Source organism: Gopherus evgoodei, chromosome 8 (genome assembly GCF_007399415.2).
Source record: "Gopherus evgoodei ecotype Sinaloan lineage chromosome 8, rGopEvg1_v1.p, whole genome shotgun sequence".
In the NCBI taxonomy this organism is placed as follows: Eukaryota; Metazoa; Chordata; order Testudines; family Testudinidae; genus Gopherus; species Gopherus evgoodei.
In genome coordinates, this window is record NC_044329.1 from 98,078,544 (window position 1) to 98,214,482 (window position 135,939).

The following is a 135,939-nucleotide window of genomic DNA, read 5'->3' on the forward strand; positions in this document are numbered from 1 at the left end:
CACCCCCTGGGAAGCAGGTCTCGGCAGCGGGGCACTGGCTGTCGCCCCGAGGGGCTCGGCAGCTGCCAACAGAGTGCCACCCACAGCCGAGTCGAGGGAAGAGTCCAGGGGACCCTCAGAGGTGGGAGCAGAAACAGCGGGTAGGGGAAGGGAACCCAGGGACAGGGGGGATGTAGTGAGGTCACCCAGATCGAGGCCCGCCGGCAGAGGGTCGTCCTCCCCCTGCGTGACCGGGGTCAAACCCAGGGCCTCGATTTCTGCGTAGATGGGAGGGAGATCACAGTCCACCACCCCAGGGCCCTCCCTGCCAGCACCCGAGGCGATACCCACCGCGGCGCTCGCAGAGGCGCCAAGTGAGAAGGGGGCGAGAGAGGCTCCCTCGGGGGCTTCCACGGGAAGGGACCCCGGAGGAGGGGCGGTGTCACCTTCCGGTGCTGCCACGGCATCCCCAGCCGGCACCACAAACTGGGAGTCATCAGGGGACAAGGCGGAAGACTCGACATCGGCGCCCCCCTTCCTGCTCTTCCGGGGGGCCTCCGAATCCGAAGCATGGAAAGAAACTCGAGCCTTCCGCTTGCCCCGCTTCCCCTCCACTAAGGACCAGCCCTCCATGGCATCATCCGGGGGCTGGCTAACAGGGGTCGGCTCGGGGGGCAAGGGCAATGGCTCGGGGACTCGAGGAGGCAGTGGTGGGACAGCAGAAACCGGGGAGGATTCCCCCTGGGACGAGCCCTCTCCCACGGCCGGCGATAGCCCCGCCACACCCTCCGCCACAGAGGTGGACCGAGAAGAAGGAGGAGGGGCAGCTTCGGGTGCTAGGCAGCCAGGGGCACCGGCGATGACAGGGCCGGCGCCTTGCCGGGGCTCGGGGGTCCCGGACGCTCCTCCGTGCTGGGCCAAGGGACAGTCCCTCCGGATGTGCCCCATCGCCCGGCAGAGGTAGCACCGGGCCTCCCCCGTCGAGTAATGCACCCGGTAGTGGGCTCCCTGGTAAGGGACCAGAAAGGACCCCTCAAGCGCCTCTCCGCCACGCGCCGCCGGCGGCAGTTGAAGCTGCACTTGCCGGCGGAACGAGAGAACATGACGGAGGGCGGGGTCCTTGCAGCCCAAGGGGAGAGGGCTGATGACAGAGATGGGGCGTCCCAGGGCAGAAAGGGCGGGCAGCAGGGCGGCATTGGGCAGGAAGGGAGGGACGGAGGTCAAGATCAAGCGGACCCCCAGGTCTTCTAACGGCTCCAGGGGGACGAACACGCCCCCCACCGCCAGGCCCGTCTCTACCGCCTCCTGGGCGGCAGCCTCCGATGCCAGGAAGAAGACCACCTTCCCGTACATTTTGGAGGCCGCCACGATGGCCGTGGGCCCCACTACCCTGGCCAACGCCCGCACGTAGGTCTCCACGTGGGGCGAGGCGGGCACCAGGAGGCAACGGACGCCGTGCTTCCTGGTCAAAGTGGGAAAGGGGCCCCGGCCGCTGTAGATGGTGGCAGAAGCAGCAGGCGGAGGAGCAGCGGCAGGCGGGGGGGCCGCCGCCACCTGGGCGTAAGCCCTGGGGGCCGGGGGAGGGACACCGGCAGAGCTGGTGGAGGGAACAGCGGGGAGGGACGCCGCAGCCGGTAGTGGGGCTGTGGCAACGGGGGCAGTCTCCGCCATGGAGGGCCTGGCCTTTCTAGCGGGGCCCTTACCCTTCTTCCCACCCCGACCCTTCCCACCGGCTGGGGGGGCTCCCCCCGAATCAGAAGGGGCGAGAGACGTGGCAGCAACGGAGGTCTCCCCAGTACTCGCCGCCGCCGGTGCCCCAGCAGGGGCGGTGGTAGGTGGATCGGCAGCGGCGGTCGAGGTAGAGGCTTGGGCAGTGGACACGGGGGCAGGTGGAGGAGGGGTAGTGGGAGCATCGCGAGGGGTCTCCCCCGCCGCGTCCCCCGCCATAACGAGAGCGGGGAGGGGGACAAACAGCGAGGGGAGGGGAAGGAGAGGAGGCGGCCACCCCTCCCCGCTAGGCTACAGGCAGGGGAGGAGGGCGCCAGAAGGGGAAGGCTAAAGGGGCGTAGGGAGCAAGCAAGGACTACGGGTGGGATTGGTGCAGGGCACCAACGCAGAGGGGGGTTCCGGCTCCTCCAGTTGCACTAGGGGAGCGGGGGGGCAACGGCAGAGGGGGGGGTGCAGTCAACAAGGGGAAACCAAATGGGGAAGGGCACAAGCGCCTGAGGGGGGGCGTGGGCGCATTGGGGGGAACCGATCAGGGCTGGGGGAGCACAGGGTGAGGGGAAAGGGCGAGCTGAGATTGGGGTAGAGGGAACACGGGGACAGCTACAGGGCCGGGGCAGAACTATCAGGCAGCAGAGGGAAATAGGTGGGGTGGACAAACGTGGCAGAGGGGAGGGGGTCAGTCAAGTATGAGGGGGGAGGTGGTGCACCCACAGGCACTTGTGCCAAAAAGTCAATGGTTGGCTGCTGCTGCTGCAGGCCCAAATGGTGGAAGTGGGTGTGGTGAGCCAGGCGAGCAGCTCAGACCCAGAGGCAGGAGTCCAAAGCAGAAGGAAAACAGCCAGCGGGGGTTGTGGAGGGGGCAACGATGGTGGTGGGGGCGAAAGGGGATACGGATGGACCAGGGGCAGGCTCCACGCCACACCCCCAGTGCCCCAGCAGACACAGTCCAAACCCCCACCACAAGAGCACAGTTTGAAAAAGACTCAGTCCAGAAAAGCCCCCTCCACAGTGGTCTGCATACTGTCTCCAGCAGCGGGTGATCCTCTTCTCCTTCCTCTCCTCCTCCGGGCACCAACAGCTCCCCAGCAACAGCACAGTAAGCCCAGCAGCTCCAGGTGGTGGTGGTCTGGCGTCCAGGCAGGAGGGACCCCGCTCAGAGGGTGGTGGTCTCAGCAACAAGAGCTGGGGTCCCTTACTCCCCTCTTCTCTGGGAAGCAGGCCAGCAGCCCCCCCCCCAAGGGGCTGTAGGTGGAATAACAGCAGTAACTGAGGTGGGGGGGGAACCACCAGCCAGCCAGCAAACAGACAGCAGAGAGAGGGGTAGGTGGTGGTGTCTAGCCCAGCCAGGGAAGCAGCAGGAGCAGGAACAGCAGCAGAAACAGCAGCAGCGAGGGCCCAATGCCCAGCAGGAACAGCAGCAGCAGCAGCAGCCCTCTCTCTCCTTCCTCTACAGCAGAGTGGTAGAAGAGAGATTTCTGGCCCCAGGAGAAGCAGGCTTCTGCTCCCTGAGGGACCAGAGCAGGGGCTGCACTAGAGTAATCAGGAACCTGCTAAAACCAATTAAGGCAGACAGGCTGATTAGATCACCTGCAGCTAATCAAGGCAGGCTAATCAGGGCACTTGGGTTTAAAAAGGAGCTCACTCCAGTCAGGGAGGAAGGAGCTGGAGGAAAGGAAGTGCATGTGAGAAGCTGGGAGCAAGAGGCACAAGGAGCTGAGGGTGAGAGGGTGTGCTGCTGGAGGACTAAGAAGTACAAGTGTTATCAGACACCAGGAAGAAGCTCCTGTGGTGAGGATAAAGAAGGTGTTTGGAGGAGGCCATGCGGAAGTAGCCCAGGGAGTTGTAGCTGTCATGCAGCTGTTACAGGAGGCACTATAGACAGCTGCAATCCACAGGGCCCTGGGCTGGAACCCCCAGTAGAGGATGGGCCCTGTTGTCAGATGCTACCGGTGTGGTGCTCTGCTCTCTCCTTGTTGGTATCACTCAGCTGTGTGCGTGTGTTCCCTCTATGTGCTGCCCCAGCTCTGCGCAGATAGCTGACACAGCAGACCCGAAGAGAACCCCCAATGACCACAGAGTCTAGTAAGGTACAAAGGCATGTCGGCCACGTTTATTGCCGTATTGGATACAGTAGTAGTTCTCCGCAGATTACTTAGTCTACCAAGCATACTACGAATATGTACCCACGGTTAATGGACTCGGCTCAGTCAGTGGCGGGACTTTCCACAGCCCTCTCGGCCAGACAAAGACATCGCCCCAAGGATGCATTCTTATTCACAGGTACAAACAAGTTACACATCACTCCTGACGTACTGAGGTACAACCCTTCTACGTAGCAAGGTACAACCCCTCTACATAGTAAGGTGCCACCTCTCACCTTGTACATGTTGGTTTGAACAAAACAACTCTATCCATCATATTACCCTTCTGCCCGTCATTGGGATGGGTCAGTCTGTTCCTTGTTATCTGTGTGGAATGTGCAAGTATGTGAATGTTCTGATCTCTAGTGTTCAGTACCTTTTAGGTACGTATCTTCTTGCAGCATCAGCCCTTTCCTTGTCAGCTTCTGTGAGCAGGGCCTGCCTCTGGCTCACAGCTTCACTTTGCTTTATGTTAGCAAAGTCTTGGCCATTATTTTAGTTCAAGCCTCAGGCCTCATACTGGGCCTTTATCAGGGCCTTCACTTACTACAGGCCCAGGTTCCCCCCAGCCTCCCAACTCCTGATCAGACACAGGAGAAGTTGACCCAGACCGTGGGGAAGATCACTGAGGTGAGCAAATCTGCCAATAAGCGCAGGACCCACCAAGGTAGAGGAGGAACTTTGTCACAACTGGTGTCAGCAGTGGGATTTGGTGTGCACAGGGTGGCGGAAGAAGGAAGGTGATTTAAAAAAAAAAAAGTTTATTTTTTTTTTCACCACAATGAATGACTTAGTGCGGGCATTGATACAAGCTACGGCAGCCCAGCAGGAGGCTACCCATGTCCAGGCAGCTGCCCAACAGGAGGCAGTGCGGCTGCAGCAAAAGACTAATCGCCTGCTGATGGACCAGGCTTCTCAAGACCGAGCTATGTTGCGGGAACTGGTAAACCAGGTAAAGACCCTAACAGAGCTGAACCGCGGCCATGATCGGATGCAGATTATATAGGCTAGCCATTGGCTGCAGAAAATGACACGGGAGAATGATGTAGAGGCATACCTTCTGGCCTTTGAGAAGACAGCCCTACAGGAGGCCTGGCCTCGAGATCAGTGGTCTAGCATCCTTGCCCCATTCCTCTGTGGGGAGGTCCAGAAGGCCTACTATGATCTGGCTGCAGCGGACTACCCCCAGCTGAAAGCAGAGATCCTGGCCAGACCTGGGGTAACAACTGTAGTGCGGGCCCAGCGGTATCACGAATGGAGGTACCAGGAAAACAAAACCCTGCGGTCCCAATTGTATGACCTCATCCATCTTGCACGAAAGTGGTTGTGAACGGAATCCCAGAGTCTGGAAGAGATACTAGAGGTTCTGGTCATCGACTGATACATGAGGAGACTACCGCCAGACCTTCGTGCTTGGGTAAGCCAGAACAAACCCTCCACCTATGATGAGATTGTTGCATTGGTAGAGAGGCGAAGGACAGCGAGGGAGCTGACCTGACCAGTTAAGGAAGAGGCACACCAGGTTAAACTAGCAGCACCAAGCCTTAGAGCTTGGGTGACTGGGCAACCAGGAGATCACAGGTGTAAAATGAGATGGGCTGAAGGCCCACCGGAAGCCACAAAGAGTTAGAGCACTGAGGAAGAAGAGGATCCTGATGTTAGACTGCCCAAACCAAGAGACTGGGAAATGCCTAAGGCTCAATACAGATGTTATGCATGCGGGGAGTGGGGACATATAGCTGCACAGTGTCCCAATCCTGAGGAGCCTATGTAATGTAACCTGGGGAACTGGGCAGACCCATGCTTCCTAATCCACCTTGTGGAGGTCTCACTAAGCCCACATATGTACACCAGACCAGTAAAGCTAAATGGAGTAGAGACCACAGCACTGGTTGATTCGGGGAGTGCTATCACGCTTGTCTTGGGGAAGCTTGTGAAGTGTAGTCAGCTGCTGCGGGCTAAGCGTACGGGGATAACATGCGTCCATGGGACAGTTGGTTATTACCCCACTATCCCAGTAAAAATCAAGATTAAGGGGAACACTACTGAGGTAGCAGCAGGTGTAGTCCCTAAACTTCCATACTTGGTGCTCATAGGGAGGGACTTCCCAGAGTTTGGAAACTTACTCCCAGTAGAAGGATTGGAGAAAGAGGGGAACCCTGAAGTTAGTGAGGCATCCACAGTAGACTGTCAACACCCAGTCTTCTCTGAAATATCTCCAGATTTATTTTCCATTCCCAGATAGGGTAGAAAGTCAAAAAGGGAAAGGAGGACAGCTAAGGCCTTGGGAACCCGAATACTGACTCAAAGCCAGAGAGTCGCTCTCGTAGGTAGCGGACCCGAGCAGCTGAAAAGGAGGCCTCCCAGGAGGGAGAAGCACCCGAGTCTGACCCCTACTCTAATGTTTCTGAACCAGTAGAGGCAACAGAGACTGGGCCCCTAGATCTTGGGAAGATTAGCCCTGGAAGAGGAAATTTTGGACGGGACCAGGCTGAAGACCCAAGGTACGACAACATTAGAAAGGAGGTGACTGAATTAGATGGGGTCCCCGTGGAAGGGAAAACCCAGGGACCAGGACCCTATTTCATAATGAAGAAGAATCTCTTACACCGGGTTGCACCAATACAGGGGCAGAAGGTACAGCAGATCCTAGTACCTCAAAAACACCAGAACGCTGTATTAAGTCTTGCTCATAGTCATCTTTTTGGGGGGCACTTGGGGGTAGAGAAGACCCTGGCAAGAGTCCTACAATGGTTCTTCTGGCCTGGAGTACACGAAGAAGTGCAGAGGTACTGTGCGTCCTGCCCGGAGTGTCAGCTGCACAGTCCCCGTCCCCACCTGAGGGCACCTTTAGTATCCCTTCCCATCATAGATGTCCCCTTTGAGCAAATAGCCATGGACCTAGTGGGACCCCTGGAGAAGACGGCTCGGGGCCACCAATATATACTTGTTGTTTTGGACTATGCTACTCGCTACCCAGAAGCCGTCCCCCCTGCGGAACAAAGCCTTTAAAACGATAGCCAAAGAGCTGATGGGGATCTTTGCCCGAGTGGGGCTACCAAAGGAGATATTAACAGACCAAGGAACCCCATTTATGTCAAAGCTAATGAAGGACCTCCGTACTCTGCTCCATATACATACCCTGAGAACTTCAGTTTACCATCCGCAGACTGATGGGTTGGTAGAAAGGTTTAATCGAACCCTCAAGGCTATGATAAGGAAGGTGATAAGTCGGGACGGGAAGGATTGGGACACCCTACTGCCCTACTTTATGTTCGCTATCCGGGAGATACCCAGGCCTCGACTGGGTTTTCCCCATTTGAATTATTATATGGGCATCACCCCCGTGGCATACTAGATATTGCCAAAGAGATATGGGAAGAGGAACCCAATGAGGGGAGAAATATAATAGAACATGTAATATAGATGCGAGACTGGATAGCCCGGGTCACCCCTATTGTATGGGAACATTTGGAAAAGGCACAGGAGGCCAAGAGAACCCATTACAATCGCCAGGCAAAAGTCTGACAGTTCCAACCAAGGGATTGGGTGATGGTGTTGGTACCCACAGCAGAAAGCAAGCTTCTGGCCCAATGGCAGGAACCCTATGAGATAGTTGAACCTGTGGGGGAAGTAACCTACAAGGTGAGGCAGCCAGGACGCCGAAAACAAGAACAGATTTTCACATCAACCTTCTGAAACCCTGGCATGCACGAGAGGCATGCATAACTGTCCAAAAAGACTTAACCCAGGAAAACAAGCCTTTCAAACAGGTGAGAATGTCTCCCGATTTAACACCAGACCAGAAGAATGAGGTGTCTGAGATGATCTTCCGGAACCAAGCTGTGTTCTCGACAAAACCAGGTTGAACAACCGAGACATATCACCACATCGTCATGAATCCTGGGGCCAGAATAACAATGAGGTCCTATCGGGTGCCAGCGGCCAAAAGGGAGGAAATAAAAGCAGAAGTAAAAAAAATGCTGGAGTTAGGGATCATCAAAGAATCTCACAGTCAGTGGTCCAGCCCAATCGTGCTGGTGCCCAAACCTGATGGCACCACAAGGTTTTGCAATGACTTCCGGCGAGTAAACGAAGTATCCCAGTTCTGCGCGTATCCCATACCTCGCATAGATGAGCTAGTAGACCATCTAGGGAATGCCCGGTACTTGACTACTCTAGACTTGACAAAGGGGTACTGGCAGATTCCCCTTGTGGAAGATGCAAAGGAAAAGACTGCGTTCTCTACACCAGAGGGTCTTTTTCAATATACTGTCCTCCCTTTTGGACTATATGGGGCCCTAGCTGCTTTCCAGCGCCTCATGGACAAGCTATTACGCCCACATAACAGTTATCCTGCTGCCTACTTGGACGATGTGGTCATTCATACCCTAGACTGGGAAATCCACCTAGAGAAGGTGGAGGCAGTCCTTGATAGCTTCAGGCGAGCTGGCCTTACAGCAAACCCTGCCAAGTGCGCTGTAGGGTTTACGGAGGCCAAATATCTTGGCTACATTGTGGAAAAAGGTCTGGTAAAACCCCAAGTGAACAAGTTGGAGGCTATCCAAAATTGGCCCCGACCGCATTGCAAAAAACAAGTCCGGGCATTCCTAGGTGTAGTGGGATATTACCGATGATTTGTCCCCCACTTTGCCACAAGGGCAAGCCTCTTGACAGACCTAGTGAAAGCCCGTGGACCTGATCTGGTGAGATGGTCTGACACAGCAGAGGAAGCATTCACAGACCTACAGACTGCCCTCCACAGTAACCCCATACTGATAGCCCCTGATTTCTCCAAGGAATTTATCCTGCAGATGGATGTATCGGAAGTAGGGTTGGGGGCCGTTCTATCACAGATGGTCGGCGAGGAGGAACACCCAATTCTCTACCTCAGTAGGAAACTCCTTCCGAGGGAACAAAAATATACAATGGTGGAGAGAGTGCCTCGCCGTAAAATGGGCCATGGAAGCATTGCGCTACTAATTGCTCGGGCACAGATTTGTCCTCATGACCGACCATGCCCCTCTTCAATGGATGCAGCGGAACAAGGAGAAGAACACAAGGGTGACCAGGTGGTTCTTATCCCTCCAACCTTTCCAGTTCCGTGTGCAACCCAGGGCAGGGAGCTGTCACGGTAATGCTGATGGCTTGTCACATATGCAGTTTGGCATCCCAAGCTGCCCAACCTCTTGGTGTTGAGCAGGGAGGAGGGATATGTGACAGACCCAGACCAGTAGGGTACAGGAGTCTGGTAGAGGGCAAATATACTGGTCACTGGGTGAGTAGTTTTCTGTTCCCTGAGTGACCAGAGCAGGGGCTGCACTAGAGTAATCAGGAACCTGCTAGAACCAATTAAGGCAGACAGGCTGATTAGAACACCTGCAGCCAATCAAGGCTGGCTAATCAGGGCACTTGGGTTTAAAAAGGAGCTCACTCCAGTCAGGGATGGAGGAGCCAGAGGAGAGGAAGTGTGTGTGAGGAGCTGGGAGCAAGAGGCACAATGAGCTGAGAGGGAGAGGGTGTGGGTGTGCTGCTGGAGGACTAAGGAGTACAAGTGTTATCAGACACCAGGAGGAAGGTCCTGTGGTGAGGATAAAGAAGGTGTTTGGAGGCGGCCATGGGGAAGTAGCCTTGGGAGTTGTAGCTGTCATGCAGCTGTTACAGGAGGCACTATAGACAGTTGCAATCCACAGTTGGAACCCGGAGTAGAGGGCGGGCCCGGGTTCACCCTAAACCTCCCAACTCCTGATCAGACACAGGAGAAGCTGACCCAGACTGTGAGGAAGATCACTAAGGTGAGCAAATCTGCCAAATAAGCGCAGGACCCACCAAGGTAGAGGAGGAACTTTGTCACAATGAGCTTAATTGCTTTGAGTCCTCCCTGAGCTGATGAGCCATCAAAGATAATTACCTGAAAGCCACATGTTAGGTCCATGCCAATCAAACAGAGCCCAACCAATCAACAAGCAAGGGCCTAACCCAGTGATGCTAAGGCAGATATATACGCTGTTCATCGGAGAAGCTACTCCAAGCTGCTCATTGATATTAGCTTGTTGGGAGAATTCCCAGCTACCTGGTAGTTCTGACAGTCTACTCGAGCCAGTGCTTGCTCCTTTACCAGTCTCATCTGATCCCTGAGCTATCTTGATGTTGGGATCATAGAATAAGTCTTTTTATCCTGGTTTCAGAGTGGCATTATTTTTTCCCATGTGTATTTGGTGCTCATGGGAGGTGTCAAGTGAGCAGCCCTGAAAACAGATACTACTTCTATAAATAAGTACAGAAGTGTTAGTGCTAGCTAGCTCCTCTTTGCCCCAAGCTGTTGTGCCTTACCTCTTGCTTGAAAGGACCATCTCTAGGAGTGAGAGAGCAGGTCCTTGTCCATGGGCCATTCTTTCTTTTGGGCTCTCTGCTGAGACTGTCCACAGGGGTACTGTGACATTCTATACCTTGGGGGAGCTCCCTGTAATCCCCATTATTCCTCATTTATATACAATTGTGATATTGCATATAAAGATTGCCATGTGAGGTATCAGGGGAAGGCTATAACCAGCTGAAAGTCATTGTTCTAGCTAAATATGTATATCATTAGTGCATATGAAGTTATGAAACTGTGTTGTATGGTTGTCACTAAAACATGCTGTAAATTGAGGAACTGGCCAGAAATTAGCTTTCCCGGAGACAACAGCAAGGAAAGTAACCAACACCCAGGCCGGTGTCAAACAACCCATCAACAGTTGTCCAGCAAGGGAGCTACAATGCAATGACTCACTTGCACAAGGCCACAGCAGGGCAATTGTTCAACCTTGCCTGGGGACTTGGCAATGCCTGCTAGACATGCCTGGACTTATGTGCTCCAAGCACATGAACTAAAGGTATAAGACAGAACACAAGGGCCCACTGCTTGACCTTTTCTTCTCCTCCCCCTCCCCCGCCACCTATGCTGCAAGCAACAAGGACACTCAGAAGACTGAAGATTCCAACAGAGGAGACTGGCACAGGTTTCAAGAGTGAAACCTGCGTACTATGAACTGCAATATCCAGTGGGGTGATGAAAAAAATGCTTAATCTACATCAGGGGTCGGCAACCTTTCAGAAGTGGCGTGCCAAGTCTTCATTTATTCACTCTAACTTAAGGTTTCATGTCCTGGTAATACATTTTAACGTTTTTAGAAGGTCTCTTTCTGTAAGTCTATATTATATAACTATTGTTGTACATAAAGTAAACAAGGTTTTCAAAATGTTTAAGAAGCTTCATTTAAAATTAAATTAAAATGCTGATCTTATACCACCAGCCTGCTCCGCTCACTGCCAGCCTGGGGTTCTGTTCACCTAGGCCAGCAGCGGGGCCTGCGGCTAGGACCCCAGACCTGGGGGCGGGGGGGAGGCGTGGTTCAGGGGTCAGGGCAGAGGGCTGGGTGTGTAGGTGAGTGTGTGGGGGGGGGGGTTTAGGGCAGAAGGCTGGCTGTCTGCGGGGGGGGGTCAGGGCAGAGGGCTGGGGGTATGGGGGGTGTAGGGCAGAAGGCTGGGTGTGTAGGGGTTCAGGGGTCAGGACAGAGGGATGAGGACTGTGGGGGGGTTCAGGGGTATGGGGGTGCAGGGCAGAAGGCTGGGTGTGTGTGGGGGTTCAAGGTTCAGGGAAGAGAGCTGGGGGTGTGGGGAGGTCAAGGGTCAGGGCAGAAGGGGTGTGGGGGGGGTGCAGGACAGAAGGCTGGGGTGCTCTCAGCCCCCTCCCGAGTGGCTCATGGCAGGGGGCTGGAAGGGATATGCTCTGTTTCACCTCCTTCCCCAAGGCCCCTTCCCTACTTCTATCTGGTTCTCTATGGAGCTGCGTGCACACTGCCACTCTTCCCCCTCCCCCTCACTAGGGCCATCAGCTGATTAGCACAGGGAAGGAGAGGGGGAGGGGCAGGAGAGCACTACACTGGGGGAAGAAGCAGGGGAGGGTGAAGCTTGGCTGCTGCAGGACCAAACTTCTGCCTCCTGCCCCTGTGTGCCACTCAAAATCGGCTTGCGTGCCGTGTTTGGCACACGTGCCATAGGTTGACGACCCCTAATTTAGATGGTGCCCAGTCTAATAGGGTTGAGACTTTAGACTGTGTGCTTATATTTTTTTTCCTTGGGCAAAAAGTCAGAGATGGGTTTTAAGTTAAGTGATTGGTAACTACCTCGTGTAATCAAACTTGTTTTACTGTTTATCTTTACCAGTGAGTTTGCCTGAAGCACTTGGTAAATCTGCTCAGGTTTATAAAGGCTGGTGTACATCCACTTTCCATTGATGGAGTGGTGAGCCAATTAATAAACTTGCATTGCTCAAGAAAGGGTCTTGAGCAGTGCAAGATGGTATATTCGTAGGGTACAAGGCTGGGAGATTTGTCTGATGCCTTTCTCTGAGATTCACGAGTGGCTCTGGGAGCATTCAAGCAATCTAACTGGGTGTGGGGCTCCACATGTGGTTGTACTGAGTGGAGGGGTTTGCTGCTTGTCCCTAGCAAAGCATTGTGAGAGAGCCCAGTCTGGACAGTTAAGAGGGCACAGTGCTCCCACAGTCCCAATCTGCACCCTGGGGATATCATCACAAGTGGGAATGTGGTATTAGTAGTGATAGTGACAGCTCTTTTTACAGCTAACAGTAAGCCATTTTGTGCTGAGCAGTATTAGAAAATAAATTAAGATGTGAAAAACTTGTTTATAATGGAGATTCTGTGAATGTCCTAGTATTTAAGAAGCAACAGAGTCCTGTGGCACAGATGTATTGGAGCATAAGCTTTTGTGGGTGAATACCCACTTCGTCAGATGCATGTGTTTAAAACGGCCCTAGACTAGTGAGAGTTAGCTGACTTCTGTTTTACACTAGAACCTGTTAAGATAATCTTTGTGATGAGTATCACTCACTTTTGTGAGCACCTCCTGTCAGCTGGGTGCAATCCTGCACTCTCCCCTTTTTCTGTTCCTAGCACCCCCTTTTTGGCATCAAGTGTTTCTTCAGTGGCTCAGCCCTACAGCTAAGTCACAAAGTCTAGAGACATGTGAAGGAACCCCTTCCAGGGTAACACAGTCCAACAAACGTTTGGTCCTTTCTAGCAAACTTCAGCCCCACCTCCACGCCTGTTTAACCTCTAGTCCCTTTCTCATGCTCCAAAACAAAGCTTGTCTCCTTCTCAAGGCTTTGGCCCCTTCACCCAGGCCAACCCACTATTCTGGGTCCCAACCCAGGGAGCCTAGAAGTAGCAGCCACATACCATTTTCTTGACTAGTTGCTATTGCTGCATTTCCTGGGCTGCTTCCTGCTCTGTCCCACCACCTTCTTGAGTTCTCTGTCTGTTTAAGCAGGATCTCTCTCAGGCCTCCTTACCTGGAGAGTTTCCCAGTCTGTAGCCTGATTTCTCAGGGTCTTCTCACAAGCTCTCCAGGCAGAGGCCTGACACCGTCTCTGCCCCTTTTTAGTCAGGGTTCTCTCTCCTAGCCTCTGCATCTGGAAAGCTTCACAGTTCTATCCTTGCTTGAGAAGGGTCTCTCTCCCAATCTTATTACCTATGGCCTCTCACAGTCTTCCACATCTCCTTCACTCTCCTAGTCCCACCCAATAATCACCCTAACCAGGCCCTGCCACACCTTTTAACTGAGCCTGCTCAGCTCTGATTGGCTGCTTCCCTAGAGACCTTTCTAGGCAGGCCTTCCCTGCTCATTTTCCTGGGGGTGGGGTGTGGTAGGACCAGAGGGCCTTCAGCAGGGAGCACTTTCTCATTGAATTTGATTTTCTTCTAGCTGTGGTAGAGTTAATGGTATGTGGCATCTATGTGCATTCTTATGTCATGTAAATACAGAGAGCCTTAAAAATCAGTGTACATAAATTTTTTATTTAATTTTGACCACAAGAAAATGGGGAGTGCTGTGCAGAAAAAAAAGAATTATACTTGCATACAAATGCATCTGAGGGGTTAACAAGTAAGTAGAGTATTTAATTGTGATTAAACATTTTCCTGAAAATGCCTTGTATGGCCTGGCATGATCATGGGGGAGGTCTAAACTTAAGCACTGGCCATTCATGCCGGATTTCCTATGACTAATGGTAGTAATATTCAAAACTTTTAATTTAAACTGTGGGTGTTATTGATAGATAGGAACTTTACCATTTAAGATATCTTATTTGAAAATGAGTACAAACCATTTTGATTTACAAATTCATTTGCTATCCATGCTATGACATCTTAAAACAAGTAACAGATTAACTGTCTAAGTGGCGTATGTTGGTAATACCTGCCAGATTCTTTACACAACTCTTCCATATTTGGATGGGATTCACAGGAAGCTTGTTCAGGAAAGCCTTTTCCTTTCTTAATTATGAAGGTCTTGTTGGATGGAAATTATGCCAGTTTGTGGCGGGGGAGGAGAAGAGGAAGGGACAACACTCTTACTACTGGCACTAGGAATATGTGCAGAATTTAGAGTCAGATGCATATAATGTTGACTGAGTCTGTTGTGAAAAAATATACCTGGACGTCTGTATTCAAATAGTAAACTCCAATTTAGTAGTTAGCAAAACAGGATGCCAATTTAAGATGATGCATGTGATAAAGAACATTTTATAGTTTAGGATTAGAAAGATTTAAAACACAAAAAACAGGTCAAAGCTCACTGATAAAGCAGAAGGTCTGATAAGCGCAAGTCTCTAAGATCTAATCTGCTAAGATTCAGATAATATTTCTGTTGCCCATCTCTGACATTGCTAAAGTTATATGTACCCAGTAGTGAGTTTAATCTAACTTCTACTACAAGATCTGTGCATTCTTTGGCAGCTTCAAATTAAAATACTGAGGTCTTATTGAGTTAATCATGAAAGTGAATAATACAGTCACTGATATCACCTCCCGTTATTTAATGTTATATTAAACCTAGGAGGGTGAAAGTAACACTAATATTTAACTGAAGAAACACAGAGATGGGGGCCTATGAAGGTTGGAGCCCTTGTAGTTCAAGAAGGAACTCACTTTCTTGAGCCCCTAATCCGTTTAGTTTTGGCAGCTGAATCCCATTATCAGGACTGTCCTGATAGTGGCTGCATAGGGCACCCAGAAATTTGGGGCACCATTCCCCTCACTGGCCGTGGCTGGAATCCTCTCTTCTCCGGCCCCTCCCCTGTGCTGGGGGGGCAGCTTTTCCCTGCTCCCAACCCCGCCCCCTCACTCACTCACTCCTCCCTCAGCCAGCTCCAACGTCCGGCTCTGCCGCCCCAGCCCTGGGGAGCCCAGAGCGGCGTGGCCGGTCACTGGTGGCGTGGCAACCTGGCTCACCGCCACCCGGAGTGGAGTCCCCCCTGGACCCTGCCTGCCTGTGCCGCTCACTCTCTGGTGGGGGCTGGGCCGGGGCCAGGACAGGATGAGTGAAACTTCCATGTGAGTCAGCGAGGGGGAGCCGGCTGAATGGGGGGGGGGACATAAAGTGACAGGCACTCACTGTCTCTCACACTTCCCTAACACACACACACACACACACGGTCTCTCTCACCCACAGACTGGCTCTCACCCACATACACTCTGCCTCTCACGAGTCACAGCCCCCCAATACAGATTGTGTCACACACACAGTCATACTCCCCAACACACACTGTCACACAGTCCCCCAACACGCACTGGCTCTTTCACACACACTGGCTCTCTCTCTCTCTCTCTCTCTCTCTCTCTCACACACACACACACACGTATTACTGTTGTTATTATTACTGCTTGGTACTTCCTGTCAACATGCTTGTGGTGAGCCAGGAGTAGCAAGGGGCTGCAGGAGGGCTATGGGCTCTGGCAAGATACAGCCCCCATGCGACAGCGCAAAGCCTGCTTTGAGCCACTGCCACAGCATCTGCCGTTTACGAAACATGGTGTGTGTCAGAAATGGTGGGGGTGTGTGTCTGGGGGTCTGCAGGCAGGGGTGGTAGCTGTGCCCCCTCAACACACTGGGGTCAGTGGCACCTGTTGGGGACTACCTTCAGTGGAGCATAAGGGCACCAGTTTAATAATAATGCATAGGGTCCCATAAATCCTAAGGACGGCCCTGCCCGCTATAAGAAAAGCATATTACAATTTAACTCCTTTTAACTTAATTTGGAACGCCTAAAAGTCCCTGAGGGAGATATTAGCATAGGGTATACTGATATGCTATAGACTTGGAGACAAAGCGCATTATTCACCCAGGGGCACAGGGACCCCAGGAGCAAGAAATCCACCTAGATGGAGGCTACCGATAACCATCTGCTTGAAGCCCCAAATATAACAACGAACAGAATTTGAACCTGTGTGTGTCTTTTATGTGTTATATAGACGACTGGAATGGCTACATGAGGATGAGAAACAAAACTGCCTGAATAGGACAATGGGATATCAGAACTGTTAAGAAGACCTGGGTTGGGAGCAGCTGGGTTTTGGGAGGAAAAGTCAGAAAACCGTGGAAAGGTTGAAGAGAAGATTCAAAAGCAGGGCCGGCTCCAGGCACCAGTGAAGGAAGCACGTGCCAGGGGTGGCATTCCTTCCATTCTTGGGGCGGCAGAGTCCAGGCAGCTTTTTTTTTTTTTTGCGCTTCAGCAGTCTGAGTGGCTTTTTTTTGCTTGGGGCAGCAAAAATGGTAGAGGTGGCCCTGCTCAAAAGGATGTGAGACTGTAATGTTCAAGGGGAACAGAGGGAACTGGTACAAAAGAGGATTGAGGATATTGGGAGCATTAGAAAAGGAAGACTGAAGAGGGCTGGGGAGACTATGAAGCCCTTGCAAAGCCTGTGACTGCCAGAATGGTTACTTATGGCTACAGGACCCTTAGGAATGGCAGGCGTCTTCAGAATCCAGTGACAGAGTGAAAAGTTCATGGGTACACTGACAAACAGGCTGAATCCTCAGCTGCGGTAGATGAGCATAGCTCTGTGGAAGTTCATGGACAAATGCCAATTTAGGACAGCTGGGGATCAGGGCCAAAGGATTCAGAGCAAGAAAACTCTTAAATGTAAAGAGAATTTATTGCTATTGAAATGTGCCAGATTAACAGCCTGGAAACTGAAGTCCCTCCTTTGTCCACAGAGCAGGTACAGCACAGACAGCAGTAGTGCAGAGGTTTGCTCTGGGAAGAGCCACTTCTACAGGGTAGGAAATTAGTTCAAACTTCATGACCATTTAGGTTCCAAATCCAACAAAGCACTTAAGCACATATGTAACTGTTATCATATATGTAGTCTCAGTCCCACTGACTTCCACAGGACTACTTGCGTGCTGAGTTATACACGTGCTTAAGTACTTTGCAGAATCAGAGCCATAGTCCTCAGATGAGACTGATAACAAAGAGGACAGTTGTGATGGTATGATTAATGATGTGGCCCTCCAACTCATTTCACATAATTATTTATTGATAGGGAAATGAATTTATGAAAACCACAGAAGTAGACAAATTGAAAGGAAAAATGTCTAAGTTTCACTTATGACTAAAATGGTCACCCACAGTTTTGCTCATAAGAGATCTTTTGTCTTGAAATATGATGTTCATAAGATTTAAAGCGTGGCATAATATATACAAATAGCTGAAGGTTTGTCAGTATAAAGTACATTGCATGTCAAATGTGTAGTGTAACTAGTGAGGGATTTTAATCTCTATTTTTACATAGGTCTGGTTTTCAGAACAATGATCTGCACCACATACTAACATATAGCTAGATGAAATGGGAATTCTCAATCTACATGGGCACAGGGGGAGTCCTGCAAATATCCAACTCCTCAAACGTGTTCTGAAACAACAGCAACTGTGTTCTTTTTATTACATCATTCCCAGGAGTACCACTACTGACAGCCAGTACTTTGTGCAATATATATCATAGAATCATCCCACATGGTGATTTAGTTCCCACAAATATCACTGTCATGGCTGATACTTCCAAAAGTGAGAGCATTCAAGATGATAGCAACCACAGATAACGGCCAAAGGGTTTTCAAACATTTTTATGTTCCCAGCTATGCAATGTGCCCCTTAATTACAGACACATTTCTCCCCAGTCAGATTACTACCACTTCTCGTCAGTCCCACCCACTCCCCAAAACTCTCTTTTCTACAATAGTGCAAGTGCATTCTCTCACAGGCCTTTGAGCTTCAATCAACTCCACTGAAAAATTAGTTAAATGCCTGGAAGAGCGGGCTCTGAGAAGGGTGGGGGTGGAATAGAGGAGTCTGAAATGAAAGTTATATTGTTAGATGAGTGTGCACGTGGCTTACAAAGAGATGGAAACAGAGCGGGCAGTTGGGTCTTGCCTTTCCCTTGCTGTGTGAATCACAGTTTGAATGGAAATTGGAATAGGAAGCCAGAGTGGCTTGGGAACAAACAGAGCTGCTGCAGTGTCACAGGTGCAGATGAACAGAGAAGAATGTTTTGGGATGTGCCAATGAGAGTAACCACCATGATTTTGGAGGAGCTGTCAGGATTTAGTGCTTCAGGGAGGTCATCCAATCCACCAAAGTATTTTTCACTGATAGCTAGGGGAATGGCTGAGGCCATGATTCAGTAAGTTCTCAAGCACATGATTAACTTTAAGCACATGTTTAAGTCCATCAGCAAAAAAGTGTAAGCATGTGCTTAAAGTTAAGCATGTGCTGCAGTCCCACAGAAGTCAGTGGGAATAAAATGTGTACTGACTTCCATGGAATTAAAGGATCTTCTTAAAGTTAAGCATATACTTAGGTGCTTTGCTGAATTAGTGCCTTTCTGTGGTTCAAGGAGCCAGACAGTCTCATCAGGAGAGATGCATGCACATCAGGGGGGGACCAACATAGAAATAATAAAGTTAGTCAAAGTCAGAGGATTTTACCAGAAAGATAGAGGAAGCAACCTAAAGAGAGCCTGGATAAGAGACAGGGACCAACGTGTGAAAGAACCAATTCTCTGTGGCATGGGCAAGTGCTCTCATGTTGAAACAATTTTTTGAAATGGAATGAAATCTACTCACTGTATATTCAGGTTATACACAGTGTTAATGGACTAAATAAAAATCAGACAAACCATTTTGCAGAGCTGAGTTTTCCAACATTGCTACAGTAGAAATGTATTCAATTTTGTTGTATAGCAATCATAAGCTGAATGCAATTTAAAAGTAAAAAGTGATAACCATGACACTAAAAATAGACATAGGCCGGGGTGGGGAGAAAACTAGCCTAAATGGGTGAGATAACAGGGAAATGAAACATTTTACAATTGTTTTTCTCCAGAAAAAGGAAGGGAAAATATTATGATTTTAAATGACCCAGAATTATAGAAAAATTATTAAACTAGCTCCCAGGGGAATCTTAATTATGTATGCAACCAGAATGTGTTACAGATAAGCAGACTTACATAGAATGGTTTTAGAGATTTTATGTTGATGGATATTTGAATATAAAGAAACTACTAACTGAAGATAAGTAGGACACATTTAAATATTATTATATCCATTTAACTTGAAAGGATGGTGCAAATATACAGACTTCTCTAAGAATGGGAGTCTAGACAAAAATCTAAGTCAAGCTACAACTACAGTTGCCACTGTTGAGCAGTCTCTCATTATTGAATTCCTTGTTTCTCCATATTGGAGTAAAATTGAGTACCCAATGATGATATATTACCCAATGATATTATAAATTGGGTTAAAAAACTAATGCCTGAATTATCCTGATCAGAGGACTACAAACATTCTTGCAGAGTTCTTTTTTAATAATAACTACTCTCCGAAAAGCACCTGTCAAATTAAGGCAATGAGTAACAAATTAAGAATCTACAATATATATTAGCAATCAGTCAGGGCTCAGAGGGAGGGAAAGAACTTTGGACTTTATAAAGGTCAACAAATAGAGGCATGACATGAAGCTGGAATATTAGAAACTATTCATAAAACTTGTAGGGGCCTGAACAGGGGAGGGATTAACAGAAATGGCAAGAAAAAATTGTCTTTTTACGAGGCCTAAGGGCATATGGTCACCATTTTGAAAGCTAGAGGAAAATAATTACAGAAGTCAGTTCCAGTTGCTCCTTCCACCCCACTAATAGGCTGTTAGCTAATAAGAAACAGTTGATTCTGTCTTTAATGTCTATTCACCCAATTATGTAACTGAAGCATCTTTTTGCCCTGGTGGTGTTACTGGAACCTAATGCTACCATTATAATTGAAGAGTCAGTGACTTTTTTTTTTAGACTAATTATGAAACCATATTTCTTACCAGAATGAATAATGATGTTGTGGTTGTCTACATTTAGTTCAGCAAGTCTTGCAACTGTATTTCTTCAGCTTCTGAAAAGAAAACCCAGCTGTGGAACTATAAAAATGCTTTCAAATTTTTCTGACAGAATAAATAAAACTCTCATACAATTTACTGTAAATGGATTTCCTCCAGAGAGAGGCAAAATCAGCAAGGGGGGGGGGGCGCAAGGGAACTTGAGGTAGTTCTACTGTATTGTCAGGGCTTTGTTTAGGTGAATGCCTGCACTGTGTCCAGTGTTTGACAGCTAACTGTAATAATTTAATAAATAATATTAATGAAAACTGGTTTACAGTATGACAAAACATTTCCTTTTAAAGTTACATTAGAGTGGCTTAGGTTTGTAAAATAGCTGTGGGCATTTTATAAGAACAAAGGATCAGATTCTGCTTGCATACTGGGGTAAACCCAGAACAACTCCATTCGTTTTGATGAAATTGCTCTGGTTTACAGAGCAAAATCTGACCACAAACCTTCTATGTAAGTTATCTTGCTTCATTTTGCTCCTCTTCTGGGAATGAATATTTATAGAAAAGTCAGCCTTAAGAACTCAAGAAATCGCAGAAGGAACCTCGTCTTACAGGCAGGGCTGGCTCCAGGCACCAGCTTAGCAAGCAGGTGCTTGGGGCGGCCACTCCAGAGAGGGGTGGCATGTCTAGATATTCGGTGGAGGGTCCCTCGCTCCTGCTTGGAGCGAAGGACCTCCCGATGAATTCCTGCAGATCACGATCGTGGCTTTGGGGGGGGGGGGGGGCTGCTTGGGGCGGCAAAAACCCTGGACCCGGCCCTGCTTAGAGGATTAAAACAGGGAACTCTTTTAAAATATTTCCTTCTGTAAAATTTCACTAACAAAGTGTATATTCGTTACACAAAATCACAAGAGTATATTTGGTTTTTAAGAGGAAAAAAAAAATCCCTCCCCTTTGAAAAAATTGGTGCTTTCTCCATTTGGTTCTGCTGATCCTTGAAGCTGCGTTGGCATTTAGTAAACTAATACTTTTGCATCATTTAAATTTTATGCTCTAACTGCTTTTATAGTAAGATTTGCCTAAAAGGACACATTTAAACTGAAGAAGGCAATTTGTGATTTACAAGCTTAAGCCTGATCTAATCACAAAGTTGCATTGGTTTAATTAAAGTTGTGATTTTACAACAAGCCTAAACTCTATGAGTAGATACAAATCAAGATTAAATTGATGAGTATCTGTTTAGCTTTTATTCATAAATTTACAAGTGCAAGCTGAACCAACTGAACCAGTTTTAAATCAATATTAGTGTCCACATATAGGTTTGTACTAGTTTAACTAGATCATTTAAAAACCAATTTAAGTTAAACCAGTGCAGCTTCTGGGTGTATACAAGTCCTTAGCAAGTAAATAAATATGAAAACAAATTTTAAGCAACATATATGGATAAAGTAATTGGTGATTATTTTTTCTGAATTTTTTGTATTATGCACATTATTAATCAATTTCACTTTTAACAGTTATGAATAAGGCTTTTTTAAAGCATTTTTGTACAAATTTCCATTCCAGTTAAAAATTTTCCAGTATAAAGAATGCTGCCTTCTTAACTCAGGGCTGCAAAAATCAACTAGATACCTCTTTCTTTTTTTTTTTTAAACACATTTATTATTTAGCTTCTCAGCAAAACATTTGGAGACACAATCTCACAGAAAACTTGACAAGAGAATTTCAAAAATAGTAAAATCTTTTATGCACAGTCTTCACTTTTTAAGAAACAGTTTCTTAAAAAGTGAGGACTATGCATAAAAGATCTTACTTAGTTCAAGATTTTAATGAGTTCAACTGGAAATTCAAATGATGAGATATTATTTTTCAAATACACATTTATTTAGTGTTCTATTGATATTTAACCTTGGTCCTGCATTATCGTCTGTGCAGACAGACTGTTGTATCTGCACAGATCAATCTTCAGTGGGACTCTGCATGGAAACTGCAGGCTGTCTGTGAGGAACACTGTGCAGGATCAGAACCTTAAAGAATTAATTTGGGATGGGAACCATTTTTTCCACTATATGTATGTTCAGTGCCTCATACGATGGGGCCCTGATCCCCATTTATTTATAATAAAATAAATTGTATAGTAAAGTAAAAGCTTTGTTATCCAGCATGTTGGCAGAATGGGGGGTGCCAGTTTGTCAAAAATTCCAGTTAACTAAGAGTTACACTTACCAATGGATTACTAGTTTTCAAAGAATTAGAATACAATAAAATGAATAAACATTCCAATTCTTGCTCTTTTCAAGATGTGTACAACTACCTATTTTCTGTTTTAATGTCAACACAACTCTCTTACACTTCTCTCCTTTCAGTGGTGTAGCCAGGTTCTACGAGCAGGGAAAGCAAACACAAAAAAGGCGGCGAAGCAAAAAAAAAAAAAAGAAAAACCGCTGAAGACTGAAGGACTTGCCGCTGAAGACCCGGAGTGGCTGAAGGACCCACCGCCGAATTGCTGCCGAAGACCCAGACCGCTGGGGTGAGTGTAAAAATTAAAAAGGGGCCACTTTTGGGGAATGTGCTCAGTGGGGAGCAGCCGCTCCCCGCCTGGCTATGCTACTGTCTCCTTTGCTTTTCGCAGGTATTTTGGATGCCATAGTGGTTGGGTGGTGTTGATATTTTACGATAAACACAGGACAATACCTGAAGTAATAAACCAACCGATCACAATGGCGGATACAAACAGTAAGAACAGTGTTCAGCTCTTCTCAGCTAACTGGTGCATAGTCCAACTGCTCTTGGAAATACTTGGGTCCCAAATAGCTTCGGCATCGGTCCCAGTTACTAGATTGAAGATTTGCATTGGGAGATATCAGAAATGCTAGTTTCTAGTGCTTTCCAGTTGGTAACGTGCTAGATAACACAGCTTTTACTGTATTTGGACATTATCATTAGTTATTTAAATAAGAACAGATAGAATAAAAGTATACCGGTTTTAATATTATTTTTATCATTAATACTCAAGAGTGTGTATGCATTTTATAGAATAAACACAAGCTGTCCCTGCTGCAATGAGCTCGCAATATACAGCCCCACTCCTGTGCCAGGATTTGCTAGTCCATACCCCTGCAACATAGCAATCGACATTGCAGGTCTGGGATATTGGATCCCATTGCAGGAACAGGACCTAAATTAAGACATAACACAGAAAGGATGATCAATAGTAGAAAATGGGCTTGGGTGAAGAAAGAAAAGAATTACAGCAATAACCATGCCAATACAAACCTTCCAGTGACTTCAGTGGGATTTGGGTCTGACCCCTGGTACTGTGTATGTTTGTGATGCCACTACAGCACTTAGAGTACCAGTTGATGTGGCACTGTAGTAATGGACACTGCTTATTCAAATACCAACTGGTGGTGCAGCTTTCTCAGTAATAGGTCCCCACCTCTGGAATTCTTTCTTTGTGGAGATATGACTAAGCACAACACCGGACACTGGAAAGCATCCCTCTATGCCCTGACTTTTCCAGCTGATTAAATTCTGATTTCCTACCTGAGTCATAAATCAGTATGCAAAGGGGGAGCATGGTCTCTCTTAGTGAGTAGTGAATAAGTTCTCTTCAGATACTACAGTGATGGAGCCAAATAAATTTTAATCCTAATTAACACTTCTAACACTGAGGCTGTGCATTGTCTATATCTAGACTTACACCAACCTCAACTAGCCAAGCCTTGGTTAAACCCCTAGTTATTCAAAACAATGTTATATCCCCGATTCATGTCTATGAATTAATCCTCTTGATTATTTAACTGCATTCCATGTCCCTTGTGATGTTGAGATAATGGTGTAGGTGCTGTATCTATTATACACTGGTTATTCTGCAAAAGATATGTTTTTAATAAACAGTTGGCATTTGTTTTGCTTAACTGAAATTAAAACGCACATTGGGAAACATTAATAACACAATTTCACTCACTGTTGATATTTTTATGTTTGGTGTTTCCATCAGTTTTATCAGGAAAATGCCCTAGAGAATGTAAGACGTTTTTGGAAGTCATTTGGTTACATTACATTTGGTTTTAACAGAAACCACAGCTGGAGGTTCTGGGCCTTGGATGATTAATTGTAGAGCACCCTGCCAGGTTCTGCCCATTAAACATGATCAGTAGAGACACAGTGTCCTCTGCTGGTCACTTCCAAGTGAAACAGCATTTGCCACAATGTTGATTTAACACATTGCAAGGTGTAGATTTATTTGCTTTCATTAAAAACATTAAGAATAACATTAAATGTTTAATGATGACATGGTATATTCTGCCTAGACAATGGGCCCTAGTGTTCTCTGTAGAAATAAAACATCCTCTGTGAAAAGTCAGAAAACAGTAATACTTCAAAGCACAACTTGTAAGCACTGTATAAATATTAAATAATTACTTATAACCATGCATGTAAGGTAGATAAATATTTTTCTCTTATAACAGAAGAGGTAAATAAGGCACAGAGATTAAGTAATTTACCCAAATTATTACAATTTAATAGCAGAGCTGAGATTAAGATTCAGAAGTTACTTGCTCTAGGACCAGCTATACTTGGTTAAACAGACAAGATAGTTTAACGTGGTGATCAGAAGCTCTAAAAAGGGAAATTAATTTAGCTCAGGCTACAACTAAAGACCTTTGCCGTTCATGGAGTCTACTCCCCTTTTTAGGGCCTGCTCATTAAGTTCTACAAGGTTGACCCCCACCGACTGCCCATACAGTCAACAACAGAGTGCCCACATCTTACATTCAGATGTTACAGATACTTCATATCCATGTCTCCACTAGGAAAATTTTGCAAAAATTTCACACTGTAGCTAATGCCGGTGGTGTTAGATCCACTGAGAGCTACTCGTAGCACATGCGGGCTCCTCACATTTTAAGCATTATGTTTTCTAACTCTCAGCTTATATTTAATTGAAATGTTGCTTAACATACTGCCAGCAGCCCATCTTCACTAGGGCCCATAGGACTCCTATTGCTAATGAAAATGAATTGGTATTAGCAACCGTAGGAAATTTCTGCTACATTTTCCTAATGTAAATAAGCTATGCTGTTAAAGCCCCATGATGCCACACACAAAGGTCCTGACATGATATATAGCAATGAGGAATGGTAAAGGACAAAGTCAGTCATTTACTTTAAAAAAGAAAAGTTATGTGAATGAGGAATTATCCTCACAGGCATGGAACTACAGAAGCCTGTATAGTTAAAGCTTACCTTGAAAGGACTTTTTAAAAAATTGGGTTTATGTCTTTTATTTTATATTTATTTGTTACATAAGGAAGGTCAGAAAAGTTCTCTCCCTCTCCTACCAGCTTCTTTCTTAGCTATATCAGGAATATCAAGCCTGGTTTTCCTGAAGAGCCTCGCGGATGTTTTTAAGCACATGGTCTCATGTTTAATTGAAAGAACAAGGATACTGAATTTTTAACACAGATCTCCATTCTCCAAATATCAATAAGTTAAATAGATATAGCTATATAAGTTAAAATTATTTTTTATTAATATCCATTAAAATAGTCTAGGAATCCCTGTCCCTCTCAGTTTCTCGGTATCTGTTTTTATTATCTTTTGTGATGTCATCATTTCACTGAGGCTTTCAAGACAAACAAAGACTTAATTTCCAGTAGAAAAAGCAGGCAGGAAAAAATAACGAGGGGAAATATTTCAAGTCCTTTTCAGACATCACTAAAAAAACAACAACAAAAAAGGGTACAAGTGAACTTTTAAAGGGATTAACCTTTCTGATATCTGATAAGTAGAAAATAATAAATCCAGTCCCAGCCAGAGACAACTGTGAAGACAACTGATTATAGTACAGGATTACTTTTTTAAAAAATGCAACCCTAAAATGTAATCCATAAAATAATATGGGCATTTCCAGTTATTTTCTTAGCAAACCTGTGGTTCTTGTCCTGATGGTGAATGCTAATATGATGGTAGCTAGTATGGCCACAGATTCACATGCATGATACAGAAGTAATTGAAAGGTATTCGGTAATATGTAACAGATTATGATTTGCATCCAGTAAATTGTTGCATAATATTTTTTTCCAAATTACATTTTATAGTCTTTCTCCCAACGGAAGCATGGCATAAACTGTTCAAATGTTCCACCCAGAGGCCAGCTAGGTGTATTTCACTATAGATTCACTTAATATTCACAGTTGGAGGTTTAATTACTGTGCTTATAGCAGATTTGAAGAGTATCATGACATTGATCAAACTACTAAGGATCTTTGTAATTTCTCTCTTCAGATTTTTTTCATGGGTTCCTTCCAAGTAATTTTGTAGAGTATTTTATAATGATATTACTTGCCATTTGCAACACATTTTCCCCATCTCTGACTCTCACAGGGCTTTACAAATGTGTGTAAGTATTATTACCCTATTTTAGAGATGGGATAACTAAGGCACAGAGGTCCCAGTTCAGCAAGGTGGAAATCAGTGGGACTATTCACATGCTTAAAAAGTGGCACCTTGCTAAATCGGGGCCAGAGGTTAAGTTATTTGCAGATTACAAAGGGTGTCATTGGTTGATTTAGGAACAGAATTCAGGTCGCTGGAATCCTAGGCCTGTGATTAATTCACTAAACCATAGCTACTCCTATTATGTGATAATACAATGCTTAAATACTGTAACTGGTACAGGTTTTACTATCTGTGATGTATCTGCATTTTTTGTAATTCAGGGGAATTATTGAGTTCTGAAACTGGCTGCTATACCTGCTGAAACTTTTACCTTTTAATGTCTATTTCTTCCATAAACCATTTTCCTACTAAAATAACCTTTACAAACTTAATTATGAAAATTAAAAGTCAAGAGTTAAAAATTAGTAACAGGTTATGGTCACTTTCTGAATACATATTCAGAAAACATTTCTTTTACAGACAGCATAATCCAGTGGATAGGGCACTGAACTGAAAGACGAGACATGGAGTGAAATCCTGCTGTCACTGAAGTCAATAACAAAACTCCCATTGGCTTTAACAGAGTCAGGATTTCATTCTCAGATTCTGCTTCCAACTCTGCTTTTGACATGGTGTGTGACTTTCAGCATGTCATCCCTCAGCCTGTTTCCCAATCTTTAAAATTGGTATCATGATACCCACTTTCCTCGGTAAAGTACTTTGAAATCTATGGATAAAAAGTATTAAATAAGAGCTAAAATCAATGAGACTACTCCTTAAATTAAGCACCTTAAGTCTTTTCAGGTTTGGGGCCTTATTTACTTTTATTCTAGACATAACACAATGAATCACACCTTGATCCACCACTGTTTGTCAAACGCATTGCTGGAAAATTATCTGAGTACTGCAGGGTCATAAATTTAGGCTTCAAAGAAGGTAGAGCTAAAAGGTTTATATCAGGATGGGAGGCAGAAAGTAATATCCCTCCCTGAAAAATATAACACACTAATTTAGTGTCCTTTCAGGATGCCAAGGGTGCAGAAGTCTAAGGAACTGATGAAGTCAGCACTACCAAATTTACTGAAGAATAAGTTCTAAGAAATAATTTGTGAAGACTTGAAGTTTAGTCATCGGTTAAACATTAGGTTATATTAAATGTGCATCATGTGATAAATTTAAAATATGTCATATGTTTTATGATCTTGAAATTATTAAACAAATTTGGAATGGCTCTTTTTTTAATCACTCACTTTTTTGTTTAGTATTTTTTTATTATTTGAATCCTTGTATGTTCTGGGGTTTTCCCCTACATAGCTATCAGTGTGTACAATTTTATCTAACCTTACACAAAGGCTAATGTAATTATAGCAACAGTAACTATGCTGTTGATTTTGTTTGGTCACATTTGACAAATTGGTCACATTGCCGCCTACAAGAAGCAATCAAAAAAGTTTATACCTCAAGAGGAACCTGGTAAACAAAGATCTGCAGCCTAACTACCAATTTCAGAAAAGCAGTTTTTCCTCTCTAATTTTATTAGCCATCTTTTGTAAAATAGCCATATTGGACAGAATACGTTTATTATTTTGATTTGTGTTTTGTTTTGTTATGTTACTCAACTCTACTTGTTGCTAAGGAATAGCAAAGAGGATTAGAGAACTTCTAACAAAGATGGAAAACTAAAGGTGAGGAGTTTTGGATTTCTTTCCCAGTATTCTTCAATGATTTCCAATTTAACTACAGTTCTTGGTACAGCAGTTCTTTATGGAAGAATTTGTGAAATTATGTGATCCTGCTCTGCTGTTTCACTATCAAGCTCAATTTCAAATGATAATTTAATCCATTTTTTAGAAGTTACTCATATCATCATGTATTTAAACAGCTTGTTTACAAATCCATATGCCATAGAAGTCCTAAAGACAAAAAAGGAAGAACTGGTAGAAGGCATAAACAACCCAGACTATCTTCTTAATTGGCTGATAGACAATGGTATTTTTACACCAGAGAAAAAAATGGTAATGTCCTACTACAGAACACGAATAGCAAAGAACTCCCGGGTTTTGGATATCCTGGTTTCTCAAGGTGAGCGAGCTTGCAGGCTGTTTTTTTATCCATGTCTAAAACAAGTGGAGCCAAATCTATATAATAGAGTTAAAAAATATGTCAGTGATGTGAATGAAAGTATTGAAGATGCTAGGAGACAACTGGTAGGGTATCTAATTGAAAAGGACAAGGAATGGACTGAAACGACCAGTGAACAAAACCAAGAGAAGAAAGATATTCCTAGGCATATTTTATCAAAGCAAGAAAGAGCAACTAAAGAGAAAGTTAAACAAACGCAAAATTTACCTGCAGCAAAACCTAAGAAAGATGATTCTAATGCTGTTAGTATCTTTGATGCAGCTGCTAAAGGTGATCTTTCTGATCTAGCGAAAGTATTGAAGAAAAATAATATTAATGCAGTAAACGCCTCAGATAAAACACTTCTGCATATTGCAGCTGCTAATGGACATGTTGCAATAATTGAATATTTAATTAACAAAGGTGCTAAACTAGATGTAAAGGATAAAAAGGGAAGAACACCAATGCACAGGGCCGCTGAAAAAGGCCAGGATGATGCAGTGAAAGTGCTTCTCCAAGCTGGTGCCTATATATACAGTTTGGATAAAGAAGCCAAGACCCCACTTCATTTGGCTGCTCAGACCCACCACACTCACATATTAAAGAGGATCCTGAAAGAAGAAGCAAGATGCTACAAGGACCAGCAAAACTTCTTACACATGGCAGCTCTCAAAGATGAGAGCAACCTTGCACAAATGCTTTTAAAGAATGGTGCCCCAGTTGATGCAAAGGATGAGAAGGGACAGACTGCTTTGGGTTACGCCATTTCCCAGGGATTTGATAAAACTGTAAAGGTGTTGCTAGAAGCTGGAGCCAGCATTGACTCTAACATCATTGATGTAGCCTTCAATAATAACAAACAATCCATATTCACAATACTGCTGGAATATTCTAAAGGATTGTCCCCTGACATGATGGTGTCAGCTCTTTTTAAAGCTGTCCAGAAGAACCTGCATGGCACTGTAGCAGCTTTAGCTGACAGAGGCACAGATATCAACGCCCGCAATGAAATGCAATACACACCTTTACTCATGGCATGTGAAATGGGTAAAACAGAGATTGCAGAAGTTCTCATCGCAAAGGGGGCTAGTTTAGAGGAGAGGATGCCCAACTCAAACACGGTTTTACACTTGGCAGTTCAAGCCGAGGCAGTCTCCATCACAAATCTGCTTCTCCACAAAGGGATGAATGCTAACATCACAAGCCAGGGAGAGCAAACACCGCTCCATGTTGCTGCATTTCATAATAAGGGATCAATAGTTGACATTTTAATCAATGCTGGGGCCAAAATTAATGCTGTCACTAAGGAATTAGTCACTCCCTTGCATGTCGCAAGCCAAAGAGGTAATGTTGATGTTGCTCAGCAGCTGCTGAATTACAAAGCCAACGTTAATGCAAAAGATAAGCAGTCAAAGACACCCTTACATCTTGCTGCTGAAAAGGGAGATCATGCAATGGTGGAGCTGCTTCTTAGTTTTAATGCTGATCCCAATGCAATGGACAAGGAGAAAAAGACCCCACTTCACACTGCAGCTATGGGAGGCCATCTCAATACAGTTAAAGTTCTCTTAGCCCAGAAGGCCAGATTTGGAATTAAGGACATGGATGGCTGCACACCAATGCACTATGCGACCATCAAAGGCAATGCAGAGATAGTACAGATCCTTTTGACAGCAGGGAAGAATAAAAATATTGATGATAAAAATATCTGGAGAAAGACTCCACTGCATCTTGCAGCAGAACATGGACATGGTGACTTGATAAATTTGTTGTTGAGTAATGGGTCAGCCATTAATGCTTTAGACAACAACAAGGATACCCCGTTGCATTGTGCTTGCAAGGCTGGTCATTTTAACTCGGTAAACTCACTTGTCAGCTGGTCTCAGGGAGAGAAAGCAAACTTACAAGCCACTAATGGCCTCAAAAAGACTCCACTGCAAGTAGCAGAATTTAGTGCAAGTGACAACCAAGCTCAGATTGTAATACTTCTGAAAAAAAAAATGTTAATAAGGTGAATTTGTGATGAGGAATACATTAAAAATGTTTAAGTGTGTGAAATTATAATCTTGCAATCTGAATATATAGGATACTACATCTTTTAGTTCAGATGTTAAAATCATATATACCTGGGCATGGTTGATCAATATGAGGATAATGAAGAATGAAGCTGGAGCTAATAAAAATAAGCTAATTTTCAGAGGTGGTAAATATAGATATACACATAAAAATATAAAACCCATTGTTGATCTAGTATGTGTTGCCAACTCTCTTGATTTTATTATGAATCTCATGATATTTGGTGTCTTTCTTAAGAGACCCAACCTTGAGAGTCAAATGGGCATGAATTAATCTAATCTTTTATGTTAAAAAAATAAGTACGTTTCTAGCCTTTGCTGTTCAAAAATAAAGCTTGAAAATGTGAACATTACAGGCTCAAAAATCAGAATGAAAATAAGAATCCTAGATTAATTATTTTATAAAATCGAGACTTTTAAGATGATCTATCAAGATTTTCTTAGGCCTGACTCAAGATTTGTGAATGGTTGCGGTTGGCCAGTAATGGTTGAGGTTAGTCAAAATGTGCTAGATATTCAAATACAATATTAACCAGTATATTTAAGTTTTATTAAAGTATTACTGTTTGGTTAAAATCATATTTGTTACACAAATTTCCTTTCCTATGTTACAAACAGCAACTAAGATTATAAAAATACATTTTCATTTTACATGTCACTTGATCTATGCTGTTTGTTTACTTTTTGCTTTTTTCAGCATGGACAATGAAAACACACTAGTCAGTTTCACAGTTGTTTGTAATGAGTTTTTTCAAGTTCACATGTTCTAGCACAAAGCTGCAATGTGTAGACTGCATACACTGCAGTGAAGTGTTCATTAATTTTAACATTTCCTGTAGATTTTTCTTTAAATTGAATATATTTTTATTGGTTCATAATTGTGTAAAAGCTTTCTAACAGAACCAAATCCGAAGTCATGTTTTACCTGATAATGATCCTTAACCCTTGCAGTATTTTGCCATCCCCATCGTTATCACTGTTGATCTATTTAGCGCAAAGGGTAAAAAGGTCTCTTATGGAACTGAAAAACAGATCTGGAAAGCCAAGGCCATCTGAAAAAAAAAAACACAATTCATCCAGGGTTTGAAACTCAAATAAGAGCTCCCTAAATTAAAACAAAAAGCTTCTCACAGCCTCACTTCCAATGAAAGTGAAAGGGCCCCTTGTGCCAGAGTTTTATTCCAAGACCACAGGAGCATTTCATAGCCAAGGTCCATAGTCTCAGCCCAGGATAAGTAGAGTCTCTTTGATCATCCTAGAGCATAAGACTTCTTAGAGATCACTCTTCCTGGGATGTAGTAATTCAGTCTAGCCAAGCCCCTCTCTTCCCTCTTCCCCTGGGTATTTGCCTCCCCCCCCCTTCTCCTGGGTATTTACCCCTCTCTCCCCCTCCCCCGGGTATTTGCTCCTCTCTTCCCCTACCCTTAGGGAATCGCTCCTCTTTCTCCCCGTGTCTGCCCCTCCACCCGCGCCCCCCTCCTCTGTCAGGCGGCAGAGGCAGATACACCCCGAAGAAGCGAAGAGGGTGGAAAGAGAATCAAGGAAGGGCAGCGTGAACGTCGGGCGGAGGCTTCAAACGTCGTCCTGCGCATGCTCAAAGTTGTGCGCCTGCTCAGTTACATGGGGGGCGGATCTGCGGGAGGGGGTGTGGTCCTGCGGCCCCGCCTCTCTCGCGCGATCGGACGGCGGCCGCGGCGGAATCATGGCGGCCGCGGAGGAGGCGGATGTGGACGTCGAAGGGGATGCGGTAGCAGCCGTGGCCGGCGGGGCGCTGCGGGGGTGAGCGAGTGGGGGAGACTCCGCCCCTGGGAGAGCTCAGGTCTCCTCCCGCGCGGGGAGACTCGCCCCGCGCCCTGGCCTGTGGGGAGCTCTGGGCTCGCTCCTCTTCAGCCCCCTCGCAGCGGGGAGCCTGGCGCGGCTGCAGGCCCCGGGCGCCCCTCGCTCGGAGGCGGCCTGGCTGGAGGGACGTCGGGGTGGGAACCGGCCTTTGCCCCGGGACCGCAGGGCCGGGGCATCTTCCATGGCACAGCCCGTGGGACGGGGGGCGCGGGAGGGGCCAGAGCGCCCCCCCACACACACACACACACCGGCCCTGCGCTTCGGCGTATTAGTGACCCCGGCGGAGAGCGCTTTGGGGCAGAAGAAACGCCACCGCCTGCCTCGGGCGTGTGAAAGGCCAGAGTCAGGCCTCAAACACCACGAGATTGGTGTGGAAGTCACGATTTTGAAAAAAAGAACAATAAATTCTGGGCCAGTTTTGTTTATCGTCTGGTTTCTGAGACTTCCTGGGGTCACTCGGGTCATGTTTTTGAGCTTTGGGTGCAACCAAAAGTGTTAGAAACTTCCCTTCTGGTTTCAGATGGAAACAGATTCTGAAATAAGGACTTGAATCCAGAAGCTGGAGCTTTATGAAAAATATGGCAAGACATGAGAGTTGGCAAAACTGAATATGACCTGCCCATTTGTAGCTCTGCTTCACTTGTCTCACCTTTCCTGTTTTAGATTTCTTAATTTTTCTCTTGCTCATATTAATAATCTGCTTCTGCATCTATACTGAACTCTCCAGAGCAACTTTGGGATGAAAAGTATGTCTACACTAAGGAGACTACACCTGCATAGTTATTGAGGCATAGTCCTGTAGTATAAAGACAACCTCTGCCATCACAAGTTTTTCTGTCTGCATAGAACATCACCTCCCTGACCAAAGTTAGCTATGTCAATAGAAACCCTCTTCTGTTAACATGGCTACATCTCCACTGGGGTTTTGTTGGCATAAATACCTCAGTCAGGAGTGTGTTTTTTCACACCTCTGACTAACATACGTATGCTAATATAACTTTTCAGTGTAGACCAAGCCATAGTGTGTGTGACAGGTGCTTTATAAAATAAAACTTTTGCAGAAGGAGCCCATGTGGGATGTGTGTAACTTGGGGTGTTTATTGCATGCATTGCCCATCTTCATGGTTCTCAAATTTTCTGATGCCTAAAATAATATTTTTTGTGTATTTCTGAAAAGGGTGTTCTGGGTCAAATGTATTTTATGTAGGAAGATTACTTTTTTTTTTTAGTATGTACCAAGGGGACCTATAATTAGAGCTTTCTCTGCTCTAAGAAACTGATGTATTGTCTGCAGTGGGGTACCTGGAACTGGTGGGAGAAAAGAGTTTAGTCTTGTTTATCAGTTAAACTGTTTTCAGCACCACCTCAGGGGGGCACATGGCTAATAACCGTTTTCAGGGAAGGGTGAGTTTCCTAGTAATTGGATGAAGTTGAACTAAGGAAATCTTATGTTGATTATCAGGGAATGTTTTCCAACAGTAAAATATCAGTTTGTATGGTAATTTCCCTGGGGCGATAGTAATTGTCTCACTTAGGCCGGGTCTAGATGGCAAACTTATATCAGTATAACTATGTCGCTTAGGGTGTGAAAAATCCACACCTCTAAGTGATGCAGTTGTACTGACCTAACCCCTGGTGTAGACAGCACTATGCTGACAGGAGAACTCCCGTCAGCATAGCTACCACCTCTCAAGGAGGTGGATTACACTGACAGGAGAAGCATAATAGCATTCTCAAAAACATGCTACATCCGTGCAGCTACATTGCTGCTGCTTTTTATATGTAGACCTGTTCTGAGAATGACCAGATTTGACTGGACAAAGCAATGACCGATATAACAATCCTGCAGTGACAGGATGTTGGGGTAAATGAGCTAATAGTTTTTCTCCATCTCTTTCAATGATTCTGTGAAGTTTAAAAAACTCTTTACTCGTTGTTACTTTTTATGATCACAAAGGAAGTCAAGGCACTTGAGCATTTTGCTTTCCCTTTATTGCAAGGATTTGCTTGTGCAGTTGGACCCCACAGTCTTCAGTCTCTTTCCCCTTTTGTAATCTCAGTGCAATTTTTTATGATTAGCGGAAGGTAACAATATTTTACCCTCATCATCAACCTCAAGTAATGGCTTCTAAGTGAATAAAATGTTGATGTGTTAATTCTTCATACAGCAGCAGCATCTTAAACTCAGAATACTTTCAGAATACTTGTCCCTTTCTGAAGAGAAATATAAAAGATTTTAAGAATACATAATATTTTCCAAAAGTAGGAATTGTCCATTTTCCTCTCAATTACAGTAATATTTCTTACTTAATGCAGCTAAATAAACAAAAAAGCTTAGTAGTCCAGAATGTTCCTTCAGCTTCCACTAACTTACTTAGCATATACAGTATATGCAGTATACTAAAATGAGAGCTTCTATAATCATAGGACTTCTTTCTGGATTTCTTAAAGTATTAATGCCATGAGGTATCACATTGTACAGCTGTGCTGTGTCCTAAATACTAGTACATGTGAAGATTAGCAGTTTTATTAAAGACTGATACTTGATTATCCTTAAGAATTACATTTTTCTAAAATAGCACCTTTCCTCCAGGGATCTTGGACCTTTACCAAGGGGGTTGTTATTTCTATTTTACACCTGGGGAAATTGAGGGACAGAGGTTAAATGAGGATCAAGCAAGAAGGCAGTGACAGCTGAAAACAAAACTTCTGTCTTCTAACTACCAGCTTTTGGTGCCTGTGTTATGTATTTATACTTCACAGCTATGCTCACACTTTCTTTTCAGTCTTTTTTGGAAGAAAATTTTTAACTTTTCAGTAGAATAGAAATTGATTTTGCTGATACTTTAGGCATGATTCTACAGCATGAAGGGAGAGATACTGCTGTTAGTAAGAGCCCTACCAGTTTGAAAAATATTAAAGAAAAGGTTAGGTCCCTTTCTGTACGGGGGTCATTTACACTTTGCTCAATGGAAATCTGTGAAAAGCTAGCCCTACATAATATTTCTACAAAATATAAGTTACCTTTTTAAATTTTAGAATCTCTGTGTCATTCTTATGTTAATGAATTCAAGTAAAACTATAAAAGTCCAAATTTTTATGTCAATTCTGACACTGTTACCTGTTTTCTTTTAAAGTGTTTGCATTATTGATGATGTGAGCTTTCAGATCTTTTTTTTTTCCTTCTTTAAAATGATTGAAAATTTTATTACAGAGACTATGAAAATATAGCTTCTGGCTTATTGCAAGATCACTACCTTGATTCATCTTGGAGAACAGATAACGGCCTTGTAAGTAATTTATAGGCAATAAAGACTTTTTGGTTTGTTCGTCTGTTTTAAATGAATGGTACATCTTTCACAGAGATTTTCAAAACGTTGTATTTCTTCCCCAGCCATTTGAGAACATAAATTAATGTTTTTATCTTTTCTTAAAAAAAAAATTCAACCTGTGATTGGTTTTGCTTTAGAGGAAGTATTAGATATTTGTGTGTCAAATAAAATAATTGAAAAATGTATGTGTCATTTCCAGCCATGGACACTGGATAGCACCATTAGTGAAGAGAACAGAGCCGTCATTGAGAAAATGTTGTTGGAAGAAGAGTATCCTTTTATCAAATTGCTTATATGTCTGTTCCTTTCCTAGGGCAATATAAAATTCTCTGTTCTAGTAGGAAGCAGATATATAGTGGATTTTTTTTGAAGAGATTAGTGTTTACTGAACTTGAAGCACTGTGCTCCAGTAGTTAGAGCATGGAAGTATGAGATAATATGCCTGAATTCAGTACCCTGCTCAGCCACTCTGCAGCCATCAGCTTTCTCAGGCTTTGCAAGTCTCATAGGGTATGTGTACACTGCAAGAAAACACCAGCAACACTGAGTTTCAGAGCCAGGGTCAATTGGCTCGAGCTTATGGAACTCAGGTTGCAGAGATAAAAATAGCAGTGTAGATGGGCCTTCTTGGGCTGGTGCCCAGGCTCTGAGACCCTCTCTCCTTATGGGTTTCAGAACCTGGGCTCCAGCCCAGGTGGGAACCTTCTACACTGCTGTTTTTAGCCCCTGAGCCCTAGCTCCACAAGCCTGAGTCAATTGATCTGGGTTCTGACAGTTGGTGCCATGGGTTTTTCTTTGCAGCATAGAGGTATCCTTAACCTTTTTGTGCCTCGTATCCTTAACTTTTTGTGCCTTTTTCCCATCTTTAAAATGGGTTTAGTAGTAATACCACATATGGGTGTTGTGAGGATTATTAATGCATATAAAGCACATTTCATTTCTCAGATGACAGAGTTTATATAACTGTAAAGTATTTTATTTCAAGGGAATTTTCATATACACATCCATAAAGTTCAGGTGCTCCAAACTTGATGAGTGTCCTGATTTTTTTCACTTAACATTCACTCAGATCTTTGGTAGTAAAAAAATATCCATTCATTGCAAGAGCTCTTTTAATGCCACTTCTGAGAAACATTTCATGCTTCTTGACAATATGAGAGTTCCTAATGTTGCTGAGATACTTAATCCCCGTTAGCAGGTTAGGTGACCATATTAACAAATGTGAGTTACCTCTGTTTTCCTGTCCTTTTTCCTTTGAAATAAAGTACTTTACAGAGGAACAACAAAGTGTCAGTACAGAATGTTTTTACCAAGGGAATAAATTATTCAGTCTTGAATTGCAAAAAGGCTGTGGGTGTTTGATGAGAAGAAAATGTCCTACTACTGTTTCGAAGTCATAAGGGATAACAGGCTGTGGAGGAAGCAGAGTGGCTGGTTTATTAGAAATAATGTGAGTATGTGGTTTACAAAGTCAAACAGTCACTTCCTCCTTTGTTTAACTCAATATTATTTTAAACCAGTGGCAATTTTATCAGAATTTTTGCATGTATATAGTTCTGTTCTGTGTATCCAAAAATTCCTTAGTAAAGATTGCAGATATTACTTATCTAATAAATCGCTTCCAGAAAAAATATGGCTTGATCAAAAGGAAGGTGACAAAAAATCTGTGAAAAGGTAAAATTGCTGTTGGGGGGGGGAAAGAAATGTTAGAACAGTAGAAATTTGGGTCAGGAATGAGACTTTCTTTAAAGGATACATATTTGCTAAGATGATCAGCAGTCACCATTTTTTTTGTTTTGTTTTTACAGTCCACATAAGAGAACAGGAAAAGTCATGTATGTACTTTTTGAATAATTGAGTTGTATTTTTAAGTACCTTTTTTCATTTATGTTAAGTTACAGAACACTAGCATAAAATATCAGTTGTATCTTCCCTTTAACCTTTAGTCTTGTTTCTTTGGTTGTGTAAGATAATTAAAGGGACATTGTCAACTTGACAGACAGTTGCTTTTTGACTGTTAAATGGCCTGTATTAAATTAACTTGATTTCTGAAGGACATGTCCACATCACAAAAAAAAACAATTACAATTGGCTTCCTACTGCTTGCAGTTTCCTTGTTGCCTGTCGCCCATCCTCCCCCTCCTCCCCGAAACAGCTGTTTGCAAAATAAGTTGTGGATGGGTGTTGTGTTGCCTTGAATTAACTTCTGTCATACAAAAACCTTCCAGAATTAGTTCTCTCATCAAAAGTATAAAAGTTTAAAACAAATCCTCTACGTTTCCATTAAAGAAGTATAATAATCTACATTTCAGAAATTGTTGTAATCTTTTGGAGATGTGCATTCATTTTAAAGTAACTTGCATTTTCTTTTTATTTTAGGGTTCGCTCACCTACGAAATCAGCAAGCTGCTCAGTAAAGTGGACAATAGAAGAAAAAGAGCTATTTGAACAAGGACTGGTAAATATTGTATTTTTCAGTGTTCAATTTTCTGTAAAAGAAAAACAAAACAAAATAAACTAACTCATTTAAAAAAATAAATGCAATATTAACCCTTTTTCATTAAAAAAAAATGGAGTGCTCATTGCAAAATAAGATCCAGTTGCAGGATTTGGGCCTTAGACTGTCCCACGGTCTACTGATTTGTCTACTGCAGTGTTACAATAGCAGTGCTGTAGTTTACAAAGGAAGTGTCAAACATGAAGGGGTGCCTTGAAATCCAGTAAACTGAAAAAACATTTTTCCCCAAACATGAATGTATGCACTTTGGAGCTTTTTTTGTATGTTGGGGAAGAGCACAGCACAGTGGGACCCCAGCCTGGCTGTTGCCTCTAGACATTACTGTAACGTATGTAATAAATATACCAATCCCTGAATCATCCTGCTAACTTTTGTGACTTCCATTCAGATTTTCTAAAAATATTTTTCTCCTACCTATTGCTCTGTGAAAAAACAACAATAAACAGACACAGACCCCTGACAATGCAAGGAGATCCAGGTGGGTGAATCCCTGGACCTTCCCAGATTCATTTATTTTAGCAAGGCTTTGCTAGTTCTTTGCTTGAAAACAGAAGGCTTTGCTGTTCTTTGGATGATATATCTAATCTGACCTGTAAAACACAGCAGAATTAGTCTTAAATTACTACTTTGATGGATAATTGCAAGTTGTGTTCTTGTAGTATCATTGCAATGATTACGTCTAATGATTTTTGTAAGCATGCTTTTCTTTTGAAAGCTTGTATATCTGTAATATTATAGAAGGTGCACTAACAGCAGCTAAAATAAAGGCTGCTGTAGCATTTCTATTCTAATCCATGTTTGAGTTGTCATAACTTTAGCAAATGTCAACTTGGCAGGTGAAAGTTTTTCAGCCCTGGTTTCTTCAAAAGATTAATATTGTCTTGAAAGTTTGAGCAAAAATATTTAATATTTTTTTTATTATGAAGACAATGAAAAAATACATTTTTGCCAGTAAAAAAAATTCTAACTCTTGTAATTTTATTTTCGACATCTCTTCAACTGAAATAGCCGGGTACAGAAAGTGGTATTTTGTCAAGCAAATAGCCCTTTGCAAGTAGTGCCTTTGAATGTTGTAGTGGATATTGCTTTTTAATGGGCCCACTTTGACTTTGAAAATCATATTGCTATAGAATATTGAAAGTAATACTGCTTAAACAGTATTTAGAAGGATGCAAAGTATTGTGCTTCCCTACATGGTAACTGTAGACCCCAGACCTGCAAAGGTACATCAGTCCTCTGACAGGAAGCTTCTTGAATGACTGGGGGCCTGTGTTCCCTGTAAGCTGTGCAGTTGGGCGGCTGCCCAGGAGAGATTTAGGTGCTGCACAGTTGATTAGCAGATCCAGCCGGCAGCATGTGTTCAGGTACCCCTCTCACCCCCCAGTGCTTTGCAGCCCCCTTACTCCTGCAGCTGCTCCCGGAACCCTCCTGCTGGCTGCGCAGCAGTGGGAAGGAAGGTGCTGATTTCAGGGTATCCCCCTGCCCCTGTACCTCATCTCCACAGAGCAGGGTAGAGGGGACAGGGCTCAGGACTCTCAGCAGCTCTGAGATCTGAGTGAATCTTTGGGTGAGTGAGTGCCTTAAAGAGACAGCGCACAGTTTCTCAGAGACTTCCCCAGCAGCCAACTCATTCACACTGTCTCTCCTCCTCCTCTTCCCCTCCCCTCTCCGGCCCATGTACCCCATCTCTGCAGAGCGGAGGAGGAGGGAACATGGTTGAGGAGGCAGAGAGCTTTCAGTGAGTGCCTTAAAGAGACAGCAGATGGGTGTCTCTCAGAAATTTCTTGAGCGGTCGTCACACACCTCCCAACACTACTGTTGTTGTTGTTACTTCTTGGTACTTCCTGCAGTGCGCACATATTCTCTGTAATTATATTCTTTCAAAGTGTTGTTTTAGTTTTTTGACTGGTCTATGCATTTCATAATTTTTATTTCTCTCTTACACTTAAATTTAATTTGAGTAGTGAGTTCTAAAATGCCTGTCTTGTTCTGGCTGGAGTATTTATCTCTATTAGTAACTTTTAAAAAATACATATATAAAAATATATTATATCTAGGTATTTTGTTTCTACTGGTGGCACACATCCACACATTACTTTGGTGCAAATAACAAAATTTATTCCACACATGAGTGGAAAAAATTAGAGGGAACATTGTTGGGGACATAACTTCCTAGTAAGCATTCACATTTAAGGTGAACCAGTGCAGCCTTCCTGATTAAATTCACTCATCTGATGATATAACACTCTCAGTCTAGCACAGATACATATGTGTCAATTTGCATTTAGACACTATGGAAGAATTTGGCCTGGGTAGAATTTGGCCTGCAACATATCTATCTGTTACAGATGGTAATGTGTGTAAAGAAAGGAACCGAGTTTGACTCTTAGAACCTAGGGTAAGCATGTAGGACTGGCAGTTAGGAAAAATAATCTTTTCACTTTAAAATGAGCACGTGATATGGGGCTACAATAAATTTTGATTTATCCCAATGCAACTTTTAATCGCTTTCAATTAGAACCATATTTTAAAGTTTAAAAAAAAATCTTAATCTTGAGGTTGCATTAGCATTGCCTTTTGTGCATAATTAAAGACCTCAATCCTGTAGAAACCCAATGTATATTCTTAATACTGTGAGTAGTTCCATTTACTTTGGTGGGACTCACAATGCATAAAATTAAGCATGTTTATAAATCTTTGCGAGATCAGGGTCTGAATCTGGTCTTTTATTCATTCAGAGTACTTGGAGTGGAGGTGCACATATATGAACTGCTGGGTTTTTACTTTTTATATACAGTGTAGTTAAGAAATGGCATGAAGTGGATATGTACAACTATGGACCTGTTCGGAAAGAGCAGGACCAGAGTTCCAAGAGACTTATTTAAATTTAGTAGTGCTTTAATTTAATGAGACTTCTATAATTACCTTCAGTGGGACTCCTCAAGGTAATAATCAGTATGGTTTTTAGCGCTTTCAGGATCAGGCCATTGATGAGTTTCCACATAAAGGGGCAGTGAATTGATAATACTTATTGCTTAAACTTAATTTCTGACTGTCCAGTATCTAGGTAATAGCACTTTTTGGAACGATTATTAGAAATAAAAAATACTACTCAAACAATTGTTTCTGTAAAACTTTTTCTCCTTGCATAAAGAATGATGCTTAGATGTAGAAAACATTGGTTGATTTTAATTTATTTTGTCACACTAGGCTAAATTTGGCCGAAGATGGACAAAAATTGCCAAGTTGGTTGGAAGTCGCACTCTTTTACAAGTAAAGAGTTATGCCAGGCAGTACTTTAAAAACAAGGTAAATATGAAATGCCATTTTCTGTTAGTAAAAAAGACAGTAGGGTGCAGGTATGCTCCTCATATATTTTGAATGCAAACATGCATTTATGGAACATTATTGTTGAAATATTGCTTATCTGCTGATTTTTAAATCTGAAATTTGACCTGGTTTGGAATTGTTCTAATCTTGTTGGGAATTTTAAATCCTCTAACAAGCAATAAACAATATGGTGTGTTTTATAGGACACCAACATACTTGGGATACGTTACTAGATTGAAAACAGATTGGCCTCTGACTGCTCAGAAGTTGCCACTGTCCAATGTAATGTCATTTCCAACTGCCAACTGAACTCCTCTTCTGGGACCTTTTTTTAAAAGACGATTGTGTGTACTTTAGCTGCTAATAAATACATGCTTTATAATATCCTCTAGACTGGGCTTATTTTGAATAACAAGTGTCACGCACATCCATAATGCTGCATAAGTTGCTTAAAGTCTGCATTTTTTCGATGGTTTACTTTTTAAAACAAAAATCAGTAAGAAAAACCTGAAGATGATTTCCTTAATGTATAGTTTCTTCTTATAAGTAAAATGAGCTGAGAGAATATAAATTAGCTGATGAATGTTAACTCTAATGCTAGATATCCACAGTTCTGAAAGCTTTGCCAGCCAGTCCTTTCTTAATCCCATATATATATATATGCATATAGTATAAAATAATGAAATATAGGACTGCCCTTTGAAAGAGAACATAATGAAAGCTGAACATTGAACCCAATTTTAAAAAGGCAAGCTTTGTGAATTAATACATAAAACTTAATGATCCCTCTAGACTGAATCAAATTGATTGTCATTGATTTTAATAGTGTTATTTTTCATTTAAACTTAATTATTGGGGAATGCTTAATTTTTCTTATAATCCATTTATACTTTCTTAAGGCAAAAACTGATGACTCTGAAAAAGAGGAACAAAGTCAGTACAGCAGCAATAGTCTTCCTGTTGAGGATGAAGGAGAGAAGGTGGTGGCATGGGCCCCTGCAAACCTGAGGGGCCGTGCAGACCCCAACCTGAACGCAGTGAAAATTGAAAAGTTATCTGATGATGAGGAAGTAGACATCACAGATGAAATGGATGAGTTGCTTTCTCATGCACCCGCACTGGAACCCAGCAAATCTAAATTCACTGATATTCCGAAGTGTCCAATTCAAGAAACCAGAGAAAGAGAACTTACTTTTTGGTCTGCTGAATACAATTCTGCAATTCCCAAGTTTGCAGAAGACAACTTTCAAAAGGCCGAGCAAGGCAAGGTAGAAGCACTGGAGTTTCCAGACATTGCAGCCACATGCTCTGAGAAACAGAGCGTGAATGGTGATAAACTGATTTCACAGATTCATCTGCAATTTAATGAATTTACAGAGAAAAGTGAGCAAGACAAAAAAGGGACTTTTGATGACACCAAGCAATTAGTTGATCAAGAACTTAATGAAGAACACAAGGACTTAGTTAATAATGAAATGCTTTTCCATCCTTCTTGCCAACTGGATGAAGAAAATCAGGAAGAAGCAGAGGAGCTTAAGCCACCTGATCAAGAAGTGGAAATTGATAGAAATATCATTCTAGGAGAAGAAAAGCAAGCTATTCCAGAATTTTTTGAGGGACGTCAGGCCAAAACACCAGAGCGCTATCTGAAAATTAGAAATTACATTTTGGATCAGTGGTAAGATAACTTGATTTCATTTTGTGATTTCATTCGTTTCAACAGCTGATGTGCTGTTTTGATGCAGTTAGAACAGACATGGAATTAATGGCCTAGCTCAGAATGCTGCCAAAATTCTGATATTTGAACTGTTTTCAGAAGATTGAAAAGTAACAGCATTGGCTATGGGTGGGATATTCCTCCCCTCTTCACTTTTTTCTTAAATATAAAGGAACATTTTACGTTTCAATAGTTAAAATGGAGCATTATGAAAATGCGTGTCCATCTTCAGAACACATGGCTACAATTTATTCTAGAATGCTTTCTTCAGTTTTGTCAATTTAGTGTATTACACCAAACAGGGAAGAAAAGATAAAGTAATACTGGTTAGTGCAATACTTTTAATTATTATCACACAGTAATGGTATGTTGATGGGATGCATATTACAATTTATTCATGGGTCTGGTATATGTCTTCTGTATTCTGGGTCCTGTCCTTCAGACCTTACATAAAATTCCCACTCAAGTTGTTCTCTAGTGATGTCTGTAATATGTTTCCATTCTTCAGTCTGGGACAGGTAGGAGACTAAAAGACTGAATTCATAGAAAGTCTTTATAGAAAAGTCAGCTATTAAGAGTGGCTATGTTAGAGCAAAAAGTGATAAAACCATTTTTAAAATGGGTCCTTCTCAACAGGGAGCAGTATTCAAGAGACTTGAATATTGTACAGTTCGTCTCCATGGAGCCATTTTAAGGAACTGTGACAGGCTAATTCGCTGTGCAATTTGTTCTCCTGTAGCTTTGTTTTCTGAGTTTAACTGAACTCACTTTAAAAATGTTACAGTATTCTCTCAGCTCTAGGTTAATTGCCTTATAAATTGATAAACTATTCACTAGTTCTGGAGTAGTTCTAAGCGCCCATATTTCTAGGGAAATTTTGACAGACTTCAAAGCAGTAAATGTGCATGAAAGATAAAAAACAGGATTATCACACAGGAAGCTATAAGTTATTTATGCAATTACTTAAAATAACTGTTTAATACTGTAGAACATGTGATACAAAATGGGAACAAGTATTTTATTTTAACAAGGTCATTTAATTTCATTAACTTTTTGTTCCCTGGCACCATTCATTTCCAGGGCCTATATTTTATGCTGTGTGTGGATATCTTTTTCTCTATGCATGTATTTGACTAAATCTGCACAGCCTCAAACGCCATCATAAATTAGCACTTTTGTAAAAAGCTTAGATATCTGTATGGATACTCTGACTATTCCTTATGTTCTTTTGCATAGAGTATACTTTAGAAAACAGCACTCAAACAGTACAATCCTACTTCGTGAGTAGCTTTTTGGGGATGAATATAAGCTTGCTTACCACTAGCATTCTAGGTCTGAGTGTTACACATGTTAAATAGAATCTCCTATTAATTCCTGTAGAAAAAATACAAGGAAATCCAAATGGCTTCACAGAACAGTTAAACTATTCTTTTTTTTAATTTTTACTGATCCATTTTATTTTTGTTTGAAAATGTCCTATGATTTATTTTAGGGAGCGATGTAAACCTAAATACCTGAATAAGACTTCAGTACGGCCAGGACTTAAGAACTGTGGTGATGTTAACTGTATTGGACGGATACACACATACCTGGAGTTAATAGGAGCAATTAACTTTGGCTGTGGTAAAAAGAACATTTTAATCTGCATCCATTCAAATTATAACCACAATGTTAATAGTATCTGTTATCGGTCAGAAACCATTTTGATAAGTTGTGTATGTTATATGAGGTATAAAAATCAAGATAGAGAGAAATCTGTATTTTCAAAAGATTTTTTTGAGTTAAATTAATTCCTGAGTACCTTCTGCATTCAGTCCAATCAGAACTATCCATGTGGGTAATCTTCATCCCATCTCCCTTTTTCTCTGAGGTCTCCAGTCACCCTTATTTCATGTAAGCTCTTTGGGGCAGGTACCTCATCTAATGGCATCCTGACCTGTTTGACCTCCCACCCTTGTCATCATGTAAATCCTAATGGACTACTTATATGAATAGGTATTAGTAGGTATAAAGGTTGCAGAAAATGGCTCTAAGATTATAAACCTTCTGAAAGAAAATAAGTTGTGCTTTTGTTTTGCTTGTAAATTTTCAAAATACTTGGTGTCTTCAAGTAAGGTTTCTGATTATTGACTGCACTTTCTCATAAGATGGGAGAAGCATAACTTATTGAAAATTAGCAGTTTAACCTGTTTCTTTAGCTAACCTGGTATATAGTTTGAAGGAACCACAGCTGTCTTGTGAGTGAACATACATAATTCTTACAGCCCCTCCTCTTATCCTACAATCTGTACTATGCAATGTTCCCTCCCACTCTGTCGGTTGATGGCAGAGCAAAGATTGACAGTCAGACTGGGGCCAGGACAGCCTCTTTCTGGATAACCCGAGTTCTTTGCCTCCATTCCTGGGCAAACATGGGATCTCCTTGTTTTAGCAAAGCCTTCAGGATTGGACTAGTAAAAACATCTTTAATTTGACTGATTGGAGACTCCTAGAACTGTGGGTTTCTAAGCAAGGTTTGCCTCAGACCGTGTCTGGGGCCCCACTTCCAAGAAGACCTCTTAACTTGGCAAGCGGCTTCAGAAATTTACCCAAATATGGGTGACGTGTACTTTGGACAAATGGATGCTATGGGCAGTTCTACAGGGTTATGCCATCAAACTTAGCAGTTACCCAGAGATAAGTTCATAGTATTTCTCAGATCAAACAACAAAACACCAAAAACCAAAAGCCATCTTGGCATTAGGGCGGTATAGCTGGTATCAACAAGACAGATTTTGTGGGGTATGCTTGGTATTTTTAGGTTTCAGAGTAGCAGCAGTGTTAGTCTGTATCCGCAAAAAGAAGAGGAGTACTTGTGGCACCTTAGAGACTAACAAATGTATTTCAGCATGAGCGTTCGTGAGCTACAGCTCACTTCTTCGGATGCATAGAATGGAACACACAGACAGGAGATATTTATACATACAGAGAACATGAAAAGGTGAAAGTATGCATACCAACTGGAAGAGTCTAATCAATTGAGATGAGCTATCATCAGCAGGAGAAAAAAACAACAAAAAAAACACCTTTTGAAGTGATAATTAAGACAACCCATAGAAGGTGTGAGGAGAACTGAACATAGGGAAATAGATTCAGTTAGTGTATTGACCCAACCATTCCCAGTCTCTGTTTAAGCCTGAGTTAATTGTATCTAATTTGCATATTAATTCAAGTTCAGTCTCTTTTTGGAGTCTGTTTTTGAAGTTTTTTTGTTGCAAAATTGCCACCTTCAAGTCTGTCACTGAGTTGTTAGAGAGGTTGAAGTGTTCTCTCACTGGTTTTTAAATATTATGATTCCTGATGTCAGATTTGTGTACATTTATTCTTTTGCGTAGAGACTGTCCGGTTTGGCCAATGTACATGGCAGAGGGGCATTGCAGGCACATGATGGCATATATCACATTGGTAGATGTGCAGGTGAATGAGCCCCTGATGGCGTGGCTGATGTGATTAGGTCCTATGATGGTGTCACTTGAATAGATATGTGGACAGAGCTGGCATCGGGCTTTGTTGCAAGGATAGTTCCTGGATTAGTGTTTATGTTGTATGGTGTGCGGTTGCTGTTGAGTATTTGCTTCAGGTTGAGAGGCTGTCTATAAGCAAGGACTGGCCTGTCTCCCAAGATCTGTGAGAGTGAGGGATCATCTTTAAGGATAGGTTGTAGATCTTTGATGATGCGCTGGAGAGGTTTTAGTTGGGGACTGTAGGTGATGGCTAGTGGCTTTCTGTTATTTTCTTCGTTGGGCCTGTCCTGTAGTAGGTGGCTTCTGGGTACTCTTCTGGCTCTGTCAGTCTGTTTTTTCACTTCAGCAGGTGGGTATTGTAGCTTTAAGAATGCTTGATAGAGATCTTGTAGGTGTTTATCTCTGAGGGATTGGAGCAATACGGTTGTATCCTAGAGTTTGGCTGTAGACAATGGATCGTGTGGTGTGTCCTGGATGGAAGCTGGAGGCATGTAGGTAAGTATAACGGTCAATGGGTTTCTGGTATAGAGTGGTGTTTATGTGACCATCGCTTATTAGCAAGTAGTGTCTAGGAAATGGACCACTTGTGTGGATTGGTCTAGGCTGAGGTTGATGGTGGGATGGAAATTGTTAAAATCACGGTGGAATTCAAAAAAACTTCAAAAACAGACTCCAAAAAGAGACTGCTGAACTCGAATTAATATGCAAATTAGATACAATTAACTCAGGCTTAAACAGAGATGGGGAATGTTTGGGTCATTACACTAATTGAATCTATTTCCCTATGTTCAGTTCTCCTCACACCTTCTATGGGTCATCTTAATTATCACTTCAAAAGGGGTTTTTTTTGGTTTTTTTTCTCCTGCTGATGATAGCTCATCTCAATTGATTAGACTCTTCCTGTTGGTATGCTTACTTCCACCTTTTCATGTTCTCTGTATGTATAAATATCTCCTATCTGTGTGTTCCATTCTATGCATCCAAAGAAGCTGTAGTGCACGAAAGCTCATGCTGAAATACATTTGTTAGTCTGTAAGGTGCCACAAGTACTCCTGGTTTTTTGGTATTTTTAGTGATTCTAAAGAAGAATGGGGACACGAGACATCTTAGATCTCAGATCCTTCAGCAAATCCACCAGGTCTCTGAAGTCCTGATTGAAAACTGTAAAGTCTATCATTACGATTCTTATCACCCCAGTACTTAATGACTTCTGTAAATCTCAATGGGGCTTACCTTCATGTGATAGTCAAGGAGAGTTGCTGGAAATTTCTGCCCTTCTGTTATAATGGGAAGAATTTTTCAGTACAGGGCTCCCCCATTTGTACTAGTGTCTGCCCCACAAGTCTTTACAAAGATCCTGATGGTCTTGCATTCTCAGAGGAAGGGGGTACATGTTTATCCCTACTTAGGACAAGTACTTGGAAAGGAGACTATCAGATCACCCTTCAGCATCCAAAGGAGATTGTAACCTGCATCTGGGATAATAGGTTTCTGGTGAACATGCAGAAGACTCTTCTCTAGCCATCTCAGTGAGTTTTGCTTTTAGTAGTGATCAGAGACACCATTTCAGAGGAGAGACAACAGAAGACCCTCTCTTTAATTCACTAAGTGTCATCTGGTCATCAGACATCCCTAGAAGTCCTTGATACAACTCCTCAGTATGCTAGTTTCATATGTAAATACTCTACAACAGACCAGATTTCATCTAAGGATGCTTAGATATATTTTTCTTATCATAGGAAGAAATTGCACCCAATCAGGAACAGAGAATCACTGTTCCAAAGTGAATCACTTCCTACCTCAAGTGGTGGACTGAATCACCTTTAAGATTCCAACAGCGTGTCCAGTTTCAAAACTGTTGAAATTCACGATCACCATCACTGTAAACTTTCATACATGGGGAGCACTCCTCAATAGGACAGTGGCTAATGGGACTTTGTCCAGTTTGAAGAAGAGGCATATAAACGAGCTAGAGCTCAGGATGATCAGACTACCCCTCCTCTGCTTTCAAACGCCTGTCCACCAGCATCATGTAACTCACAGCTGATGACACCACTACAGTTGCATAAATCAGCCAACAAGGGGGAATGAAATCTTCCTCCATCCACAAGGAAGTGATACATCTGTTGACTTTGTTAGAGCATCATTTCTCCCCCTAAGCTATCCACATAATGGCTCAGCAGGAAGGACCTGGAGCTTGAATCCTCTGTTTCAGGAGGTGTAGAAAAAGTTCAGGGTTCCAATCACAGATCTCTTTGCCTCAAGGAAAGGTATCAATGTTCTGTCTCAAAGGTGGCCATAATGCTTACTTTCCGGCTTTCTCTACGTACCTCTACTGGCGAGGTTGAGAAAAAAGATCTTAAAGGAACCAGCCACCATCCTCTTAATTGACTCATATTGGCCCCACAGTTAGTCATTTTCAGCTTTGGCAGCCACCATTCTGGGATTCTCCACAGGTGATGATCTTGGCCCTTAGCTGTAGGTGAAACTTTGTTCTGCCTCTAACCTTCGGGGAGGAAGAATGCCCCACCGTACAGACTGCTGGACATGGAGGGTCTTAGAAAGAAAATTCACAGATAACGAAGTTTTCCTTTCCTAAAGTTGGCATGCTACTGAGTGAGGACCAGATGACTATACTATTGCCTGATCATAGAGTAGTACCTCCTAGTTGAGATTTGTATTAAATATGGAATTTTTATTTACCAGGATTAATGAAGAATAATGTGTGCTCTCTGCATTCCTATAGAACAGGCTGTGTATAACAGACCACAACCGGCTGATAAAACACGATCCAAAGAAGGCAAAGACACCATAGAAGCATATCAGCTTGCTCAGCGTTTGCAGTCTATGGTAAAATGAAAATAAACAGTTATATGTGTCAGCAGTAGGTCCTCTTCAACTTTCACTTTCGATACAGGGCATCTCTCTGAATTTCTTCTTAACCTATTCAGCTTTGATCACTTTCCAGTGTGTTCTTTGATTCAAGTGTCTGCTTTAGCACTAGTGTTATTCTTTGTCATACCTGTCCTAATTACTATTCTATTGCACAGTTGGTTTCCACTCCAACTTGGTCAGTCTTATCTGTCTGGAGCTAGAAAACCCAGCATAATTTGCATCTGTGAGAAAGCATTGGAGTGTTCTGGCAGCATGTAGGGAGGCTGCCTACATTTTAATGTGTAAATTTACCAAGTTTTTGGAGTGACTTATTTAGAGTTCAGCATTTATAACCAAGCATATATGGGACGTTATAAATAATTTATTGCTTCATTAAAAGAATAAGATTTGCCAGATAATTATGTAACAAGTGTATGTCACATCCAATTTCTATTTTGCTGTAAAGATATCTTGTGTATTTAAATATATTGGTACAAGGAAACTAAATCAACCCCACAAAGGAAGTGGCAGAAAAGAAAATCCATATATGAAATAAAAATGTTATGCAGAAAGCATGAGCCATTCTCATACTGTTTGCATGACAATTTGCAATTCTTTACCAGTATATTTAGTCTTGGCAGTATTCCATTCAAATCGATGTCTGTAAATTTTGATTTCAGTTGACACACTGAAATTGATGGGAAAAAAATCCATTAATAACAGTTGATGCAAGTGCAGCCTCCCCCTCCTGCATCTTGTGCCTGCAAGGATTGAGTGGTATTGGTTCTGTGGCAACATAGATTGAGCCTTCTGCAGCCATGCTATTATGGGAGTGAGTGAGTGGGTCTTGACAACGAAGTTGCAGAGAGCTCCTTGCATGGCTGCAAGGCTGATGATGCTGGATCGCTGCAGGTGCAAGGTGCAGGGAAGGCTGAAGTCCTGCTTGGGGACAAAGCCATTTGGCAACAGGATAATTGCCCGGTAGCTGGCAGTTCATCTTCCACCTCCCCTTGCAGTCCTGGCTGGGTGTCTGTGCTCTGCCCTGCCATGATCGCAGCCTTCCCCACACCATGCACCTCCAGGGAATGGGTGTCACCCATACTGCAGCAGCACAGGTAGCCCTCTGCAGCTCTGTTGTCGCGGTCCCGCTCTCTCATTCACTCACCAGTCAGGAGTGTAGGGGCTGTCCTGGCAGGAATTGTGCGGCAGCAGGATGGCCTTCCCTGCAGCCAGGGGCTCGTCATTGTCCTTGGCGCCTTGGCTAAGGGTCTTAGTTTTGCCAGGTCTCCCTGGCACCTAGTGCCTCAGTGTCTTGAGCCCCTCAGCCACACAGGGTGCCACATGTAGCTGTAGTGTCAGTGCTAGCCTAACTCCAACTCTACCCTCCCACCACCCAATTTCCCACAACTGTAAAAATAAAAATTGTTAAAAATTAAAAATAAAAATAGATATTAATTGTTGAAATTGAAGAAAAAAGAAGAAAAACAAGAAAGAAAGAAATCCGCCAAGCCCACATGTCCTAAACCATGCTGTCTGTACTAGATGGATGGATCCATGGATTTTTACTCAGGTATTTACTGTACCTCTTAAGGAAACCCTTTCCTGATTTATTTCTAGAAAAGTTGCCAACTGTTGAATATAAACAAAAGTAAAGAGTTCTCTGTTATTCAGTGGGACTATTCTGGGAGTCTTAATGCTGATGAGCCACTGACCATTTGGATGTCATTTTAGGGCTGATTAAACTCAGCAAATGTCAGTGCTTTGATGTGCGTGGATTGATGATGTTTGACTAGTATTTTATGTGCTTCTTACAGCGTACAAGAAGACGACGTGTGCGAGACCCCTGGGGAAACTGGTGTGATGCCAAGGATTTGGAAGGACAGACATTTGAGGTAACTCTTCTGTTTTTAAACTGTTCTGGTAGATATGATTCTTGCTAACTATTTATCGCATGATATCTCATCAAAGGCATTAGAAAAAATGATTGCACAATAAGCGTTAAAATTACATTTGTTCTTTTTGAAACTATGATTTGAAAATAATATTGGAGCAACTGTTAGGCAATTGTGCTAATATGGTGAATGTACTTTGAGTATGCATGTCCCAAACATGTCCAGTCATATTATAAAGCATATACTATGTCATAGCATGGCCATAATGTTTCTTATTTTAATTTGCAGATTTGGTCAGTCTTATTCTCATTCAGTGAAAAGTTGCTCTTCATTTCACATCATATAAACCTTTTGTGTATAAAAAATGTAGCTCTAATTCAACATTACGGTTGAAATATCAAGCGTTCATAAATCTGGAATTTGGTCTTTATTCCAATTTGTCAGCAATAAGAGTATGAGTTTATATTTAAAAAAAAAAAAGTTTCAGCTTGCTTATTTTAAACATTCTTCATAACAAATAAAACTGATTTAAACAAAAAAAAACCTTCCTGAAGACTATGTACTACGTTAGGCAGTTTCTTTACATCACATACTGAGTTTTACATGTTGCATAAGAAAGACAGCGGTGATAGATGTGTGACTGACCAGTTCTCACCTTTACCTGGGGCTTTTAGCTGTAAGACAGTGGGGACCTTATAGCAGGTTCAGTGAGTGGTTATCATGGGGAAAAAATAGAGCATTTGTGATATACCTAGGAAGCACTGTCAGGAGACCTGGGTTTCAATCCTGATTCTTAGGGCTTGTCTACATCAGAAAGTTGCAGCGCTGGTGAGGGAGTTACAGCGCTGCAACTTTGAAGGTGTACACATCTGCAGGGCATCACCAGCGCTGCAACTCCCTGTTTGCAGCGCTGGCCGTACTCCCGTTTTGTCTCGGGTGTAGAGGATCCAGCGCTGGTGATCCAGCGCTGGTAATCCAATGTAGACACTTACCAGCGCTTTTCTTGACCTGCGTGGAAGGAGGAAGCCTCTGGTAATCAAGCTGGTCTCCTTTCCCGGTTTGCTCTCTCGTTCCCGGAACCCCGAGCAAGCAGGTCTCCTTCCCTGCGGTTTGCAGGGTGGCTCCGGGAACGCGAGAGCAAACCGCGGGGAAGCTGGTCTCCTTTCCCGGTTTGCTCTCTAGTTCCCCGAACCGCCGAGCAAGCGGTTCTCCTTCCCTGCGGTTTGCAGGGTGGCTCCGGGAACGCGAGAGCAAACCGCGGCAAAGCTGGTCTCCTTTCCCGGTTTGCTCTCTCGTTCCCGGAGCCACCCTGCAAACCGCAGGGAAGGAGAACCGCTTGCTCGGCGGTTCGGGGAACGAGAGAGCAAACCGGGAAAGGAGACCAGCTTTGCCGCGGTTTGCTCTCTCGTTCCAGGAGCCACCCTGCAAACCGCAGGGAAGGAGAACCGCTTGCTCGGCGGTTCGGGGAACGAGAGAGCAAACCGGGAAAGGAGACCAGCTTCGCCGCGGTTTGCTCTCGCGTTCCCGGAGCCACCCTGCAAACCGCAGGGAAGGAGACCTGCTTGCTCGGGGTTCCGGGAACGAGAGAGCAAACCGCGGCGAAGCTGGTCTCCTTCCCCGGCTTGCTCTCTCGTTCCCGGAACCCCGAGCAAGCAGGTCTCCTTCCCTGCGGTTTGCAGGGTGGCTCCGGGAACGCGAGAGCAAACCGCGGCGAAGCTGGTCTCCTTCCCCGGTTTGCTCTCGCGTTTCCGGAACCCCCCTTGAAGCCGCCCAACAGCGCTGCAGTGTGGCCACATCTAACACCACTTGCAGCGCTGGTTGCTGTAAGTGTGGCCACTCTGCAGCGCTGGCCCTATACAGCTGTACTAATACAGCTGTAACAACCAGCGCTGCAAAATTTTAGATGTAGACATGGCCTTACACTCTTTACTGTGACCTTATTACGGCTAGCTGAGGTGGAAAGAAAATGTAGGCCTTTTAGGTTTCCAGCCCTGTACTTATTCCTCTAGGGATAGAGTTTAGGAAATATAAACAGTGCCATCCCCCTCCCCAAAATTATCTGATATCCAACACTGTAAGATTTTCCAGAGTTTTGAAGTGTTTACAAGTTTAGATGACATTGAAGTATTTCGCAGTGCCATCAACATTCAAAGTCAATGTAGACTAAACAGACAGTTGTTTACTGTGCGTCCACACTCCTAGTGTTCTAAACCTTAGAATGAGCAGAGAAACTTAACAGATAATCCTACTCTTCCTGTGTGGGGGAAAAATGTGTGACTTATTGACATCAAAATTACTGAACTACTATACTTTCTTTCACACTCAATTTGTTTATTAGATCTCACTGAAATCTAGAGAACACGTGCAGTTTAAACAAAATCCATTTTTCTGCCATTGAGTTATGTATGTACAAAATGTCACTCACAAGACAGTCATAATTCATGATTGAGGCAAGCATCGGATCTAATAACTAAAATGTTTGAATGGCTTTGGCTGCTGCGTCTACCATTTCCTGCAAAGAGTGATTTTTAGGTTGAGACAACATGGAAAATTTCAGCACCAAAGAGGAACTGCTTTGAGAAAGTTTTGACCAGCAGATTATAATGGAAGTTGTACTTATGCATACATTTGACAGTGAAGGCTTATGTGAGATGTGGATGCCATTACTTGAACTCTGATTAGATCAAGCCTGGGGGATGATAGGAAGAGTCTCTTCCATCTTCCTGCAAAAACAGATCTATGTGCTAATGACTCTGTCACTGTTTTCACACTGCATGGTGTATTCTGGCTGTTTCAGTGCATAATGAGTGATTCAGTGACAAAAGCTGCTAGCATGGCAGCGTGCAAATTAGTGTCCAGAATGTAAGTATTTTGAAGGAGCCTGGAAATCATTACTGATAAAATTTGTTTTTTAGCATCTCTCTGCTGAGGAACTAGCAAGAAGGAGAGAGGAGGAGAAACTTAAACCTGCAAAGCCTTCTAAAGGATCAAGACAAATCAAAAGGTTTTCTTCTTGTGTGCTGTTTGATCTGCAATATCTCTTTTGGAAATAGAGATAATTGGCTTGCATAGATTCAAACCTAAATGTTATGAATCATTGCTATGTAGACACATGTGCTTTGCAATCTAGATTTTTAAAAAGTCTGACATCACAATTGTAAATTACAAAAATTTACCGTTTAAATTCATGGCTGTAAATTGCAAAATTCCAGTAATTGGGGACCAGTCACTGGAGTGGCGGGATGAGCAACTACAACAAAGGGAGAAAATGTGATTTATTTAACGACTTTTCTTCATTGATTGTCCTTATCTTTAGAGAAAATTTCTTTCATTTTGTAGTTCCTTTGATCCCTTTCAGCTGATACCTTGCTGTTTCTTCACTGAAGAAAAACGAGTAGGTACATATTCATGAATAATCAAGAACATTCATTTATATACTTACAGGATGTCTCTTGTACTCATTATTGCTTGTCATTTCAGGAACCATTTCAGGTGAAAGTGGCTTCAGAAGCACTTTTAATAATGGATTTGGTAAGGATTAAGCATTGTTTTATAATGGACTGAAGTATATATTTTGGTATATCCCCATTTTTCTCAATTAGTTTCCTTCCCATTTAGAGCTAAAAGCAAAAGTCTACTACAGGAGAAATCCCAAACTGCTGCATGTCCTTACGGTTGTGTCTATATATTTTACTGTAATAATAACCACAGTTTATGCAAGCTACCTACCAACATGAATGGTTGTTAATGCCTATTCTTGTTCCAGATGAAGTTACTAAAAAGTTATCACTGACTTAGATAAGAGCAGTAACAGATCCGTACTCAGTTCCATTTCTCCTAGGATAGCCATCTTTTGTGATAGGAGTTGCTACAAAAGAAACATCTCTTCATTGTGCATGTTACCATTTAGGAACCCATTGGGATCATTACTCTGTTTGCCCAGCAATCCAGAAGATGATTCAGTATTTGCGTATTCTTTTTGTAAAAACAAAATATACCATGCCAGGCACTGGGTTCCTGGTGTTAAATGGTGACAGTTTCTCCAACCGTCAGCGCCTCATACATGCTTAATACTTAGATGGGTGGCAAAGATCATCTTTATTCGCTTACTTTAAATTGAAACACACAGTATTTCAGTCTTTATTATTCTCAGTTTTCCTTATAAACCTTACTGTGAAAGAACCTGTGAAGACGATGTTTTATAATGTAAATCCAAGATTAGCAGTTGTTATGAAAATTGATATTTTTAACAAATATTTTAAGTAATGTGTATATATTATATATCTTTAGCATGCTCATGTTTCCATGGCAGAAGTAATAGGCCTATTAGGCGGAAGATACTCTGAAGCTGATAGAATTGTTGAAGTAAGTTTTGGTTTTGGTTTTGCGGGGGGGTGGGAAAGGGTTTCAGTGTTCATTCTGCATTTCACTAAAAGTATTGGTTAAATGCGTTATATTGAAAAAAATCGATGCAAGAGTTAGTGTCCTACAGATTATTGAATTAGTTGTTCTTTAGTTTTAAAAACTTGAAATTTGAAACGTTAATTATTGTAATCTTGACGTTACAAAATTTAAGATCTCATAAAAGTAACTGGCTGTCATATCTCTTCTATACTTGCATAAGAGAATCTAGTATTTAACATTGATTTATGATTGGTTTAAATGTGTTCACTCAATGTTTCCATTTATCCTTATGTGGATGTTATTTACAGATTTGTGCAGCAGAACCATGTAATAGTCTCAGTACAGGACTGCAGTGCGAGATGGATCCAGTGTCTCAAACTCAGGCCTCAGAAACCTTGGCTGTTAGAGGGTACAGTGTTATTGGGTGGTACCACTCTCATCCTGCATTTGACCCCAACCCTTCGATACGAGATATTGACACTCAGGCTAAATACCAGGTACTCTTTGTGTGTATGTTAAAAAAGCCTTTCGTTTCTGGTATTTATAATTTAATACGCTTAATGCAATAATGGTTCTGGTTTGCACAACTGAAAATCATTTTTGTTGTAAATTGATTTTTAGCTTTACAGAGTCTTACAGTGATTAATTTAGATATTGTTTAATTGAAATTGAGGGAAGAAAGGATAATAAATATAATATTCTATATTTACATTAGTGGAGTAACCTGTTTTTCAGATTCATAAGGATTTACTAATGTCTCTCTCTACCTTCTAATTTTTTAACATAAAAGATAGTTGGAACAGGAGTTTGTATTGCACTTAGAAAATATATTACTAATTTTATTTTTTCCTTCATTTAGAGTTATTTCTCCAGAGGCGGGGCAATGTTCATTGGAATGATCATAAGTCCTTATAACCGAAATAATCCTCTTCCATATTCTCAGATTACTTGTCTGGTTATTAGTGATGAGATCAGTTCTGATGGCTCATACCGTAAGTATCCGAACTAATTACTTTTACCTCTCTCCTCTTGATCCTTCAGGATTTTAGATGGAAAATTTAGATTCTTAACACTTGAACAAGGGCTTGAAGTATTCTCTCATCTCTGAAGCTGGGCAGCTTTCCCTGAAATAGAGGGGCTTAAACCATCAGTTCCTGCATAATCTAACTTTTATTTTAAAAAACCATTAGTATTTTGTGACCTCGTGAGTGAAAAGAAATGCTTCCAACTATACAGAGATCTAGTATTTGTCTTCATGGCTGCATACAGATGTGTATTGTCTCTGTTGCTGCTCATGGCTTTCCCAAATCACAGCCAAGTAAAGTTACCAAGACTGGTCAGTTTCACTGTTGATATTCAGAACTCTGTGGACACCAGTGAAACCCTTAAGAATTATCTCACTTTCACTCTGCTGCTTCAGAAAACCATGAGCAGACACAGGCATGGAGGGGAGGAGGACCAAGATATCACAGAGACCTAGAAAGAGGAGTGGAGAAGCAAATAAGAGAGATTGATGAAGGGGTAGAACAATTGGAAGCTACTTTTCAGTAGTTGGGAATTTGGTGTGCAGAGCGGGTTCACACTAATCGTACCTGTCAGCCAAAGGCTAATATGAAAAGATGTAGTCCCAAACAGATTCCCAGATTAATAACTTGGCAGGAATCCCAGCTCTCTTCCCCTTTCCAGCAGTACAAAATGGGCTACTTATAAGGATATTGCCGATAGACCTTCCAGGCTTGCTCCATTTCACCCAGTTTCACATATCAATTCTGGCTGGTAGGTTTATTCTTTTGGCTAGTAAGTATCTCTTAAATTTATCAATTTTTGACTTGGATATTTTGATAACTAATAAATAGCATGTAGGGGGCAAAATGTTGATGGAGAAAAACCCTGACACCTCACAGAAGAATCTGAATCCCATTCCATGTTGACACCTTTCATTTATTCTCATCTCATGTGTTATATGATGTATTTCCTCTCCTCCCCTTTTAAAAAAAATTCCTAGAGACACTTTGTATAAAAATTACAAGGACTATAAGAATTGATCTGTTTCCTATGTTTACTCTCTTGCTGATCTGAGGCAAAGTCACAGGATAATAGTCCAGTAGTAGAATTAAATTTTCCTGTTCCACAGTTCATAAATGCTGCCCCCTAATTCAGCCTTTGCCTCCAAACATCAGAGACTTGAATCTTGCGGTGTTGGGGAAGATAGATAGATCTGACACTTCCCTCATTATGTTTTATAATGGCCTGTACTGAGGAGAGACCAGCCACCTGGAAATGTGCTTCCCAGTGCTGTGGGCAGAGTGTAGATGACCTTTTTGTGATACTCCTTGTTTACCATACTGATAGCAGCACATAGCGTAACCCTGGTCCTGCCATTCCTATGACTCAGAGCTAAAGTGCCTGTGAATGATACCTGGCCTTAGTCGTCGTCTTTTTGTTCTGTAGCTTGTGGAGATGACTTGTTTTCAGGTGGCAAATAGATACAGTATAGGGAGTAAGTACATTTTTCTTAAATATAACCTATACTTTTGGAAATCAAACTCTGGTATCTTATGTGGCCACCTTCCAGTCAGTGCAGATAGAAACATAATTCATGCACGGGTCTTAAAAAAACAATCTTTCTTTCTATACAGTTGTTTCTATTAATTAAATAAATTACAATATTAGATACATGGTATATTTTTCAGTGTCTTTCATGGTGCTTCAATGATTCCTTAAAGGTTTGCAAAGCACTCTAACAATTGCATTATTCATTGTTGTATTTTTTATATTTAACTCTGAGGCAGCTATGTTATATTGTGGCAAAAATATGTGAGTTTAAGGGAAATGGACAGAAATTGGAGTTTCACATTAGTGATAACTATTTGAGTGGATGAACATTCTTGCTCTTGAAAGTCCATTTTGCATCGACTGAACATTTTTTCAAATCTGAGATGTAAATTGTAGCTATTGCCTTCTTTTTCTTTCCTTTGAGGTTTTGAATGAAAACATGTGAATCAGCTCATTATATTCTTGTGGTCCTGAAAAGATTTATTTTTAGTGTTAACCTGGGTGAAGACAGTAAATTCTAGTAATCTGGTAACTGATTTGTGGGCTAGTAGTCATCCTCTTGCATTCTGTGTATAACACTTTTTAGGTTTGTTTATCTATGCCCATTCTCAGTAATGTAACTAGAAGTTTTAAGACTGAAGTTCTTGCTTAGAAACTTAACTTTCCTTGCTCTCTCTTACCCTCCCCCCAAATTTAGGGTAACAGTCAGTCACCGCAGTATCAGCCACCACACCTCACTTGTGAATAAAAAAAGAATACATTTTACCCATATGGTTTAATCCACAGGGAACACTGGGACACCAGCCAAGAGATGAGAAATGTGACTTCAAAAATAAAAGGAAGTGGTGATAAATTATAAAATGTTTAATTTTGCTGTTTTACTATTCTTTTGCAGAGCTATTTTGTTTTGAAAGTTTAACTTCAAACAAAAATGTGGTATAATTTAATGAAAAAAACTTTGTTTTTCTACCAAACTTAAATTTGGAACCTTAAAATAGCTGACCGTGTCACTTCAACCTGCTTAGTTTTCGTAAGTAATAGGTTTGCAAGTTATTGTTGCTGCAACACGCATAAGTAAAGTATGAACAGTTGCAAGGAAGGAGGGAGATTGCTTCCAGATTTGAAGAGGAGTGGCAGGTGTAAGGGAACCAGGGAGTAATCATGTTTTAATGACTTACAGGCCTGCCTTACAAGTTTGAAGTACATCAGATGTTGGAAGAACCTCAGTGGGAATTAGTGTTTGAAAAAACAAGATGGATAATCGAAAAATACAGGCTCTCTCATAGGTGTGTGTGTGTTTGCTTGCAATATACTTGTTTTTAAAATAAGCCACTTTACAGTTTTGGTGTATTTATAATTAGTATTTCAACAGAAAACAGATTTGTCCATTTCATCCACCATTTCATCCAATCAAGACTTTTTATATTTCTTCCAATAGCAGTGTCCCCATGGATAAAATCTTTCACAGGGATTCTGACCTGACCTGTTTGCAAAAAGTAAGCATTTAAATTTTTTAAATGTCACTTTTTTTGGAGTAATCTGAAACATCTATAATCTCAGCCATGAAAATCACAATTTTAGGCCAGTTGCTATACATATCTTTTATATTGCAGCTCATAATTTTATTTACCATAACTATCAAAATAAGGTTGGGTTATGTTTCCATACTTGCTGTTGACTTCATTTTTGGAGTTGAGGCCAATGATTAAAGCAATATTTGAAGTTTTAACCTTAGTTAAAAAGGAAAAAAAGCAAATTATTGCCTGTTCTCTGCATGTTTGACTGCTATTAATGTCAACAAGAGTTGTTGCACATTGAGAGAATTAGTCTCCTACATTCTTTATCCTATTCTTAAAATGATGTTGCTCCATATTTGTCATGCATAAGTGAGAATTTTATGAAGTTCTGAATAATTGAATCTGTAACATTAATTGCATAACAAGACAGAAAATTTGCTCAAAGCAAAAGTCATATAAACAGAAGACATGCAGTAATTACTCTCATTTATTTTTTTTTCTTTCAACATGACTGTTCATAAACAACTTAAATCTAAAATTGAACTGTCAGAAAGATCTTTTGAATTTAACTATTGTATGATTTATGGTAAAGAATCCCATGCATAATTGTCTATAGAATAATGTAAGTCCTGTGATGCAAAGATTATTATTTCAATCCTATATTTCATAGCCAATTATTGAACACAAACTGATCACCAGCTAAAGTGAAAAATAATTTTTCCCTTAAGCACAATTGATCCAGTTGTGCTTGGCTTTCCTCTAAAGCAGTTGGTATAGGGAACTATCAGAGTCAGGACTCCAGAGTCAGGATCCCTGAAAGGGATCACTGATCTGTTTCTTTATGGTAATCCCTGTATACACTTTTTATATTGAATGGTTTCTGCAAACCTGCCAAATAAATCAAGGTTTACTCTTACAGCATTCATCAGCTAGAAAGACAAAACAGTTTCGTTCATTTTTTCTACTGAAATGTCTAAGTTGAGCAGTTATGTGTTTCTGAACGTAATAATAATTTTCTTTTAAACTAGCTTTTGGCGTGTCTGAGGAAGACTCTGGGCAAGGTAACGAACTGCTTCATTGCTGAAGAATTCTTGACTCAGATAGAAAACTTATTCCTTTCTAGCTACAAAAGTGAGAAGCAGAATAATACAGCTGAAGAAAATAAGAATGAGTGTGCAAATGAATTGCCAATGTGATGGCTTTTTCAGTGATGAAATTTCAGTTGAATGGACTACTATCCATTGTTCCTCTTTCAAAGTTATTGTCTCAGATGACAGTAATAGGGACATAATCCAGTATCTCAGATAGTGTAATGGTTCTAAAGGCATTTGGAAAACCTCTAACAAATGTTTTCTGATTACATGTGAAATTTGTATTTTTTACATGCTGAAAAATTATTGAATAGTATCACAAACTTTGGGTTATCATTTGGCCAGCAACCTACCATTGGGAAGGATAAGCTGAAATATAGCATACTGTTTCTGTGCATAAAGGAGAGGGTCCCTCCTCTTAGTCTTTGAATATGGAATTTTGGCCTTTTTTCTGTCCTCAGATACACATTGTATTGAGAGTTAGATGTGTACATCAGAGGGAAGAATTTGTCCCGTAGTGCATTGTGTTGTCTAAATTTGGATAATTCTGCAGATGAGATTTATACCACTCTATCACTGCAAAGATTATAGTATATCTGGTACTAATTTTCCTGGTATTTACTCTAAACTTGTACTCTGCCTAATTTAATTCACTCTGTTATTCCTTTTTGAGCCACTGCAGACAATTTTTTTCTGACATACCCTTCCCCATCTTCCATAATACATGGAAATAAGGCTAGCAGGACATAATTATTTGTCACTTCTTGTTGCCACAGTTTCCAATGGAAACAATAAGTTCTGGTTATTACATGTTGTACTCTTCCCAATCTTCCATGTTACAGAGACACAATGCTATCTTGTTCTATCAGATCATCATTATTTGTCATTTCCTGGTTATCACAGGTTAATGCCATATGGCAAAATCTAGCACTGTACAGTGGCAGCCAAAAAAATGTTTGTCTCAGCTGCACAGCAAGAAAGAAAATGAAGTGCACATGTGTTATATTCACTTCCCTTCTCTTTACAATAGCAGTTTAACAAGTAACTACGCTGTTCATATCAGCTTCTGATACAATTATACATTGATACAATTATATATTCAGATAAATTAGTGCCAAATAAGCAGATTGATTTGTAATTGAACCTCAAGAGAAATACTGTTATCAGAAATCGTAACTTCCAAACATTTTATCAGCTGTATCACAGTGTGTAAATTTTTGTAGAAGAATATCAGTGGTAGATTTCTTCCTGAATCATGGGCAAACTGTTGATGAGTGTACACTTACTATTGTATGTAAAGAGTATCTTGGCCAAAATGTCCGAGGTATTTGAAAACAGAGAGTAACCAAGAACTTAGATTATCCTTGTGTTTTTAGGATCTAATCATACTATAAAATGTACATTTTAATTTTATATCTGGCCCTGTATAACAAAAATGCAATTTAAAATATTTCAGATTTGCATCTTAACTTCATCTTGCTCTGTGCACTTAGGGGAAAAAAAGCTATGTTAACAATTAAAAGTGAGGATTGCAAAACTTTAATACTGTGGGATCACATCCCAAGTAGATACCTGTTTCCAAGAAGGTAAAATCAGCTGTTATTGAGCTTTCTAAAATGGAGTTTAGTCCCTTTTCATTTCAAAGTGGATGATGCAGAACCTAATTTTAGAAAAAATGTAAACATACATAACTAGAGACTTTTTCCAGGCTGTATTCAAGACCTATTGTCTTAATATTAGAGAACCTTCTGCACTGTGTAAATCTGCAGATAAGAATCTTAAGATTCTAGTGTGATGTGTATAGTCCATCAATTTAAAAGAAGTGCAATCCTTTTTTTTTACACACACACACACACACACACACACACACACACACACACACACACACACACACACACACACACACACACACACACACACTCTCTCTCTCTCTCTCTCTCTCTCTCTCTCTCTCTCTCTCTCTCTCTCTCTCTCTGATCCAATCTGTGGACCTTTTATTTCCCCTAGATTGGATGTAATGTGAAATGCCATCTCTCTCTCCTCTTTCCTAAATGAAAGTATTGCATGGCTCTCAGTATTTCTAGCTGTAGACTACACATTTTGTTCACAAAACAGATTTCCCATCTCCTTCAGTTTAAATTTTGGAGTATTCCTTTATCAAGTATTGTATTTCAGTTTTCAGTGGTTTTATATGTTCCTCTATAAAAAAAAGTCACATTGTATATATCTGTACTAAAATATGTTGTAAATAGTTATTTGTAGAAACAAAATCATTTGTCAAAAGACTTGAACCTCAAGTATAGCTGCAGTATGTGGTAGATGTAGTGTCTTTGTTCTGGGTGTTATTTTTTGAGTCATTTAAAAAAAATACAGTGAGGCAGTATTGCTAAAATAATGGAAACTAAATTTGCTGGCTGCTGTGCCCCCTTTTTAATGATTAGAGTGAGCAAAAACATTAATAATGATGTGCAATTGATTTTAAAGAGTCATATATACCATATCAGCTAAGATGTTTTGGGTACAGGATGTTTTAAATTGTGGAATCTGAGTCACTCTGACTTGCACATCAGCACTCTGATCCTGCAATCCCATTCTCATGAGTGGACTCTTGTGCCTGCCCAGAGACCTGTTGACTCAGTTTACAAGTAGAATTAGGGTCCAAATTTGCTCAGTGTACTTGTAGAAAAAATGGTTATAACTGCTATTGCTGCAAACTTAATCCTGGATCTAAAATCCAAGCTGTGTTCTTTCTGGTTCATGCGTCATAGCCAGTAATAAATATATTTTGTTTCACCAGCAGTAATTGGTCCAGTAAAAGATATTATTTTGCCCATCTTCTCCCTATCATATCCTGGGACCACAAGGCTACAACAACACTACAAACAAATAATAAATGCAGCATTTGTGATAATAGTTAACAGTTCTATTGACAGTATATGAGCCAAAAAAGAACCCAGCTCATCTTCCTTAGTGTTGTGTCAGCTATACAGTGCTAATATGACTTAAAAAAATAGTAAAAACTTACTTTTTTCATTGTAGTAGCAAAAATGACTTTAAACACACACAGGGAATAATTTCTTTTTACTCAGAAATCTCTATTTTTTATCCAGACGATTTTCTGATGAGCACCATGTTTTTAGTATGACAGTGCTAGAATGTGCTATTTAATCTTTTATAACACGTCATATTTTGCCAAGATAAGTTGCTCAGAAGAGAGAAGAAAATAGTAAGCAGCATCTTAGAAGACCTAAAACCAAGTTGACCAAAGTACTTTAAATTGAATCTGTCTTGATGCTGTGATCAACTGAGCTCAATGCAATATTATGAAACACCTCTCCTTTGGGAAATGAAAACAACACGTTCTCTTCATCCATTGTATATGTTGTAACTCCCATGAATGCTGTGTGTGTGCAATGAGTTCATATATACTTACATGTGTGTTTGTTGGCTGTTTTAAGTTTTAAAGACCCAATTGTTTGCAGTATTTAATCACAGGGATTTATACCATGTGCTTGACTTGTACATCAATATCTTAAAAAACCTCGAATAAATAAGAAGTTAATTTCCTAGGAAAATTGTTTAAGTTGCAGGAATTCATACACAGTACTATCATTGCCCATGGTAAGTTATACACGTTTACATGTTGCTCAGACATGGTCAGTATTCCTAGCTATTTTTAGAATGTTCTTTCACTGAAAAATTGTGTATCAAGTAACCCTACAGCTGTATTGTGTGTTTGTACTAGTTCTCTGTCTTTTGAAATAACTTAAGAATTGAATATTAAGCACAAATTAACACTAAAAATGATGTGGTTCAACTAAGTGTGATAAGCACCAGTAGATGGAGTTTTGTTGCACTGATATATTTAACTAAAAATATAATGCTTTAATATAGCATCTTCCAGCTGAAGATATTAGTGTTTTGGAATGTTAGTTAGGCCTGATTGTTCCTTCTTTCCACCAATCCCTTCCCCTAAAATCTTTAAAGTGTTTTTGTATTACATTAAAAAGTGTGTGTGTGTGTGTGTGTGTGTGTGTGTGTGTGTGTGTGTGTGTGTGTGTGTGTGTGTGTGTGTGTGTGTGTGAGAGAGAGAGAGAGGTGAAATCAGAAACACAGTTAGTTCTAACATGCTATCACCCTGATTGCTTTGTTTTGATAAAGTATCAATTTTCCCCACATTCTATTTACTTTTTGTCTTTTTAGAATATAAGGTACATCTCTACCCCGCTATGACACGGTCATGGGGAGCCAAAAATCCCTACCGCATTATAGCTGAAACCCCGTTATATCGGCGTAGGGGCGACAGGGCTCTGGCCGTGATTTAAAGAGCTCTGGGCTCCAGCCGCTGCGGGGAGCCTCAGGCCCTTTAAATCGCCGGCAAGCCCCGCTGCCACAGCCCCGGGGTAGCGGCGGCAGGGCTCCAGCAGTGATTTAAAGGGCCCGGGGCTCTCCGCAGCAGCCGGAGCCCTGCTTCTACCGAGCTATACGCAAACTCGTGTTATATTGGCTCACATTATAGCAGGGTAGAGGTGTAATTGGTGCATGGGCGGTCTTTTGTATAGCGCAGGGGTCGGCAACCTTTCAGAAGTCATGTGCTGAGTCTTCATTTATTCACCTTAATTTAAGGTTTCGTGTGCCAGTAATACATTTTAACGTTTTTTACAGTATCCCTTTCTATAAGTCTATAATATATAACTAAACTATTGTTGTATGTAAAGTAAATAAGGTTTTAAAAATGTTTAAGAAGCTTCATTTAAAATTACATTAAAATGCAGAGTCCCCCGGACTGGTGGCCAGGACCTGGGTAGTGTGAACGTCACTGAAAATCAGCTCACGTGCCATTAGGTTGCCTACCCGTGGTCTAGTGCTTGGCACAGTGGGACCCTGATTCTGATCGGGGCTTATTATGGGTGCTACTGCAGTGTAAATAATTCCAGTAATGATGGGAGCATTCCCATTTTATAGATGGCACAGAGATATTGGGGACTTGCCTAAGGTCTAAGAAGTGGATCTTTGGCACTTATATGACCTCTATCACCATAGTACCTGAGCACCTCACAATCTTTCTAATTGATTTATCCTCTTAACCACCTCTGTGAGGTAAGAAAGTGCTCTTATCCTCATTTAACAGATGGGAACAGAGGAACAGAGAGGCTAAGTGACTTGCTCAAGGTCACATAAGAAGTCTGTGGTAAAGCAAGTGATTGAACTCGAATCTCCCAAGTCCTAGGCTAATTCCCAAATCACTGGACCTTCCTTCCTCAAGCCTGTAATAGAGGCAGGAACTGAACCCTGTTCTCAAGACTCCCAGTCCTGTGTGGTAATTCATTAAATGAAATTGAGCTGATCTGAAATAAGACTGTGGTCCCGAGCAGGGTGAGATGACATCAAGAAATCATTGTATCCAGTGTGTATAAGAAATCATTAACTGGTTATTAGTTTTTATTGGCTGTAGATTGGGGTAGGTTTGCTTCTTTCATTTAGTCTTTTCATTCTTTTGACTGTCTTCTTTGGAAAGGGTGGTGGAGTCGGGGCAGGGGAGAGTGCAAGCACCCACCAGTGCTGGGGAAAGTTGGCACCTATGTCTCGATTGTCCAGCAGTTCCACTGGTTGTTTAGCAGGCTTTCTGCTTCTGATGTACTTAAAAAAAAAATTGCTATTAGTATTTGAGTATTTGGCTAGCTGTTCTTCAAATTCTTTTTTGGCCTTCCTAATTATATTCTTATACTTGTGGGCACATTCTCAGCTCATGTACATTATAGCTCCATTGCTATGGCAGTTTACACCAGTTGAGGATCTCTCTGAGTTAAAAAACTTCTCCAGAATGAAAAAAAAAAAACAAAACAGAGCTTATAACATAAAAGAGACAAGACAAGTGGCAGCCGAGACATGGCTAAGAAAGGAATTATGAGGAGAGAGGCTCCGTGAGGCTAAAGGGGAAGGAAATGCACCTAGAAGAACTGGTTTTGGAGGTAGTGGGCTGGCTTGACTGGGAGACTTTTCCATGGTGACAATGTAAAAGAATCAAAGGTGAGAGGTTGGGGAGGAGTGTAGAGAGCAAATGGAGGAGTTTGAGGAAATGGAGAGCGGAGATGCAGGCAGGGACAGTGAAGGTGCTGTGGTAAGAGACAGGAAGCTAGCTAAGGGGTGGATTTGAGGAGGTGGGTGATAAGTTTGGAGTGGCTGGAGAGGATGACTTCATCGGCAGTATTTTGAATGGATTGAAGATGGAAGGCTGTGAAGGAGGTTACAATAACCAGGAACATATGACCAAACCCTGGGCAACTGTGTGTGTGTGTGTGTGTGTGTGTCAGAGAGAGAGAGAGAAAAGAAGGTAAATATTAGTGACATTAAAGAGGAAGAAGCAACATGGCTTCTTCATACCAGGAGAGGAGAATTGAAACAAACCACACCCCATATATTACAAAAAATATAAGAAATCAGAGTTGCAAATAATACTGCTTAGCAATTTCACATGCAGGTCTGAAAGTTCTTTCCAAAGGCCGGTAGCTACTATTTTCATTTTACAGAGGGAAAAACAGAGAGACAGAGTAGTGCAGTGACTTGCTCAAGGTCATAAAATGAGCCCGTACAAGAACCAGGAGTAAATATAGGAATTTACCTACTTCCTCTTCTTGGCAATGAAGGATTATTCCCTACACTGTATTTTAGAACAATTTCTTTTATTCAGTTCCAGATACAGATAGAGAGGGGGCTAAGCCACCAATTTCAGCTTCAGGTCTGAGCTTCCTTGAAGTTTGAGGGTATTTGGATCTGCTGGTTTGATTTAGGCCCATATTTGGTTGTAAATATGAATTGGCAGCCACTGTAGCCTCCTAGTAATTCGTCCACTATTTACAATGAGACCTGCCTTAAGTTAAATAAAGGGCATGCCCTGGGAAAACCCCTGTGGAAGTAGAGTTTGAATATGGGTTTTTTCCAGAACCTATCCTGTGAATTACAGAGTGCCTGAGGGCGCTCAACATCTTGCACAAGCTGCTCAGCGAATCTGAGTTTCAGGAGTTTGTGCTTACCCAGGTCCACAGGCAATGAGCAAGTAGAACATCCGACACCTACTGGCAGCAGTGGGAAGATGTGAAAACAGTGACTCATGGAGTGTGGATTGTTAAGAAACTTGGAATGTTGCCCACAGAGCAATTACCCCACCATCAGAAATTTTAGTATCTCCAGAAACTGCCATGACAATATCAACCACTCTATAAGGTAACCGAACAAGTGTGAAAGTTTTATATGTTTTATTGGCTTAGGCTAAATTGTATATCAAAGGGAAGTAGGAGAGGCAGAAACCATCCTCGCTAGGAGGAAGGAATGCCCTAGCTGTTTTATAAATGAAAGTATAATCTGCAAGTGGAGAAACTGTCAACCCATCATTGATTTGACATTGCAGCTGCTCTGGGATTTTATTAGAGCAGATTAAAAGGAACTTTGAATATACAAAACAAAACTAAAATCCCCAAGCAATAAGAAACCAGACAATACAACAACATGGGAGCTGCAGGATAGAGGATTGGGAAGCTGTGGCCGCATTACTGATTTGTGCTCCCTTCAGAGGAGGAGCAGATTATGTGATCGTGGAGGAGACGATGGAGTCCAGGGATCCAGGAGAAAAGGAAGCATTAGCCATAGCTACCTCTTTGTGGTTCTGCCAGCTTAGCCCTGTCCTTGGCAGCACAGCTCCTTTTGGAGCATACTGCTCCTAACTCCATTGTCCATGCCTGGGGCTAGTACCCCCTCACCAAAGACAGTGTAAACATGGGAGCTAATGTTCCTAGGAGCAGTATTAACCAAATGGTATTTGCCAAGGAGGCAGGGCTGTTCCACCCATCTGCTTCTGCCTGCAGTATCACCCCTTTCCGCTCCCCCCCCCCAGCATAGATCCTAATGAGTGCCCCCTTCCTGGCTGCCTATTAGGACTGCTCTCTGGGGAATCCAAGCCTCTATGCTCTGAATGCCCTGGGGTGTGTTAAGCTCCTGGAACCTCAATGGAGTCCAGCCGCTGCCCCAATCTTGTGGTCCCTAATCACACTGAGTGTTTTAATCCACCATCCAACTGCCTAGCCCCTCTGGGTGCAGCGCTAACCCTTCAGCTTCTGGTTTACAGTTTAACTCCCTCAGGGGCCCCCAGCAGTTGTAAACGGTCAGCACACACACTTTGTTCAGTTACTCAACTTTATGCTCTTTACTTAATAGATAAAGCACAGGAGAGTTACCTCATACGAAACAATGACACATCCTACATGCAGTGTCTCACTAGCTCACCCGTCCTGTGCGTGTTCTTGAGGGATCAGATGTATTTCATCAGGCAGGCTGCATCCTCTGGCCCCTTGCCTACCTTGCAGCAGCAGTCCCCCTTGTCTTAAACTAGTGCAAAGTGGCTATCTTTCTCTTCTCTCTTATACTAGCACTGGTGCTCCTGGGCTGCTATTTCTTGATTCCAGTCTTCTAGCTGCTGTGTTCTTCTCCAGCTGCAGCTTCTGTTGAGTTGTCCACAACTCCTGTTATCGTGGTGTACTCAGTCTGGATGGAATGTGGTGCTGCCTCTGTCAGGCTCTTCCTTGTTTGTCAGGGTAGGGAACCTCAACCCATAGTTGGGGCAGCAAATCCTTTGGGAGACAAGGAGGCAACACACACACTCCCTAGAAACCAGATGGGAGTGAGAGAACCCCATCTCAAGCTAACACCTACAGGCTAAGGGAAAAGAAGGGCCATGCGAGTGCTCAGCCCAGAGGCTCTAAAGAGAGAAATTATACAGGCTGGTGGACAAGTGATACTATGGGATTTTGAAGGATCAATGCTGGCTTGCTTGCAAAATATTTACTATATGAAATTATAAAAACTAAGAGCAAAAATGCCATTTACAGATCAGCCTGTCCAGGAAGTAAGACCGTGCACTCCCCTAGGCTCCTGGACAGCACCCTAGTTATACCCACTTCTTTAGGGGGACATGTGACAGCTAAGGCAATTTCTTGCAATATACTGGACAAACCATATTGAATTAAGTTTATGCATCATTGTGGGTCAAGAATTGTATGTAATTCCATGGGGGAGGTAGATCACAGCCCTACAAAAACTAAGAAGAGTGAGGATGGGTAGACAAATTCATTCAAGTTGTAACACCTCCAGAGAGGTACCACCACCTAGAGGGAGGCTCGCATATACTAATTCACACTGGATTCTCCAGGGACCAACAAAGAAAAGACCTTCGAGTAAACTGCGTAGTTAAGACTGACTCAGGGCCTTCTTTCTGATCCAGCAAATGGACAAGACCTTCGGTCTAAGCAGGGGCCCCAGTCCTTCCTGAGAAGGGCTGGAAAGACTTGCCTGTTCTGTGTTCTTGTTCTGAGTAGGAGGGGTTATGAACTTGTAATCACAAGAAAACCCCTTGGTGTGGGTTGAAGGACTGTTCACCTGCCAGAGTCCTTGGAGTCAGGGGGTGATCTCTGGTAAGCTGAGCATGCATGTAGGTTCTTTTATTGTTTTTAATATGTTTTCTCTGTAATGCTTTTTCCTTAGAGTCAATGTGCTTGCTTAGGAAGAGTTGTCTGGTAACTTAACCGTGGCAATTACACTGTTTACTGTCTCTGAGGAGAAAAGTAAAACAGGCTTGCTTAGGCTGTCTGACTTTGCTGGGAAATTCACAGTATAGGCAGGGAACTGTATAACCTGAAAATACCTCAGTCAGGAGTGTGAGATGCATGTCTCAGCCCAAGAGAGGCAACAGCTGGGGATCCACAAACCTATGAGTGGGTGCCTTTGCTGGACCACAGAAGGGAAATGCATGAGCCCTTGCCCTGAACTGTGACATCCCACCTCTAATTATGGTACTTCTCCCTCATAATATCAGGGCAGCAAGGCTTCCACAAACACCAGCGTAGGCTGCTGTCCTACCTTTTGTGTTTCCTTTCTCCAGTTCCCATCTGCACAGGGTCCTAACTGTGTTTATATCTGCAGGAGATGGAAACAGAGATGGAAGGAAGGGGCTCAGGCAGACTCACATTATCTTAGAAAACTGCGTTTGTGTTCTGATCCACAAGGCAGGGCCAATGGTACTTCTGTGTTTGGTTGAGCCATGTTTTATATTGGTGCGTGTGCTGCTTGCCTGTTGTATTTCCTCATTCAGCAGGAGGGAGGGAGACAGATGGGCTGGTGGGGAGTTATTGCCACTCCCTGAAGGTATAATTGAAGAAGGTGCAGCTCACTGACTTCTCTGTGGGTTTTCTGTGTTGCCAGAGACCAGTTGTTTGTGAGCAGAACCTGTCTGGCAGGTCTGATTTGGGTTGAGTAATAGGGAGTGGCTCACCAATACACAAAAACCAGGAGACTAGCTGTCAGTGGGCTTAGTTTTCAGACAGCCCTTGCCATTTCTTCCCACAAGCTTCTTCCTCTCTTTCTCACTTGAACATGGAATCTAGATTTGGAGTTGTGCTGGTTTTGATCTTGGCAGCTGCATCATCATCTGCCCAGAAGAACTGTACCTGTGCGACCAACAGACGGGCTCTCTGCACTGAAGACACGCTTGGGAACTGCCTCTGCACGTTGGTGGGTTCAAATCAAAGAGTAAATTGTTCAGTGTTGACTTCAAAATGCCTACTGATGAAGGCAGAAATGAGCTCCCCAAAGGGCAGGCGTATCTCCAAACCTGAGCATGGCTTTTTAGACAATGATGGAGTTTACAATCCAGACTGTGAGGATAGTGGTATCTTCAAAGCCAGGCAGTGCAATCAGACCAATACCTGCTGGTGTGTGAACTCTGCTGGGGTGAGAAGAACTGATAAAGGTGACACAACCCTAAGATGCAATGAACTAGTCAGAACTAACTGGATCTTCATCGAACTGAAACACAAGGAGAGGTCTAAAGCCTTCCATGCTTCTGAAGTGGCAGATGGTCTGAAACGGATCATTCACAACAGATACAAGCTGCATCCAAAGTACATTACTGCCATTGAGTATGAATACCCGTTCATCCATATTGACCTGAAGCAAAATGCTTCCCAGAAATCCAAAGAAGATGTCGATATAGCTGATGTGGCGTATTACTTTGAAAAAGATGTTAAACTTGACTCCATATTTCATCGTAGTAATGCATTCAACCTCTCCATTAACGGAGACCCTCTGGATGTGGAAGGAATTTTAATTTACTACGTGGATGAAAAGCCACCAGAGTTTTCTATGAAACGTCTGACTGCTGGCGTTATTGCTGTGTTGGCAGTGGTGATATTGACTATTATTACTGGGATTACTGTACTGGTTATTACCAGAAGGAGGACCGGGAAGTATGAGAAGGTCGAGATCAAGGAGATGGGTGAAATGAGACGAGGACAGAACTCATAGCTGCCTTAATCTGAAGACAGAAATTAAGACTTTGATAAGAAGGAAGCAGAAATGGGAAGATTATTCAGTGTTTGTGTGGGGAGACTGGTTTATTTTTTATTTCAAGTTTTAAAACAATGTTTTTCTAAAATCCTAAATGAGCTTCGATGAGTAAAGTGGTATTAACTAGTATAATTTGAGAGCTGAGTATCAAAATCACCTTAGCCCAAAATTTTCCGATTGTATAGTTGTATTTTTAAGGGGACAAGAAAGTTATTTGTACTTCCTAACATAGCTATTTAGCATAATTTATAATACCTACATTTGTATTACTAAAGAGCCTGTTAAACTTGTTTAAAAATTTTATGACTTTTTTTTTTTTGCACAACCAGGTGCTGAAGCTTGAATATCCACTGTCTGACTCACTTGTATAACTAGGGTTGGCTTTCTGTTTTCAATGACATTTTTAAAGATACTATCTTTGATGAAGTTGCTGGAACTTTTTTTTTCTCACCAACTTTAAACTTAATAAATTCCACCAAAAACAAAACAAACAAAAAATTGTGATAATCTTTTCCAGACTTGCAGTATCACAGCCTTCTGTGCTGACTCATTTGTCGAAGGAATATAAAACATAACTTTCCAGGTGCAAATATTCTGAAATTCAAAGTTGGTCAGATAACCTTATGCTCTAATCGCGCACATTCTTTCTAATAAGGGTCTGACCACTTGTAGTCATTACAGATTCATTGGCACTTTTTCTAAGAGTGGGAGAGCTAATCTTGCTTTCCTTGCCAAATTCGGGCTCTGGTCGTTGGTTTCTCTCTACCCAAACGTCCCTTGCAGTTTCAACAGTATTCTTCATTGTTTAACAGCCCACAGCAATACCACACAATGTTTTAGGACAAGTTGTGAAGAGACCTTTACCTCATTAGAGCTGCAAGGGGAAATTGAGGTAGACAGAATGTAATTACCCAACCCAGAATTTGGCCAAGACCTCAGAATTAGACAGTAGTCGCCTACCACTATACAAACCCTTTTCTATGTAGCATCATCACCTTAAAAGACAAATGGAAAGGGGGGCGGGGAGGAAGTGCGGATAGGGAGGGAACAATGGTCGTTGTTAAATGTTGGAATACTGGCAGAATTGGTGCATTCCCTGGGCTGCTGATGGGCATCTAAAGTTCTATCAGCCTAATTAGATTTCCTTCAAAACATGATCACTTCAAGTAGGCATTCCAACTGCATCAGCCATCTGATTCACGTAATCTGCCCTTAATTTCACTGTTTTGCAAACCTAATAAGCATCCATTGTTGTGTGGCTCCTATGGATAATTGTTTACTAAACACACATGAAAAATTCCATTGTCCAGGAAAAAATCATGGGATTTAGTGTGGCCATGGGATTGGATACTCGAATGGGCATCAGGCACTGGGTTCTATTTCCAGTGTTGCCAGTGACCTGCTGTGTGACATAGGACAAGTTACTACACCTTTCTGTTCCTCAGTTTCCCCCTGTGTGGTGGAGATGATACTGACCCTTCCCTACTTTGAAACTGCTTTGAGATATATGGATAAAAATTGCTATATAGGAGCTAAATGTTGTTGTTATTCACTTATCTGTAAGAACCAACTGGGCTTTATTACAGGAAGACCAACTGACTGCAATTGTTGTAATACACTAAAGCTTGAAAGCAGATGCATATTATTTATTTCACATTTTCCCACCAATATGACATTAGATTTTTGCATCCTGCCAGAAACATCAATGCACAATTCAAATATTAAGAATTTTGGGACTGAGACTAGCACTTATTAATACGCTTATGCACTGCTTTACACAGCAGAGTCCAACCTGCTTGCGGCCTTTAAGTACCACTGCAGTATAAATGTTAAATAATAATGAGAGATGGGCCTGAACCAAATCGCCAGATCAGAATTCCCCCAAGCTGCAGGTAAGTTCTGAGACTAGCTTCGCTCCATACCCAAACATTGTGATTGGCCTTGCTCTGTATAATGAGCTGAACTAAAAATCTGAACCTGAGCATTCCTTAACTTTGGAGAAATCTGAACCCGAACTAAGTGGCGCAGGCTCATTGCTACACAGTTTGTTTCTTTCATAGCGTGTGTGTGAACCTGATGAAAAGTGTCTACCTGATATCTCTTGGAGGCCTCCTTTCTTCCACAGAAAAGGTGCAACGCTGGCAGTGGCATAGCAGTCCTGACATTGCCTCACCAAGGGGTCGAAGCCAGGAGGACCATCTTCTAGGATGACCAGTTGTACAGTCTCCATGCCTTTGATCTTTGACTTCTTTTTTGACATTTCCCCCACGAGTGGCAGTTGTAGCAGTGTTTTATTTTATTATGACAGAGAGACCAGTTCCCTAGGAACTGGATTGCAATCACCAAACCCACTTCTAGTACAGGCCAAAGCATAGCCACTAGATGCTAACACCACCAATCACTACTAGAATGGATTTGACCTAGACAATTACTTATAAAAGACTTATATTCTATTTCTAGTTGCCTGAACCACATCTGTTACTACTATAACGTTACATCTGGGCTGTTCATATGATGTAAATTAAACTCTCTCTCTCTTATACACACAGAGCCTTAGTAATGCAGGAATTGGGAGTGCAATAACAGCCACTTCTTCAGCCCCTGAGCTGAAAAACAGGGGTTACAAACCCCAAGCATCCCTTGTATGAGGATTTGTGGACACTGCATGTGATTGCGGATCCAGTGGCCACACTCCCATTTCTCCATAGGCACAGCCACACTGGTTTGAGTGGATTCTATCGCTGCCACATGCAAGTGTTTCAGAGTCTCCTTGCAGGTTCACTACAATGGAGCCACAGTGGTTCTGTTGAATTAAGGACCTTTGGTGACCCCAAAGCAGCTGGGTAAATTTCACGGTGGGTGAATTTAGTGGCATTATTTACATTACAACTCCAGGTTACTGGAGACTGGCTTTTATTTTTCTTGTGTCTATGAAACCCAGTGATCTGGGCTGAATGTTGAATGATTTTTAAAATGTGGCCATTGGCATCGGGGCTGAGTTTTTATGAAAAAAATCTAGTCCCCATTGTGAATGCTGAGCACTTGAAAATCTGGCCTTGGATTGTTTCTTCCACAAGAATATAACAAAGGAAGATGCAACACTATTAGAAGACCTGGGGAAATGATTTGATTCATATCAAATTGTTTAACTTACTGTGGGAATATGGTACAGTTTTATCACTGGATTCCAACAATTTATGTCAACCACCAGAATTTCACCAAAGTGAGCCAGTGGAAATCTGAGACTGTTAGGGCTTGATCCTGCTCTTTTTTTTTCTACCTGAATGGCTAGTCAATGCTTAGGGGCCTAGGGATGTTCCAGTTGGGAGTAGAAATTGGTGACAGTCAAGTATTTCTTTTGATACAGTTTTGTGTATTTACAAAGAATGTACAAAGACCTTTGTCTCTGAACACGGAAGGAATCAAGTATCAGGAAGAGGCTTCCTTTGCTCACAGCACCATCACTGATCCAAAAACCTCTCTTTAGGTTCCTTCCTGGGTCAGACAGCGTGTTTTCAGCTGCTCCTTCTGGCTGTTTGGCTGTCCCTCGGTCTCTCAATTTTTGTCTATTCTGCCTTCTCTCTCACACACCTGCTCATACCAATACCCAGTGCAACCCTCCACCCACTAGCTAGTGCTAGTTTCTGGGCAGACGTTATTAGATCTTGTTTTTAGGTGTGGCCCTTTAACTGTCTCTTACAACTATCTTAAGTGTCGGGTGTGTTCACACACATTTTAACTCAATGCACAACAAGGTTTCACCCAGCTCCTAATAATATCAAAATTCTCAGGACTGGGCCTTACTTGAAGCTTTGTAGCACTCAGAACATGTGTGCTCCCTTACTATAAGAGGAACTGTATTTCTTCAAAAGAATCAAATACTGAAATGCACCTGTCCCAGGGGTTTTTGGGCTCTGCTTCATGTTATGGCAGAGACATTTTGCATTACTGGAGTTTGGCTTATTACAAAGGAATTGGGGGCAGTTTTCAGAATGAGGGAGAGGAATAAATCAGACCAAATATCAGTTAAATATTTGGGGCCAAATTCTGCTCTCAATTCTATCCATGCAATTATAACCCAGTTTTTTCCCATAGGGTTGCATGAATAATTGGGAACAGAATTTCTAAAAAGCGAGGTAGTTTTCACTGTTGTTTGTGGCTGAGAATTAGGAGTTTTAGATTCTCCTACTACCCCTGTAACTGGCTTGCAGAGTAATTTTTGGTGATTCAGTTTTTAACCTTTGTGTTCTGAGTCCTCATATATAGCATGGGGGTGATAACACTAACCCACGTTTTCTTAGTGATCTGGTTTCCCCTGATGAATGGTTAGTATCAGTAATAAAAACAGTATGAACAACAATTAGCCATGGCAATGGCTGAGTAGGAGAAGCATACAGCTGATCAAGTTGTATCACATGAAAGATCCTAGCAGATAAACAAAATATTCTGAGCAGCTGTAGTGGTATTTTGGGAGCTTTCATCTTTTTTAGGGGATAGGGTAGAGACAAGACAGTCATACAGTTATAAATCAGCAAAGAACCACTGACTAAAACAGATGGGTTGTGGTCAGTTATATCTTTGTACATCATTGTGAAGCAGTGGTCTCTGTGTAGTGCTCCACGACAGGAAAATCCTTAAGGTAGTCAAGTGAGGGTGATGCAGTATATGTCACCAATTATTCAAAAGAACAGAGAGATTAATTGTAGTGCAGAGCACAGAGAACACCTCTGTGAATTATGTCATTCTAATTGGAGTAAAGCCATGTAAAGCTACCAGAGGAAGAGGACTTAAACTCAACATATCGTACTTCCCAAATGCCTTTGCTAAGTTCTCATTCCTCTCCTGCTGCTCCAGTCACATTGCCTCTCAGGGTGTATATTATCTTTTCCACGTATGGCAGATTGAATGTTTCCCTGTAATGGTCCATGATGTTCAAATTGTTTGACCTTCTGCCTACTGCTGATGTTTCTGCCTGAAACTCTTTCTAAGAATAATATAAACTCTTGATCAATATGGAGTCTGGTGGCACCTTAAAGACTAACATTTATTTGGGGAAAAGCTTTTGTGGGTAAAAAACCCACTTCTTCAGATGCCTCAAGATAAACTCTTGATAAGTTTCAGATCTTGCAGAATAAAGACCCTATGTGAACAAAAAGAATATGCATTATTTTCAGTGGCAGGGAAGGTCCAAATATAATTGGATCAACATTTATCCTCTTTTCCTCTCAGTAGTTGACTATGCCACCCCAACCCTAATTCATTAGACTGGCTTCCGCTTTCCTTCTGCATCAAATTCAAGGTTGTGCCTGGCTACGTGACTATTTACACCTCTGCTTTTACTTCAGCTGGCACAGCCTTCTAGACCTTTGCATCCTATTCTTCTTAATGCACCCATCCATCTTTGCTTTTCACTTTCTTTTAGGCTCCCTCCTACACTGGGCGTAGTCTTTGTTCTCCTGTGTGATAGTCACATTATCTGTCTTCCTTCAAACTCACTTTTCCATTACCTTGCTATAGTACTCTCTCATTGACTGTGTCCATGTCTTCTTGATTTTAAACTGCTCTCCCTTATTGTACTTGCCTGGTTAGGCTGTAAGCTTTTCTGGGAGGGGTCTCGGGTCAGATGCTTGGGTGCAGCCAAAGCGCACAGAGGGCAAAACCAGGGTCACTGCAAAGGTGACTTAAAGCAGTGGGCTCTCAACATTTCCAGACTAGTGTACGCCTTTCAGGGGTCTGATTTGTTTTGCATACCCGCAAGTTTTACATCACTTAAAAACTACTTGTTACAAAATCAGACATCAAAATACAAATGTCGCAGCAGACTATTCCTGAAAAATTGCTGACTCTCTAATTTTGACCATATAATTTAAAATAAATCAACTGGAATATAAATATTGTACTTACATTTCAGTGTAGAGTATACAGAGCAGTATAAGCAAGCCACTATCTGTATGAAATTTTAGTTTTTACTGACTTCGCTAGTGCTTTTTATGTAGTCTGTTGTAAAAGTAGGCAAATATCTAGATGAGTTGATGTACCCCCTGGAAGACCTCTGCATACTCCCATGGGTAGCATACTTCTGGTTGAGAACCACTAACTTAAATTTCTCCTTAGCTCTGCCCTGACCCTTGTGATGCTCTGTACACTCTATTCTATTCAGGCTCTTAGATTTCACTGTAGTATCTTAGTGCTTTCCAGTAGTGCATTAAGTGATGCGGGTAAAATCTGGCCCGTTTGTCCTCTCATCCTCTCCCCAAGGGCAAAAATGCATGCAGTGGGCTGTCTTGGATTTTTATTTATTTTTTATAATGTATATGTACACATGTTGTTATATGTTTAGGTCAGAGAAGGCAAAGCCTGACAGAGACTGAGACATGGGCAGTTGTGCCTAGTTGTAGGAACAGGAGTCATGCCTAGTGATTAGAAGTCAGGAAGGAGCACAGGGTCAGAGCCCAGAGTCAGAGGTCAGGAACTGGAGCCAAGGGTCCGAGTTGGATTACCTAGGCTATGGCGGCTGCTGTAACACTGTTAGTGCAGACGCTCTAAGCCAGGGGTCGGCAACCTTTCAGAAGTGGTGTGCCAAGTCTTCATTTATTCATTCTAATGTAAGGTTTGGCATGCCAGTCATACATTTTAATGTTTTTAGAAGGTCTCTTTCTATAAGTCTATAATATATAATTAAACTATTGCTGTAGGTAAAGTAAATAAGGTTTTTTAAATGTTTAAGAAGCTTCATTTAAAATTAAATTAAAATGCAGAGCCCCCCCCCCGGACCGGTGGCCAGGACCCGGGCAGTGTGAGAGCCACTGAAAATCAGCTCATGTGCCGCCTTTGGCATGTGTGCCATAGATTGCCTACCCCTAGTCTAAGCCAATAGGACAGAGCTCTACCATTAACTTAATTACTCTAGCCCTCGTGAGTGGTGGTAGCTATGTCAGCAGGAGACGCTCTCCTGCTGACATAGCACTGTCTACACCAGTGCTTAGGTTGGTGTAATTTACATCACTCAAGGGGTGGCTTATTCACACCGCTGAGCAACATAACTTATACCGAGGTAAGCTGTAGTGCGCACTTGGGTGCTAGAATGAGGCAGAGCTATCACCACCATGAGTAACTGCTTTGAGCAGCCACCAGGCTTAAGAGCTGGTTTGTTGACTCTTCCAACCAAGCAGGTGGAGTAGCCAATCAGACAGCATACTACAGGCCAGCTGTGCTTGTTAGTTTTCCTGGAGACCTACTGTGCTGCAGCCCCTGCTTCCTGAAAGAAAGGTAACTTGCACTTGGAGCAGAAGACACTGAGGTTTGTGATGGTCTTTATTGTGATTTCATTCCCCAGTCTTGGATTGGCCCCTGAGAAAGCTCTGTCACGGCCCTTGAGCCTACATTGTATTCAGGCAGGCTGCCCCAACGTTCACCAGGCTGCAGTGGCACAAAAAGCTGCCATCCTCTGGAATAGATGGCATGGGAGAATCTTAGCCAGGTCTCCTTTTCTCTCACTGTATTCCCTGGCACTGAGGGCACGTCTGCACTGCCACAGTTCAGACTCCAGCACACCAAAGTGCTGCACTGTAATTCCCCTGTGTGGTCACAGTGGGCATGAATTTAAAGGTTCTAGTTTGCTCTGATGTAGTCTTCTTCATTAGTGCTGACTATGAACCTTTACGTTCGAGCCTACAGGGTCTACACGGGGGAGTTACAGCGCAGCACTTTGGTGTGAGTGGCTATTCACACCTTTGTAGTCTAAACTGTGGGGCACTGAAGACTAGCTCTGAGGTGATCTCCTCTGAGCTATTTAAACTGGGTTTATGGCCAGATTAAGCCTACAATGTGATGCAATATACAGCCAGGACCTCCTTGGAGAATTTCCCCCCTTATCTCATTACATGTGAGATAGAGCACTAATACACCTAGATGTATTTTATAATAGTAATAAATGAAGAGGTACAAAGTATTTAGTACTCAGGAATTTATACTGATAAAAACAAAATAATTTATATCACATTGTTATTTAAACCACTTCATAGGATAAGTAAAAAACTAACAAAATTGGTTCTTATTCCTTTTCTCCTTAATTGGTCTGGTTAATGCTATTAAACTGATAATCCTCCTCATGCAGGTATAATTATCCTTTTCAAAGCATTCCCATTGATCTGCCTCAGGGTTTTTATAAATCTTTAACTATTGCAATTACCTCTTTTTTATGCAAAAATTAATCTTGAGTCATTACAGATGCCTTTCAGAGCAGGAAAACTCAACTTCTCCAATTTTTACAATTATTATTTGCCAGCCCAAGCAGAATTCCTCATACCACGGCTTGTGTAGATAAAATTTTGCACACTCTGAGTAGCTTGACAAGATCCACGTCTCATTTTCATGAAGGTCCTCTCTCTCCCTGGGGGGCTAGCACTCATGCAGTCTTACTCCAGCACACTTCAGTACCACAGAAACAATTGTGGAGAGATGTATTGCTATTATCTAAATGAAAGATTGAACAAGAATGAATTTGTAATCTCCCACAGACATTTTATACAGGGACCTTACAGAACTGGTGACATTTGCACCCATTATTTCTCAGACACATTTTATTTGAAATAAATGTCTGTCCCCACAAGACCTGAAATGAGAAATTTCCACGTTTTTGCTGATCTAGTTGCCCCCAGAGGAGCAATATAGAACTACTGGAAGGTAATTGGATCAGTTCTGATAGAAGACTTATTTGAATGAAGACTCCAGTACACCCAGGATTTGAAATTACCCATTTCTCCTTCCTTTCAATGCTTGCAAATATATTTTGCATTTTATGGACCCTAGTGTATAAGGGATGTTAAGATGGCTACTACTTTCACTGAGAAATTCTTAATAACCAACTCAGTTATTTTGAAAATGATCTATACACTACAAGCAAGAATCAGAAACTGGAGAATAAAAGCATTTAGGGTCAGATCCTCAGCTGGTATAAATTGGCATAACACCATTTTGATGTCATTAGAGATACACTGATTTACACCATCTGAGGATTTGGCTCTTAGGATATTCAGCTGTCTGATGATTTGTGCTAAGTTGCCTGTAAGCAACATTCAATGCTGGACTTCATCATACTTTCTTTACCTCACCTCACTTAGAAGGCTAAGATTTTGTCACAGATAGTTTTAGTAAAGTCACAAACAGGTCATGAGCAAAAAAGAAAAATTAACAGAAGCCGTCACTTGTCTGTGACTTTACTAAAACTATCTGTGACAAAATGAGGATCTGCAGGTCCCCACTCCTGCGGCTCAGGGGTCTCCCACTGCCCATGAGGGCCAGAAGCTGTGGGGTACCCGTGTCAGCTGGAAGCTGTGGGGTACACCCAGTCCTCAGTTCCAGGGGCCCAGGAGCTCAGGGATTCTGCCATGGCCATGGTGGCGGGGAGTGCCCCTGCCACTCCCGGTGGGCATGAGCTGTGGGGTACCCCTGCCACCCACAGCTCCGGGGGCCTGTGGCCACTGGGAGCTCCGGGGTTCCCCCACAGTGGCCAGAAGCTGTGGGGTTCCACCATCAGCAGCAGCTCAGGGGTTCCCCCGCCACCCATGGCAGCCGGGAGCTGTGGAGGACCCTGCCGCCCATGGCAGTTTGGAGCTCCGGAGGCCACCAGAGGCGGCGGAGGTAGTCCGCAGTGGGTGGCAGGGCACCCTGCAGCTCCTGACCATTGCAGGCTGAAGTCACAGAGGTCACTGGAATGCACGGATTCCGTGACTTCTGCGACCTCTGTGACTAAATCGTAGTCTTATCTATAAGTCGTGGATCTCTCAAAGTATCTCCCTACAGATATGGTGGAAACAAAAGTACAATATTAAATTATATGACATCTTTTACAAGGAATACTTTTTGGAACCCAGTTATTTTGGGTGGATTGAGCTCTGTGACAAACTTCCTCTTTATATTAACGGCAGGGATTTTGATTTTACTTTCTTCTTTCCCGTATAGAAGACTCACATAATAATTAATTATTAATAACTAACAATAATAAATAATAAACCAACTAAATACCTAACAACCTCACTGAAATATGCCCATCTCTTCATTACAGGATAATAGCCAGGATGGCAGCTGGTGTACAATAAATTGCACAAGTATGTCAGGAGAGGATATGTTGGGAAATCTTTACACCTACAAAAAGTGCCATGGGAGCTTTAATGTCCACATGAAATACACAGGACTTCCATTTCTAAAGTCTTGACCAAATGACAGGAAGGTTATGTCTTCACTGCACAGTAAAGCTGGGTTATTACTCGAGTTTTAGCCCAAACCCACCTACTAGCCACACAGAAAAACCCTCTGTCCTGGGTTGGAAAGTGCTTTAAGCTCGGGCTAGTTTACTTGGCATGGGAGCCCAGGTTGCAGACCAAGCTCCATTTTAACTCATGCTGGAACCCATCCACCTTGCAGCAGCGAGGATGCAGACAAAATCACGTAAGCATTTCATAGAATCATAGAATCATTATAATCCTCTGCTACCTCTCACAAATTTCCTCCAAAGAAAAGGCAAGTTCTTCTGCAGTTGACACAACTGACTGGGAAAGAATCTTAGAGTGTCTCAGCACAAAGAACCATTAGCTATGCCCCTAGATACACAGGAGTTAGTGCAGAAACAATGATGACACAATAACCCAGGTAGAGCTCTGCTATGGGGATGTTCTCACCTATGCTAGGCTAACCTGTGTGCACAGACCTGGGTGCGAAACACCTGGGTTAGTTGTGCAGTGAAGACATATCCTAAGTGGTATGTAACTCACCTTCAGAAGGGTGTAGGGCTTCGATGAACCTGCTAGAATTTGAACCCTGCTGCCAGGGAATGGGGAGTGGACCACTCCAATACTTGGATCACTAAACCATCCCCTCTGACTAATATTAGTTATTTCTTTTAATTTTTTGTGATGTCCTGTGAGAAATGAAAATTTCTGTATAAATGCTAAGCATTTTACTGATTATGACAAAAACAGAGGAAAATTCTACGTTAAGTTATTTCTATGAACCTGATCATTGCACATTATAAATGACACCCCTTGACTTGCGAAGGGAAAAAATATGGGGAAGGGATGAGTTTTAATATAAACATTAGAGAATCCCTCCTGCTGGAAATGCAGGAAATTCTCTGTTTTTTTTAAAGTCTGTTTACAGGTAGGTTGTTTACAATGATTTTTATTGCATTTGATGTTTTACAGATAGGATAGAAAAAAAAATAACTTGCACACAATGAAGGGATTGGTAAGAAAAATAAGTGCAAATGTTATAATGCTGTTCCTCTTTCTCCCACCCAATTTTCCTTCCATTGCAAAAAGACAACAAGATGTGATGAAATAGAGACTCAGTGTATCAAAGGAGCCCCAATTTGCAAACGTGATATGAGTCATTTTATGCACGTGAGCAGTGCCATTAAATTCAATGAGACTACTCATAGGAACAAAATTACTCGTGTACATAAGGGCTTGTCTACATGGGAAAATTTAACCAGTTCTACCGGTATGACTATATTGGTATAATTAAACCAATAAACCCTTTCTAAAGAAGCATAAATTAAACTGAAAAAAAAAAGGTGCTCTTATTCTGGAATAAGAGAGTCCACACATGGAGTTATATTGGTTTAAATTCACACCTTAGAAAAGTTATTCCACTATAATCTATATAGACAAGTCCTACGTGTTTGCAGGTCTGGAACCCACAAATCTGTTTTCAGATTTTAATATGCTTCCAAGCACCTGAATCCATATTAAGATGATAGTGTCGGTCAATTAAAGCATTCTCTTTTGTCTGGCTTTTAATGCTGTGAGATTCCTTTCTGTAGAACCCCAGGATCACCTCTGAAAGCCTGTGGCCACAGAGGAGAAGCTTTGAATTATGTTTCCCAGGTGTAAAACTCAGGGTTTGGATCAGGAAGTGAGAACTTTTGTTTTGTGAGAGCCCAGAGTGATAGAGGTCCAAAACAACTGTTTTTAGGGACAGGATAGTGGTGCCTTGCTTGAGGTTTCTACAAAAGGGATTTTTCTGCAGTCTGTTACCACTTCTCTTCAAGAAAATAGAATGTGTGTATATTCCATAAATAAACAAATCATACTGGAAAAATACCTGACTCCACATTGCCAGTTTTTGCTTCAAACAGGAAACTGATCTGCAAGAACCTGATTCAGCTACTACCTGGCAACAGGGTAAAACAGTAAATTGCACAGGTCTAGTCCCAATTTTGCCTGAGGATCACCTTGGACATGTCACTTGCCCTATCCTGCTTAGAACGGATCCTGTGATTCTGGTGCACAGGGGCAGGATTTGGAGAGCATAAGCAGTGGGAAGTGGATATCCTGTAAATCATGAAGTTTTGCTCTAAGACTTCCCTTCCTAATCCGCACTGACCTGCAAAAAGCATTTGGGGACAAGAAAAAGGTATGGGAACTGCTTTTATGAGGATCTGTTGACAATTTCCACTCCACCATGTACAGGGATAATCGGTGCTTCAGAAAAGATTCCATCCCTGAAGAAATAGCAGATGGGGAGCAGCTCCATGACCTGGGGCACTCCTGACATACAACCCAGCTTCCTAGGCTAGGTGAATTTCACTCCTGTGCAGAGAGTCAGCATAAAACCTATATGCCAGTTATTACATCAAAATAGGGCTTAATTGGGAGTCATCTGGTGCCTAGCCTTTAAGCTGTCCTTCACAGGAGTGAATTGTACATGCTGGGGCCTGAATTTGGGCCTTAACCTCAGTCCCTCCACCTGTAAAATTGGGATAATATTTACCCAACCTTTTAAAACTCTTTGAGATCCTCAGATAAAAGAAACTATGCATGTATGTTCATTAAAATTCAAGAGCAACTACTGTATAAATGACTATAATGGCTTTTGATCTAGCTGTGTATTTAGAGAAAACCAGCACTTAATACATATCCAATTGTGCAACTGTACATGCCAGATTTTCACATAAGGAGACATTTAGTGTTGGTATACGATAGAGATATCCTGTAATTATCTGAGCTATATTTGCGGCTTGTCTGCTTTGGAATTTTAATGAGTAGGAATGCCATTCATGGACACTTTTAGAAACGCAGAGAGCATAATAGGACTTTAAGGCCCAATCTTGTATTTCTTGTACACTCCAAACACCTACTTTAACAGCTTTAGGTGAGCCAGACATGCAGGATCAGGCCCTTGTTTGTGCCATTCTGACATCCCATATGCCAGACACAGTTCAATGATACAATCAGAGAGACAAATAATAGCAGAGGAGAGAATAAGAAATATGGAAAGAAAATATGTGATTTCAGTTGAGATTTGAAATAAGATGGAAAGTCAATGACATGGAAAGATGGAGAAAGTTTGTTTGAGAGGGTAGGTGATGTAAAGTACAAAACTCTTATATGTGTGTTGAGGGACAGAGAGGAGGCCTGAGGTAGATGAGGAGAGCAAGAAAGGCTGGTAAATAGAATGAGTCAAGGAAATATAAAGCAGATAATTATTCCAGAAGATATTGCACACAGATATGCAAGTTTGAGGCTCAGTTCTTTGCTGCCTGCCTAACTGGGGCATGCTCAGCCTTTGGGTGCAGGTAGAGACTTGTGTCAATCAGCAACAATTCCCCAGGTTGGTTTCAGGAGTGGAGCTGACAATCAAAAAATAAAAAAACCCAACAACCAAGCCCTGCCTGACGAGTGGCAATTTCATCCCCTGATGTCCCCTGTGGTAGCAGGGCCAGCTTTAGGCTGATTCCCCCGAATTTGGCCCCGCGCCTAAGAGGGCCCCACGCCCTAAAGAAGAGCGCCCAACTTTTTAATTTTTACTCACCTGGCAGCGGTCCGGGTCTTCCATGGCAGGTCCTTCACTCGCTCCAGGTCTTTGGCAGCATTTTGGTGGCAGGTCATTCAGTGCTGCAGAAGCAAGTGAAGGATTTGTCGCCGAAGTGCCGCCGAAAATCCGGACCACCGCTGGGCATTCGAATCAGGCCCTGCACTTCCTAAAGCTGGCCCTGTGTGGTAGAGTAGACGGAATTTGATAGTATTGATTATAAAGGAAATTCTTTATTGAATCTGTTGGACACAGAGAAGACCATTTCATTCTTCCTGGCTTTCTAGCAACCAGGCTGCCTAGTGGCAGACATGATTGGACTGCTACTACAACAGCCCCCCAGAAGGAGCTACATGCTTGTATTCTTGCTGGGAGGGAGAATTGTCACAGTAACATGGCTTTGAGGTTGGTAGTGAAGAGGGAAGGGTGAGGGATGAGGGGGTAGCTCAGGAAATCAAAAAAGCCTCAGTAGATGCCAGAAGAACAAAAAATCGTAAAATGAAATTTATGGCATGTAGCGAGCAGGGTCATTGCAAAGTGCTTGCGGCTCTGTCACAGAGGCAGTGGGATCAAGAGCTGGGCTTTCACACCTTTCCCAGGGACAAGCCCTTTGTTTTCACAAAAAAAGGCCTCATGCCTGCCCATGTGAGCTGCCCTGCAGTAGGCACTGACCCTATCATTATCATACCTTCCACTTGCATCCATTTAGATGGCAAGGCACCTGCAGCACCTGCCTTTCAGGTCACATCCCCAGTTCCTTAGGCAGAGGAAGTTTGGGTGTTGTTGGTATCTACATGTTAAAACGTGCTTCCTAGGTGGCAGAAAACTGCACGTTGGGGATGGGTGGTGGGTATAATAGGACAGGAGAGGTTAAGCCTCTGCTGGTGCAGCCTCTGCTGACCTGCCACCAGATGCTTGGCAGTGGTGGCCCTGCCTGCGCTCTGCCTCTTCCTGTCTCTGCTCTGCCCCTTCCCCAAGGTCCCCACTGTCTGCCACCTGGTGAGTCCCGCCTCTCCTCCACTCCACCCCCCCTTGCTACTATCTCCCTCCCCCAGAAGGCCCCCCACATTCCCCCTCTCCTCCACTCCCCTCCCCTGCTTGGGGGTAGAGTGGGTGGGGTGTGTGCAGTGAGGCAGAGTGGAGAGGAAGGAGGCACCAGGGGGGAGTCTGGGGGTGCAGTAGCCAGGTGAGGGGCTAGGCCTGGGGGCAGAATGCAAAGGCCCTGGAGTTGCAGTGATGGGGGGTGAGATGGTCCTGGGGATGAGTGGGTGCAGGGCCCAGGCAGACACAGAGCACAGCTGCAGGGAAGGGGGGCTGGGGCTGGGGTTGGAGGGTGTCACAGCTCCCTGCTCTGGACTCGCCTGGTGTGCCCCCCTGGCCCAGCCCATGCCTCCAACACAGAGGGGGCAGGGCTCCCCCTGGCTGTAGGGCAGCAGGTCCCTCCGAATCTCTCGGCTTAGACAGAAAATGGGCTTTGGGGTCAGACACAAGAACAGCGCCTCTCCCAGGCGGACCAAGCGGTGGGGCGGAGCCTTCAGGTAAGGGAGGCGGGGCTACAGCGAAGTGGGCGGAGCCAATATTAGCAAAACAACACTGGGCTATTGCGAAGACAGAAGAGGGGGCGGGGCCACGGGAGCAGCCGCCTTTGTCGTAGTGGCGCCTCCGCAGACGGAGGCGGAGCCAGGGGGTAAGGGGCGGGGTCTCCATGAAGGGGGCGGGGCCCGCGTGAGTCGGGGTGGCCCCAGCGCCACTTCCTGAGGCGGTGAGTACGGGGCGCTGATCGCGTTGCCCAGCCGGGCCCGAGCGAGCCGCCCCCTCAGCGGGGCCACGCTGCGCCCGCCGCTCCGTCCCGTCCAGACCGTGGCGTGTCAGGGTGGCTGGGCCTCGCCTGGGGGGATCCGAGCCTGGGTCTGCCCGGGCTTCCGGCTGCGTCACCGTGGCGGACAACGCGTCTCTTCCGGCGGTTTATTTGGGCGGGGTTACGCGTTCCGGGGGGGCGGGGGTGTCAGGCGAGTTACTTCATGGCAGTGGCTGTTGGGGCTCAGAAGGGGGAAGGCTTTGAAACACAAACTGTCACCGTTGCTGGTCACACGTGCAAAGTAAATGGCCTCCAGTCAAACCTCAGCTCTCAAGCAGCAGTGTTCTCACCTTGCTTCCCTGCCATTTGTTTTTTAATGGCTGGAAATATGGTTTGTTTGGTGGTTCGTGGGTGTCTGGTGAAATCAACATTTACTGATGGAAAAACCCAAATCCTCCCAAGCCTGGTAGTATGTTAGTCAGGTGCCTTGTCAAAGTATCTATTTGTAAGTGTATGGCCTAAGGGTTCCTAAAATGCTTGTTGCCCTAGTGTCTAGATGCTAAATTGCTTTAATATGAACAATGAACCTTGATGGGACAGGCTCCTCTCTTCTGCAAAATAAACTTCCTTTATGATGTTGCAGATCGAGTTTTCAGTAGTTTTGGAGTCTGCTTATTCTTGCACGTTGACTGCACAACTGCAGAAAGCTTTTTTTTTTTTTTTTTAAGGTCCACATCAAATGGAGCTGCAGTAATAAACCCTGTTTATTAGGATAGCTTGTAAAAGTGTAATGCAGAGAGGAAGTGATAGTTGCCTCCTTGACTGAAGTGTAAAAAGTTAGTAGTCTATGAAGTATATGAGATCTTTTGCTGTCTTTTTGAATGAACAGTGAAGAGCCGTGGTTTCCCTACCAGGTCTGAAAACACCCAAATTATTGATATACAAAGCATGCTGCAGCAGCATAACTTAATTGTTCAGTAAGGTTTTTCCTTGTGGAGAGGGGGTTTAGTGGCACCTTTGAGGGAGGTTCTGTGTCTGTCAGTTGACATTGCATCAGCTTTGTTTCGTGTATGAAAGTAAATACACCTAAAAAGCATAATAGGTGCATTTTATAAATTCAAAACTAGATAGCAGAAGTATTCCTCCTCCTGACAGTAAAGGATACAAATATTCAAAATAAAGAGCAAAATCCACATCATAATATTGTTACCGGTTTTTTTACACCTTCTGAATAAAGCACACCTGTAAGCAGGTATCCTTTGAAACAATCATTTTAATGTCTTATCTTCAAGAAAAAGAGACCATGAGGAATATCTTTCCTACACGTTCAGTTGCAAAGTTTAATATGTTTTTGTGCAGTTTAAAACTGTTATAACAAGTACATAATAGAAGACCGGGTAGTAATTCTGAGACTGTTGGCAAATGAGAAGTAGGATATTTCTGTTCAGCTAAAGTGAATTCATAACTCAGGAATTGCTTTAGTTGTTATATTTTTATGATCTCTACAATAAAGTCTCTTTTGTTTCAGGGTGAATAAACAAAAGAGAAATGAATGCCATCTGCAGCTTAAAAATAGTTGGTAGGAACTGCATTTTATTTCGCTTAACTTCTTTGGCCAGTCAGGCAAAGTGCAATAATCTTTATAGGTCTTCAGTTGAAGCTTTGAATGGACATCACCATATTCAAGTAAATCATGTAGTGAATAAATGCCAGCAACTAGTTATAAGCCGCAGCACCAGCTATTATTTTATGATTGGAAGCTCTAACTTCTACAGAAAATTTATTAATAAAAGCCGAAGATGTTTTTTGAATGCCAAGAATATAGAAGTGTGCACAGACATACACAATAGCTGTAGAAGTCCTTATTTCCTGGCCTCTAAACCGTTAGTGGAAGACCTTGCATTATTCCGAAGTCTTGCTCCAGTGCAGTCCCCAAATCGAATTCCTGCATGGGATGTGCAGATCATCAGACTTTTTCACACATCATCATCATTTCAGGCTGCTCCAGTGCCTCTGTTGTGGATTATTCTTAAACCGGCTCAGAAGCTATTTGCTATCATTCTTGGAAGGTAAAATACTGTTTTATTTTCTCTTACAGAGTAAGGCCCCGTCCTTCAAAAATTTACATATGTGCTTAATGTTACGCACAGTGAGTAATCCCATTAATATTAATGGGACTACTCTGTGTAAAGTTGAATGTTTGTGTAAAGCTTGCAGGATTTCGGGTTAGGGTTGAATTTTGTTTTGTTTTGTTTACCACAATTTTCAAACCACAATAGAATCCATATACCAATCAGACTAAAATGGTTATAAATGGAGAGGACCTCTCTCCTGTGGTTTTATTTTAAAAAATACATCTGTTTCAGACCTTTACAATCAATCACTATTTATCCACGACCTAACAAAATCACTTTTTTTTTTGTGTTCTGAGCACCCTCAATGAAAATCAAGGCCATAATGGCTAGTGATATGTTTGGAAAGCCAAAATATCATGGTATCTATCTACGGAAAGAGTAGACATCATGTTTGCCAGAGATGTCGTCCCAGACAAAAGCAGAAGCCAAGAACTTCGGCATACCTCAGCTGTCCCCTTCTCCACAACAAGCAGGAGAGTAGCTACTGCTGCTGACACAATTCTGAGACATTGACTTCAGGCTGGAGATAAAGTGGGGGTGCTCATTCTCCATTGCTGCATCCTAAACTGAATTTACAAATGTGCCACATGATTTAAGTTGGATTTTGATTGTGCAGCTCCTGCATAGAAATAGAAATTCATTCTCTCCTATATGCGTAGTGAGATTCAATATATGTATCCTTTTGTATGTACACCTCTACCCTGATATAACGCAACTCGATATAACGCAAATTTGGATATAACGTGGTAAAGCAGCGCTCCAGGGTGGCAGGGCTGCGCGCTCCGGCGGATCAAAGCAAGTTCAATATTATGCGGTTTCACCTATAATGCAGTAAGATTTTTTTGGCTCCCGAGGACAGCATTATATCCAGATAGAGGTGTACTTATTTTTGATCAGCCTTGCTGATTGTGTCTTGCAAATCGATTCAAGGAGGGTGAACATTCCTTCAGATGTTCTCAAACAAAAATCCCAACATGCTATTTTTAACCAGATCAAAAAGATAAAGGTTGGAATGGTTCCCATTCAAAAAGGAAGCATCTACCTTGTGAGACATTCCTGTTCCTTGAGGGAAATATTGCCCTGAACTGACAGAATACATATTACTTAATGGTACTCTTGACTCTTTCATCCCAGGATTTCCTAGCACTTTACAAATGTTAATGAATACAGCCTCTCCTCACTTGTGTGAGGCACTATACCCACTTTACAATGTACAATGTTTGTGTCTTGCAGGAGCATCAGAAAATGGTGGAAGGCACTGCCTCCTAACAAACGGGAACTTTTTAAAGAAAGTGTAAGAAAAAACAAATGGAAGATAGTTGTGGGTCTGTGTAGCTTGGCAGTTTTATTCATTATGTTTTATTTTACTCACTTGGAGGAGACACCAATCACTGGGCGTGCTCGACTGTTGGTATTTGGGAAGGAACATTTTATGGCATTGTCAGAGATGGAATATGATATGGTGAGTTGTTTGAAAGAAAACAAGCCCTCCCCATTTCACACACACAAAAACCATGTTCCTGTTGACTAATGTGTGTCACAACCATGGTTGGGCTCCCCCTTATGGCCCCTCACTAGCCTTCTGTATGGGTGACATATTGGACCCATCTGCTCTTAAAACTTCCCTTTGTCTGGGTAGGCTCCAGCACTGTCTCTTTCTTTGGCTACACTGGCTCATTTTCTGGGCACAGACTTGGTCTGTTACCTATTCATGGAAGTGGGACCTCATTGTTTGGCTGTCCTAAGCCCCCAGGTCAGTGCAGATACCTCAAGCCAGCCCACTAGTTTAAACACACCCTTTCCCAAAGCTTCAACCTTGTGGGCACTTTGATTTATAGTTTACTTCTCCAGGGTCACATGATAGTGAAAACATATAAAACACAGTCTTTATGATGATTTCTAATATTATGACTCATTACTTTAGATACTTACCACTCTTGAGCCTTTTGTGGGATTTGGTCAGAGTACTGTAGGGCGGGGGTTCTCAACCTTCTTCTTTCTGAGCCTCCCCCCTCCAACATGCTATAAAACTTCCATGGCCTACCTCTGTCACAACAACTCTTTTTCTGCATATAAAAACCAGGGCTGGCATTAGTGGGTAGGAAGCTGGGGAACTGCCCGGGGCCGCAGGGCCCCCTGCGAAGCTATATTGATCAGACTTCGGCTTCAGTCCCAGATGGCAGGGCTCAGGGCCTTAGGCTTCAGCCCCATGCAGTGAGGCTTCGGCTTTCTGCCCTGGACCCTAATGAATCTAATACTGGCCCAGCTTGGCGACCCCCCTGAAACCTGCTTGCTGTCCCCCGGGGGCCCCAGACCCCTGGTTGAGACCTCTCTGCTCTACGGAATGCATGGTCCTACTCCTGCACTAAAGCTTCTCTGAATCGTCCGTGAGGCAGTGTCAGTGTCCTGCAGCCAGCTTCCTTCTGCTCTTTCCCCACGAAGTTCAATGATTTTTGGATATTAATTAAGCTATATTAATACAATCATTTGGTGTAAATGGAAATATTACTTTGCACTGTATGTAAATGTTCAGTTTTATTACATCCGATACAAAACAGTTAGCTTAGAGTTTTGAAAAACTGAGCTCTACTGCTTTCCTTGGATGATTGACTTGGTATATAAAAGAGTATATGAGAACTGGATTGTTAGTATATTGTCTGGAACAAAACTTTTACTGTGATAGACTTACATGCCATATCAGTGTAGCAGTTAGCCTCCAGACTGCATTCTTTATTCTGTATAGACCTCAACAAATTTTCTCTTTCAGTGGATGGAACAGTTTAAAAATAAGATGTTATCTGAGATAGACCCTCGCTATCAGGTAGTGAAAAAAGTTATCGGTCATCTATCTGAAAGCAACCAGGACATCCCGCAGGTGTCGGAGTTCAAGTGGGTTATCCATGTGGTGGAAGAACCAGGCATAAATGCTTTTGTACTTCCGGTAAGTAAAATCCAAAAGCAAGCAGTATTGAAGAATGCAGCTTGTTTACACAGTTTCTATGCTATATTATGATGTGGTGTTTTTTTTCTTTTTACTCACAGAATGGACAAGTATTTGTTTTCACTGGTTTGCTAAATGCGGTGTCAGATATTCACCAGCTCTCTTTCATTTTGGGCCATGAAATAGCTCATGCTGTATTGGGACATGCAGTAAGTACTTCTTTTAAAAAAAACCAAGTTAATATATAAACCAAAGTCTCAGGCTGCTTCCTCAAACTGAATAAAGAATTTGGTTTAAAGGTTGATTGTCCTGATCCTGCACATATTACTGTGCCATTTTAATCAGTGTTAGCGCTATACCTGCTAGTGAATGTTGACAGGATCGGTCCCTCAGAGACGCTTCCATTCCATTACAAAATAGCAGTTAGGATTTGAACCTGAGATATGCAGGCTTTCGGAGTTGCAGGTGCTCAGCACTTTACAAAATTGAGCCTTAGCCCTTCTAAACTTGTTGAATCCATAGATGCATTTAAAATGTCTTCTAAATTGCATGGTGCTTGCAGTTCAGTAGCAAAGCCCTAACATTCATAATTAGTTTTTAAGGCTGTTGGATAGGACTCTGTTTGCAGATCACTGAGAGTGGTTGCAAATGTGAGCACGTACTACCTTGTGTATATCCCAAGCCCTAATGTGTTCATGGATGAACTGGTAATTCAGCACCAGTTTTCATGCACAAAACATGTGTAATGATCTTTCACATTTTGCAGGTCCAGTTTTGAAAAAACAGGTTTTAAATAAAATCTTGGCCCAAGGTGTTCTAGATGAAGATATGTTATCCACACTGCTGCTTGTCTAAAACTAGGTCATTATAAGGTGTAGCTGCATCTGTACCCAAAACCATTCCTTTCTTTTAATGCAAGCTCTGTAGTCTTTTATATCTATACTTTCCCATCCACTCTCAAAACTCATAAACTTTCAACATAAAACTCCCCATTATGTTCCAAGGTTATGCTAGAGCTAGGTAAATGGCTCTCAAAAGCATTTGCAAACAAACCAACTGATTTATTTCACTGGCACCTGCAAACACTTCAGTGAACAAGAAGATTCATGCCAGAAGTGCTTGTGATTATTTGAGCAGTTAAAAATATTCATGGCTAATTTTGAGTAGGAAAAAAGGGAACTTATCCTCTTGTTATAAAGCCTCAGTCATCCAATCAGGACCTGAGATACCATGTGACTTAAGTAACCAGTTTCTTTGAGTAAAGAGCCAAACCTCGCACAAACTGTTCACTAAACAGAGAAAAAAATTGTGACCCAGACAACAGATTTGCATATGATCACATCCAGAAAAAGGGCTCAATTCATCTGAGAAATAGTCATGACTAGTAGTTTTACTAGCTCTAATTCATTTAGTGGAAAGTTGCTACACAACTGTGATTAGTGCATTTGGGGAACAAATATAACAAGGGATAGCAGTATTCCCTTGGGGCTATTACTTGGGAGGGAGAAGTTATGCTGAATTATCCCTTTTCGATAGCATTGCACTCCTATGAAGAGGAGAACAGAGAAATGAGAGCTGCAGTTTTTGAGAGAGAGAAGCAACAGCTCTAACTATTGGAATAGTTTTACATTGTAACAGAATTTAATTTAAATATTAAAATTGGCAAGATTGATGGAATTTGGGAGGAAAGTGGTCTTGGCGGTTAGGGAACTAGCCTGTATCTTGTTAGATCTGAATTCAAGTCCCTTCCCTGCTACAGATTCCTTGTGTGAACTTGGGAAGTCACTTACTCGCACAGTGTCTCAGTCCTCATTTGTAAAACAGGGATATCACTGCCCTACCTCACAGAGGTATTGTGTGGATATATGTTAGACTGAGAAGTGCTCATATTACAGTGATCAAGGCCTATAATTTGGTGGACCACTCACTGGCCAGTATATCAAGTAAAGCTCCTGTCAGAAGAAGAATTTCAGTTCATTTTTTCAGGGATGTGTTTGTCGCCAAAATAGTCCAACACAAATCAAAACAAAAAAGCAAAGTCTGGCTGCCTGGTTCCTTCTAAAGCCTCTTCCACATAAGGATCTTGTCTTTGCCCATACACTTTCTCTCTTCAGCTAGGCTGGTATGGAAAGCCTGTTTCTTAGTCTTTTTTCCCATCACTGGGTCTCCTGCAGATGCCTATGTACTCTGAGCAAGTCTCTCCCTCTGTGTTGCTTGTGGGTCTTCTTTTGAGCACCGGGTTGTCTGCAGGCTATCACCTGATACCTGGCCTGAAACATCTCGCCTAGGAGAAGAGAATTATTCACAGTTGGGAATAAGTCCACTTTTCTTAAAGGGTTATCCCACCCTCTGATGGCATGTATGTACCTAAGATAGAAAAGAACTATCTGTCTTAAATTCAGAAATAATGCATGCAAGCAAGATCCAAGGGTAATTGATTGGAAAACTCACTGTTTTTGTTTTCAGGCAGAGAAAGCCAGTCTGGTACATTTCTTGGATTTCCTGTCGCTTATCTTGCTCACTATGATTTGGGCAGTCTGTCCTCGAGATAGTCTGGCAGTTGTAGGCCAGTGGATCCAGACCAAGTTGCAGGAGGTAAGGTGGAGGCTGTGACATTGTTGTACTTGCTTCATTTATTCAACACCTGGTTCAGTATGCCACACACTGTGATACTTTTTCTATAAATGCAGCTGAATATACTTTCTACTATTATTCAGGTAAGTTGTCATTTCTTAGTCATTTGGAAAACATTCAATTTGTAGTACTGGAGTATTACAGTGCCACTCAATTCTGTGTCTAAGAGGGAAGAGCTCAGAGTTATAACTGTATAATAGAACGAGGAGTACTTGTGGCACCTTAGAGACTAACAAACTTATTTGAGCGTAAGCTTTAATGGGCTAAATCCCACTTCATCGGATGCATGCAGTGGAAAATACAGTAGGAAGATTTTATATATGAGAGAGAACATGAAAAAATGGGTGTTAACATAGCAACTGTAACGAGAGTAATCAATTAAGGTGAGCTATTATCAGCAGGATTTAAAAAACATTTTTAGTGATAATCAGTATGGCCATTTCCAACAGTTGACAAGAAGGTGTGAGTAACAGTAGGGGGGAAAAGTTGACATGAGAAAATAGTTTTTACTTTGTGTAATGACCCCTCCGATCCAAGTCTTTATTCAAGCCTAGTTTAATGGTGTCCAGTTTGCAAATTAATTCCAATTCTGCAGTTTCTCATTGGAGTCTGTTTTTGAAGTTTTTTTTTGTTGGAGTATTCTGATTTTGAGGTCTGTAATTGAGTGACCAGGGAGGATGAAGTGTTCTCCGACTGGTATTTGAACATTATAATTCTTGACGTCTGATTTGTGTCCATTTATTCTTTTGCGTAGAGACTGTCCGGTTTGGCCAATGTATGTGGCAGAGGGGCATTGCCGGCACATGATGGCATATATCACATTGGTAGATGTGCAGGTGAATGAGCCTCTGATAATGTGGCTGATGTGATTAGGTCCTATGATGGTGTCCCCTGAATAGATGTGTGGACAGAGTTGGCAACGGGCTTTGTTGCAAGGATAGGTTCCTGGGTTAGTGTTTTTTGTTGTGTGGTTGCTGATGAATATTTGCTTCAGGTTGGGGGGCTGTCTGTAAGCGAGGACTGGCCTGTCTCCCAAGATCTGTGAAAGTGATGGATCATCATTCAGGATAGGTTGTAGATCCTTGATGATGCACTGGAGAGGTTTTAGTTGGGGGCTGAAGGTAATGGCTAGTGGTGTTCTCTTACTTTCTTTGTTGGGCCTGTCCTGTAGTAGGTGACTTATGGGTACTCTTCTGGCTCTGTCAATCTGTTTCTTCACTTCAGCCGGTAGGTATTATAGTTGTAAGAATGCTTGATAGAGATCTTGTAGGTATTTGTCTCTGTCTGAGGGTTTGGAAGAAATGCGGTTGTACCTTAGAGCTTGGCTGTCGACAATGAATCATGTGGTGTGGTCTGGATGAAAGTTGGAGGCATGTAGGTAAGTATAGTGGTCAGCAGGGTTACGGTATAGGGTGGTGTTTATGTGACCATCGCTTATTAGCACAGTAGTGTCCAGGAAGTGGATCTCTTGTGTGGACTGGTCCAGGCTGAGGTTGATGGTGGGATGGAAATTGTTGAAATGATGGTGGAATTCCTCAAGGGCTTCTTTTCCATGGGTCCAGATGACGAAGATGTCATCAGCGTAGCACAAGTAGGTTAGGGGACAAGAGCTGAGGAAGCATTGTTCTAAGTCAGCCATAAAAATGTTGGCATACTGTGGGGTCATGCAGGTACCCATAGCAGTGCCGCTGACTTGAAGGTATACATTGTCCCCAAATGTGAAATAGTTGTGGGTGAGGTCAGTTCAGCCACCAGGTTTGCTGTAACATTATTGGGGATACTGTTCCTGATGGCTTGTAGTCCATCTGTGTGTGGAATGTTGGTGTAGAGGGCTTCTACATCCATAGTAGCAGGACAGTATTTTCTGGAAGATCACCAATATATTGTTGTTTCCTCAGGAAGTCAGTGATGTCTCGAAGACAGCTAGGAGTGCTGGTAGTGTAGAGTCTGATGAGAGAGTCTACATAGCCAGACAATCCTGTCAGGGTGCCAGTGCCTGAGATGATGGGTCGTACGGGATTTTCAGATTTATGAGGAGCAGATAGAATACTCCTATTCAGAGTTCTAGGGGTGTGTCTGCAGATTTGTTCTTGTCCTTTTTCAGGGAGTTTCTTGAGCAGATAGTGTAGTTTCTTTTGGTAACCCTCAGTGGGATCAGAGGGTAAAGGCCTGGAGAATGTGGTGTTGGAGAGCTGCCTAGCAGCCTCTCATTCATATTCCGACCTATTCATGATGATGACAGCACCTCCTTTGTCAGCCTTTATGATTACGATGTCAAAGTTGTTCCTGAGGCTGTGGACGGCATTGTGTTCTGCACGACTGAGGTTATGGGGTAAGTGATGCTGCTTTTCCACAATTTCAGCCTGTGCATATCGGCGGAAGCATTCTATGTAGAAGTCCAGTCTGTTTCGACCTTCAGGAGAAGTCCACGCAGAATAAATTTGTTAGTCTCTAAGGTGCCACAAGTACTCCTCATTCTTTTTGCTGCTACAGACTAACGCGGCTGCTACTCTGAAACCTGTCAACTGTGTAATAGAGATTTGGGGTTTTTTGAGGGAGCTGTATTTTTATAAATAATTTCTAATATTTCTGCTTCATCTGATACTGTATTGTGACTTAACCTTTGTAATATTTCAAAAATTTAGTAAAGAATTTACTGTTCGTAGTTTAGGAAGAGCCCAGTTCCAAATTGTGTAGCAGAGGGTCAGCATACAGAACTAATCTACAGCATATTAGCACTTGTGAATTAGAACCTGGGGATGTTCAATATCCCATTTAATCTTAGGACACCTTTTCAAAATAATTGACATTTAAGGTACTATTTTTCTGCATTTGACAGCTGTTTTCTTTAGTTTGTCAGAATTGTGTGAAATGACTGTGTTTACGGATGTTTATTATTATTATTATTATATTTTGTTAAATTAGAAGTCTGTGTCCCGCAGTTTAATAAAATTCAGGATCTAAGTCGGAGGTGGGCAAACTACCGTCCGCGGGCCACCTCTGGCCCGTGGAACCCTCTTGCCCAGTCCCTGAGCTCCTGGCCTGGGTGGCTAGCCCCCGGCCCCTCCCCCGCTATTCCCTCTCCCACACAGCCTCAGCTCACTCTGCCACCAGCGCAGTGCTCTGGGCGGCAGGGTGGTGAGCTCCTGGGGCAGCGCAGCTGCAGAGCCATGGCCTGACCTGGTGCTCTGTGCTGCACGGTGGCGTGGCTGGTTATAGCCAGGTGGCACGGCTGCCTGTTTTGGTGCTCTAGGCGGTGCGGCTGTAGCGCCAGCGGCCACCAGTGCTCCAGGCAGCGCAGTAAGGGGGCAGGAAGCAGGGGGGGTTAGATAGAAGGTAGGGGAGTTCAGGGTGGTGGTCAGGGGGTCGGGGTGTGGATAGGGGTCAGGGCGGTCAGAGGGCAGGGAACACGGGTTGAATGGGGGCAGGGGTGCCTGGGGGGCCATCAGGAATAAGAGGAGGAGTTGGATGGGGTGGCGGTTCTAAGGGTGGTCAGGGAGCGGTGGTGGTGGATGGGGCTGGGATCCTGGGTGGGGCCATCAGGGAACGAGGTGGTTGAGTGGGGCAGGAGTCCGGGAGAGCCGTCAGGGGATGAGAAGCAGGGAGGGTCGGATATGGGGTGGGGAGGCCCTAACCAGCCCTCCATACAATTTGCGAAACCCAATGCAACCCTCAGGCCAGAAAGTTTGCCCGCCCCGATCTAAGTCCTGTTATAAAGCCAATAGTGCACATAAAGAATCCAATGAAATGTATGTAGTCCCTCCAACATAAATATCAATAAAATAAAACTTGGAGTTCGTATGGTGCCACATTCCTCCTGATAACTAATTCATTGTGTGCATCTGCCCAGTTATTCAACTACTTCTTATGTAAAGCATTTTTGGGGGAATTTTGTATGTCACAACATTTTTATCAGCCTTGGAATAAAGACACTTATATTGCCTGTGATTCTTCTCCTGTTACCCAATGGTTCTTCAAAACAAAAACAAATATAACCAGTCTGTGCTGTGATATCTACCCATCAATCTGGAAGCTATAGACTTTGAACATAAATTATTATAACAGAGGCTGGATGTTTGTAGAAGCATCTTAAAAGCCAGCACTGAATGCCAGCAAATGATCTAGAGACCAAAGTTTGAGAAATGTTGAGTTACTGTGACTGAGCTCTGACAAAAGCCTGTTGTTTGGTTTCTGAGACCGAACTCCCTGTCAACCTCTCAAACTTGCTTCTTGCTCTTAAGGCTTTTCTCACATTTTGGGGTAACTGCAACTGGTATCGTGACATGTCCTAGTGGGATTGAATTGTGCCTTTGACCAGGAATGTAAATTAGGTGTATTCAGTTGTTTATGCTTGCACTGCAAAACTGTTCTTATACCTTACCACTGAAGGACCTCTTATCCTAGCAATAACCCCAAATAGTTTCAAATTCCGCCTCTTGGCTTAAGTAGAATAAAATTTATTCAGCATGGAATATGGAGAGAGACAGCTGAGGTAAAAGTAAATTGCAAAACTTTATTTCACAGTCTAAGGCTACTTCAAAAGTAGTTGAGTAGGGAGAGAGGCTTTTGTTAAAGGGAAATTTTGTTAAAAGCACAATCTTTCATTCTGGATTCAGCCAAGTTCTTGCTAAATCCTCCTGCCCTCCCACTCAGCGTCTAGCTGTCATACTTACCAGAGCAGTTTTTTTTCCCCCACCCACCGTCAAGTGTGTATCTCTCTGCTTTTCTCTGTCTGCCGCCTTATGTTTTTCTTGATAATAGCAACCTGGCCCGTCCTTGTTGTCCATGCAATATTCCCCCTCTTGTATGAGTTGTTTTAGCCACCTTGTCTGACCAGTTTAAGCTGCATTATGAGTTCTTCCTCTTGCGTACCTCCCCAAGAACATCATCTCCTCCTTACTATAAATATTTGTATTCTCATAGCGCCTAGGAGCCCTGTTTATGGACCTGATGGTTGTTGTACAAACAGAACAAAAGAACATCTCTACCACAAAGCTTACAGCTTACCTATCACTGTAAAAAAGTTCCACTCATTCTTCCAGGTTATTCTGTTCCCTCTGTCTTCTTATACAGCAAATGAGCACAGATTTTGTTCGCTTTTATACCAGAAGTTGTTCTAATTGACTTTAGTTTAAGGAGTTGCTCACAAAAGAGCAGAAAATTAAGGTAATCTGGGTTTTACCCCCCATGTGACTACATTAGTATGCACAAATAGAACACTTCTTTTTCTCTCTTCCCTCCCCTCCCTGCTCTCTAACCCACTACACATGGTTTGTATTTCCTGAGCTAACCGAGGTGTTGAGATTTTTAAGGTGTGTGGGACTTCCTCTTCTTTAACACACACAACCATTGTCAGTGTCTCTAACTCCATGTCAGTCACTCTGTCTAATGTCCTTCAGGTGGTTTTGAAGGGAGAGTTGGCAGATCTTCTCTTTCATTCCAACATGCCCATACATTTAAAAAAAGCACATAATCAAATCATTTGTCAGTGGCAGATGACTACCCACAGCCTATTAAATGCCTTGAGGCCCATCTGCCTAGCTGCTTCACGTGGCTACTGCCGAGGCTTATTAGGCAGAAGCAGAAAAAAACATCTCTTTCTTAACAAGCTTGCTTATTCTATTTTCCTATCCCTATGGCCTCAATCCTTCCTCTTAAGTATAGATAGCAAGTATATAGAACTTCCACCAATTTTGCAGGGCTGGTTTTAAGAAAGCATCTCCTGTAAATTAAGCAAACTTTGATATAATCATTGGAACACAATAAATATGGAATACCCTGTTGCCATTTTTAGTAATTCTTCAGAGTACAACCATAATTGGAAAGGCAGTACTGGGATGTATTTTAAGTCTAATAGGGACACCACATTGCTTGGTGACAACAGATCCAGAAACATTCTGGGGATAGTAGAGTTTTAGTGCGGATCCTTGTAGAGTTATATTGCCCCTTGCCTTGCATCTCCTTTGCTCTATACAGCAGCCATTAGAAAAACAAGCGTCCTGAATTCATTAAAATTTCTGCAAGTGATTAAGATAATTTTCAGCCCTCCTACCCCTGTTTAGGTAAAGAATAATCAAATTACCTATCTCTCAAACTTTTATATCTTTTTTTTTTGATCTGTGAGATAATCTTGATACCTAGAAGCCCCTGACTAAAAAATTGCAGTAAAATCACCAAAACAAAAAATAACAAGTGACTATGATGAATAGATGAAAAAATGCCTGTTTGTAGAGCTTTACTCAAGTCAGTGCTGCAAGTGATCATCTTGTCCATCTGTCAGACACAGAATCGAAACTGGGAGTGTCATGGCACCCACAGGTGATCCATCTAGCTTATTATCCTCCCTCTTTTATGAATGGTGATTCAGAGAGATATGAAAGACCACACCTAGAAGAATCTCCTGTCATCTTAATGAGTATGTGTGCTTCTCTTTACCTGGGGAAACTGTTCAATGAAAAGGAAGCAAATGTTCCCTATACATATTTGTCTCAAGTTTTCTGTTATCTGTCATTGCAATATCTAGACTTGGTAAGAAAGGCTTCAGCTTTGGGATTGAACTGTTCTCTCCTTTCTTATAAAACATGGAATTTGCTTTGATTTACTCTGAGAGGATCAGCTTGGGTTGCCTTGTATTATGTTTCCCAGAAGCCTTCACACAAACACAAGTCAATATATGTGTCTAATCCTTACCCTATTATTGTAAAGCTTTCTGGGAGGTAGGGTAGGGTGGGAGACATACAGACATCTTAAAAATAATCCAAAAATGCCTGTCAGTTTACATCTCTGGAAAGATACAGGAAAATTTAGTTACTTGGCTCATTTTACCAAGTGTTGCTGAATAAAACAGGAATACCCATGCTGCTTCAATAAAAGAACTAGTGACTAGGTTTCCACGTGGTGTACAAGTTGCCAGGCCCACTTCCTTGATGCTGTTCCATTGTGGCAGTTACTGTTCTTCTTTCCTGATCCCAAATGCTTTCCAGCTCTTTTTCAACCTGTGAAGGAGCTGAAAGAACCCTGCAATAAACCTGTAATGCTCCCTCTCTCTAGCTGGAATTTCCCAATTGATATTCAGCCCAGAGAGTGATGTCATAATGCCTATAGAACAGGAGCAAAGTTCACGCAGAACAGCAATCTGCTTCAACAGGGCATGTAAATGTTTACTGTAACCTGTTTTACTAGCACATGACTACATGAATCTTTAGAAGATGCATATTCTAGAAGATTGGAGGTTGTATAATTGGATCTTTACCTGGCAAAACAGCGTCTTTGTGCAATGTCATTTACATCACTAGGGTTAATGGAGTGGGAGCAGGCCAGATTAATATCTTCATCTCTTGGATTTCTCAAGGAGCATTTAAGCCCTGTGTTGGGAGTGTAATCATGAAGGAGCAGTGATCTCTTATGTTTTATGGTTGTGTTGGATACTGTTGACTGTCTTGTTTACTATACCATATGTACTTACCCTCAGGTATGTCATACGAGACTTAAAGACAGACAATTTAAAAATCCCACTTTTCCCTGAAATTTTTACCCACTATGGGTACAAGCAAAACTTAAAATGACATCCTATCAAAGATATGATAAAAGTTTGTCTCTTGCTTATGCATAATCAGTTTGTTTCCTCTGTTTGTGTGAATCTTCCACATAGCCATAGGGGAGATAAAACACTTTTTTAAACTGACAAATGTAATTGTAAAACCACAAAATTGATGGGGTGGTTGGGAGGGGCATCACAAACTTGGCTAGTACCTGAACTGCCTTTACTTCTCTTTCTAAAATCGACTAGTTGAATTGATGGTGTCCCTTAAACTGCTTTTAAAATGCTCTGAGATCAGCTGATAAAAGTGCATTTACTCCTTTTCCTTGAGAAATGTATATGTAAATTTCCCAGTTGAATACATTGATTGAGTTCTGATGGAAAGAGAATACTGTGCTAGACAAGGATTAAAACTGTTTTTATAGGTAATTAATATAATATAATGATGAACCCCATCCAGCTTTTCTTATGAGCAGGTTAGAAAAAATATAAAATGTTAATGACTTCATAAATTGGTGAAAACAAGCATTATGATCAAGGCTTTGACATGTTTCTCTTCCAGTTTATGTTTGATAGGCCATATAACAGGACACTGGAGGCTGAGGCTGACAAAGTTGGACTTCAGTTTGCTGCAAAGGTAACTAAAATTGGTTCTTACTAGCCAAATAATTCTTCTGTTTAATTTATTATTGGAATAAGTTTTTACAAATGACAATTCATGGACAGGTAAACTTTAATTTCGCAATCTAGGAATACCCCAAATTTTAGTCAAATAGATGTTTAATGACATTAAGGGAAAATATAGTAGTTTACTGGTCAATGGGGAAACAAAAGGGCATTTTTGCTAAAAGTAGAACAGTGGAGTTCATAAAACTGGGTGTTACTAACTTATTCTTAAAGAAGTGAAAGCTAGGAAGTTCCCTATCATAGATAATATACATGGAAATATATCTGGCAGCTTAGATTACAAACTCTGTCACTTGGCTTTTGATATATTTCACTTAGCTTCTGTCTGTTATTGAAGATTGTTTTACTAATCCCGGGGTAGGCAACCTATGGCACATGAAGGTGGCACGCGAGCTGATTTTCAGTGGCACTCACACTGCCCGGGTCCTGGGCACCGGTCCGGGGGGCTCAGCATTTTAATTTAATTTTAAAAGAAGCTTCTTAAACATTTTAAAAACCTTATTTACTTTACATACAACAATAGTTTAGTTATATATTCTAGACTTATAGAAAGAGACCTTCTAAAAACGTTAAAATGTATTATTGGCACGCAAAACCTTAAATTAGAGTGAATAAATGAAGACTCGGCACACCACTTCTGAAAGGTTGCCAACCCCTGCACTAATCTGTAGTGCACTTGAGTTTCAGTATATCATTATCAGAGTAGATACTATAAATAAGCAAGAGTGGTTTTAAATTTTCTATATTGTGATTGATTGTTTTCACTAGAGATATGATAGCTAGTAATTATGGTGTATATAATACATTATAACTTAAAATTCAGATCAGTTTTTTTAATTTGGTTTCAAGATTTAAAATAAGCATAGTCATGTTGTATCAATGGTACAAGTTTATGTATAAATCACTTTTAATATATCAGCTGCTTCATATGTGCAAGAGATGGGTTTCATACTTCTATGTGGAATTTAAATGATGTGGCTCCTTTTTAACATGAGGCTTTAATGCTCTTTGTAAAGTACTTGTAGTTTATTTAATAATCTCTCTACCAATTCGCCCTTTTATCCTTGGAAGGATTTAGTTAATAAATTAAACAAATTAAGCAAGACCTTTCAGTTTTACCTATCCAATTACAGTGTTTTTGGAGCTAAGTTGGATAACTATGTGAACAGCACCATCTAGTGCTAATACATCACAGTAAGAGAATTCTGCTTTTTGCAGTTTGGCCTTTTTGAATCTTCTATCATTCTGAGTTTCTTATTTCCTGTGGTTGAAATTGCACTTTTATTTGTGGTTTTAATAGGTTACCGGTGAGGACATATATCTCTGAAATATATTTAGGGAAAATGTAATTGATATCTAGCTCTTTGGGGCAAAGACCCCATTGCTTTGAAGCATGTAGTGGGCATACCAAAAAAGAACACCAAATAACGACACACACCCTTTAATCCTTTTGCTGCCATAGGGACGTCTCCTTTTAACACTAATCTTAGAAGACTTAGTACACACATCCACGCACTTCTAATATCACACGTGATGATGGTTTCCAGAGAATAGTTCCTTAATTAAATAGCTTGTTACCTTGTACCTCAACTCTCTCACCTGTGTTCAGACCATTAATATATCTTGAACAAAAATACTAATATTCCAAATCTTTGAGCAGTTCATTGCAAACTTTTGTTAAAAAAACATAGAAAAACAAAGATACATAGCTGTTCCGTTTTTCACATGAATGCATAGCAGGAAAATGCAAGTATATAGAGTCTGTGGTGTAGAACTTTGGTCTTATATAACTGACATTTACTGTTCAATATCTCAGACACTCCATATCCATATGGGGAGTTGAGGTTCCTAATTTTCCAGCTGTATATATCATTAGTTTTTACTCATGGCAGGTTACAAGAGATCATATGTTCACAGAATTTCAGCATAGTGGCTTACTAAAAAAAATAGATAATTTTTAGATCATATAGTTTAGAAATATACTAACTATATCAATCTGTACATTTAGACACTTGGAAATATTTACAATATGGTTAAGCCCCAAATTTGCTAAGTGCTGTATAAACACATAGGAAGAAATGGTCCCTGTTCCAAAGACCTTACAATCTCAAAGACAAAAAAGGCAGAAGTGAATGGAGGTGAGGGAAGTGGTACAGGGTTGGTTACATACATATGTACATATAAGCAGGGTGGAAAAAATCAAACAAATACTGTTGTAAAATATGAGACCCAAACAAAACAGGTTTTATTGTCATGAGTTTTGAGTGACTTTTACAACTAACTCATGGCTTCCACGCTCACGAAAAATGTGGTCATCCCAAATTCATGCTAATAATACCCCTATATTGAATCCCACACACTGTCACATACTGTACTATCAGGGTCTGCTGGCTGCACAGTCATATTTGTTTACTTTCCTACAGCCACCTTGTCATAAACAGATAGTTAAGGGTTAATGTCTCTTTTACCTGTAAAGGATTAACAAACAGGGAACCAAACACCTGACCAGGGAACCAATCAGGAGACAAGATACTTTCAAATCTCATAGGGGGAAGCCTTTGTTTGTGTTTTTTGGGTTTGGCTTTGTTCTCTCTGGGTCCTGGAAGGGACTAGATGTGCAACCAGGTTTCTTGCCAGTCTCCGTGCTACAGTCTCTTATATATTCAGACTAGTGAGTATTTAGTAAGAAAGGCGGTTATAGTCTTTTGATTGTTTTCTGTATTTGCAAATGTGTATTTTGCTGGAAGTATTTTAAATTGCGTATTGCTGGGGGGAGGCTTCTTTCTAGTGTCTATAAGCTGTAAGCCCCTGTACTTTTACCGTCTAAATTGCAGAGATAACTTTTACTTTTTTTCTATCTTTCTATTAAAAGTTTTGCTTTTTAAGACCTATTTGATTTTTTTCCCCTTGTTGAGGCTCAGGGGAATTGAGTCTGTACTTAACAGGGAAGAAGGCAGGGGGAGTGAAGGGGGGGAACCACCCTGATTTCTCTGTGTTGTGATTCAAGGAGTTTGAATCACGGTGATCTCCTAGTGTACCCAGGGCGGAAAAGATCTGGGAGGAAGAAAGGAGAAGGGGAGGGAAATGGTTTATTCCCCTGTGTTGTAAGACTCAAGGAATTTGGGTCCTGGGGTCCCCAGGGAAAGTTTTGGGGGGACCAGAGTGCCCCAAAACACTATATATTTTTGGGTGGTGGCAGTGTATCAGATCTAACCTGGTAATTAAGATTAGAGGAATTCATGCTGGTACCCCAAATTTGGACTCTAAGGTTCAGATTGGGGAAAAATACTATGACACACCTATAAATCACTAATAATATAAAGAGGCTTCATGACTCACTTAATAAACCTTGTCTGACTCACTCTCCCCTGGTACATCTACCCTCATAGCTCATATTCTGACTAGAGCACTTTTTTGGCATTATCTCTATGCTGCCCAATGGATGGTGGTGGTCCTCTAAAAACTGTTCAGTGCTCAGTGTTTCTCTGAAGTAGAGAACAGCATGGGAATGGCATGGGGGAGGCAGGAATAGCTGAAATGATCCCCTTCCCATTTGCCATCTAGCATCTCAACAACACCTTCACAAGCTCCACCCACCCAAAAAAACTTACCTGCTGTCACCTTTCACAAGACATATTGTTGCCATGACCTCAATCCACTATCTTTTGGCTGCTTTGAAGGTTCTGGGTGGAGAAAGTGATACACCCACCCCCCGAAGTAAATAAGATTGCCGAAGTACCTGCAGTATTACTATAAGAAACACCTTAAATACTGAATTTTCCTACAAATATTTATCTAGGTAAGACAATTGTCACTTTTTTTTTTGATGGCCATTGCTCCATACACTGTGTTCAGATACGATTTTCTAGTAACTATCTATATTTACACTCCAGGACACTTTAACAAACGGATAGTATAGTATGGGTATACCCCACATTAGCTAGGTGTTAAGACCTATGACTGCATATAAACTTAAGGTTTTTCTTCAGGCTTTTTATGGTGATTGAAGTTCCTAGGCATTGTGATGTCACAATATAAATAATACATTTGCTTGCTGCAACTTTTTGTGGAGTGTATTTTGATAACTCTGTTTGCATCCCTTCTGCAGTGCAACTGTTACCACAGTTCGTTCATTATTGTCATACTGCTGTGTAAAGTATTCCCAAGGTCAGGTGCTTAAACCAGATGGTATTCCTTTCACTAACACAATTGTTATCCATCTTACACATGTGCACACATGCTGCCTGTTCCATTTACAGTGTTGTTTCACTTTTTTTACGTCTGTTTCTCATAAAGTAATTACAAAAACAAAAAAATGATTCCCAAGTTTCCAGGAAAAATAATCCCTTCATTTTCCATAATACATGGCATTCATCTTTTTTTAAAACATGAAAATTTACTCTGCTGCCACTTGTGCTGTTTGTTGTATTTTAGAGTACATGACAAATTATGCCACTGATGCAGCAATAGCTCTGCTTATTGAGGCATTTTAAATTGGTCTAATCATAACGTGAGGCAAACTTCAGCCCTTATCAACAATTCAGGCTGGCATCTAGATGGCTGTGAAAGATGTGGCTGTTGGTTTTTTTACTTCTTTGGTTGATGAATCCTGTCCCTCTGCACCTCATGAGCGACACACCTTTTGGATGCTGTTTTTCTGGGGTGGGGAATAAAAAAATGAATTAGCATGGTCACGTTTGATATGGCAGAGCTTACCTGTACTTCAAAGTCATTTATATTGTCATGAGCACTAGAACTAGCACAGCAGAAGGTCCTCTGAGTAGAAGGCCAAAAAATTGGGTATAATACCTTCCCTTCATTCTCCTGCAGAAATTCTCCCCAGTCTCTGAACTTTCTTTAAAGGGCTTTCTGGTAGTTGCTGTTTTCACAAATACTGAGGGGAAAAAAGTGACCTTCTCTCTGTAGATTTGTGTAAATCTGTGAGGGTGATTAATCTGTTCTTCTGAGGTATTATGCGTAGCAACTGCTACTAAAAGAAAAAAGAGTGCAGAGCTGTTTATGGTAAATTAAAACAAAGTGAAATATAGAATAACTACTTTTTCTGATTAACCATTTCTGTGCCTGTCTCCTCTCTCACTAACTCTGTGTAATTTAGGAGTAATTCTATCAAAGTCAATGAGTTACACAGGTGTGAATAAAGATGAGGGCCCAGTGTGTCCTTGAAGTGCAGCAGTCTTCAGTCCTGAGAGACTTATCTCATCTTTTCTGTTACTGTTTTTTTCTTCTTCTGTAGTTAATGCCAGGGTTGAATCTGGCTCGCTGACTAACATTCCCATCTGTCCATTTTCTGGCTCTAGTGAAGTAGTTTAAGGGAAAAAAAATAAAGTTTTACTATTTGTCCTAGTCCACGTACCGTAGTTGTACCATAGAATCTTGAATACTGTGTGCAGTTCTTGTGACCCTATCTCAGAAAAGATATACTATAGTAGAAATGGAAAAGGTATAGAGAAAGGCAACAAAAATGAATAGGCATACAAAATAACTTTTATAGGAGGAGAGATTTAGAAGACTGAGACTGTTCAGCCTGGAAAAGAGATGACTGAGAGAGGTCAATAAAATCTTGACTGGTTTGGGGAAAGTGAATAAGGAAGTGTTATGTACTCATTCACATAACAAGAACCAGGGGTCACCCAAAAAAATTAATAGGCAGCAGGTTTAAAACAAACAAAAGGAAATACTTCTTCACACAACATACAGTCAACTTTTGGAAACTCATTGCCAGGGGATGCTATGAAGGCCAAAACTATAACAGGATTCAAAAAAAAAACTGCGTAAGTTCATGGAGGATAGGTCCATCAATGGCTTTTAGCCAAGATGGTCATGGATGCAACCCTATCCTCTGAGTGTTCCTAGCCTCTGTTTGCCAGAAGCTGGGAGTGAACCACAGGGGATGGATCACTTGATGATTACCTGTTCTGTTCGTTCCCTCTGAAGCATCTGGCATTTTCCACTGTTGGAAGACAGGATACTGAACTAGATGGACAATTGGTGTGACTAAGTATGGCCATTCTTATGTTTATGTTCTTATGTTCATGTGAAAGATGCAGTCAAAGGAGCTTTGGAGAATTCTAATTTAAAATGTGTTTCTGAGAATTACGGTACAGTGATAGTTCCTTTTTACTTTTAGGCTTGTGTGGATGTAAGAGCAAGCTCTGTGTTTTGGCAGCAGATGGAATTAGCAGAGACCATTCAAGGGCAGCGTAAATTACCAGAATGGCTCTCCACACACCCTTCTCATGAAAACAGAGCTGAACACTTGGACCGGCTTATACCAGAGGTGAGCAGAGAATGTTGAGAGAGGTGTGTCTCTTTTTTTCTGCGTGCCCCCCGCCCACTCCCCGCAAAAGGTTGTTAGAACCATACTTTAGTGTTGATTTATGAGCTAATTTCATAGCATCACATTTATCTTGCCCTTTTTCCTTGCAGAAACATTCCATTATAAAATACTAACCTGTTCAGGACTTCCATTAGGTGAAGAAAAATTAAAGCAGCGTAGGTAAAGTGTAGTTATTTTGTAGGCTTCTCAGCTATCTTTAGATGAAATGTACATTATGATTAAGATTTAAGATTTTTGTTTTGTTAATAGCTTCCCCTTTAATAAATACAGGCTTGGTAAAATAACTTAGGTCTTCTGTGACATCTTGTACCTGTGCTGGAAACCAGAGGTCAGGCTGGGACGCTATGGATTTGTCTGCACTACAGGCCTTACAGTGGCACAGCTGTATTGCTGCAGCTGCACTGCTGTAAGGTCTCCTTTGCAGCCCCTCTATTCCAGCGGGAGAGAGCTCTCCTGCCAGCATCATTAAACCACCTCTAACAAGTGCAGTAGCTATGCTGGCGAGAGAGAGTGTCTCCTGCCAGCATAGTGCTGTTCACAGTGGCGCTTTTGTCAGTGAAACTTTGTCACCCCGACTGATAAAAGTTGACAAAAGTGCTAGTGCAGACAGAGCCTGAGTTCTCTTGTTTCCACTTCTGTTAACTACAAGCCCCAGGACCTTGCTTATCACACAGAGTAGGTCATGCTTCCCCATTTTCTCTCACCGAAGTGGGCATGAACAGCTTTGCCTAAAGAGTGATGTCAGATCCCCAGTAAAAGGTTTCTTAATACCCATAGTAATCATAGGCCTCTGTAGATTTTGCAGATTGGTTTTGTTTTCAGTCCTCTTTAGCTGTTCCATCACATTAGAGAGCCAGGTGAACCCCACTTTAAGGAAATGGAGCTAATTCTCACAATTGCCCATCCATCTGGAGTCTGCTTTTTGTTCTTTCTTTCAAATGTCCTCTTCTAGGAATGCCAAGTTGGTAACTGCTTGTGGATCCTCTTAATTTGCTCAATTACCCACCACTGGTGGCTGAACCAGAAAGCCCCCATTACCCAGGTGTTAGCATTGTATGTGAAAACAGTTCTGTTCTGAGTAATCTAGCCTTGTGTTCCATTATCAAACAGGGTCCCCTTTCTCCAGAAATGTAATATAATTACATAGGCCATTTTTAAAGATAAGTAAAGGGTTTCTCTGTCTGCTGTTACCTTTTGCAGCAGCAAATCTATTCCAGTCACAACTCCTCTTTTTCCAACAAAATGAGCTGCTTTTTGAAACGTACTACTTCATCCCAAAACAAGGGGTTGCTGCATATTTTGTACAACTAGCGAACTATCACTTGCAATCTTTTCGTGCTGCCAAGTTCTGACTGCTGGAGATTTATTAGCATGGGGATCATAAAAATACTCCATTTCCATAGAACTTTCAGAAAGAGAAGATTTTCATTCAACTGGAGAAAGTACAATTAGTGTGCTAAATGATGGCATAAGCCAAAATAGTGGTTGTGGGTGGGAGATTGAAGGATATCTAGATAGCTTCTTTTAAAAATAACCTACCCTAGAAATACCCTGCTTCACCAAAATAACTTGGTGGTCTTTATTTATGTTGTGAGCTGATTTTAATAGGAATGTTATAATATCCTATCACAGTGGCTGATGTGGAAAATGAAAATGTGAACAGTGTTCTTGGAGCCCTCGTTATAGATAGATCAGTACTAAAGGAATAGAGACTGTGATTTTTTTTTATATATATATACAAGTACCAGCTGGCTTGCAGGGCAGTAGTGAGTTATTGCTTTGTCTGGTGCAGGACATAAAATCTAAGAGCAAAAAAAAAGTTTTCTTATGCCATGGAAAGCGTTGGCGTTTATTTTGTTATCACTGCTTGATCTCTTGTTTACCAGGTGAAGTAACCCTTCCTTCTTTCCCTAGCCCCCGAAAAGAGCAGCCATCAGGCAGGTTGGGTGAGGGAGGTCTTGAAGTCATCTTCCCCTGTGATATTTGAGGAAGAGGAACACAATTTGCATTCCACCTCAACCACGCTTGGAGTGGGATGGGTAAGCAGGAGTAAGGGCTCTGTGCCCTCAAGAAGAATTCAGTGGATAAGTGGAACTGATGCGCAACAGCTAGAAAGAGTTATAGGCAGAGGTGGTAATTGGTTCTATTTGACCCGGTGCCTGTCTCTCCCCAATCTAGAGGACTGTGTAAGGAGCTTGAATTAAAATGGGAATGTTGCTTTCAGTGCTAGTCATTTAAAGCCAGGTTTTATTTACCAGCAACAGCTTCTTGTTGCAGCATTGCCGCACTACAGGTATCCATAGGATATGCTCGGTATTGTTCATACTCCAAGCAGTGGAAAACAAGATATACTGCTGGGAAACTGTGTGACTAAATCTGTTGGAAGATTTATTTGTTATGGTATCTTGAAGCTAAAGAGAAAATATGCCATCAGTTATACTGGCAGTAGGCAACATTCAAAACAGGGATGGTAAACTCTATATCTGTATCCATTTTTGATAGTACCTCAGCTGAAGTGACCCTGCCAATCGTTCCCTACTACTCAACCATTCAGATTAGAAATTTTTTTCCAGACAACCAAACGGCAGTGAAAGAAAACGGTTAATTTTAAAGGACACTTCAATAATGTTACTGTGTTTCTTAGCGTACTTTCTGAGCAAGACCACAATAAATTGCTCTGCATTCTCATCGCACCAGAGGAAAGGTTTTTCTGACACTTTCTGATAATGACATTGCACTTTACAATGATGTGACCCAAAGCTATCTCAGGGAATGAAATGTCTTTAGTGCCAGAAATCTGGAATTGATCATTCTTAGTCTAGAATTGTTTACTCTATCTTTTAAGGCCAAAAAACCTACATTGTTTGCTATTAACTTGAATGATTTTTTTACTTTCTAAGATAGTAAGACAACTATTAGTGCAAACCAGCTGCATACAGACTGACCAAAGGAGCCATTGGAAGTGTGTTTTGTTTGTTTTAAATCTGTAAATAATTTCATGGTAAAAGTTGTTTTATATACTTAGGATCTTATGTACATAGCCTAATGATTAACATAAATTATTATAGTAACTAGAATGCTTGTATGGAAAATTGGAGAACAGATACATGCATCAACCTTCCGACATTTAATAGTATAACCATTTCAGAATACTTTCACATGATGACACTGTACAGCATTTTGAATATGTACATCGTAACCTGTCTTTCAGCGAGATGGGATCTGGGTATTATAGCTGCTTATATTATTATGAGGGTAGCTGAGAGAAATAGAGAACTAGTACTGTAAGCCAACATGAAAATTGCATCTGAAATGTAGAACTCCAAATACAAATATTCAAAACCTATAACAGGTATTTTATGATTAGCTTTAAATTTCCAACTAATAAAATTGGAAGCTTGATTCTGCAACACAAACTGCAGTAGTCTATATTTTGATGACCAACTTGTCTAATATTCATTATCTTTGTCCTCTTTTTGAGCTGCCATGCTGTGCACAGTCCTTGGATATAGAACAGTCTCTTTGAGGGATATATAATTCTGTGCAAATTCCTTTTTTTTTTCCTTTTTTTTTTCTTTTCCTCCATCTTCTTTTCTCAATCTTGTGAGTTTAGTAAAATCAGAATTGGAATGCAAAGTGACTCATGCTTATGAATTTTGTAATTATTTAGGATTCTCATCTACAGCAAGCAGATTTGAACATAAAGGTAAACCTGAAGTATAAGAAAATACGTACAAGCCCTGTTTATGTACTATGCAAGCACTATTCATTTTCCAGAATTTCATTTTGTTTGTGACATAAGTAAAGGGAGATATTTTACTAGCTAGTATAATTGCATTGGCCTCTAAATTTTATGATGTTATCAAGCTTGACTGTAACATTTTCTAAACTAGAGTGAGAGAGAATACTTAGGCCTGACACATACACTGGTGTCTACTTCAGGCCCAGAACAAATAGGCTGTTACAGGAGTGCTATTTTAGGAGAAATGATAGTTTTAGAAAACATGAGAGAAAAAAGGTTATTTTCTTTCACTCGCCTCCCCTGGAATGTCATCGTATCCAATTGCTGGTGAAAACTTTTCAATCTATGATGAAAATGCTAAAGCAACTTGGACACATCTTTTCCTGCAGCTTTCCTTTTAAAGGTGGTTGTGACAGTCATGGAGCTGCTACGTAATAACCTAAATATACAGATAAGTAACGTAGTTATTGAGAGAGACTGTATTACACTGGGGTAATGGAATGTTTATTATATGCTTAGAATGCTTTTATTCCAGGAGGACTGTTGCTAAGAAGAGAGTGACCCCAGAAAAGAACACCAGCACCCACCCACCCCGCTCTCCATGCACACTTACTTGAAAAACAATCCGGTTTTGTGGATCTTACATTCTGTCTCCTAGTTATGTGCCTTGTTTTGCCATGGCTATGAAATAGAGGGTATGTCTACACAGTCCACAGAAGCAAGTGTCCCAGCTTGATTAACAGACTCTGGCCAGTGGGGCTCATGCTAGTGCTCTAAAAATAACATTTGATGTTGCAGCTTGGGCTCTCAACACGTCCCCCTTCAGAGGCCAAGCTTCAGCCCAAGCTGCAACTTCCAGGTGCTCTCTGCACAGCTATTTAAGCACTAGGGGCAGCCTGGCTATCCTGAAACTGTTGACCCAGGCTGGGAGGCTCACTTACAGAGGTTATATAAACATAACCTAACAGATCAAAGGGCCGTAATCAGTTAAAATGAGATCTGGTCTTGAGGGGGTGATCAGGAGGACTAAAGAGCTCTTAAAGAACTCTCTCCCTGAGGCTGAGGGAGAGAATGGTTTGAGCTGAGGGAAGGAACTAACCCCAGAGGTCTTGGTGGTCTGTAAGAGAATTATGCCTACCAGGATTCCCAGGTAGAAGATGGTTACATACCTAGTCAGCAAGATATGTGTACAGTTTGATTGTTTTAAGAACTGGTTTTCTCTGAAATGCATTTGTTTTAATAATAATTTGCATTAAAAGGACTGTCAGATCACTGTGTACCACTGTCATTTTCAGTACGTTAGTCAGGCCTTCTGAGGCAGTCATGGTTGATGCGGCGGGGACTGCAATCCAAGGGAAGATCCTAAAGTGGGAGAATGGTGTGATTCCATCCTAAGCGAGGTGATGGCCAGAGACCTGAAGGGAGGTGTATTCAGAGAGGCCAGGCATAGGGGTGTCAGGTTCAGTAAGCCCAGGAATGTGACAGTGGTGAAGTGTGTGTGTATATATATTGCTGAGGGATAAAATCCATCCTCTTTCCCAGGACCTGCATACAGCCATCTGTGCCACAATAAGTTTTGGTGTATGTGAGTGAGAAGTGTGGGTGAGGTACTAAGCAACGGCACAGGCAGGCCTCCACCTCATTGTTGTTTGTAGGTGGCTACAGCTATCTTGTAGTAGAAAACTGCTCCCCTTTGCCATTTACAAGCCAAAATCTGAAATCTTTTGATAGAAATAATAATACTTGGTGACTGCTCTCTGTGTCAATACACACACACACGATGATCTTCATCATTAACAGTTTCTCTTCTGTAATGCAGTGCAGTGCTTTTGTTTTAATGGGAGCCTGAAAAAAAACAGTAGTAATGTGCCTGCAAACCCCAACCTAATCCAAGTACTCCACTAAAGATTTAACTTGGTGATGTTGCCTTGGTTCTGACTGGATTCGTTAGTATATCAGGGCTGGTTATTCAAGGCAAACAGAAATATGAAAATTTAAGTTGTATCTTGAAAAGCGCAACGTAATCCTCTTTTAAATTAATTTAGCATTTTAAATCTCTGGTTTTCTTGACTATAATGCCTATCTTCCTTGGGTTTACTTATCTAAAATATTAACTTGGTAAGCTGTATGCATTTAATTGGGAATGTCTAGGCACTATCCTTACAACTAAATTAGCTGGATTGGATGGTGGAAGTGGAATTTCTTGAGCAACCCCAAATTATTGGAACTGAAGTTATGATAGTGATATTGAAGGTAGGCATTGGGATGCTTTATCTTCCAGAAAGAGTACGTTGTAGGCTTCTTGAACAAGTTGGGAAATGGCATCTTAATGGTTCTGCTGCATTGAGTACATTATTTGCACTTAAAAAAAATTAGCAGGAGCCACCTGTGCTTAGGAAAGAGTTTCCACTAAATAGAACTGAATCCTCTGTACCAAGGACAAATACCCACATGCAAAATCATTGCAAAAGTCACTCGCTCACTAAAATGTGGATGCAGCTCTGTCTTTAACAGGAAGACCCATGCAAAACATAGCCTTTCAACTGTCATAACAGTAGACTTCAGTTTTTTACGGATTATGAATTGGTGTGTTTTAATCAGGCACCTCCAGCTGCTTTGTGTAATAAGAAAGCAGAGGCCTCTGCAGGGTAAGAATATTACTCCAGACCTATTGCACGTAACGCATGATGTTGTGAACTCCAATATTTTAGATAAGTGAACCCAAGGAAGGAAGATAAGCATTACATAGTCAAGAAAACCAGAGATTTAAAACTGCTAAATTAATTTAAAAGAGGATTATGTTGCCCTTTTAAGGATACAACTTAAATCTTTATATTTCTACTTGCCTTGAATAATGGTGCTTGACATTAATGCAGTCTTGCAGCAGCTTATGTTCTGCAAGAGAGCAAGAGAAAACAGTCTGTCATTATAAGTAACAGCTTTGAAATTGATTGGTCACTGAAGCAGAGTTGGGTTGATATGTATGATAAAATTTGGGGAATAGTTGGATGATTAGCTTGCAGAACCACAAATGTTGAATGTAACATTTTTATTTAATAAAAAGAAGTTATAACTGAGAGGAATATATGCAGCAAAGTTGTGTTTGTGATGATTCAAACAATGCATTTAAACCAGAAACTGTCACATAGCATAGATGAGAAATACTTGTCATGTCTCTGGAACTTGCCTTTATCTAAAGGCCAGTTGGAGCTATTCAATTCCATTTGTTTCTAAGCCAGTTCCAGAGATATCAGTTTATTACACTAAAAAGATTTTCGTTAGAAAAACATAGTTTCAGAACCTTTTTGTAAAAGGAGCTATTAGGCTGGACTTTTCTTTCCTTTTAAAAACTGCAGAAGTGATCTGTACGTACTACCCCTATTGGAAGGATCTGAATGAACTTCAAATTGAGGCAAATCCTTCCCTCCCTGTAGGTATATAAGGAATCTAGCTCAGCCCTTGCTTGCTATGTTAGCAGCAGGGCAGCATACCTACTGAACTAGGTAGGTGAGGGAGGAGGGCAAGCCACTGTGTCCACATACATACACTTCACATTGCAAAAGTGAGTGTGGCTGTTCTAGTCTGTAGCATACCTAAGCCAAGGGTGAATTATTCCCTTCCTTTTTTTAAAAGGATCTGCAGTGTGAACTCCACTGTGTGGTCGCCCTCTTCTCCCACTCTGGGTCTAAGCCACTGTTTTCTGTAGTTTCCCCATAACACCACTCCCAATGGATAGGGCAGGATTTAGTTGTAAGTAACTCAAGGAAACTCTGACAAGAACTCTTCTGAAACATGAGGTTAGGAAGGGAATTGAGATGAATGGAATAAAGCATACAGGGAATGAACTTTTCTGATGCAAAGATTAAAAATGCAGCTGGATGGGCATTTGCCCATAAAGTGTGTGTGCTACTTTCAGTAAGGTAAAAAGCATTTAACAGCAGATATGAAAGTGGCCACGATAATAATTACTAAATATTAGAGTATATTATGACTTTACGTTGTTTCATTAAATTACGAGAGTTTTGTGGATTTCCAATGTTGTATACCGTGGTTGGCAACCTTTCAGAAGTGGTGTGGCAAGTCTTCATTTATTCACTCTAATTGAAGGTTTTGCATGCCAGTAATACATTTTAATGTTTTTAGAAGGTCTCTTTCTGTAAATCTATAATATGTAACTAAACTCTTGTTGTATGTAAAGTAAATAAGGTTTTAAAAATGTTTAAGAAGCATTATTTAAAATTAAATTAAAAATGCAGTGTCATCTGCCCCCCCCCCACCCCCGTTCCTGTCCCCGGACCGGTGGCCAGGACCCAGGCAGTGTGAGTGGCACTGAAAATCAGCTCACGTGCCACCTTCAGCACGCGTGCCATAGGTTGACTACCCCTGCTGTACACAGTTAACACCATGGTACCATACCTCTTAAAGTAATCCACTCTTCATGGAGCAGCTGAGAGAACATTCTCCTTAAAAACAGTATCTTTCATCATATTAATGGCTCTTCTGATCCCAAGAGGTCTTGGTTTTCCTCAATAAATTGTCAGATAATATGTATATAGACCTAATTTTGAAGTCATCAACATACAACTAACAAATGCAATTCATACTGGAAAGCTAAGGAGCTGACTGTCATGCACCAAACCGCATGCTCCTAAATTGTTTTTACCTACAACGTTGTTTTAGTAATCTGATTTGATTTCTTCTGCTTGTTTTCATAGGCGCTTAAAATAAGAGAGAACTGCAATTGCCCCTCTCTTCCTGGACCAGACCCTCGCCTCATTTTCAAACTTAACACGCATCATCTTCTGGAAGCATCTAAGGATAAAGAAGGCCAGAATGCTACTGAGCATGATCTTGCAAAGCCAAAGGTGGGCTTTCCTTCTGTTTAAAAGGAGGAAAAGATTTCAGTAACTTTTGCAGTTAAAAAGGAACCAACGAGCTAAAGGGAAAAACATTTCACCTGAAAAACTTTACGAACAGGCCACTGAACAGATTTTTCCCCTGCAAGACTTTTGATCCTTTGGGGATGATAAAATGGACAAATCATGTTTGTACCTCCATGGTGCCAAAAATCCATTGAGAGAAACTTGTTTCTCTCTATCACAATGTAGATCAAGCCACCAGTATTCTGTATTCCCAAACTTGTGATGATCTCCCACTCAGTGCAATGTGGAACTCTCTCCACATACAGAGAGCGGTGTATTGGAGTTGAGACTTTTACTCAAGAAAAGATGCTAAACATAAATCACTTCAGTTGGGGGGCAAAAATCTCTGTACAATCCATTCACACGAATAGAAAAGAAGCAATAAAATGGCCATGGGGCTGTACATACATCCACCTAATTGGATGGTTTTCTGCTGGGATTTTTCTTATTAAATATCTTTTAAAGGCACTTTAGAATATGGGTTGTTTCAGCATTTCACTTCAAAGTAATCCAGAAGGATTGTGCAGAATTATATTTAAAAGTGAAGTCAGAAAACATACAAGGGAATCTTTTTCCTTTTAAAAATCTGTAAGAATTGTCATTTGTAGCACTGGGATATTTTGCAAGTGATCTCTTTAAATGGTGTCTCTTTAATAGATCAAGATGCTTCTTCAACAGGCAGATTCACTTCAGAGGCAGCTGGTCTGGACAGATCAGCGCTTGAATATTAGTGATTGGTGCTCTATAAATACATTAGGGTTTGACCACCTATGAAACTTCTAAGCTGTACAGACAATGCACCCTACTTAGAAAGTTTATTTCTCCTTAGGAAACAGCCATCTAATGCTAGTTTACAAGTCTGTCTCTCAAGTCTGGCCCTCTTACAGGGGAGATGATTACTTGGAGTTGCCGGGGGAGGAATGGATAATGAGTGTAGTTCCCGATGCAAGGCCTTGGTTGGAGTTGATCAGGTAAAGAAGGAAGCATGAAGGAGATGCCTCCAAAAGGAAGCTTGGGAAGATATGTGAGACCATGCCTCTGCCCCATTGTACAGTGAGCTTCTCAGATTAAATAAAGGGATGTGACCTCTACCGCCTCATTGGCACACCTGCTTGGACATCCCTAATGCCAAATGTGATTTGAGGAGCCCCTCATCAGAGTTTATATAGGTGGAAGGCAGAAGATTTCTCTGTTCTTTCAACTCATGTACGTTTGAGGAGCCAATCTTCCTTTGTTTCCTTGCCAGCCTGGGAGTTAAACTAACAGGCTGTACAGCCTCATTTGATGAGGTTGGGAAAAGGTCCAGAACCAGATAGAGCCTTGTAATATGAAGCTAAGAATCATCCCCCACACACACCCCTAAGAAGCTCCCTGCTACAGATTTATTTTATTCTTTGTCCTCTCATGATGGACTGACCTTTCATCCATTTTGCTAGGCCTTCCATGAAGCACAGCCAGTACATCATGTTTATTTTCAGCTGGTTGATAGGCTCTTACTTTCCAATTCATGAAAATAAAGTGTGGTAGTCTTACTGGACTAAAAGAATGATACAGTGAACGGAAGAGGAAGATTTTACTGATTGAAATGCATGATCTAACTATGTATTGTTTTGGGATCCATTTTTTATTAAAGTTCAAAAAGAAAATTACTGATGCTTTCCTATGTGTCAAGAGGGAAAACTGCAGGATTTTATTAGATTGTTTGACCATGCATCACATCATGGTACAGATTGCATTTGAATGATCCTGTTCATTATAAAGTGGAAAACTGTGAAATTTTCGAATGTATTACACAAAGCACAATTTCTTTTCCTTTTAATTTTGTTTGAATGCAAACTTTTTTGAAAAGACCATATTCAGCATTGGTTTGTAGGTACAGAGTCTGAAAAAGAGTTTGAAGAATAGTTTATTTGCTGACTTAACCCAAAGAACTTGGGTCCTTTGATCCATCTAACATCTTTGTTTGGGGGTGAAGGGGCTATACCTGAAAGGTTGACTGTGCTGATGTTTTCCAGGCCAGATTATATATTTTTAGATTGACTGCATATTACTTGCAAGCTATTTTTAAATTTGTATTCAAGACACCATTGGCAACAGGCAGAAGGTCCAGCCTGGCCATTATCCATCCATTCATTATTTTTATTCTTAGTGACAGGAATTCATGTAACAGACATTCAGCAATGTGTTAAGGCGTTTGGACATTGTCTCCTGAAGGTAAACAGAAAAACACACCATTTAGATTTCCTTGTGGATTTTATAACTTAAGCTGTATAATCAAGATCCCCATGCTTCTTCCCTCCCACCCCAGTGTCAAAGCTTATTTTGTTATCCAGTCCTTCTGGTTGACATACAACATGATTTTATGTCAGAGGAGATGAGGGAGAACCTAGAGAACTTTTTTATAGAGTTCATGCATTTTTAAATATAAATTTATAGTAAATAAACTACAGAAATATTGTATTTATACTTTATTGGTCCATTTTAGGTGGCTTAAGTGTTATGTTGGTGAATGTTTGGGATACAAATACTGGTATTCAATAAGTAAGAATTCTTTAAATTCCAGTGTATAAATGCCTTGCTTATCATGCAAAGATGACCCTGAACCAGCCTCTGAATTTGAGGTGTTCAAAATCTAGATCTGTATTTTGCGCATTGATCTTATTCTAATACTTTATCGAGTCCTTTTAAAAGATTTCTTCTTTCATTTTTGCATAAAAAATTAGGATACCCAAAGCCTGCATCTCTTGAGTCTGCCTCTTGTTAGCCTCATGTGTCTGTGATTTCTAAAACCTATACACTCCATTTGCCTAAGCCCCTATAGAATTTTTGTTTAAATATTTAAAAATACTTTCTTGCCCATACAGAAATAGATGAAATTAAAAGATGTTATTTTCCAAAGGTCAGGGAGCCTTGAGCAAAATCTACACTGCCCTTTTCTTTTATTTGTTAAAGAAACTAATTCTAAATCCTTGTGGAGTTAATTTTAAAATATACTTCCACTAGGAAAAATATTGCAAGTACCAACTTCTAACTAGCTGTAAAACTCTTATGCTGCAATTGGATAGTTTAGCGGACTCCAGTGAAAGAAAGAAGTTGGAATTAAAGTGAAAGGAACTCAGTACTGAAAGATGAATGTTGTCACAGGGGGAAAATAGCATGTAAAATTAAGACAGATTGGTAAAAATGTTTTTACCTTCTACTGTCAGTGCTGCATGCTGTGCTTCACAGCTTCTTATGGAAAGATTAAGTCCACAGTACACACAATACTCAATGTATTATGCATTTACCTTACTAGGAGTGTTGAGAAATTTGACAAGCAGGAGACATGCACACAAGCCAGTCTTACAATGAAATTGTCCTCTTGTAACTTTTTATTTTGTCACGTTTCACATCTTGTTTTAAAATAATACCTATCTTGATGTGAAATATTTATAAATGCTGAGAAACCAAAGCAAAGTACTTGTTAAAAATGCATTTTGTTTTGAAATTCTGAAGTCATTAAAAAGAGAAACAAATGTGCAAACTCAGATTATTTTACTATCTGTCCTCCTGAAGCGCTTCTGTAGTGTTGCACTTCTTTTGCAATACTCAAGGTTGAAAAGGCACTTCTAGCATAATCCCCAATCTTCAGACAATTAACTGTCTTAAATGCTCAATGTGCTGAAATTTCTTATGCATACTCTCAGTTCGTAGGATTTTCTTGGTGGGTGGAAAGAGGAAGAGTTGGTAAAATTCTATTCAGATGGTTTTCTAATGTTAAAAAAATCACTTTTTGCTTTCTAATCCATATTTAATTTTTCTTAAACTTCAGATGTGGCGTGGATTTAGCAAGGGCTAATAACTAGCATTTCTAGATCACTCAAAGTAGGTCACAAATATTAATAAGCCTCTCAAAACACCTGTGTAGGTGAACTATTTACCTGTCTTCGAGTTGGAGAAACTGGGGCACAGTGAGATAAAGGCTACACAGTAGGTCAGGGGGAAAGCTGGGAATAGAGCCCAGGAGGTCTGATTCAATCCCCAGCACTATTGTTTCTAAAATCACATTTTTGTTTAAACAAATTGAGGTGATTGCTATTTGAAAACTATATATTAACATGCATAGCACATCGTCCACTGCTAGGTGCACCTGCAGAGGTTTGCATGTTGCATGTTTGGTTAATATGCTCAGCTATCTGCACAAACCTTGAATAATCCTTAATGGTTCATTACCTTCAGTGTATCCTGACCAGTCTCTGAAGGCCTCTTTATTTTTTCCCCTCTGCCTAACCCCACTAAAGAAACAGATCCTGAAGTCTGTTAGTGCTGTGGCTGAGACTCCAAACAAAGACGTCAGGAAATTCAATATCATGATTCCCACAGCAAGCCTAACTTGGCTATGTATTACATATATGAAGACATAAAATGAACTTCATACAAGTAAAGCAGGATGTTGCATTACTGTAGCACACTGTTCTTCTTAGAGTGATTGCTCATGTGAATTCCAATAGGTGTGTGTGCACGTGCTGCATGCGTGATCACTGGAAAGCTTTTCCCCTAGCAGTACCTGTTGGGTCGGCTGTGGAGACCCCTAGAGTGGCGCCTGTATGGCGGTGTATATATGTCCCTGCTGACCTGCCGCCTGCTCAGTTCCTTCTTACCACCTGTGACGGTCGTTGGAACGGCTCAGGGCTGGTCTACACTAGGGGGGGAAATCGATCTAAGATACGCAACGTCAGCTACATGTATAGCGTAGCTGAAGTCGAAGTATATTAGATCGAGTTACCTATCGTCCTCACAGCACGGGATCGACGTCCGCGGCTCCCCCTGTCGACTCCGCTACCGCCGTTCGCTTTGGTGGAGTTCCGGAGTCGACAGGAGCTCGGTCAGGGATCGATATATCGCATCTAGATGAGACGCGATATATCGGTCCCCGAGAAATCGATTGCTACCCGCCAATACGGCCGGTAGTGAAGACGTACCCCTAGTCTCTTGCATCTGCAAGTGCCTACCTAGTAGTTCCCTTTTTTTTTGTTAGTTAGTTGTTAATAGTTGTAGATCAGTTTAGCTTGCTTTGGGGGGCTTCCCCCACCCCCATTTTACTCTCCCCGGCGCTGGGGCACGCCTCAGTTGCAGGGGTTTAAGGTGTTCGAGAGGTGGCAAAACCTATGCCCACAAGTGATCCACATGCTGCCTATCTCAAGTGCCTCAACAGATAAGTGCCCTATTTGCAGGATCTTCAGACCCAGGACTACGAGAGAGCGGGTCTTATCGTCTGAAACTCCTCCTGATGGAGTCGGCCCTTCAGCCACAGCCAGAGCCAACACTGGGATCCTCGATGCCCAGCTCAGTGGCCTCGGTGCTGGATGTCCTGGCACCGAGGAAGAACTCCACCAGCGAGCACCGGCACTGCTCCCTGGCCCGCAAGGCCAGTGCCACCAGGCGGCACCATTCGCAGTCCCTGGTGCTGCATAAAAAAAAGAAACCAGGCAGGATGTTCCCCTATCAAGAAGCTGAGGAGGGGGATTCCAGTGGGGTGTGTCTTCAAGAACCAGTGCCGTTGACTCCAGCCCCAGTGGCAGAGCCGTTGAGTCCGGCAAGAACAGACTTTCCTACCTGGGATGATTTGGAGAAAGAGCTTGACCTCCCCTGCACTCCGGACAGATATGAGGTGGCTTGAGACCTCATTGCCATGACACATTGCACAGTACCCGACCCCGCAGGTTTGGGGCCTGGCTTTGCAAACTCAGGCACCATCAGTAGCACCGGTGATGGCACCACGGACAGCAACGACGTCCGTAGTGGCACCACCATTGATTCATCATCGGGGGAAGCCCATGATGTTGTGGCACCAATCTCCATCTCCCCGGCACCATTGGGCTCTGCTCCTCCATGGTTGGGTACAGAATACTTGTCAGAGTGAGATGCCAAATCTTCTGTCTCCCAATGCAGCCACCACCACTCCCAGTCCTGGCACCGATCCCAGCACCGTAGGCCAGCGGCACCAGCCATTACTTGGCCACCCCAGTGGCAGGGCCCAATACAATGGCCCTTTTGGACCCCTTGGGCCTACCACCAGGCTCAGGGTCAGTGATCCAGGCCAATATCGGTAGTGTCAGCCCCCCGTGCCCCTCCATCACCAGGACGCCAAGAAGCTGGATCTCTTTGGCTGTAAACTCTATTCGACTGATGGGCTCCAGCTTCAAGTAGCGAATCAGCAGGCAATGCTTAGCCAATACGCCTCTAATTCCTGGAGCTCATTGGCTAAATTCCAGGACTTAATCCCAGCCGACTCTCACAAGGAGTTTGCACTCCTTGAGGCGGGTAGAGTGGTGTCTAGGACCGCCCTCCAGGCAGCACTGGACGTGGTGGACTCTGCCTCTCGAACCATGGCAACCATCATTGCAAGGAGGTGCAGTGCATGGCTCCAGGTTTCGAGTGTTCCACTGGAGGTCTAGAACACCGTACAGGACCTCCCCTTTGACTGCGAGGGCCTGTTCACTCAAAACATGGACACAGGCTTGCATAGCCTATAGAACTCTCGGGCGACTATGAAGTCTCGGGGGCTATACACCCCAGCACCTCAGAGAAAGCACTTTAGACCTCAGTCCTTGTCCTGCTTCTACCCTGGGCTTCCTAGGCAAGATCCATCAAGGAGAAGGGAAAGGAATAATAAGAGGCACCAACCACAATGCTCCTCAGGCCAAGGCCAGGGTTCAGCCAAACAGCTCCCTGGCCCCAAGCCTAACTTTTGAAGATGCGCCCGAGGACAGTGCACCAGTTGCCATCCTGGATCCTTCCCCTTCTCCCCTTTGTGAATCGACTCTCCTGCTTCTACCGTGCTTGGTCTCAGATCACTAGGTCCTCAGCATGGTCGGAGCTGGATATTCTATCCAATTCTGTGCCCTCCCTTCCACCCTGCCACCCCCCTTCCCTGCCCCTCTTCAGGGACGCCTTTCATGAGCAACTCCTTTTGCAGGAGATCAATCACTCCTAGCTCTAGGGACAATAGAGGAAGTTCCTCAGGAATTATGGGGTTCTACTCCTGCCCTTTCCTCATCCCCAAGGCCAAGGGCGGGCTTCAGCCTATCCTGGACTTACAAGACCTCAACACATTCATAAAGAAGGTGAAGTTTCGCATGGTCTCTCTGCCCACTGTCACTCCCTTCCTGCATATAGGAGACTGGTACGCCACCCTTCACTGGATTTGTACTTTCACATTGCTATTATTCCAGCCCACAGATGCTTTCTCAGATTTGTGGTTAGTGGCCAGCACTACCAGTTCAGGGTGTTCCCATTTGGCCTCTCAGTGGCCTCCTGGGTGTTCACCAAGTGTATGGCAGTCGTGGCAGCCTTCCTCTATAGGCCCAAGGTGCAGGTATTCATGTGTTTGGATGACTGGCTCATAAAGGTCGAGTCCCAAGCATGGGTGGCAGAACTCATGTCCCTGGCCCAGGCTATGTTTCACAGGCTGGGACTTATATTGAACGAACCCAAGTCCACATTGACCCCCCCACAAAGAATAGAGCTTATCGGCGCTCTTTTGGACTCCACACACACGAGGGTGTTCCTTCCAGAACCGTGTTTCAAAGCGCTCATGAACATTATCAAGACCCTACTCCGCTTTCCCACAACCACAGTCAGAAATTGTATGAAACTATTGGGGCACATGGCAGCCTGTACATACGTGGTACGGCACGCCAGGCTGCACCTTCGGCTCCTCCAGGCGTGGTTAGCACAAGTGCACAGACCAGGCGGGGACCCACTGGACTCAATAGTGACTCTCCCGCCTCAGATTCTCAGCTTTTTCCACTGGTAGCTGTAACCACAGCTGGTTTGTGTAGGAGTACCTTTTGCCAAACCCCAGCCTACGCTGTCCCTGGTCACGGACATCTCGGCACTCGGTTGTGGAGCACATCTGGGCAATATCAGAACCCAGGGCCTCTGGTCCCATGTAGAGCTATCGCTGCACATCAATTAAGGGAACCAACAGTGGTTCACCAGGCATGCCAAGTGTTACACACATGCCCTGAAGGCGGGCCTGGATCAGTGCTCAGGGACAATACTGCAGTGATGTTCTAGATAAACAACCAGAGTGGTGCTTGCTCCTCTCCCCTGTGTCGGGAATCCCTCATGCTGTGGGACTTTTGCATCGCCCGCTCTATACATCTACAGGTGTTGCACCTTCTGGGGGTGCAGAACAAGCTGGCTGACTGCCTTGTTCACTCGTTCCATGGACACGAGTGGTCCCTCAGACCGGACATTGCTCACTTGATTTTCCAGAGGCGGGGCTCTCCCCACATGGATCTAGTCGTAATGCGGAACAACAGGAAGTACCAGAGGTTCTGCTTCTTCCTGAACCACAGCCCAGGCTCCACCGTGGACACCTTTCACTTGTCATGTACGGATTACCTGCTGTACACATTCCTCCTCATACACAGAGTGCTCCTCAAGACTCGTCAGGACAGGGCTTCTTTGATCCTCATAGCCCCAGCGTGGCCTCGCCAGCAGTGGTTCACCATGTTACTGAACCTCTCAGCGGACAGACTGGTAGCACTCCCTGTCTGTCCGACCCTAATCACACAGGACCACGGCCAACTGCAACACCCCAGCCTGGAGTCCCTCCACCTCATGGTGTGGAAGCTCCATGGCTGAACCCTCTTGAGCTCCAATACTCGCACTCAGTGAGGGAGGTCCTGATAAGAAGTAGGAAACCCTCCACTCTAGCCACGTATATGGCTAAGTGGAAGCGTTTCTCCATTTGCTCTCAACAAAAGGGAACTGAGCCACAATCAGCCCCAATTCCCCTTATTCTGGACTATCTTATGTCTCAAGCACCAAAGGTTAGCGATATCATCCCTGAGGGTACATCTCGCAGCCATTTCAGCCTTTCACCTGGAAACGGTGAGGGGGTCAGTGTTCGGTAATCCCATAGTGAGCAGGTTTCTTAAGGGCCTGGACAGACTTTATTCCCCGGTAGGTAGGCCTGTTCCCCAGTGGGACCTCAACCTGGTCCTGTCCTCACTCATGGGCCCCCCTTTGAGCCCATGGCTACCTGCCCTCTTTCCTACTTCTCCTGGAAGGTGGCCTTTCTGGTATCTATAACCCCCGCTAGAAGAGTATCTGAACTCAGAGCGCTGACCTCTGAACCTTCTTAAAAGGTATTTTATAAGGACAAGGTGCAGCTACGCCCTCACCCTGCATTCCAGCCTAAGGTTATATCCCAGTTTCATGTGAGCCAAGATATATTTTTACCTGTTTTCTTTACTAAACCCTATGCCGCTAACAGGGAGCGCATGTTCCATTTCTTGTATGTTAGACGTGCCTTGGCATTTTACATTGAATGCACAAAGCCGTTTTGTAAATCACCACAGCTCTTTATTGCTATCGCAGAAAGAATGAGGGGGCTCCCGATCTCATCACAGAGCATCTTGTCATGGATCACATCCTGTATCAGGACTTGCTATGATCTGGCTAAAGTTCCAGCCCCTCCGCTTACGGCACACTCTACCACAGCGCAGGCAGCGTCTGAAGCATTCCTGGTGCAGGTCCCTTTCCAGGATATCTTCAAGGTCTTCAGTTCACGCCTTTACTTCACACTACACTATCACCCAGCAGACAAGGGGAGATGTTGTTTTTGGTAGGGAAGTCCTTCACTCCCCCTGGGTAATGGCTGGGAAATCACCTATTGGAATGTACATGAGCAATCACTCGAAGAAGAAAAAATGGTTCTTCTTCGAGTGCTTGCTCATATCCATTCCAGTTAGGCGTGCGCGCACCGCGTGCACGTTTGTCGGAAGATTTTTACCCTAGCAACACTCGGTGGGTCGGCTGGATCATCCGCTAGAGTGGCGCCACCATGGCGCCAGATATATACCCCTGCCGACCCAACCGCTCCTCTGTTCCTTCTTACCACCCATGTCGGTCGTTGGAACAGTGGAGCGCGGCTTAGCTGTCCTCCACTTCCCTGGCTACTTGTAGTTTCTTCGATATCTTTCTTGTATATAGTTGGAATTTATATAATTACAGTTAGTTTGATAGTTGTTTAGATAGTTAGTGTATATAGTTAAGCGGAGTTTGGGCATTAGCACCTTCCCCGCACCCGGTGCCGGGGCCCATGCCCAGTTCATTGGGATTCAAACCTTGCTCAGCCTGCCACAAGCCGATGCCTACAGGAGGTCCCCACGACTCCTGTCTCAAGTGCCTCGGGGAATCGCACATTACAGATAAGTGCCGTATTTGCAAGGCATTTAAACCAAGGACAAAGTAAGAGAGAGACTTTCGCCTAAAGAATCTCCTGATGGAGGCAGCTCTGAATCCTTCACCCTCAGCACCGAGCACTGAGCACTCTGCTAGAAGCGCTCCTCCAGCACCAGACCATGCCGGCACCGCTAAGACGCCGCTTCACCGGCCATCTCCGGTGCAGGGACCTGCTCGGCCCCGATCTCTCTCCCCAAAACTGAGGTCGAAGTCCTCCACTACTTCTGTGCCCTCCGCGTCACAGATGCAGCCTCGTTCAGACCTCCCGGCACCTACACCTGCCGTGGCACTGACTGCTATGGTACCGTCTACTCCAGTCCCTTGGGGGCCATCGAGTCTGGTCCCTGAGAGCTCCCTGCCGAGGACTGTGGTTGAGCTTACGGTCCCCTCTACACTGGAGACATTCTCCACAGCCAGGGACCTCATAGCTATGACGGAGTCTGTTCTGCCTCAACCCCCGGCACCGCCGGTGTGGATATTACACTTGATAGGCAAGCCAGCCCTAATGAGACTGCCTTCAGTCGACCTGGCAGCTTGGCACTGATCACAATCCAGGTCCCGGCTCCATTCGCGGTCCCGTCGACGATAATGGTCCCAACGCCGCTCGCAGTCCCGGCACCGCTCGCCTCTTTGGTACCGGTCATACTCGCGGCATAAATTGACGTCTTGGCCTCTGGCTCAGTACTCTCGGTACCACTCCAGCTCCCAGCACCACTCCCAGCACCAGGACTCTCGCAGCCATTCCTGACACAGCCGTTTGAGATCCAGGTCGACCTCCCGGCACCGTGCAGGTCGCAGGTCCCGATCTCGTTCTCGGTACCGGTATGGCTCTAGGTACCGATCCCCGGTGCCGAGGAGATCAGCAATGGTGACAGAGGAGGACTCTTACCGGGGTCTTTCAGCTCCTCCCTGACCGTCCCGGCACCCATCCGTGTCTTCGCAGGTGGACAGTTCGTACACCCAGGACAGAGACTCCGATGTGCCCACCAGGATATTCCACGAGCCCCAGGCCCAAGATCATGGCCCTCACCAGTGGGCATTCTGGACACCTTGGGCATATCATCAGGCCCAAGGTGCACATCCAGGCCCATCTCGCTCTGCCACATTGGAGCACCGGGTTCCGGAAGCCACTATAAGCCGCCTTCCTCCTTCTACTTCAGAGGAAGCGCCAGTCCAGCCACAAGACTCCCAGATTCCAAGGGAGACAGAGGCTGGCCACCAAGAAGAGGCCTCAACTGACCCGCTTGTACCTGGTCTCTCCTCATCCTCCTCCCCTGACGAGGCGGTAGCCGGAACATCATCCGTAAGCCCTCCGCCAATTGACCTGAGGGCCCACCAGGACCTCCTCAGGCGTGTGGCACTAAATATGAACTTGCAAGTCGAGGAGGTCCCGGAGGTAGAGGACCCAGTGGTGGACATTTTATCATCCGATGCCCCCACGAGAGTGGCCCTCCCCTTTATCCAGATGATCCAGACCAATGCCAACATGATCTGGCAGTCTCTGGCCTCTATCCCACCTGCTGCCCGGGGAGTGGAACGTAAATATATGGTGCCCTCCAAGGGCTACGAATACTTATACATCCATCCTCCTCCCTGCTCCCTCGTTGTCCAGTCGGTCAATGAGAGAGAACGCCACGGCCAGCAGGCCCCAGCCCCGAAATCAAAGGACGCGAGGCACATGGACTTGCTGGGGCGCAAAATCTACTCTGCAGGGGCGCTCCAACTCTGCGTGGCTAATCAGCCAGCCCTCCTTAGCTGCTATAACTATAATACCTGGGCGGCAGCGGACAAGTTTAAGGAGTTGCTCCCACAGGACTCCCGGCAGGAATTTGTGGCCCTCCTGGATGAGGGAAAAACGGTGGCTAGAACTTCCCTCCAGGCTTCCTTGGACGCAGCCGACTCTGCAGCCAGGACCCTAGCCTCCGGAGTTACTATGAGACGTATCTCATGGCTGCAAGTCTCAGGCCTTCCCCTGGAGCTCCAGCATACAATCCAGTACCTCCCCTTTGAAGGGCAAGGCCTCCTCTCTGACAAGACATACCGTAGGCTGCAAAGCCTAAAAGACAACAGGGTCATTACGCGCTCACTAGGCATGCACACGTCAGTGACTCAGCGCAGGCCCTTCCAGCCGCAGCCACACCACTCTTACCTTCAGCCCAGAGACAGAACTTTGCCAGAAGGCGGGGTAGAACCGGTCATCGGAGGCAGTCAGGCACCCAAGGGGGCCAGAACCAAGGTCCCTCCAAACCACCCACAGGGCCAAAACCAACCTTTTGAAGGTGTGCCCGAGAGCAACATATCAGTTTCGTTAAAGGATCCATTCCCTCCTTTCTCCAACCACCTCTCCCTTTTCCTCCCTGCGTGGTCCCAGCTAACGTCAGATCGCTGGGTCTTACACACGCTGGAATTTGGGTACCACCTCCAATTTATTTCACGCCCCCCTTTCCACCTCCCTTTCTCGTCCCTCTTCAGGGACCCCTCTCACCAGCAATTCCTCCTTCAGGAGGTGCAGACGCTCCTTGCCAAAGGAGCCATAGAGGAGGTACCAAAACACGAAAGCGGCACGGGGTTTTACTCCCACTACTTCCCAATCCCCAAGGCAAAGGGGGGTCTCAGACCTATCTTGGATCTGTGGGAACTCAACAAATTCATGATAAAGTTGAAGTTCCACATGGTATTCCTGGGGACCATCATCCCATCTCTGGATCCCGGAGACTGGTATGCCGCCCTCGACATAAAAGATGTGTATTTTCACATAGCCATCTACCCTCTTCACAGGAAGTACCTCCGGTTCATAGCCAACTGCCAACATTTTCAGTTTGCGGTCCTACTGTTCGTCCTCTCTACAGCCCCAAGAGTATTTACGAAATGCGTGGCCGTAGTCGCCGCCCACCTCCGCCGCTGTCGGATACACGTTTTTCCGTATCTAGATGACTGACTCATCCGAGGGACCTCCGAGGCACAAGTCACCCATCACGTCGACATTGTCAAGGACTTTTTCCTACATCTAGGCCTGATGATCAATGCGGAAAAATCCACTCTAATTCCTACTCAGAGGATAGACTTTATTGGTGCCACCCTGGACTCCAATCTTGCCAGAGCCTACTTACCGCTGCCCTGGTTCCAGGCAATGGTGGCCATCATCCAGAGCCTGCAAACTGTTCCGTTGACTTCGGTTCGCACTTGCCTCAGTCTCCTGGGTCACATGGCGGCCTGCACATTTGTGACGAAACACGCCAGACTGTGCCTCCGTCCCCTCCAATCGTGGCTCAACTCACTGTACCGACCAAGCAAAGATGCCATAGACATGATAATCACCATTCCCCCAAGCATCCTAGGCTCCTTCGAATGGTGGCTGACCCCCTCCCTCGTGTGTGCAAGGCTGCCATTCCATCCGCCCCAGCCCTCTATGTCCCTGATGATGGACGCATCATCTCTCGGCTGGGATGCTCACCTCGGACATCTACGCACTTAAGGCCTTTGGTCATCTCAGGAGCTGGCCTTGCACATCAATGTGCAGGAATTGAGAGCAGTTTGCCTTGCGTGCCAGGCATTTCAGCAGCACTTGCAAGGCCATTCACAGACAACACAACAGCCATGTACTATATAAACAAACAGGGTGGGACACAGTAGTCGACCCTTCATCAGGAAGCCATACGACTCTGGGACTTTTGTATAGCCCACTCTATAGACCTCATAGCGTCCTTTCTCCTGGGGGTTCGAAACACTCTGGCGGATCGCCTCAGCAGATCCTTCCTTTCTCACGAGTGGTCGCTTCGCCCAGATGTTATTCTTTTGGTCTTCCGGAAGTGGGGATTTCCCCATGTAGACCTCTTTGCGTCCCGCAAGAACAGGAAATGCCAGATATTCTGTTCCTTTCAAGGCCTCTCCCAGGGTTCAATAGTGGATGCTTTCCTGATACCATGGACGACTCACCTGCTCTACACTTTTCCACTGATCCTGCTCGTCCACAGGGTCCTGCTGAAAGTATGCAGGGACAGAGCCCGCTTGATCATGATCGCTCCAGCGTGGCCCAGGCAGCACTGGTATACCATGTTGCTCGACCTGTCAATAGCCAACCCCATCCCTCTTCCTCTTCACCCGGACCTGATAACTCAGGACCATGGCAAACTTCACCACTCAGACCTACAGTCGCTCCTTCTCATGGCATGGCTTCTAAGTGGTTGACCCAGTCTGAGTTGTGTTGCTCTTCCCCAGTGCAACAAGCACTCTTGGGTAGCAGAAAGCCCTCCACTAGATCAACATATCTGGCCAAGTGGAAGCGTTTCTTATGCTGGTGCGGAGAGCAGAACATTCTTCCCGCCAAGGTCTCAATCGCCACCGTCTTGGACTACCTCTGGTCTCTTAAACAGCAGGGCCTAGCGATATCATCATTGAGGGTACACTTGGCAGCCATCTCTACCTTCCACCCAGGGGAGAATGGCCGCTCAGTGTTTTCACATCCTATGGTAACTCGATTCCTCAAGGGCTTGGAGCACCTATACCCTCAGGTACGCCGCCCCGCCCCAACCTGGGACCTCAACCTGGTTCTTACCAGACTTATGTCGGCCCCATTCGAGCTGTTAGCAACTTGCTCCCTTCTGTACCTGTCCTGGAAAACCACTTTCCTCGTGGCCATCACATCGGCAAGACAAGTTTCCAAGCTTCAGGCTCTCACGGCAGACCCTCCATATACTGTGTTCCACAAGGACAAGTGCAGTTGCATCCACATCCGGCCTTTCTCCCAAAGTGGTATCGACCTTCCATGTTAGCCAGGAGATCTTCCTTCCGGTCTTCTTCCCGAAGCCATATTCATCGCTCAAGGAGCAACAATTGCACTCCCTAGACATCCTTAGAGCACTCGCTTTTTATATTGAGCGGACAAAGCCCTTCCGCAGAACACCCCAACTCTTCATTGTGGTGGCAGAGCATATGAAGGGCCTACCCGTTTCCTCACAAAGGATTTCATCCTGGGTGACATCGTGCATCCGCACCTGTTACGACTTGGCTCATGTCCCCTCGAGCCACGTCACTGCACACTCTACCAGGGCTCATGCTTCATCTGCTGCCTTCCTGGCTCACGTGCCCATCCACGAGATATGTCGCGCAGCTACCTGGTCCTCGGTCCATACCTTCGCCTCTCACTATGCCCTGGTTCAGCAGTCCAGAGATGACGCGGCCTTTGGCTCCGCAGTATTACACTCTGCGACATCTCACTCCGACTCCATCGCCTAGGTAAGGCTTGGGAATCACCTAACTGGAATGGATATGAGCAAGCACTAGAAGAAGAAAAGACGGTTACTCACCTTTGTAACTGTTGTTCTTCGAGATGTGTTGCTCATATTCATTCCAAACCCGCCCTCCTTCCCCACTGTCAGAATAGCCAGCAAGAAGGAACTGAGGAGTGGTTGGGTCGGCAGGGGTATATATCCGGTGCCATCGTGGTGCCACTCCAGGGGGCGACCCAGCCGACCCACCGAGTGTTGCTAGGGTAAAAATCTTCCGATGAACGTGCATGCGGCGTGCACACACCTAACTGGAATGGATATGAGCAACAAATCTCGAAGAACAACAGTTACAAAGGTGAATAACCGTCTTTTACTTACCTCTCATAACTGTTCTTTGAGATGTGTAGCTCATTCCAGTTCAAATCCCACCTGCCTCCCCTCTGTCGGAGTATTCCAGCAAGCAGGAACTGAGCAGGCAGCAGGTCGGCAGGGACATGCATACACCACCATAAAGGCGCTACTCTAGGGGTCTCCACAGCCGACCTGATGGGTACCGCTAGAGGAAAAGCTTTCCGGTGATCATGCACGCGGTGCACACACACATCTATTGGAATGTACATGAGCAACACATCTCAAAGAACAACAGTGTGGCCAAATTACAGCTCCGGTGGGAATCATGACTTTCAATTTTTGTGTTTTTTAAAATTTAAATTATAGTGTAAAATTAGCTACATTAATACATTTTTAATATGCAGCATAGACACTGCCGCATGCTTCACAAGAAGGTGTTACATGGAATCTTAGCAACAGCAAATCAGGGGCAGAAAAGAGTTGTTAAAAATAACCTTGCTTTTTCTTGTACTATTTCTAAATCTGCCCTTTTGAAATCAGTTTATTTAGTGTAATAGTTTTCCCTTAAAAATATCTGAGATGAGTTGTTCAGCTCAGTCTAGTTTCCAATGCAAGAAAGGCCACATCACGTGAACCTCGATTGCAGCTGACACCCTGTTGAGATTTTTGGCAGGCAGACCATGACTGGGATAATTCACTCTCTCTCCTCATCACCTTCCTTTCTGGCTTCTCCAGAAAAGAGTGAAAGTCAATTGGTGCTGCTGCCCATGCTGTGCCTAAAGGAAAGCTGCTCTTTCCAGTACTGTTGAGATGCCATCTTTAACATCACATTCACCAAAAGGAAGGATGGTCTAGTGGTTAAGCAGAGAGTGAGACA

General features: G+C 42.8%; 4 protein-coding genes and 1 long non-coding RNA gene across 16 annotated transcripts; 4 read left to right on the forward strand and 1 right to left on the reverse strand.

The window, feature by feature from the left end:
• Positions 1 to 22,570: 22,570 nt before the first annotated feature.
• LOC115656886 (ankyrin-3-like) lies at positions 22,571 to 31,623 on the forward strand. Its single transcript, XM_030574134.1, has 2 exons — positions 22,571 to 22,596; positions 27,538 to 31,623. Exon 2 carries the CDS (start codon positions 28,381 to 28,383, stop codon positions 30,646 to 30,648), a length of 2,268 nt encoding a protein of 755 aa, XP_030429994.1. The 5' UTR covers positions 22,571 to 22,596; positions 27,538 to 28,380; the 3' UTR covers positions 30,649 to 31,623.
• LOC115656889 lies at positions 23,037 to 32,280 on the reverse strand. Its single transcript, XR_004001779.1, has 3 exons — positions 32,131 to 32,280; positions 31,634 to 31,760; positions 23,037 to 23,244 (listed from the first exon to the last, which is right to left on the reverse strand). It is a non-coding gene; the product is annotated as an uncharacterized LOC115656889 (long non-coding RNA).
• A 109-nt stretch (positions 32,281 to 32,389) lies between these two features.
• Positions 32,390 to 61,947, forward strand: MYSM1 (Myb like, SWIRM and MPN domains 1). Of its 4 annotated transcripts, none has more exons than XM_030574130.1 (20): positions 32,390 to 32,487; positions 35,762 to 35,837; positions 36,079 to 36,149; positions 37,476 to 37,553; positions 37,688 to 37,714; positions 38,259 to 38,337; positions 41,608 to 41,706; positions 42,627 to 43,405; positions 44,937 to 45,067; positions 49,694 to 49,797; positions 51,636 to 51,713; positions 54,629 to 54,717; positions 55,053 to 55,107; positions 55,194 to 55,244; positions 56,004 to 56,078; positions 56,426 to 56,614; positions 56,977 to 57,109; positions 59,854 to 59,959; positions 60,112 to 60,169; positions 61,219 to 61,947. In XM_030574130.1, the coding sequence occupies exons 1-20, from the start codon at positions 32,411 to 32,413 to the stop codon at positions 61,384 to 61,386; spliced, it is 2,523 nt and encodes an 840-aa protein (XP_030429990.1). In that variant the 5' UTR covers positions 32,390 to 32,410; the 3' UTR covers positions 61,387 to 61,947. The 4 variants fall into 4 exon arrangements, with proteins under 4 accessions (XP_030429990.1, XP_030429991.1, XP_030429992.1 ...); XM_030574131.1 differs by having other exon boundaries at positions 60,115 to 60,169; XM_030574132.1 differs by lacking the exon at positions 37,688 to 37,714.
• Positions 61,948 to 66,930: 4,983 nt separating this feature from the next.
• On the forward strand, positions 66,931 to 73,160 carry TACSTD2 (tumor associated calcium signal transducer 2). The gene has a single exon (XM_030574135.1). The coding sequence runs from the start codon at positions 71,704 to 71,706 to the stop codon at positions 72,631 to 72,633; it is 930 nt and encodes a 309-aa protein (XP_030429995.1). The 5' UTR covers positions 66,931 to 71,703; the 3' UTR covers positions 72,634 to 73,160.
• A 14,918-nt stretch (positions 73,161 to 88,078) lies between these two features.
• On the forward strand, positions 88,079 to 120,893 carry OMA1 (OMA1 zinc metallopeptidase). Of its 9 annotated transcripts, none has more exons than XM_030572232.1 (10): positions 88,185 to 88,249; positions 89,814 to 90,354; positions 91,654 to 91,714; positions 91,799 to 91,882; positions 93,188 to 93,361; positions 93,463 to 93,570; positions 95,828 to 95,956; positions 104,098 to 104,172; positions 110,371 to 110,520; positions 119,038 to 120,893. In XM_030572232.1, exons 2-10 carry the CDS (start codon positions 89,834 to 89,836, stop codon positions 119,206 to 119,208), a joined length of 1,473 nt encoding a protein of 490 aa, XP_030428092.1. In that variant the 5' UTR covers positions 88,185 to 88,249; positions 89,814 to 89,833; the 3' UTR covers positions 119,209 to 120,893. The 9 variants fall into 9 exon arrangements, with proteins under 9 accessions (XP_030428090.1, XP_030428091.1, XP_030428092.1 ...); XM_030572233.1 differs by lacking the exon at positions 119,038 to 120,893 and adding exons at positions 114,251 to 114,286; positions 114,858 to 118,397 and having other exon boundaries at positions 91,654 to 91,882; XM_030572230.1 differs by lacking the exon at positions 88,185 to 88,249 and adding an exon at positions 88,079 to 88,174 and having other exon boundaries at positions 91,654 to 91,882.
• The last annotated feature ends 15,046 nt before the right edge of the window (positions 120,894 to 135,939 follow it).

Excerpts from the sequence above, each read along its gene's own strand:
- LOC115656886 (XM_030574134.1), top strand. The coding sequence starts at position 28,381 with ATGTATTTAAACAGCTTGTTTACAAATCCATATGCCATAGAAGTCCTA.
- MYSM1 (XM_030574130.1), top strand. The coding sequence starts at position 32,411 with ATGGCGGCCGCGGAGGAGGCGGATGTGGACGTCGAAGGGGATGCGGTA. Across the intron at positions 37,554-37,687 it reads GACAAAAAATCTGTGAAAAG|TCCACATAAGAGAACAGGAA; the intron begins GTAAAATTGCTG and ends TTGTTTTTACAG. Across the intron at positions 45,068-49,693 it reads AGCAATTAACTTTGGCTGTG|AACAGGCTGTGTATAACAGA; the intron begins GTAAAAAGAACA and ends GCATTCCTATAG.
- TACSTD2 (XM_030574135.1), top strand. The coding sequence starts at position 71,704 with ATGGAATCTAGATTTGGAGTTGTGCTGGTTTTGATCTTGGCAGCTGCA.
- OMA1 (XM_030572230.1), top strand. The coding sequence starts at position 89,834 with ATGAATGCCATCTGCAGCTTAAAAATAGTTGGTAGGAACTGCATTTTA. Across the intron at positions 93,362-93,462 it reads TAAATGCTTTTGTACTTCCG|AATGGACAAGTATTTGTTTT; the intron begins GTAAGTAAAATC and ends TTTTACTCACAG. Across the intron at positions 104,173-110,370 it reads GACTTCAGTTTGCTGCAAAG|GCTTGTGTGGATGTAAGAGC; the intron begins GTAACTAAAATT and ends TTTTACTTTTAG.